This window comes from Arachis ipaensis, chromosome B7 (genome assembly GCF_059453495.1).
Source record: "Arachis ipaensis isolate K30076 ecotype BB chromosome B7, ASM5945349v1, whole genome shotgun sequence".
Taxonomy (NCBI): Eukaryota; Viridiplantae; Streptophyta; class Magnoliopsida; order Fabales; family Fabaceae; genus Arachis; species Arachis ipaensis.
The window spans coordinates 4421886-4564529 of NC_142442.1; the positions used below are offsets into that span (position 1 = coordinate 4421886).

At 31.2% G+C, this 142644-nt stretch overlaps 18 protein-coding genes and 1 non-coding gene across 25 annotated transcripts; 8 read left to right on the top strand and 11 right to left on the bottom strand.

Moving 5' to 3' along the window:
• Positions 1 to 8249: 8249 nt before the first annotated feature.
• LOC107608222 (coniferyl alcohol acyltransferase-like) lies at positions 8250 to 12049 on the top strand. The gene is made up of 2 exons (XM_016310081.3): positions 8250 to 8750; positions 11088 to 12049. The coding sequence occupies exons 1-2, from the start codon at positions 8328 to 8330 to the stop codon at positions 12039 to 12041; spliced, it is 1377 nt and encodes a 458-aa protein (XP_016165567.1). The 5' UTR covers positions 8250 to 8327; the 3' UTR covers positions 12042 to 12049.
• A 6104-nt stretch (positions 12050 to 18153) lies between these two features.
• On the top strand, positions 18154 to 21724 carry LOC107606479 (coniferyl alcohol acyltransferase-like). Its single transcript, XM_088493945.1, has 3 exons — positions 18154 to 18621; positions 19819 to 20248; positions 21168 to 21724. The coding sequence occupies exons 1-3, from the start codon at positions 18202 to 18204 to the stop codon at positions 21722 to 21724; spliced, it is 1407 nt and encodes a 468-aa protein (XP_088350071.1). The 5' UTR covers positions 18154 to 18201.
• A 1541-nt stretch (positions 21725 to 23265) lies between these two features.
• Positions 23266 to 23425, bottom strand: LOC148550191 (U1 spliceosomal RNA). Its single transcript, XR_015895425.1, has one exon. It is a non-coding gene; the product is annotated as a U1 spliceosomal RNA (small nuclear RNA).
• A 7059-nt stretch (positions 23426 to 30484) lies between these two features.
• On the top strand, positions 30485 to 34104 carry LOC107608933 (phytoene synthase 2, chloroplastic). Its single transcript, XM_016310720.3, has 5 exons — positions 30485 to 31061; positions 31988 to 32038; positions 32627 to 32799; positions 32910 to 33145; positions 33557 to 34104. Exons 1-5 carry the CDS (start codon positions 30668 to 30670, stop codon positions 33924 to 33926), a joined length of 1224 nt encoding a protein of 407 aa, XP_016166206.1. The 5' UTR covers positions 30485 to 30667; the 3' UTR covers positions 33927 to 34104.
• An 875-nt stretch (positions 34105 to 34979) lies between these two features.
• On the bottom strand, positions 34980 to 38580 carry LOC107608932 (BTB/POZ domain and ankyrin repeat-containing protein NPR1). The gene is made up of 4 exons (XM_088493602.1): positions 37311 to 38580; positions 36192 to 36945; positions 35903 to 36097; positions 34980 to 35475 (listed from the first exon to the last, which is right to left on the bottom strand). The coding sequence occupies exons 1-4, from the start codon at positions 37887 to 37889 to the stop codon at positions 35201 to 35203; spliced, it is 1803 nt and encodes a 600-aa protein (XP_088349728.1). The 5' UTR covers positions 37890 to 38580; the 3' UTR covers positions 34980 to 35200.
• An 8947-nt stretch (positions 38581 to 47527) lies between these two features.
• LOC107606478 (uncharacterized) lies at positions 47528 to 48279 on the bottom strand. The gene has a single exon (XM_016308540.2). It carries the CDS (start codon positions 48196 to 48198, stop codon positions 47620 to 47622), a length of 579 nt encoding a protein of 192 aa, XP_016164026.2. The 5' UTR covers positions 48199 to 48279; the 3' UTR covers positions 47528 to 47619.
• Positions 48280 to 49228: 949 nt separating this feature from the next.
• LOC107609697 (cleavage stimulating factor 64) lies at positions 49229 to 51831 on the bottom strand. Its single transcript, XM_016311714.3, has 6 exons — positions 51559 to 51831; positions 51261 to 51299; positions 50664 to 51176; positions 50484 to 50579; positions 49562 to 49747; positions 49229 to 49486 (listed from the first exon to the last, which is right to left on the bottom strand). Exons 1-6 carry the CDS (start codon positions 51727 to 51729, stop codon positions 49361 to 49363), a joined length of 1131 nt encoding a protein of 376 aa, XP_016167200.1. The 5' UTR covers positions 51730 to 51831; the 3' UTR covers positions 49229 to 49360.
• A 216-nt stretch (positions 51832 to 52047) lies between these two features.
• Positions 52048 to 53657, top strand: LOC107609480 (transcription termination factor MTERF15, mitochondrial). The gene has a single exon (XM_016311470.3). It carries the CDS (start codon positions 52214 to 52216, stop codon positions 53396 to 53398), a length of 1185 nt encoding a protein of 394 aa, XP_016166956.1. The 5' UTR covers positions 52048 to 52213; the 3' UTR covers positions 53399 to 53657.
• Positions 53658 to 57389: 3732 nt separating this feature from the next.
• LOC107609378 (uncharacterized) lies at positions 57390 to 61528 on the top strand. Its single transcript, XM_016311326.3, has 9 exons — positions 57390 to 57819; positions 58846 to 59046; positions 59165 to 59253; positions 59344 to 59482; positions 59842 to 59916; positions 60108 to 60229; positions 60309 to 60384; positions 60494 to 60553; positions 61126 to 61528. The coding sequence occupies exons 2-9, from the start codon at positions 58912 to 58914 to the stop codon at positions 61252 to 61254; spliced, it is 825 nt and encodes a 274-aa protein (XP_016166812.1). The 5' UTR covers positions 57390 to 57819; positions 58846 to 58911; the 3' UTR covers positions 61255 to 61528.
• A 3827-nt stretch (positions 61529 to 65355) lies between these two features.
• On the bottom strand, positions 65356 to 70748 carry LOC107608315 (uncharacterized). Its single transcript, XM_016310144.3, has 5 exons — positions 70534 to 70748; positions 69853 to 69929; positions 68048 to 68154; positions 67448 to 67568; positions 65356 to 65819 (listed from the first exon to the last, which is right to left on the bottom strand). Exons 1-5 carry the CDS (start codon positions 70655 to 70657, stop codon positions 65487 to 65489), a joined length of 762 nt encoding a protein of 253 aa, XP_016165630.1. The 5' UTR covers positions 70658 to 70748; the 3' UTR covers positions 65356 to 65486.
• A 9262-nt stretch (positions 70749 to 80010) lies between these two features.
• Positions 80011 to 82157, bottom strand: LOC107609437 (uncharacterized). Its single transcript, XM_016311418.3, has 2 exons — positions 81697 to 82157; positions 80011 to 80257 (listed from the first exon to the last, which is right to left on the bottom strand). Exon 1 carries the CDS (start codon positions 81998 to 82000, stop codon positions 81707 to 81709), a length of 294 nt encoding a protein of 97 aa, XP_016166904.1. The 5' UTR covers positions 82001 to 82157; the 3' UTR covers positions 80011 to 80257; positions 81697 to 81706.
• A 659-nt stretch (positions 82158 to 82816) lies between these two features.
• On the top strand, positions 82817 to 84740 carry LOC107608859 (membrin-11). Of its 2 annotated transcripts, none has more exons than XM_016310611.3 (4): positions 82817 to 83202; positions 83503 to 83623; positions 83746 to 83895; positions 84399 to 84740. In XM_016310611.3, the coding sequence occupies exons 1-4, from the start codon at positions 82976 to 82978 to the stop codon at positions 84558 to 84560; spliced, it is 660 nt and encodes a 219-aa protein (XP_016166097.1). In that variant the 5' UTR covers positions 82817 to 82975; the 3' UTR covers positions 84561 to 84740. The 2 variants fall into 2 exon arrangements, 1 of the variants encoding a protein (XP_016166097.1); XR_015892048.1 differs by having other exon boundaries at positions 82841 to 83202; positions 83746 to 84012; positions 84064 to 84740.
• Positions 84741 to 84810: 70 nt separating this feature from the next.
• On the bottom strand, positions 84811 to 91814 carry HVT1 (helicase in vascular tissue and tapetum). The gene is made up of 14 exons (XM_016310610.3): positions 91417 to 91814; positions 91153 to 91243; positions 90715 to 91024; positions 90511 to 90585; positions 90250 to 90294; positions 89954 to 90044; positions 89807 to 89865; positions 89486 to 89635; positions 88537 to 88589; positions 88186 to 88219; positions 87953 to 88042; positions 86859 to 87869; positions 85504 to 86622; positions 84811 to 85389 (listed from the first exon to the last, which is right to left on the bottom strand). Exons 1-14 carry the CDS (start codon positions 91538 to 91540, stop codon positions 85117 to 85119), a joined length of 3525 nt encoding a protein of 1174 aa, XP_016166096.1. The 5' UTR covers positions 91541 to 91814; the 3' UTR covers positions 84811 to 85116.
• A 1487-nt stretch (positions 91815 to 93301) lies between these two features.
• Positions 93302 to 97293, bottom strand: LOC107608661 (transducin family protein / WD-40 repeat family protein). Of its 4 annotated transcripts, none has more exons than XM_016310382.3 (5): positions 97089 to 97293; positions 95730 to 96629; positions 95008 to 95109; positions 94011 to 94640; positions 93302 to 93671 (listed from the first exon to the last, which is right to left on the bottom strand). In XM_016310382.3, exons 2-5 carry the CDS (start codon positions 96507 to 96509, stop codon positions 93456 to 93458), a joined length of 1728 nt encoding a protein of 575 aa, XP_016165868.1. In that variant the 5' UTR covers positions 96510 to 96629; positions 97089 to 97293; the 3' UTR covers positions 93302 to 93455. The 4 variants fall into 4 exon arrangements, with proteins under 4 accessions (XP_016165868.1, XP_088349656.1, XP_088349657.1 ...); XM_088493530.1 differs by having other exon boundaries at positions 95730 to 96555; positions 97089 to 97285; XM_088493531.1 differs by having other exon boundaries at positions 95730 to 96828; positions 97089 to 97272.
• A 6206-nt stretch (positions 97294 to 103499) lies between these two features.
• On the bottom strand, positions 103500 to 105608 carry LOC107608660 (oxygen-evolving enhancer protein 2, chloroplastic). The gene is made up of 4 exons (XM_016310381.3): positions 105090 to 105608; positions 104351 to 104583; positions 104213 to 104263; positions 103500 to 104108 (listed from the first exon to the last, which is right to left on the bottom strand). The coding sequence occupies exons 1-4, from the start codon at positions 105322 to 105324 to the stop codon at positions 103848 to 103850; spliced, it is 780 nt and encodes a 259-aa protein (XP_016165867.1). The 5' UTR covers positions 105325 to 105608; the 3' UTR covers positions 103500 to 103847.
• A 649-nt stretch (positions 105609 to 106257) lies between these two features.
• On the bottom strand, positions 106258 to 108016 carry LOC107608659 (oxygen-evolving enhancer protein 2, chloroplastic). The gene is made up of 4 exons (XM_016310380.3): positions 107639 to 108016; positions 106908 to 107140; positions 106765 to 106815; positions 106258 to 106676 (listed from the first exon to the last, which is right to left on the bottom strand). The coding sequence occupies exons 1-4, from the start codon at positions 107871 to 107873 to the stop codon at positions 106416 to 106418; spliced, it is 780 nt and encodes a 259-aa protein (XP_016165866.1). The 5' UTR covers positions 107874 to 108016; the 3' UTR covers positions 106258 to 106415.
• Positions 108017 to 113547: 5531 nt separating this feature from the next.
• On the top strand, positions 113548 to 114085 carry LOC148550192 (uncharacterized). The gene is made up of 2 exons (XM_088493129.1): positions 113548 to 113739; positions 113813 to 114085. Exons 1-2 carry the CDS (start codon positions 113548 to 113550, stop codon positions 114083 to 114085), a joined length of 465 nt encoding a protein of 154 aa, XP_088349255.1.
• A 1603-nt stretch (positions 114086 to 115688) lies between these two features.
• On the bottom strand, positions 115689 to 118863 carry LOC148550193 (uncharacterized). Its single transcript, XM_088494363.1, has 3 exons — positions 118345 to 118863; positions 116755 to 118233; positions 115689 to 116153 (listed from the first exon to the last, which is right to left on the bottom strand). Exons 1-3 carry the CDS (start codon positions 118861 to 118863, stop codon positions 115689 to 115691), a joined length of 2463 nt encoding a protein of 820 aa, XP_088350489.1.
• A 4128-nt stretch (positions 118864 to 122991) lies between these two features.
• Positions 122992 to 126065, top strand: LOC107608658 (Reticulon family protein). 3 transcript variants are annotated; one of them, XM_016310378.3, is made up of 6 exons: positions 122992 to 123212; positions 124111 to 124301; positions 124533 to 124713; positions 124822 to 124963; positions 125055 to 125124; positions 125718 to 126065. In XM_016310378.3, exons 2-6 carry the CDS (start codon positions 124124 to 124126, stop codon positions 125885 to 125887), a joined length of 741 nt encoding a protein of 246 aa, XP_016165864.1. In that variant the 5' UTR covers positions 122992 to 123212; positions 124111 to 124123; the 3' UTR covers positions 125888 to 126065. The 3 variants fall into 3 exon arrangements, with proteins under 3 accessions (XP_016165864.1, XP_016165865.1, XP_016165863.1); XM_016310379.3 differs by having other exon boundaries at positions 124116 to 124301; XM_016310377.3 differs by having other exon boundaries at positions 123086 to 123212; positions 124108 to 124301.
• The last annotated feature ends 16579 nt before the right edge of the window (positions 126066 to 142644 follow it).

Below are 142644 nucleotides of genomic sequence, written 5' to 3' on the forward strand. Positions count from 1 at the left end.
TAAAGATACAAGGCATCAATGCATGTTATTCTGAGTAAAAATGTAAGATAGTGACAAATGCGCTGGAAAGAAACCATTGTTGATTTTTTGTGTGCGTGAAATATAGTTTTGGTCGTCAACGTTTAAGGTTAATTCTATTTTAATTTATAACGATTATATTAATGTTATCTCATCGTCAAATTCTTCACTAATAATTAACGGAATTGATATACTATTAATAATATTTTTATTAAAATTATGTTTGCTCAAATTAAAAGAAGTGAATAAGAAAATGGAGTTTGAGTTTGTTAAGAAGGTGAAGGTGGGAGAGAAAAATTGAGCAAACACTTTAACAAAAATATTAGTACATCAATTTCGTTAAGTGTTAGTGAAGGATTTGACGATTAGATAATATTGATGCCATTTTAAAAATTTTGCGATAAAATTATGACGATTATATTTAATTTATCTAATTTATTTGTGTTAAAGATTATTCTTGTAAATTATTGCTGAATTGATCTTAAATTTTTTAAAAGATTAGTCATCAAAAATATATTTAATGTAAATCGAAAACTTTTAAAATAATATTGAATTAAAATAAAATTTAAAAAATATTTTTTTAAATTTTAACAAATTTTAAGAATAAAAAATTTATTTTACTCTGTGAAATAAAGTGTGTTGTGTAATCTGATTTTAAAAAAATTATGGAGTTTAAAGCATTGAAACTTAAAAGTGAAATGATCCAAGTGTTGTGTTGTTGTATGCATATGGTGTGGCATGGGATGCATGGATTCCAAGGGTTGTTTGCATAAGTGTTTATAAAAAATATTAGGAAAAGTCTAAGCCCAGCAATTTTTTTAAATTCTCATGTAACCAGCAAGAAAAAGTGAATCATTGGATGAAATCTCACAACAATTTCACACCATTAAAATTATTATTGATGGCTATTTGATGGCTACAAATCACAAAAGTTACTGTCCCCTAACACTCCTCAAAATATTATGTCTTGCGCGTAAGTGTGCACTGTATACAAGAAATTAAAAGAATAAATTTTCTCTTCTTTTCAAATCATAACCGTGGTATTGTGGGAGTGATATGCATGTGTCATTGTTTTATTTATTTATTTATCTTTTTTTGCAGTGTTAGCTTAGTTTTTTTGGTTATCTTTTCTTTGGGGCCTTGATGTTTTGGATTTTTAATATTTGATTCCAGCTTAGCTTTCATTTTTTGGGGTGTCCTTTATGTTTTTTCTTTTTTTATTTAATTTTGCTTTGTTTTGAAAAAACACAATTAAAAGTATAGAAGTATAGAAACTTTTGTATTCTGTGTGAGTATGGTGAGTATGTATAGTATAAGACCAAAAAAAGTAAGTATTCTTTTCTTTATAAAATTGTCTTTGTTTATTATTCATATAAATAATATTATCTTTATTGTTTAAATTAAAAAATACAAGTATTATTTAAATAATTATAATAATTTACAGAATATATTTGTAACCATTTTAAATGAACATATTAGGGGTGCAGTTGAATTAAATTTTTATATTTTTGTATAATTAGACTCTTGAATTTAAGACGTCTTTAATTCAAAATATTAATTTTCACCGACTAATGATTTTATCCGAGTTTTTCATAATGAAATTGATGACGATGACAATTTTATTGTCTTTAATTTTATCTTACATTTTCGTTAGTCCACTTCAAGCACCTTGTGAATTGTGACAGTAGCGACTATATAATTTTGGTGAGCAAGACAATTCTGTTAATTTAGAAGCCCTAGCAGAGAAAGAGTACATATGAGAGAAGGAGAGAACGGAAACGAGTGTTTGAGGGCGAAACACAGTGAGAATGGCGACCATGGCGTCGGAAGAGATAAAGGGGAGAGTATGGGTGGGGGTGCATCCGGTGTCAAGGAGGATTTTTCACGAGAGGGTTTTTCAAATCCTACAAAGATCTCCTTTAGAGATAAAGTTATTGGTCCAGAGAAATCGAAGGCGTTTGTACTTGCAGGATCTCTATCTGGGGATAGTATAGCCACGGTGGTGGGCAAGCAGGGTGACTCCCAACCTCCATGTGTAAACTTCACTGAAGAAGCCAAGCTTTGTTTGGCAGAGCCTTATCGAGAAGTTTTAGTGATCAAGGTTCTCGATAAAAATTATAGTTACACAGCTCTTTCACACAAGTTTCGGATGGTTTGGCAAAGATGGCTTTGATCTGCTTGATGTGGGGTTTGGGTACTTCATGGTAAAATTCGATGCATGTGAAGATCGTGAGAAGGTCATGCTTGGTGGCCCGTGGTTGATTGAGGGGCACTGCGTTGCTGTAAAACCGTGGGATATAGAATTTCGGCCATGTGAGCAATCCTTCGGGTCTACGCTTGTATGGGTTCGGATTTCGGGGTTCCCAATATGGTGCTATCAGGAACAGAGACCATGATGCGTATTGCTTCTGCAATAGGAGTTCCCATCAAAGTGGACTTAGCCACTAAGTTGGCAGAGAGAGGACGATATGCCCGAGTATGTGTTCAAATAAATTTAGGACTGCCAGTGATCAAGCATATCATTGTGGAAGGCGTAACTCATGTAGTAGAGTATGAAAGTTTAAATTTAATTTGTAACTCCTGTGCACGTTATGGTCACAATATGGCACAGTGCTTGGGTAGAGACTCTAAGGAAGAAAAGAGTGCTGATTCCGATGCCACCAAGCCACGGGACGGTACAAAGGCAATGCCACATCCTGAGACCAAAATTCACAATTCAAATGAAGTAGAACCTAATGTGGTAGGTGGCGTTACTGGCGAGAATCCTGCATCGAATTTGCAAGAGGATTTGGAGGCTAATAATTTGGAAGGAAATAATGTTGAAGAGGCTTGCATGCATGATGAACCAGGCTGGGAGAAAGTTGTGAGGAAAGGTAAAACCAAGCTGGGTCAGAAGCAATCTAACAAGGTCCAAAGAGGCATTCAATCCAGAACCGATTCGGGTAGAGTAATCAGGCCCACCATTCACTTCTCTCACACGAATGGATCCAGCTCCTATCGCGCTAGGGTCGGGTCACGAGTCAAGGTCGGACACAGCGCTTCCCGTGCTGGTAAGACGTCATCTTCTCAACCCGACACACCCCAGTGCCTTGCAGGTCCTCTCTCCGGAAACGACCAAGGCTGGGGTCCCTACAGAGCTCGCCAGTTGAGAAGAATGGAGACACGGTGGTGGAAGCATCGTCATGTCTTCCTGCAACCGTGAAGGAGGGTGTTACCGTGGCGGTTCATTGGAGAAGAAAGGCGCATTGCCGGCTGTTACTGCGTCGGTAGGCGGGATTAAGGAGATATTCCATGGAGATCCGGCAAACCTGAAGGTCACGGGAGTCGCTTCCGCTGGGCAAGCCTCGGTTTGAGGTTGGTGAAGCACTTTGATTTCTTTGTTTTATATTTTTATATTTTATATTATGGATAGTTTAAATATAATAGCTTGGAATTTTAGGGGGTGCTTCTAATAAGTTAGCCCGGGTGAATTGTAAAGAGCTGGTTAGGAAATTTAAACCTGTAATTTTTATTGTGGTTGAAACTCACTCTCCGTTTCAACACTTGAAACTATTTTGGGAATGACTTGGTTATCACCCTATTGGTATAGTGGAGGCGTCAGGACATAAGGGGGGTATCTGGTTCCTTTCTGCAATACAGGGTGTTCACTGCAAATGGGTTGATGCTTTCGATCAGTGTGTTACAGTTGAAGTTCAGGTAAATAATGTGATTTGGAGGTGCAGTGGTATCTATGGTAGTCCTCAATTTAATACCAGAGTTCTGCTATGGGATTATCTTGTTACTCAGTCTTCGTCTTTCTGCGGGCCATGGATTGTTCTTGGTGATTTTAATGAAGTACTATTCTCTCATGAATCTAAGGGTTGCCTCTTCTCGAGTCGTCATGCAGATCGGCTTGCTGCCTCTCTAGGGGATAGTAATCTGTTTGACTTGAAGACTATTGGAAGACAGTTTTCTTGGTACAGAAGGGTTAAAAATGGTGTTGAGGTGGCGAAAAAACTTGACCGGGTTTGTATCAATAGTGGCTGGCTATCTCTATTTCCAGAGGCTTACGCAGAAATTTTAAATAGGCTTCAGTCTGATCATTGTCCTATCCTAGTACGCTATACAGGTCGTCCCCAACCGAAAAAGAATAGACCTTTTCGGTTTATTGCAGCTTGGGCAACTCATCCGGGGTATAGAGATATTGTGAACCAATCATGGTAGGCTGGCTACAGAGAGATGCATGGCAAGCTTTCAGAAGTGCAAAAGAACTCTTTGGAGTTTAATTCTAAAGTGTTCGGCAATATTTTTGTTAGGAAATACAAATTGGAGAGACAGATTAATTTTCTTCAGAAACGACTTGAAGTAATGGAAGATTTGTCTATGCAGCAAAAAGAAAAACAGCTGATTGAGGAATTTAATAACACGCTTGTGCAGAAGGAACTTCTATGGTTTCAAAAATCCAGAGAGCAGTGGGTAAAATTTGGGGATAGAAATACCAAGTTCTTTCATGTCCAGACTCTTGTGCGGAGAAAGCATAATAAGATTCATGGTCTCTTTCTTCAAGATGGGGTGTGGGAAACGGACCCGGATGTCCTTAGAAGGGAAGCTGAATCCTTCTATAAACGCCTATTCTGCCAGTCGGAGGATGTAGACTTAGGTTGTCTTGGTGATGTGCCACTGCCTTCCCTGAATGATGAAGCCTGTTGTAGCCTAACAGCGCCAGTTACTCTGGAAGAAGTTAAGTCGGCTGTTTTCAGTATGCATTCTTTTAAGGCGCCGGGCCCTGATGGGTTTCAGGCTTTCTTCTTTAAAGAATACTGGAAGATTGTTGGTTTTGATGTTTGGACTATGGTTCGTCATGCGTTCTCTGGTTTGGATATGGATCCAAGGATGATGGAAACTCTTGTGGTTCTTATTCCGAAGGTAGAAAACCCGGTTTTCATGAAGGATTTCTGACCAATTAGTCTCTGTAATGTGGTTTACAAAGTTATAACAAAGGTCCTGGTCAATAGACTTCGTCCCCATCTCAAAGAGATTATTGGACCCCTTCAAGGAGGGTTTATCCCAGGGAGAGGAACCCCAGACAACATCATTGTAGCACAAGAGGTTCTCCATTTCATGAAGAAGACAAATTCAAAGAAAGGCACCCTGGCCTTTAAGATTGATTTGGAGAAAGCGTACGATAGAGTGGATTGGGAATTTCTGAAACAAACCCTGGTGAGTTTTGGCTTTCCTCCTCCGACAGTCAATCTGATTATGCGTTGTGTCACTGCTTCCTCACTGTCTATCCTCTGGAATGTGGATAGATTAAATAGCTTTACTCTGAGCAAGGGTCTTAGGCAAGGAGATCCTATATCACCGTATCTGTTTGTGTTGTGTATGGAGAGATTGTCATGTTCTATTAATTAGCAAGTTGATAAGGGCTTGTGGAAGCCGGTTGCAGTTTCTAGAGGGGGTCCAAGAATTTCTCATTTGATGTTTGCCGATGATTTGCTTCTTTTCTGTAAAGCTGGAAAACAGCAAGTTCAAACTGTAATGGTAGCTTTGGAAAATTTCTGCAGAGCCTATGGGATGAAGGTTAATGTGGAAAAATCTAAAGCGCTATGCTCCAGGAATGTTTCAGCGACAAGAAAAGAGATTTTCACTGGAGTCTCCTCCATCAAATTCGTCCAGAACTTGGGCAAGTATTTAGGGGTGAACCTTAATCACTCTCGGGTGACACGCGCAATTTTCAACGATGTTTTGGACAAGATTCGGGGAAGGCTAGCCAGCTGGAAAATGGAGATTGCTTAATAAGGCAGGCAGACTCTGTTTGCTCAACTCGGTAGTGACTGCGATTCCTACTTATCGCATGCAAGTATCTCTCTTCCCTAAAGGGGTAATTAATAAGATAGAATCCATGATGCGAAACTTTCTATGGAAGGGTCAAGCTGATGGTAGAGGCCTGAATCTAGTTAACTGAAAAGTGTTGGTCACTCCTAAGAAGTTTGGAGGTCTGGGAATTAGAAATCCTTTTTGTGCCAATATTGCTCTTCTTGGAAAACTAGTTTGGCAACTTTTTCACCATCCCGACAAGCTATGGGTTCAACTGTTGACGGAGAAATACCATTCTTCTAAGGATGATTGTTTTAGTCGGTCTTGAGGAAGGGGATCTTATGTTTGGAAGAGTATATGTCGAGCTTGGGATATCCTGAAGGAAAGTTTTAGTTGGTGCATTGGGGATTTGGAACAGAACTTTTGGTTTTCTAAATGGAGAAGAGAGGGGCGACTGTGTCAGGAGATGGATTATGTTTACATTTCTGATTCGGATCTCAGGATCTTGGACCTTTGTTCATCTGGACACTAGAACCTTGAGAATATCTATTCTCCTCTGAATCAGTCTCTGCAGAGCAATATTAACTCTTACAACCCAGATGTTCAAGCTGGTTCAGAGGTCGGTTGGTGTTGGACTGGTGCGGCCTCAAAGGTTTATGATGCTCATAGTGGTTATTTGTGGCTCAGTAAGAAGATGTTTAGTTGGGAGGATAGGGGTAATTGGCTTTGGCTTTGGCATCAATATATTCCGAAAAAACACAAATTTTTGGCCTGGCTATGTCTTCGCGAGGCTCTTCCTACTGCTGCATTTCGTTTTAGGAGGGGCATTTCGCACACGGATAGCTGTCCACGATGTTTCTCAGGTCAGGAATCGGTTTTACATTGTATTCGGGATTGTCCAAAAGCCCAACTTGTTTGGCAAGCTTTAGGGATCTCCGATCAACCAGTGGATTTGATGAGTTGGTTCTTACATAATAGCAAACAGCGCCCCTTTAGATTCTTTTCTGGTCTCTGGTGGATTTGGTGTTCGAGAAATAACGAGATCTTTCATCCTCACGAGCATTGGACCACAGACAAGGTGATTGGTATGGCTTTGTCCTTAGAAAAGGAGCTCCGAAATATTTTTGAGTTGCACCGACTATCTATCCCCTCAACCATTAGTGGCTCTTGGATTCCCCCCTCAGTGGGTACCTTTAAGATTAATTGTGATGCTAGCTATCTTGGCAATGGTGCTCGAGTTGGTTTTGCTTGTGTTAGCAGAGATTGGAAGGGAAGGTGGCAACGAGGCTGTCTGGGAACAATTGAGAGTCGTAGTATTTTACAAGGAGAATTGTTTGCTATTTGGAGAGGCTTTCTTTTAGCATGGGACTCGGGACAAAGAGACATTATATGTGAGATAGACTGTGTGGAGGCTTTTACTATTGTCAATAATTTATAAGATTGCTCTGGGTTTATTGATCCTTTGGTGTTAAAAATCCGAGATATCATGTCTTGGAAATGGCGTGCTGATCTTCGGTTGATCTTGAGAGATGCAAATACAGTAGCAGACATCATGGCAAAGACTGCAATGAGGACTATTTCTCTCCAAGTGGAGCTTCCATTGCATTGAAAGGAGTTTGAGAGTAGTATTCAGCGGGACTGTCTTTCTTAAGCAGTTTCTTGTTTTTTTTTTCTTTCTTAGTTTTTGTTTATTTTCTTTTAAGTCACCAAAAAAAATTTTGGCAACACTTAGAAAGATGTTAGTAAAATTAAATGTTAAACTTTTTAAATTTTTTATATTCAAATTTATTTTTAAATATTAAAAATTATTACTTTTATTTTAGATAAAATTATATACTTACTACTGTAGTCTATGTATAAATTTATAAACAACTATGTTATGTGTGTATACCAAAATTAACTATCAAAATTAGCTACAAGTATAAAATACATATTAGAATATAAATATATTTTAAAAATAAATTAAACTACATATGTATTTATATACAAATATATTGATAACTGATTTTAGTGTACAAATAACATTTTTAATTTGTAAGAGAGGCCACAAAATTACTGCCAATTAAACTGTGGTTATGTTTTTACCGTAATAAAAACTAATAATTATTTTTATGTAAAATTAATAATTAATAAATACTAAATAATAATTTAATCAAATTTATTAATAATCCTTAAATAATAATTTAATCAAATATACTAAATTATTTAATAATTCTTAGGCATGAGTTATAGCCTTTTTTGAAACCACCGCCATCTATAGGTTTTGCTGCAGTTCAGTGATAGTTACAATTAATCCTTGCAAGTCGCAACAACCACGTTTATGGAATTATATATATTCACATGTCTTTGTGACTTTGTCCATACACTAGTGTAAGGTATAACACCCGCCTATAAATACATGCTAACAAAACTTCTTAGCTCAAATTCATCGAATAATACTTCTATTAGTAATCCTAATATTGATACTTTTATTATTATATTATTATATTTTTCTAGACTATAACAAAATAATAATGGGTGGTAATAATGGAAGAGAAGAACTAGCGTTGAGGGTGAGTGTGACCAAGGAAGAGGTTGTTGCGGCGGTTTTGCCAATTCAAGACCATCGGTTACCGTTCTCAAACCTTGACCTCCTTCTTCCACCCGTTGACGTTGGTGTCTTCTTTTGCTACAACACAACACCACTCAGCTTTGGATCAATGGTGGAGTCCCTTAAGAATGCATTGGCTCAGGTTTTGGTTTCCTATTATGTATTTGCTGGTGAGGTGGTGCAAAACTCCATGGGTGAACCTGAGATTCTTTGCAATAACCGTGGGGTTGATTTTGTTGAGGCTGAGGCTGATGTTCACCTTCATCATCTTAACTTGTACAACCCTGATGAATCCATTGAAGGAAAGCTTGTTCCAAAGAAGAAGCATGGCGTCCTTGCTGTTCAGGTATATATAGTACCAATAAGAACAATTTCAAATATACTAAATATATCAGCATTCTAGATACATCAATGTTCTAATAATTTTAATTATAATATATATATATATATATATATATAATATATTGATTAAAATCAACCATTAAAATTATTAGAATACCGATATTTTAAGTATATTTGAAAACTTTTTTATAATATATTATAGTGTATCATACTTTTCTTTTAAGTGTTCATATGCTCTTTTAAAAATCTTAAATCATGAATGCTAGTCTTTTTTTTTATCAGATATACATAACAAGTCATGTTACATAAATATTATAAATTAATTATCAACTATGAAGTAAGAATTTTTTTTTTTTATTTATAGTATTCGTATGTCGGACACATTTTGGATACGATATTTGTCTGATATGTGTGTTTTCTATGTCCAAATTGTGTGTTGATAAAAAATAAAAAATTATTTTTCAAACACGTTTAGACACACCTAAATATCATTATGTGTCAATGTGTCCAACCTTATTTTTAACATATATTAAGTTTAGAAATAGCATATATTATTAATTATTAAAACAAAAAATATTTTAAATATTTTATATAATAAAAAATATATTAAAAATAATTAAAATTTTAATTTATATTTTTAATATCAATATACTAAAATATCATTATAATTTATCTAAAAAAATACTTTATATATTATATATATCGTGTTTCCATGTCTTATAACAATTTTAAATTCACGTGTCTGCATGCATCATAAGTTACCAACAGATCATCTGTATAAAATATATTGAATAGTTTTATATTTATAGTTATAAACTACTTATAATCAATTTTCATAAAAAAATATAATTAAATTAAAATATTTATAACTAAAATGGAAATAAGAGTACAAACTACAAAATGTGTGGTGTAGATAATTTTTTTTATTTATAGAAAATCGATTATTTTAAGATGAAAATTTGTACCATATAAAATTAATAATTGATAATTTTTAATTAATGAAAATAAATTAAATCAGCTAACAATTCTCAGTTATAAATTTATAATCACCTTCATAATAAAAATATATATTAAGGGAGAAGAGAGTTGCTTAGTTAGTTCAGTTAGTTCTAATGCTGACAGCAACTATACATTATAAAGATTGATTATACACAGCTTGAGTTTCATCAAAGTGTAATGTATTCATCTTGGCTGAGGGACAAATTTTACTATTTCTCTTTTATAACTCTTTTATGCCCTCTCATTTTCCTGCAAGTGAAATATTAGGGATTAAAGTCATCTTTTTAGATTCTCTGTCTTTTTATTATTTTTCTTTATTTTTATCTTCAATAAACCCTTTATATTCCTTTTGATTATGAAATAAATACCTTTTGACTTTAAAAAAAATAATGGACAAATTTCACACATATACTATAAAGAAAAAGTAGAATTGGTGATCACCATTGAACATGTGAGTTTTTGCTTTATTTAACCATAAAAAATATATAAAGAATTTTGTAATAATGGTTGAATTGTTCCATTTGATCTCAAGATTATATATTTAAATGATAAAAATAGTTATTGATATAATTATCGGGTTAGATTTTGTATATTATATTCTTTAAATGCGACTCTTTTTTAAATTTGACATGAAGGTAAAACACCAGACTATCTTTTATATCTTATAAAAATATTTGACAATAAAAATATTAAAAACATTTTCATACCTTTGCAACCATCAATTGGCATATAATTATATAGGAGTCATTTAGATAAACACATTAAAAAGAACTTTTTTTAAAGATGTTTTTTAGTAATTAAAATTCAATACATATAACTGATTAAATCGTATTAATTTTATCAAAATTAGGACAAAAAATCAATAAACTAAATCTTAAACCAGTCTAAATTAATATTTTTTTTATAGAAAATGATTACAATACCCTTATTATAAAAAATGACAAAATACTCATATATATATATATATATATATATATTAATTTTGAGAACAATAAATTTTAACCCTTCTCTTCTCTCTAAGTTGTCGTGAAGTTAAGATTTAGGGTTATATATATATATATATATATATATATATATATATATATGAGTATTTTAGTCATTTTCTATAATAAGGTATTGTAATATTTTTTTATTAAAAAAATATTAATTTATATCAGTTTAAAATTTAGTTCATCAATTTTTTGGTCAAATCAATTTATCTGATCTAATTATGACAAAAATAATACGTTTTAATCGATTATATATATTAAATTTTAATTATTAAAACATATCTTTAAAAAAAACGGCTTAGTGGCTCCCAATTATATAATCAATAGAATTTAGTATCTAATCAACTGTGCAGGTGACATCTTTAAAATGTGGCGGGATAATAGTGGCATGCACCTTCGATCATCGCATAGCAGACGCACACTCAGCAAACATGTTCCTAGTCTCATGGGCCGAGATAGCCCGCCCCATGAAGCCCACCACCGCAGCACAGCCGTGTTTTCGTCACTCCCTCCTCATCCCTCGACGCCCTCTTTGCATCCACCCTTCCCTGGACGCCATGTATGTTTCCCTTCCACCTCCATCTCAACTCGAACCCAATCATTTCAACTCACTCATAAGCCGGATATATTACACCACGGCTGATCAACTCAGCCACATGCAATCACTTGCAAGCTCATCGGATCCTATCAAGAACCGCACAAAGCTTGAATCTTTCACCGCGTTCTTGTGGAAGATGGTTGCCATGGCTACATCCTCCTCCTCTAGCGAGAAAAGGCTTGTTGCCAAGATGGGTGTGGTGGTTGATGGAAGGAAGAGGCTCAAAGAAGCTACGATGGATGATTATTTTGGTAATGTGCTTTCTATCCCTTTTGGCGGGAAAGCGGTGGAGGAGTTGGTGGAGAAGCCGTTGAGTTGGGTGGCAGAAGAGGTTCACAAGTTTCTGGAAACGGCATTGACGGAAGAACACTTCCTAGGGCTGATTGACTGGGTGGAAGAGCACCGTCCTTCACCAGCGTTGGCGAGAATTTATTGTGGGAACACAATTGATGTGGGACCCGCTGTTGTGGTGTCTTGTGGTCAAAGATTTCCAGAGTCAAAAGTTGACTTTGGTTGGGGAAAACCCGTGTTTGGATCATACCATTTTCATTGGGGTGGTGATGCTGGATATGTGATGCCAATGCCAAGTCCTAAGAAAAATGGTGATTGGGTGGTGTACATGCACCTTCTCAAACCCCACATACATTTCATTGAGTCTATGGCAAATCATGTCTTTAAGCCCTTCACTTGGGACTACCTCAACAATTAACATTACTTCAGGACAAAGTGTTAAGAGTCAGTAAATTTGTATGATTTATAGTTATTAATTAATTATTATTAATATTTTTAATGATATAAGATTATATTTTATGATGTAAGATTAATTATTTTTTTTTACTCGTTCCTAAACAGCTAAACTTTTTTTGTATTACTTAATGTTGGAAATAAATAGTATGACACAATCCAATCAATCACGTGTCAAATAATTTGTTATTATTATTATATTAAAATGTTAATATAATAAGGTCCTTGATTAAATTTAGAGATTTGTCATTGTGATAGTGATCATAATATTGAGAGATAAATCTTTTATAATTTAATCTAAATTGTTCTTGGTTATAGGATTATTAAAAAAGACATTAATAATCCGGAAAGATCAATATATATATAATGGTCTTCATTGGATGAAGATTAATAGATCTCATTTATTAAATTATATATATAGATGGTGCATATAGAGATATGACCATTGAACTGACTCATTCTGAGAATTCCTAATGGTTATAATTACCGTATATTTGTCAATAGGATATTCTCAAGATGAACATAGTAATAGAGTTTTCTTTGACCTGCGACTGTCATAGTAATTAACAATGTATTTATTATACTTTGATTCCGGACACCTAATACCCTAGGGTGCTAGTTGAATGGATATTGGGTATGATTTAAATACTTGTAGAATTAATGATTAGTCAATAAGGAATCCGTCAACTCTCCGTAAAGAGTTTGAGCTCTATGATTATAATGACTGAGATGAATAAAACCTTGGGCAAGGGGATTGAATGAATGAAGAAATGAGTTTCTTAAGTCATTTACAGTTCATTATAATAATGGTAACAAGTTAAAGTTTGACAATTAAAACCATACTCTAAGGGTTAACCAAGAGCTGGAAAGATGGAAGGAATTATACTTTGTTCTTCTGAGGTTCTTAGTAAAAATATATTACTTCATACTATCGGGTCGTTGAGGAGTGTTGCTAGACGCCAACCTTGATTAGTAAATTTAGTATGACTAATTTACTACCCGCTTAGTATTGAACCTATGGGGTCACACACTAACGAGTGTTCTAATCTTTGCTATAGAATTATTTAATTATTATTTTGATTTGATCAAATAAATAATTATATTAATTCAAATGGAATATTATTATATTCTTTGCTAGCACCAAGAATATAATAATAATATGATAATTGAGAATATTAAATGAGATTTAAAAATAATTAGTTATTCTATTTCTGAATTTGAATTATAAATTTGGATGAGATCCAAATCGATTATGTTTTAAATTGTTATGATATGATTCATAAAATTTAAAGGATTCAAATTTGGAATTTAAAGATATGATTTAAATTTGAATTGAGATTCAAATTTAAAATCAGTAACAAATCTCATACTATATATATGTATGCCAAGGGTAGAGGAAAACATGAGAAACAGAAGAGAATAACAAGAGTTTTATTCCTTTACCTCTACACACATAAACGTATGTGAGCCTAATTCTTGGAGAAGAATTTTATGGCGTGCAAAGAGTTGCAAGAGGTTTCTCAATTTAGATCAGATGTCCATTGGTCAAAGAGTTGACAGCAAAGGTTGGTTTCGGTGTGGATACGCATAGCGCCTTCGTACCATCGAAGGAGAAAAAAAAAAGGATTTTTACTAGCGTACTTAGGTATTTAGATCTGATCTACTATATATTTATTATTGGAATAAAGTTTAAGCACAAAATAGATCTTTAAGAATTACTTTCTTTTCTTCCGCTGCGTGTTATGAACACATATGGTAATCTTTCGCTTAATTAAATTTGCTTTTGATTCTTATAGTTGGTGATGTATAATAAAAATGTTTTTTATTTATATAAAATTTCGGCATTATTTTTATAGTGAATGTCATAGTGAAATAAAAGGATCAAAGTCACGATTTTATATTTTTTCCCCAAAATAAATTTATAGAAAATCCACGTATCAAAAATTTCTTCAATTAAAGTTGTCAATTTCTTATATATATATATATATATATATATATATATATATATTAATCTTATATATATTGAAAAGTATTTTTTATTAAACCACTCCTAAAATTAAGTTTAATAAACTAATAAGAAGGAGATATACAAATGATTATAATTAACATGTTTTTTCAAATAAAAAAGAGATATATGAATGATTATATATATTTAACACATTTTTTTACATAACGTTTTTTTTAGAATTGTATGAATTTTGCATAATTTTTTATTTATTTATTAGTCTTATGTTAAAATAATATTTTCTTTTAAGTTTAACAAAGAACGAATCTAGATTTTTAAATCATAAAAATTTTAATATTTTATCATAAAATTATTTTTTCTAAAAATTTAAACCGATAAAAAAGAGATATGTTATATATCTACGTGCAACTTGTAAATTTGTTAAGAAAACATAAAAGAGAAAAGCTAGATGTAAAGATACTTTTAACCAACTCAGCTACATAAAAGAAGAAGAACGTGTTGCTGGGGAACAAATTAATTAAGAGACGAAAGAAGAAAAAAACGAAAAAAATAAAGGAAGAGAATAAGGAGGAAGAAAAAATAAAATGATAGATATGTAATAGTGTGTTTCATGCTTTTGTTGTGTTTCATTATTTGTATTTGGCACAACCAACTTCATTCCAAACTCTCATCCATGGACCATGGTGTTAAGAATGCTATGAACCACTTAGAAGAAGCTGCATCCATAACCACACAACAGCATGTATATAGAATCTGATAATTAACATATATATATATAGATATAATTTTTCCTGGTCATTATTCTCTTTGGGTCCTCCAACATCCTTAATTAGTTTGGGATGCAAATTAAACAGAATGATGATGTTGACGACACTTAGTAAAGTGGTGGGTGCTCGATTAATACTCATCAGCAACTACAACCTTATACTCACTAAATGTTTGGAGCCACATGATTCCATGAACTGTTTCACTCTATTTCTCTATGCATATGTTAATTATTGACGAAACAATACATTAAATAATTAAATTGTGAAATTTATAATACTTAATATAACACAGCATTGAATCTGACGATGTCATATTAATATATTATAAAATTGTAATGATTTAATTATATTCAATTTAAAATTTTAGAACTACAAAGAAAATTTATTTTATTTATTTAAGGTGAATGCTACCCAATCCTCTCTAAAATAACATGTAAGTTACCCTTCATTATGTGTCACATTATAATTGGTCCTTATCTTAACCATAGTTGGGTTATTTTATAATTTATTATTCTTAAAATATCAAAGCTCCACTCCCTTTAATTGAAGCACATTCCACTCCTCCATTTTTTGTTCATCACTTCATCACTTCATCACCTAGATTCGGTCCTTCCAAGCACCATCACGTTCGTGACAAGAAGCGCCAACTTCATCGCCATATACTGCCCTCCCACACAACCTCTCTTTCTTTAGTGCATAATCCCTTAGTCACGTCGTTGAATTCCATCGTCTGTAACTTATCCTTCCGAGTATAGCCAGCGCCTCTTTTTGCCATGGATCACTGCTTATCCACATAATTAATGGTTAATTTTGGTTATTAAATTTTTTTATTAAAAAAACATATCTTTATTTAATTACGTGATGGAACATATATTTATATGTAAAATATAATATAATAAAATAAATCTATTCAAAGTATTTACAAGTATAATTAAAATTATAAACATACAAATATAATAATAAAATTTGTACTCCAAACAAATAAACATATTTTTTTATCATACATATATTATTTAAAAAATAAATATATTATTAAAATTAATAACAGAAATTTAAAATGATAAAATTTAACTTTCTTACCATATTTTTTATAGTATTTTTATTTTTTATTTTTTAATTTATTAGTATTTTATTATTTAATTAATAATTAAACAAATTATTTTTATGAAAAATTATTTTTTGTATTATATTAGAGAAGAGACCAATATAGCAGTTTAAAAAATAAATTGTATAAATATTTAAGAGATAAATATGAAATACATATCTAAAATAAATAAAATAGACAAAATAGGAGTACTCTTGAGAAATGGAAAATTATTTTTGTCTGTTTTATTTATTTTAGGCATGTATTTCATATTTATCTCTTAAATATCTATCTATATAATTTACTTTTGTATTTAAAAATTTTAATATTATCTATTTTTTATTTAAAAATTTTTTTTACATTATTTTTTAAACTGTTATATTGGTCTCTTCTTTAAGATAATACAAAAAATAATTTATCATGAAGATAATTTATTTAATCATTAATTAAATAATAAAGTACGAATAAATTAAAAATTAAAAGAATAAAAATACTATAAAAAAATTTGTAAGAAAGTTAGATTTTATCATTTTAAACTTGTGTTATTAATTTTAACAATTTATTATTTTTTAAAATAATTTATGTACGATAAAAATTATGTTTTTTTTATTTTAATTATACTTTTAAGTACTCTAAATAGAGTTATGATATTATATTTTATATATGAATATATGTTCTATCGTGTAATTAAATAAAGATTTATTTTAATAAAAAAATTTAATAGCCAAACTAAATATTACTTAAGTATGTATTTTATATTTATCTCTTAAATATTTATACAATTTATTTTTTAAACTGTTATATTGGTCTCTTCTCTAATATAATATAAAAAATAAATTTTCATACAAATAATTTGTTTAATTATTAATTAAATAATAAAGTACTAATAAATTAAAAAATAAAAAATAAAAATACTATAAAAAATACGGTAAAAAAATTAAATTTTATCATTTTAAATTTCTGTTTTTAATTTTAATAATATATTTATTTTTAAATAATATATGTATGATAAAAAAATATGTTTATTTGTTTGGAGTACAAATTTTATTATTATATTTGTATGTTCATGATTTTAATTATATTTTTAAATACTTTGAATAGATTTATTTTATTATATTATATTTTACATATAAATATATGTTCCATTACGTAATTAAATAAAGATATATTTTTTTAATAAAAAAATTTAATAACCAAATTAACCATTAATTAACCAAATTAAGTAGTGATCCACGGCAAAAAGAGGCGCTGGCTATACTGGGAAGAGAGGTTGTGTGGAAGGGCATGGCGATGACGTTGGCTTGGAAGGACCAAATCTAGGTGATGAAGTGATAAACAAAAAATAGAGAAGTGGAATGTACTTCAATTAACGGAAGTAGAGCTTTGATATTTTAAGAATAATAAATTATAAAATAACCCAACTATGGTTAAGATAAGGACCAATTACAATGTGACACATAATGAAGGATAACTTACATGTTATTTTAGAGAGGGTTGGGTAGCATTCACCTTTATTTAAAGGTATATATATGCTTTGGAATATAATTGACTAAGTTATAGGCGGCATTGGAATATAATTGACTTATAGTATACCTGCCTATACAAGTATTGAACGTTTCTTTTGGTGATATAATAATAATAATAATAATAATAATAATAATAATAATATATTAAGCTGTAATGAATAGTCAGTACAACGAATCACTTTTACTAAAAACAGTAATTAGAGAAACTTCTCCTCACTATATATACGTAGTCCACATGCATGCATATATACTAATTTTATATTATAAGTTATTCTTATGATGCTTAAAAAGTAGTGTCTAATATTTTAAAAAAAATTAAAAATATAAAATAAATAATCTTTAAATATTTAAAATTTATTATAAAAAATATATTAGACAAAAATTAGATACCAATAATAAGTATCTTTTTTAAATATTTTAAATTTATTACAAAAAATAAATTAAACAAAAATTAAATACTAAATAATAAGCATCATTACATTTTTAATATTATATTAATTAATGTATCATTAAAAATATAAAAATAAATTACCTTTAAATATTTAAAATTTATTATAAAAAATATGTTAGACAAAAATCAGATACCAAATAATAAGCATCATAAAATTTATTATATTATATTAATTAATTTATCTTGTTATTTATATGTACCTATCTTCGCTACTACTATCTATATATAACACAAGCAACCTTGCTAATTTGTTCATGATTAATCAACAATACACAAACCAATACAGAAGTTGGCTTGTTAGTGTTGAGTTTTTGACCATTGAGTTCAAATAATGGGTATTGGAAACAAGGAAGAAGTATTGAAAGTGAAAATAAGAAAAGAGGAAGTGGTGGTAGCAGCCATGCTTCCCATGCAAGACCATTGGCTACCACTCTCAAACCTTGACCTTCTTCTTCCACCGCTTGATGTTGGTGTTTTCTTTTGCTATGATAATACAACAATGAGCTTTGGATCAATGGTGGGGTCCCTTAAGAATGCATTGTCTGAGGCTTTGGTTTCCTATTATGTCTTTGCTGGTGAGGTGGTGCAAAACTCCATGGGTGAACCTGAGATTCTTTGCAATAACCGTGGGGTTGATTTTATTGAGGCTGAGGCTGATGTTGATCTCCATAATCTTAACCTCTATAACCCTGATGAATCCATTGAAGGCAAGTTTGTTCCAAACAAGAAGCATGGCGTCCTTGCTGTTCAGGTATATCTCTATTTTAATTTAGAGAGATTTGAGATATATTTTTTTGAGGAATGTTAGGGCAAGCAACTTTTGTGATTTGTAGCCATTAAATGGCCATCAATGATGATTTTAATAGTGTGAGATTGGTATGAGATTTCATCTAATGACTCACCTTAACAAAGTTGCTGGCCCCTAGACTTTTCCATATTTTTTTATTGGTGAAAAGTGAAAACTCAGGTGCAATCGACTTCACGTGAAGCGGCTCTTAGTTATCAACTTCACGTGAAGTAAGTCCACTTGAGTTTTCACTTTTTTTTATTCTAAAATATTCTTCATTATTATTGTATATGTTTACGACAAAAATTTGTTATTTTGAAGAGTTTCATTTAATGTCTTAACAGTGCAAAAAAATCTATACAATCAACAAATTAGATTTATATATTTAAATAACTATTTTAAATAATGAGTTTGAAAAATAAATTAATTATTTTTACAGATTTGATAATAGGCCCACTACTAAAAAAATTACTTTTTAGTTGAGCTGCTAATATTTATCGGGAATTGGACATTAGTTATTTTATAGTTTATAATTTTAATAGTAATTATACAATTGTTAATAAAAAACATTTATGGCGGCAAAAATTATATAATTTTCATTATAACAAATAATAATAACGGTAAATATATAATTGTCATAAAAATATAAGTTAAATAAGATAGAAGCTACTCAGATAAAGACGTCTAAAATGTTTTTTTTTAAAGATATTTTTTAATAATTAAAATTTAACACATATAATCGATTAAATCGTGTTATTTTTATTAAAATTAGGCCAAACAAATTAATTTGACTGAAAAATGATGAATCAAATTTTGAACTGATCTAAATTAATATTAATTTTGAGAATCTCTTATATTTTATTATGATTACGTACGTCTATATATTTGTATCTGTTAACTAATACACTAATATTTATTATCAATCTAACTAATTATTGATTAACAATAACCTATAATAAGTATTATTTATGCTAAAGAAAAAAATATAAATTTTCAATTTAACAGTGGGTTTAATTTTACAGAAGAAAAGAATTTCCATTTGATCCTATATATCTAATAGAATATTTTAGGTTGTTAGATTATATTTATATGAAAAATGATAATACTTATATTTTGGTTTGATTATTGTAATTAAAGATGATCTTAGATAAATTTATGCAGGCAACTTCACTAAAGTGTGGTGGGTTAATAGTAGCATGTAGTTTTGACCATCGCATCGCAGATGCTTACAGTGCAAACATGTTTCTCGTATCATGGGCCCAACTATCGCAGCCCACAAAGCCCACCATCTTAACTCATCAACCTTGTTTTCGTCGCTCCCTCCTCAGCCCACAACGCCCCCCTTCAATCCACCCTTCAATTGACCGCATGTATGTTCCCTACACGGATCTCCCACCTCCATCCAAGCCCGAGCCCAATACGAAGCCCGATCTCGGCCCAGTCATCAGCCGGTTATACTACATCACCGTTGAACAACTCAATCACATACAGACACTTGCAACCTCAAATAGTGCTAAGCCCACAAAACTTGAGTCCATGTCAGCGTTCTTGTGGAAGTTGGTAGCTTCAGCCGCTATTTCCTCCGAAACTGGTAAATTATGCACAATTTACTTTCAATACCTTATATTATAGGAAGAATTTTAAGTGTATCGGAAACATTGGTATTTCAGTTTTTTAACCGTTGATCTGAATTATAAAAAATATATATAATATATATTAATTAAAATCAACGGTTAAAATAACTAGAACATCGGTGTTCTCGATACACTTAAAATTTTTTCTATATTATATACATAATATATCTACGAACTTGCTTGGCTTTATTAAGAAATTACATGATAATTAACTGTTTATCTTTTTTATTTTATTTTATTTTTTTTATCAAAGATAGGACAACCTCTTAATTGAATATGAAGAGACTATGTCATTTGAACTATAATTTATATTTGTCAAACTAATAACGAATTAACTATCCTCAATAGAAAGAAAAAGAATATATATATATATATATATATATATATATATATATATATATATATATATATAAGTGCGTACATTTTACAATATTAGTGACTTGGTGTATATCAAAATTTATAACCGTTATTTTAAATATTTTACACCTAATCAAATTCATCTAGCGTTTAAATGAATATTTAAATAATAATTATTTTTATTAACGTGATAATATATCATTAAATTTTTAAATAATTTACAAAATATAAAAAACATTTATATAAAGACTCATATCTTGTTAACTAAAGTTATCATATTTTTATTAACGGAAAATATATTTCATATATATTTTTTTTTGTATGGATAATATTAAGTATACATTAAAATCAGTTATTAGTATAAAATATATATTAAAATATAAACATTTCAAAAATATGTTTAGCTCACATTTTTAAAATTACTAATTAAGTGACCGATAAAAAATAATAAATTCTGTTGTGATGCAATATTTCTATATAATGTATTCACAACTTGAAATCCAATAATACAATATATAGGTTGCAACAAAAGGGTGAGTGTTGCTAAGATGGGTGTGATCGTTGATGGAAGAAGGAGACTTAGCAATGGCAAGAAGATGAAGGAAGCAATGATGAGTTCTTACTTTGGAAACGTGCTTTCCATTCCATTTGATGGCAAACCAATAAACGAGCTGGTGGAGAAGCCGCTGAGTGTGGTGGCGGAGGAGGTTCGCGAAATCGTAAAGGCAGCGGCTACGGAAGAACACTTCTTAGGACTAGTTGACTGGGTGGAAGCACTCCGGCCAATTCCAGCATTGACCCGAATTTATTGTGAAACCGGTGAAGGTCCATGTTTTGTGGTGTCTTCGGGACAAAGATTTTTCGAGTCAAAGGTTGACTTTGGTTGGGGAGAGCCTGTGTTTGCATCGTATCATTTTGCATGGGGTGGTGATTGTGGATATGTTATGCCAATGCCTAGTCCTAAAGGAAATGGTGATTGGGTGCTCTACATGCACCTCCACAATAAGCTTTTGCAATTCATAGAGTCTCATTTTTCTCATGTCTTTCAACCTTTATCTTGGGACTACCTTAATTAGCTTGCTAAATAATGTTGAATCATCTTGTTTAAAGTTTGGTTTAAGTAAATATATGTATGTTGTTACCAACTTTTACATAATTATTCTTTATCATTTGGATATATAATATGGGATCTTAGAAAGAAATAATGTATCTAAAATCAAATACTCATTGGTAATTAGCTATAAACGAGTGAACTGATAATCTTAAGTACCTTCAATGGATTGGATAACTTCTAATTCTAGGTACATAACACACCCACACATTCTTCATACATTTACTAGATTTTTTTTTTTGATTACAATCCCTAAGATTTGAACCCGAGACTTTTGAGATGGGAAAGAGGAAATATGCTATGTGAGTTAAGGCTCATTGGCCACTGGTTCTATATTCTAGTCTGTTATCTTAGGTAGCGTTTGTTTTGAGGTACTGGGACAGAGACTAGGAGACTGAGACTCACTATTATGTTTGTTGGCTCAGAGATTGGTATTAAAATTGCTGTCTCTGTCTCCAAAATTTTAGTATTTCAGTACCTCCAAAAAGTGAGGACAAAGGGGACTGAAATTTTTAGACACAGAGATTGAAACTTTAATAATATTTTATACCTAAAATACTCTCGTTTCAATTAATTAATTTCAATTTTATCATTTGTTCAAATTAAATTAGAGTTTTATTTTTGTTTCAATTTCTGTCTTTCAATTTACACCAAATAAAATACTGAAATTTATTTCAATCTCTGTCTCTTAGTCTCTGTCTCTCAATATCAATCTTTCAGTTTCTGTCTCTCCACCAAACACTACCTAATTTTTTAAGAATCTAATGAATAATGATATTGGTAACATGATATGTTTTTTGGTCATGCGTGAGTCAACTTATTGTACATTTTTTTGGTCATGTTCTCTTTCCCATCAATTGCGGGCCTTGCTTTATTGTATATGTTTTAGCCCACTATGGTTAGGGTCATTACTCATTACCAATTAATCAATAATTTCAAACAAAAAAGACAAAACAAAAAAATTTATATCGTATGAATTAGTATTATAAACCCCTGACCAAAAAGAAAGATTTAGTATTACAAACCAAAATCAAGCAATGAACTACAGTATTTGAATTTATTTTTTGTACTTCCAAAGTCAACCATTTTATTGGTAATTCCAAAATCAAAAGAAATCCCACCAAAGTTATATATTAACACTTATTTAACGTACAATTGTAAGACTTGGACTCTATTGGACTCTGATTAAGTAATAGGTATTATTTTCCTGATGGAACTAACAATATAAATGAAACTAATTACATAACTTGATTGCACTTTGCTGTAGGTTGAGAAAGTTTTTTTCTTTTTTGGACATAGAGTTTGAGAAAGTTAAAAAAAAAAAAAGAGTAATCACTGAATCGAGACAAAAGAATAAAAAATTACTCAAACGATTTAGGCCCACTAGTAGAGTTACATACCTATAATAAATTGGGCTCATTAAAAGAAGTTCAAAGTACAAAAACCAAACGCTCATTGTAAGGCCCAACAAAAAGGGTCTAACAAATAGATTTGAACTAGAATTGGATAGGGGCCGCGCGAACGCAGGCCCCACTGCCACAAATTATGATGTAGGCTCCACCACTTGGGTAGACCTTAAGCTGGCACCCTTTCCAAGTGCAATGAAAGTCACCAGCCTAGGCCATGGGCCTTCTTGATCGCCCATTGACCCCATCCAGGTAAGTATGTTGCTCAATTCCACACACTTCATTTTTATAACTCCACCTTCTATACTCCCTCGTTCTCCTCTTCGATGTGAGAGCCTTGCGTAACCCAATAGCAATTAAGTACCCTGTTCTACCATGGATTACAAAACACATTAAGTTTCTCACAATTAACTTGAACTAATTCTTCTGTGATGAAAACTTAATATCGTCATATATAAGTTTAAAGTTTTAAATTTATATATTGTATAAATATATTTAAATTTTGAGAAATAATATATTTAAAGTTTCAAATTATATATTGTATAAATATAGTTAGTCTTTTTATACTGTATAACTGTCTATTATTGATTCTGAAAAAAATTCAAGTTTTAATCCCTACACTATCTTGGAGGGCTATACTTTATATTAACTTTTTTAACATAAAAAATTTCAATACTGATTCTTTAGATGCTAATGAGTCAAAGAATGATTTTTAGTGAATTTTTAGAAATCGTTTATTGTTCCATTTTAAATTTATAAGTTTATAAAAATATAGATTTTCTGGGATTTGAACTAAAACACAAAAATTAGATTTCTATTCTTATTCGTTTTGATTTTTTTGATATTTTATTTGAACTCAGATAGGGTATTTTCGGGCAATTTACATAAATAAATTGTTTGCCTCTCAAATTTACGCAATTATATTGTTTCAAATATGAAGACATTTTCATATATTTATAGAAATCGTCACTGCCAGTAGCGGTTTACCAAAACACATAATTCACTATAGCCAGCAGCGGATTATATGTGAATGGGGAAACACAGAAACCGCTAGAGGCTGTCGCGGTTTCTGTTTATTGATGTTTGGCCATAAACAGCTACTGGCAGTAACGGTTTATGTGTATTGGGACATGTGCGTAAACCGCTGGAGACAGCAGCGGTTTACGTTGAGTATGGAAACAAATAGTAAAACTAATATTTATCTAAAAAAATAATTACAAAATAAATAATTAATGGTATATATTATTTAAATAATATCATAAATAAAAAAATTTAATTTATCATTTCACAGTATAATTTAAAAAATATAACTATGCATGTAATAAATTTTTTATTTGTATTTATTATTAAAAGTGAGACCAAATTACAAATAAAAAAATACAATACTCAAAATATTAAATTATAAATTGCGTAAATAATATATATTTTCTGTAATTGTAGAAACTTTTTGTTAAAATTATATTTTATTTAAATATTTAAAAAATTAAAATAAAATTAATTTTAAATTTTTAATTTTAAATTTTAAAATATAAATTTTTATATATTTATTAAATCTATATTGATAGAGAGGTATAATTATTCTGATAGATATTAGTAATTTTATTTTTTTAAATTTATAAAAATAATTCATAAGAATATAAAATTTTATCAATTAATATGTATTTAAAAATCATCTTTAAACTTTAGCCATATAACTCAAAAGGTCATTGCATTTATATTTTCTAAGATTTTAAAAAATAAAAACTATTTGTATTTTATAGTTGATTGATTGGATAAATAATAGTGATAGCATCATAATTTTGATGAATAAAATAGAAAATATAAATATGTATGTAATAATTTTTTTTTGTATTTATTATTAAGATGAGGCTAAATAGCAAATCAAAGGGTGAGTACTCACAAAGTACTAAAATATATAAACTAAGACTATTTTTTTTTATCTTTATCCCATCTAAAACTCATGAATGATAGAATAATTTATTTTTAGTAAAAAATTCACTAAAGTATACATTTTTTTTTAAAAAGTTACTTTATTTTTTATCCATATAAATCATATGATTGCAAACAAATATATACTCAACGTAAACCGCTGCTGCCTCCAACAATTTACGCACGTGTCTCAATACACATAAACGTTACTGCCAATAGCGGTTTATGGTCAAGCATCAATAAACAGAAACCGCAACAGCCTCTAGCGGTTTCTGTGTTTCCCCATTCACATGTAATCCACTGCTGGCTATAGCGGATTATGTGTTTTGATAAACCGCGATTTCTATAAATATATTAAACAATGTATTTACATCTTCATATTTGAAACAATTTATTTACGTAAATTGGCCTTTATGTTTTAAAGTTAATAATTAACTTAAAACTAATAAATGTCAATAATTTGTATCAATACTAAATCGAATTAGGCTGATTCGATTTATTATATATGTGTTGTTCAATAATAAATCGAATCTAGTTGATTCGATTTATTACTCATTGACTATATTTTGAATATTAATCTTTAGTAATTCGAATCAAATAACTTCGATTTAATATCATAATGTAATTCGAATTAAATCAATTTGATTTATATAAATATATAAATTGAGATATTTATATAACGTTTTTCATTTTAGAACTATTAAATAATATTGATGACTCCTTAATTTATTTAGATTACCCTTCATATGGTCATCTATATAAGATTGTACTAAAAAAGGAGGTTGATTATTATCCTGAGAAATTGAAGGAAGAAAATAAGATTATTATTACTGTTACTCTTTAATGTTTTGTACTTATGTACTTATGTTGTTGGAAATAATCATCATCTATGCTTATGGTTCAGTTTCCAAAGTCACATGGAATGAAATAATGGATGTGAATAAACCGCGACTCCCTTCCATGTTTTTTGGTTTTTTCATTTAAAACCTCTACACCTTATAAAACCAATAAGTTTAGGACTGAAGAAATGTCACCATTATCCAAATGTTATAATTGGATCGGATAATTAATTAAATATCAAAGATAATTGTAAAATTTTTAATAATATTAAAAACAAAAAATAAATTTTACCTAATTATATAACTATTATAACCACTATAATTATAGTCACCATATACCATGCAACCTTTTATCACATTTGTCATTTTTTTTATTATAAGTCTCCATATGTATTGTTAGTTGTTGATTTTCCCTCTAGTGTCTAAAAAATCTCTCATATCATGGCACCATAGCTTGTGCATGTTGGAAGAGTCAAAATTTGAAAATGTACTTATTGAATCTTTGTTTGATAGTAATAGCAACCCTTTTTCCATTCCCTTTGGCTCAGAATGCCAACTGTGGCCTTATCTCAATCACGTACTTGTCCAAATACATTCACCACAAAAATCATACCAAAAAAAAAAGGGACTAAACTAAAGGACCTTTTCAGATTCCAAAAGTACATGAAAGCATATCCTTGAGGCTTAAATTTCATAAAAAAAAATTCAAGTGGTCGGTTCACTCGTCTGCTTAAACTAGCAAATATCGAGGGTTTAAAACTTCGAATTTCGTATTGTGTATACAGCAGTTTATTAGTTAACAACAAACTCTTAAATTAAGTTTAGATCCGTGATGAACTAGTCGTTAAATTACCAATTGAGAGATACCGTGAGAAACCGAAAAATTTTATAAGGAAGAATAATACATGCATATATAGAGCACCAAGCACCCAACTTTGTGAGACGACACTTCAAATCAAAATCTTAAACTATGCTAAATTCCATGCCTCATAAATGAAAATATATATGTTTCTTTCAAACAATTACTAGCCGTCTACTAGCACAAAAAATAATACTGAAGAAAGCAAATGTTTTGATTTGACTGATTTCTAAGTAGTAATTGAGATTTATAACTTTTTTATAAGATGCAATGTAAATCATATTATATATTGCAATAATGATGAAATAATAAGTCTTAGAAAAAATGGTCATTTTATCAGCATGCTTAAATTTTGGATCTTACTCTATTTTAATTATATTATGCATATCTAGGAAGTCAATTTTTTCAACAAATATCAAATAATTTTTTTAAATTTTAAATTATACCTTTTAAATTCTAAATTTTTAAATAAAAAAAATAATTTTATAATAAAATAAAATAAAATAAAATAAAATAAAATAATATTAACTAATTAAAAATTAATTTTTTATACCTATTCTCAATTTAAATTAAAAGTTAATTTTTCTTCTGATCCTGACTATTTACTTGAAAGACAAAACGTCTTTTTGTAATTTAAATTTTTTTAATTAATTTTTAACTATCTAAATAATTGATCTAAATGATTCTTGTTATTAGACTAAGTGGTTCTAATACAACAGCAATTAATCATTTACAAGAATCGCTTATATTAGTTACTTAAATTATTTGAGACCAATTAAAATTTTAGAATTATAAAAAAGTGTTTTGTCTTTCAAATAAATAGTGAACGACAAAAAAAAGGTCATTTACTCTAACATTTATGCATGCATGTAAATAATTAATTGATTTGCATGGCTAAAAAGGGTGTGGCCTAAAAGCTTGAAGAATGAGAGGCACACACGCAATTGCTTGAATCTTAGGTTTGCTTCAATTTCTGCCACCACTGAGTTATTATCAACTTCCTCAAATGGTGAGGACACAAAAATGCACGTGATACTGTGTTTCAATTTTTGACTTATTTCCCCTCTTATTTAATTTGTTACTCCTAATAAGCTAATTTTAAAATAATACATAACTAAAAAAAAAAAATTTGAAGAGCAAAATAGTTTGTGTGTTTAATTAGTTTAATGATCCAGATATATTATTAATCTTTTAAAATAATTGATTATTTCTTATGTCTCTTTCAAATTAATTATTTCTGAAAATCAAATAATAAAATAGTCAAAATCCTTATATGATGTTAAATTTAATGTATTTATTATGTGCGAATAATTAAAAATAAAGAAAAACTCTATTATATATTGAATATATAGATTTATTATTATTGTTGAGATGGTGGTAATAATGGGGTGGTTGTAGACTTGTAGTTGTTGAGGTCCTTAATTTATAAAGGGAAAGGAAACTATTTTAATAAATACATTAAATAAATTGAAAGTAATATAAAAAAAATAATTGTTTCAAAAAATTAATAATCTATTAGTAATGTTGTTTTGTTTAGTTAATAATCTGTGGGTAAATTGTAGAGAGAGATTCTATTTTACTTGTACTTATTTTATAACCATTCTTCTTTTATTATATTTTTATTTACTCCTCTTAAATAATTTTGTAATAATGAATCAATGTGAAAGAAAACAATATTCTCGTTCCATACCATACATATTGCTACGTAAATATCCGTTCCAAAATTTAAGTTGATAAGAATAGTAAAATATACATAAATAATTATATTTTTAATATTTATCTTTTTTAAGTAAGAATAATTTTTTGTAGGTCTTCAGTTCCATCCCTGGGCTTATTAAATATGAAGCAAGTTGCAAATGAGAACCACATGGTCTTGTACTTATTATATCAAAGCGGTTCTGGATGAAGATGAAGATTACACAAAAAAATTAGAAGAAAACAAAGTGCGTGGTTGACACTTTGGCAATGGAAGTTCTTTTGTGGATTGAAGGCAAGCCATGTGTTAGATTAATTTGGAAAAGTTAACGTAAGAATTTTACAATCCCCATGTCTAAATAGTTTGGTTGTCATATGATAATATACTACCTCATCACTTGTCGTTTTATTTGGTGTTTAATTCATGTCCATGCATCATGTGCTACGTCTATACTTGTTAATTGCTCTATGTGCTTAATTAATTTTAGAAATAAGAAATTATTGATTTTAGAAAAAATATTTAAAAGGGTTAATAATATTTCAAAAGATATCTTAGTTGATTTTAGGGTTAATACGATTTTGGTTTTTAAGATATAAGCTGAAAATGTTTTTTGCCCTCAACCCTCTTTTTTTCTTTTTTATATATAAGATCGTCTCTAAGATTTAAAACCAAATTTTAAAATTATTTTTTTTCTTAAATATTAAATTTTTGGACTAAATTATTCATAACAAAAAAATTATAAAATAAAAAATAAAAGATAAAAAAAGTGTTAGTTTATGCTCCTATGAAGTAGAAAAGAAATAAGAAAAAGGGAGAAGAGAAGAAAAAGAAGAAGTTGTCCACAATAATCCATCTTTGCATTGGCTTTCGCTGTCACCTCTGTACAATTTTGGTCTTTAAGGCAAGGACAATTTTAAAACTAAGTTAAAATTTAGGGACGATTTTGTATGCAAAAAAAGGTTAGAGACAAAATTTTTTTTCGAAGGGATCAAAATTGTACTTAACCCTTGATTTTATTTGTTTGAACATATGTATGTATGTGTATATATGTATGTATGTATGTATGCATAACCATATTAATATAATCATATGCATGTGTTCCTGAGCTTGCTACTGTCTCATTAACTTGATATATTATATATGTAATAAGATCCCAGTATATATGCCATCTCATCAGTTGGGATCAAATCTTCTTAGTGTTGGATGCATGGATTCCTTTTTCTTTTTTTTTTTCCCTATACTCTCACTATTATAAAACCCAATTTTTTTTATTTTTCTTTAAAAATTTATTTGAAAATAATATATTGTACCAATCAAGTAGTCTGAATATCATTTGAACCCAGTTTAAATAAATAACTTAATTAAACTTAAACAATAAATACTTATATTAAAAGTAACTTATAAATAAGTTATTTTATATTTAATTTTTTAGTCTTAAAAGTATTTATTTTAAAAGAAGAGTGATAAAATAATTTTTATTATGAGAGAAGTAATTTTTTTTTTACTTCTTCGTAATATAAGCACTTAAATAACTTTTTAAAAAGTTACAATTTGATTTTAAAAATTGTACTAATGCAAACATTAATACTATAACTTTTCATAAATAAAAAAAAATTACTTTTGAACCTATCCAAACAGACTCTTAAAATTTTTAATATATATATATATAAGAGCAGTGTAAATAGTAAATATATTAATGCATGTGTGATGCTGGTAGTGAATAATGAATATTTATTATTATTATTATTATTATTATTATTATTATTATTATTGAAGAGATATAAACCATACAAGTAATACTTCCAAGTATGAAAGCAAAAATCAAAATATTGGACCACATACACATACAGGGTACCCCCTTTTAATTTCTAGCGTCAATTTAAATAAAAAGGCCAAAAAAAAAAGTAGAGAAAAAAGAAGTTTATGAAATTCAGGATTATTAATTACTATGCCACTGTCCATACGTTTACATGTGTTGGCTAAGGTTTGCAATCACAAATGAAATCATAAATCACAATTTTTATTTATTTTTTATTTTCAGTCCTCTCTCTTTCTCTCTCTATATGTATATATATTGAGAAACATAAACATAGTGAAAATTTAACCTCAGAAAAACAAGTACTAGTACATTATATTCTCAAAAAGTAACTAATTTTTGTGAAAATTGAGGAATTGAGATATGTCAACTACTACTTGTGTTGTTGTTTGGGTGAGTTGTGGATCCAAATTAGAGAAAATTACAACAACAACTCATCAAAAAAGTGTTGTTAAGTGTTCTAATAACAATAATGATAATAACAAGATGAGATTCACAAGTATTGGTTCTTGTTCTTCTTCTTGTGCTCTTTCAAGTGCGGCAGTGGCAGCATCAGTGCCTTCAAGATCATCGGAGGAGAAGGTGTACGAGGTTGTTCTCAAACAAGCAGCACTTGTGAGAGAACAGAGAAGAAGAAGAATCATTGAAATTGATGGTGATGATGATGATGATTTCATGAGCAACTTGGATCTCTTGAATGCAGCTTATGATCGTTGTGGTCAAGTTTGTGCTGAGTATGCTAAGACTTTCTTCCTTGGTATGTATCAACTTGCTTAATTAATTAATTAATTACCTTCATTTTTCATATTATTTTCTTTTTTTTTTAAATTATTATTTTTCTGAAAGAAGAAGAAGAAGAGAATTTGTATTGAAACAACTAAATTTATATACAAATATATAGTGATTGATTTTGGTGTATTCAGTAATATTTTTTAAATTAAAATGATTGTTGTGACTGTGATTCTGAACTGTAGTTTAATTAAAATAATGTATTAATTTGTCCCCTACACACAGTTTAATTTCTTACAAAAGTTTATACAGCAGAATGAAGATTTTGATTGATCATTGAATTAAGATTTAAGAATAATGAGAAAATAGTCTTGTAGTTTTCAAAACTCATTAATCATTATTTCTTACGTATATTTACAATTTTTTGAAAGCAATACATAATTGAGTTGCTGATAACTGTGAAATGAAAAAATCTTGATATAAAAATTTAGGTAAAGTTAATAACTGAAAATCGTTAAATTATTTAATAAGTTTGATTAAATTATTATTTAATGACTCTTAATTATTAACTTTACGTAAAGTTTTTTATTTTAATATTAAATTATTAACGTATATCCTTAAACTTGTTTAAAATTAATCACTTAGTGATCCATAATTATTAATTCAATTCCATAAATAGCACTAAGAACTACCGCTTTTTAAGCACGTTGTTTGTTTCCTTTTATACATCTTTAATCAATGCATTTGGATACGCATACACTTCTTGCTACCCATGTTAGTTGATTTTGATTCCATTTAGATTATTATACATAAGAGTTTACCACTATGTCCTCGTAAAATATTATAATAATTGACATAATTTCTTATTCCAAAGGAATAGTAATTAGTGTAATTAGTTAATTGGTAACATATGAAGTTGAGTTATTGACCTTTTCTTTTCCCTGCAAATTATAGGCACACAATTGATGACCGAAGAACGCAGAAAAGCCATATGGGCAATTTATGGTATGTATATATTTATTTTGAAAAGAAACAAATCAAATAAAATTTGTCTAATGAAATTTTTATGTTGAAGCATTTTACCAAATTCAATCATACTAAGTGTATACAAAAAAATTAGCCACTAAATTAATTATCTGTATAAAATATATATTGGAATACAAAATATACATAAAACAAAAGTTAAATGACATCTATTTTATATATAAATTTATTGTAAGGTGAAAACTCATGTGCAGTCGACTTCACGTGAAGTTATATCTGAGAGCGTTAGATGATTTGACTAATTTGACTAAATTTTAATCTAATGCTTTCACCTATCAACTTCACGTGAAGTCGACTGCACCTGAGTTTCCACCTTATTGTAATTGAAGATGATTGGATTTTTATTATTGAAAATAATAACTGTTCACATAAAAAATTAAATTAATTTTTATGTAAAAATAAGAATTTAATTTTTATACATCACATAATGTCACAACAGTAAAAATAATTACCTTTACATTAACAGCATGAATGATCGTCTAAAAGAACGAATATGATTGCATGTGTAAAACGCGTTATTGCATCAAAATTAAACTCGTATTGTTGCAGTGTGGTGCAGAAGAACAGATGAACTAGTGGATGGTCCAAATGCATCACATATAACTCCAACAGCATTGGACAGATGGGAGCAAAGATTGAATGATGTCTTCCAAGGTAGACCTTATGATATGTTTGATGCTGCTCTCTCTCACACTGTTTCTAACTACCCTGTTGATATTCAGGTAATTATATAACTACTACTTCACTTAACTTATTAATTACTTCTTGAATTGAAGAAGTAGGAATAATACTGAATGAATTTGTGTGTTATTGTGTTTGAATGAATATGTAGCCATTTAAGGACATGATAGAAGGGATGAGAATGGACCTAAGAAAATCAAGATACAACAACTTTGATGAGTTGTACCTTTATTGCTACTATGTTGCTGGGACAGTGGGACTCATGAGTGTCCCTGTTATGGGGATTGCACCTGATTCTAAGTCTTCCACTGAGACCATTTACAATGCTGCTTTGGCACTTGGCATTGCAAATCAACTTACCAACATTCTCAGAGATGTTGGAGAAGAGTAAGCTTCTCTTCTTTTAACACTATCTACCATGTACTACCTGGTTGTTTACCTTAAATGTTCGATTTTCGGTTAATTCAATTGAACTGACTGATTTAGTTATATTTTTATAAATATATATTTTTTTGTTTAATTTTGATGCATCTGTTTTTTTAGGTGATCATTCAGGTAGTTAACGTAAAAAGTAGTTATTTTTGCTTATGTAATATTATTTGTGTAAAACTATTTTATACTGGCAGTGCATCAGAATTAAATTCTATATTTTTAATTTCGCAGTTAATTTGTTTTGTTAAGTGCTGACATGAGAATGACAAGATGAAATGTTGACCTAAAAAAGTGGCAAGTTAATTAATTAAGACTAAATGATTGAAAAGTGGAAGAAATTGAAAGTGAGTTGGATAATGATTGTAGTGCAAGAAGAGGAAGAATATATCTGCCACAAGATGAACTAGCACAAGCAGGGCTATCAGAAGAAGACATATTCAATGGAAAAGTAACAGATAAATGGAGGAACTTCATGAAGGGACAAATAAAAAGGGCAAGAATATTCTTTGATGAGGCAGAGAAAGGTGTGTCAGAGTTGAACTCAGCAAGTAGATGGCCTGTTTGGGCATCATTGTTGTTGTATAGGCAAATCTTGGATTCAATTGAAGCCAATGATTATAACAATTTCACAAAAAGAGCTTATGTTGGACAAGCTAAGAAGCTTTTGTCACTACCTGCTGCTTATGCTAAGGCTTTTTTAGGTCCTCAAAAGTTGACTAAGATGATCATGAGATGATCATCATCAACATAATAATTGTGTCATACCATCATATCAGTTAAGTGTTTTTTTTAATTATGTTTGAAGATCTCATCATGTTCACTAGACTTTTTAGATAGCTACAATACAAAATGTGGATACTTTTGAAGTTAGGTTTGTATACATATCAAGCAGAAAAGAAGAAGATTATATTAAAGTGAAATAATCCATTCATTTAATCATTTTATTTGCAAGCATCAATTGACACTGTTCTTCAACTCCTCTCCTTCTTCCTATATTAAGAAATTGATCCTGACAAAAACAAAGAGACATGAAAGTTTATAAAATGAAAAATCTATTAACTTAAATATATATTGAAAGTGAGTTAAACAATATATGTATTTATATATAAATACATAATAACTGATTTGATAGTTAATTTTTTGCGAACACATAATATTTTTATATATATAATCTCAATAAAGTGAAAAATAAAATGGTATATAGGGAAACCAAAAAGAAGTACTAAGAATATGATTACTCATAACAAGGTTTTATGCTACTCTTTTTCCTCTGCATCTGGTTGTTATTTAATTATTTTTTTCTTCTTTTTACATGCCAAATGGATTCTGCTTATGTTCCTCTTTCTCATGGCACTCCCCAAACAGCATTTGCATGTTGTCAATTTAAAAATCTTCTAATGGAGAAAGTTTTATATGGACAATTTCCCTATAGATAGGGTGCATCCAACTTAGTTTATTGATTTCTGTGTAATGAATCTTACTTAATCTTTTAAAAATGAGTTTTATATTCTAAATAATTTAATTAATTCATATACTTTAAAGTATGTTCACATTAGCATCTTCTTAATGATGTATATACTCTGTTCAAGTTCATAATGTGATCCTTTATTATATCTAATAAAATATAAAAAAAAACAGATAGAGAAAATGCACTATTTCAATATATAATTTATCTGAATCTTGAGAGTATTGTAATGATAAAAGTAAAATCAAATAAACTTTTGTTTGAATCCTTCTTGTGTTCCAACTTCAATATAAGTAACTTGAATAAGCTAGGAAAGATATCTGCTGATCTTGAATAGATTTGACTGTAATAAGAGAATATGTGATGTTTCACCAAAAAGATTCTCATGTTCATTTCTAAGACAAAGATCTCTAACAACATAGCATCTTATTCACAAAATATAATACAAGATGCTACTATCCTTGCAAACACTACCACAAAAGAGACCAAAACTTTCTTAGTCTTAACAACAGCAACCATTTTAGGAGGTCATAGACAATGGACTTTCACTTTTTCCTCAATCTATGGCCAACACCTTCCTTGCGAGACGACGAAGAAGAGGAAGACATCGACGATGACAAGCCAGAATGGCGTTTGTTTTCGGCCATATCCATGTGAAACGCCTTCTGGACATCGTCTTTGAGCTCCATGAATCGCGCCTTCTTGATTCGCTGCTCTTCTTCTGAGCCCTTCTCTAGGAAGAAAACATCTGGTATGAGGTCCTCCAAGAAATTGTCAAGCACCTCGGAGCAATGGGGAAAGAAGCGCCTACCATTCTCAACTGGATACAAGTCCAAAGACAAAAACATACTCAAGCAACTTTAGCATAACATTAAATTCTGCTAAAGTGAAGTAACACCATTGTTTCTTATCATCTCAAATTGAAAATTGCATCAAATTCTCTTCCTATAGTTCAGTTACAAAGTACTACAAGTGATTACAAATGTTTCTTTCATACATAACATTATATCAATCAAACTATAAAGGACAAAAGACACTCAAAAAGTAGTCTGTTTTTCTTAATTATGAAATTCATCTAACTCCAAAATTTTAGAAAAAGTTTCAACGTTGTGATGTAAATATCTTAGTTGCATTATCCAAGACAATGATTCAGGCTAGTTGGTCAAAATGGAGGAGTGTTTAGGGATTTATAAGGGAGAAGAAAAACCATCATAAGGAAGCTACTTGAAACACTCTCTAGGACATACCTGTTTTCTGAAGGGATTGCAATCTTAGTTGCATCTTTTTGGTTCGAACAGCCGGAGTTTCATTCAGGTCTACTTCGCGATTAGCGCCTGCGCGCTTCAAAGCCGATGATGTTGTATCCAACGAGGCTGAATCCACCTCAGCATTCTCAATGGCAACTCTAGCCTCAGCAGGAAACAACAACCTAGCAAATGCAACTACAACATAGAAAGAAAAATGAATATTATTCCTAAGGTAAAATGATAAGAAAACATGTCCAAACTGCTTAAGTCTGTTGAAAGAATTTGCTACCTCGATTTTCAAAGTAATCCAGCTTCATATGCAAATCATCAGCAGTTGTCTCAGATGAATCAGACATAGTCACACACTTGAAATTTCTTCTCATTTCTCGCTCAAGAACATCAACACAGAGCCTGTCTTTGTTAGATTCCTTGCACTGCACGGTTTCCTCATGATAATCCTTGCGCCGCGTCAACCTCTGACAAATCACAAGAGCTGTTTGTCCATCAGGAGTAGTATCTGATGCATTGGCCCCTTTCTTCAGCAGTGCTACCAAAATGGATGGATCCTTTCGCCTTGCAGCGACATGAAGAACTGTATATCCTCGGGGATTTCTAAGGTTAATATCAGCCAAGCCTAGATTAAGAACCTCTTGAATAACCTTAGAATCACTATAGGCACATGCATAGTGAAGTGCATAAGCATCATTTAGAGTGACCTTAGACTCATTCAAAAGAAGCTTAAGTAGCTCGACATCATCCGAGTCCATTGCCTTATGGATTCTCCTGATACTCTTTTCATTCAAAGTCTCCACTTCCATTTCTTCAGGTGTGGATTCCAGCACAGATTGTGCTCGCAGCGACTTGATTTCGTCCACAACTTCCTGAGGGAACTCCTTTTCCAAAGATGTGGTGTCAAGATCAGACCTTGCTACTCTTTGAGTGCATTGCAAGCGAAGCTGGCTTAGTTGACAGTGGAAGGCTGCCATAAGAACAGGAATCACATCTTCCACTACAGCTTTCTCCACAAAGTTTAGAAGGCGCCGCTGCATCAATGTTGCAATAAGAGATTCTTACATTAGAAAACAGAAAAACTAGTATGCTCTTGAGAAAGACATGTTTGCTAGGTGTATTTCTATTTCACATTCCAAATGTTGATACTGTTACAGATATAACCATTCATGTGCCTCCTCCTATCATCTTAAGCCTTTGAGAGAAATGGTTTCATGACAATACCAATCATGATCACATAGATTTGACATGGCCATGTCAAATTTCTTTCTCTTGAACCACACATAAACAAACACATTCCACAAAAACACTGTCTAATCTACTAGAAAGTTCTAGTCTCTAGTTCAATTTATCAAGAGTTTTCATCATATCATACACCCAAAATTGAAGCAGAACATACCTGAAAAAGCAAAACAAGCTCTTTCATCTGAAAAGTGGCAGAGGCATACATGAGCTCCAAAGCATAATCGATTGCAGGGCGACAAGCGTCGTGGACACATGTTTCATCAACACATGTTGTTACTTCTGGTGGTGAAGCCTTAAGGGTCCCTGTATATAAATAATGCAAGAAAACAAGGAAGGATTCATGCCCAACTTTCCCATAAGGCACCAATTCAGACATAAGATACCTTGGTTTTCCTCCTTCCTTAACCGAACCCTCGCCATTACTAACATTCCCTTTCTTGAAAAGTTCATGAAAGAAAGGACTTCTTGAAGCCAATACACACCTATGAACACTCACAGGGATACCTTCAACAAGAATCTCAGCATCACTATAATCATAATCAGCATCAATCATCAACTTCTCAAGGCTAGTGCTTAGCTTCTTCAAGCTCAAAATCTCAATACCCCCACCACTATTCTCATTGTTATTGCTTGAACCACCATTTGATAAATGAGATGATACAAAGCTTAAAGATGATGATGCTTCATTTGCACTGTCCATAACCCCAACTACACCAGGTTCCACTTGAATCATAGCAATATTTTTCTTTCACCTTATTTAATAATCAAAACAAGTAAAAGAAAAGAAAAAAATTGACCCTTTATAGATTCATCATCCTAATAGCTGAAGCACAAATAAGGAATACTCAGAGTGAAAAAGAAAAAAACACTGTTTCCCCCCAAAAACAGCACCAGAATCACTTGCAAGTCAAGCAACAAAACTCAGATTCTATCCAGAAACAAAATTTGGATTATATACATCAAGTATATTGAGAAGTAAGAACAGAAAAAGGTTGAATTTTTAGCACTAAACTGATGTGCAACAAAGAAGAATCAAATGTTTACATACATAAAGGACTAAAGGGTAACCCTTTTGAGCTGAGAATCATGGAAGATGATGAACATGAACCTCACCAGAACTCAGCAGCATAAGCTTGAAAAGAAGAAGATGAACTTATGAAAAGTGAAAGTGAACAAAGATTAGTACTTTGGCTTATCCGTTCATTCTTGCTTTCTGAAACATTAGCTTGAAATGAATGGTTTAAGGAGTTCCAAAGTCTTTTGAAGCAAAAAAGCGAAGACTTGAAAGGAAAATAAAATAGAACAAGAACCAACGCTGACCAACAAATAAGAAAGAGAAGATATTGACAGAGAAACACGCATTCTGACAAAGAAATACTTGGTTTTATGATGCCACTTAGAAAAGGAAATAAAACTGAAAATACATCAACTGAGGTTGGTTTATTTCTCTATTTTTAGTAAAAAAAAAATAACAAGTAATGTTAGGACATCAATATTTTAGCAGTTAATTTTAGTTAATATTATAATAAATTGTTAAAAAAAAATCTAGTATAACATTCATTAAAAATAAATTTTTATTAAATTTTAATTTGATCTTTTTATTAGTACAATCGACTTGAATCAATTAAGCGGTAAATGTCAGGAGATTTAAATCTTATTTTGTGCATAACCGCATATTGATTATGTAATATTGATGTCCAAGATTTTTTCAAAATAATAATTAAGTAATTATCTTCATTTTCTATTGTCACCTTGGTGTTTATTTATAAATTGTGTCCATTTCAGGTAGTTTTCATGTTAATACATATGTTAATGTGATTGGAGGAGGAAGAAAAGGGTCACATACAGCCCACAAGATACAAAGTTTAAGCTTAGAATAAAATAAGTTATGTTAATGTGTGAAAGTAATGCATGGATCACATGCTTCTCTGTTATAGGAATTATTATTCGTTCTTATCTTGTTTTTTTGTCATTTAAGTCAATATGCTCTCCAAAATAATTTTTCTCTTTTGGCATTTTAATCTTTGTTGTGCCAATTCATACTTTGATGTAATGCACATATCAACGTTTAGATTCTCTCTTTTCACCGCAGAAATTTCAATAGTCACAAAATCATATATTATATTATATTATTAGGGATGGAGGATCACTCTTACTCTATTATTAAAATTATAACTATACTTTTATAAAAGAGATTCAAAGATAAACAACCATTTTTTTAGTGTTGAAATAAGTAAAATTTTTTCTCCAATTAGCAAATAGTTTTTCTCTATTATTGTTTTTAGGTAGCTCAAAAACCTTGGGAGAGTTCAAGTTCTTTTTCAAGTTTTTGCATAGACAGATTTTTTGGTTAAAAAAATGACTCAGGCAACTTTTTTTGTCCGATGCCTTATTTGGGCCAGGATGGCCCATCAGTCTGGACATTCTTTATATTAGGATAGAGGTTAAAAAAAAGTGAACAAAAAAGAAATTATTGGAAAAGGAGTAAGAGTAAGGCATGCAAAGTTGGAGCAACGAAATTGGTATCCTTTTTATATATTATTTCATTTTAGATTAATTATTTTAAATATAAAAAATATTAAAAAAAAAGTATATATACACAAATATAAATAACATAGGCGCCACTTAAATAAAGATCCCAAAAATAATTTTATGGTAAAGACGCCTACGTGGCAAAACCTAAATCATACATTCTAAAGCCACACTTTTCACTTAAAACCATAATTTTTCACAAAGAAAAGCGTCACCTAATAGAAAAAAGTAAATTAGAAGATTTAAGAGAAGAAATAATTAAATTATCAAAATTAATAGATCAAAAATTAATGATTTTAACTAATGTTAACTGTAATGACACCGAATTCTTAAAATCAATACAAAATGATTTTTCTCAAAATCTTTATTTTACTATAAGCTTTATTGAAGGACTTCAAAAACCTGAAAAAACTTATTTTTTACACGGAATTTCTAAAAAATGTTACCATGGAAATGATTCCCCACATCTTTATCATACTTTTAACCCACAATTAAATTCTATAGTAGATATGCTTGAAGAAATATTAGTATCCATAAAATTTCAAAGAAATAAGGAAAAAGAGAATCCCAAAGAAGAAAAATTTCAAAATATAATCAACATAACAGATTTAAAAGTAAAACCACCATTGAAATTATGAATATTGAAGAAAAATTAGAAGAAGTTACAATGCTTTTTAAACAATTAAAAATGGCTCAAGAAAATAATATTATGGAACAGAGATTTCAAATAGAAGAAGAATTAGTAAATTTTGAAAATATAGAAAATGAAGAACACATCCTATATTATTCAAGTGACGAAGAACCAGCAATTCCAATACAAGTAAAAAATGAAGCTGAAACATCTAATGATAATCAATCTCAATTTAAATGGGAAACATGTTTTGATAATTATGCTTTTAAAAAAGGATTTATAAATAAAGATTAAAAATATACAAAAATACCATCAAAATACGTTCCTAAAATCTAGAAAATGGAAGGAGAAAGAATGCTCGATTTAGACTGTAAAAAGAATGAAAAAGAAATTTTCGAAAACTGGTTGAATTCCTTCTTATTAGAAGCCTTTACTAATCCAAAACTTAGTGAATTATCTGGAAGAGATATTTGGAATTATATAGGGTTTCATACTAAAGGAACTATAAGAGATTATATGACATCAATAAAAAATCAAATAATAGAAGAATTAGCAACAAAAATAACAACTTATGATAAGATATTACATATAATGATGATTCTATATAAAGAATTTTTTGGAAAAAATATTATAGATCATAGACAAGAAGTCTATAATAAAGAATATCAAGAAGCAAAAAATCATTTAGCTAATATTCAGATATATGATTTATGTAATGTGGAGTCTTATATATGTGAATATAGAATACATTATTATAAATTAAAAGAAGAAGATAAAAACCATTATCTTAGTATGTATATAACAAAAATTCCATATCTTGCTAATGAATTTATAATGGGAAGATTTATAAGAGAAATAAATAGAGGGATAATTGAAAATAATTTTGGTGGAGCAACCTCTACAATAAGAGAGGAAATAAAAGAACGTTGTATGCAAGAAGTGACTCAAACAAGATTTGCAAATATAATTAGAATTTGCTGTCAGGATAATGAAGAGATACCCCAAAAATATGGTCTTAATAAAAATTTTCAAAGAAAAAGAAAATATCAATTTAGAAAAAGAAAATACTATCCAAACTGGAAAAAAAAGAGGTATTTTAGAAAAAGAAATAACAATAAAAATAAAAGACAAAAAAATGACTATTGCCCAAATAAAAAAGAAAATTGTAAGTGTTGGTATTGCCAAGAAGAAGGACACTATGCAAATGAATGTCCAAAAAAGAAGGATAAAAAGGATCTTAGCAAACAAACAGAAATTGCTAAGTCTTGTTTCATGGAACCATTAGAAGAATCTAATGATAACTTAGACTATATTTTTGAATATGTCTCAGAAACAGACTCAGAGACTGAGTAATAATGCCACATTTATTACTATAAAAATAACAGAAAAATTTATAAATGCTTTCATAGATACTGGAGCAACACAATGCTTTGCTAGTACAAATATAAAACTTGATTGGAAAAAATTAAAGAAACCATTAAGAGTTAGAATAGCTGACAAATCAATACATAAAATTGGCCAAAAAGCAGAGATGGCTGAAATTTTTATTCAAAATTATAGGTTCATTGTTCCATCTATATATATGTTAGATTCTGAAATGGATTTTATTATAGGAAATAACTTTTTAAAGCTATATCATCCATTCATTCAAGAATTAACATATATAGTTTTAAAAGTTCCACACGATTCTTCAATAAATCAAAAATCAAAACGTATAAAAATACCAATTACTACTATAGATAAGATCTTAAAATTTAAAATATTTTCTATATTAGAAACATGTTATTTAAATTTATACTTTCAGATAAATATTCCAAAAAATAATCTTGAAATAAAGATAGAAGAATTTTTGGATGAAATTTGTGCTGAAAATCCTTTAGATATTAAAAATACAAATAAAGAATTAGTAAGCATTAAATTAAAAGATCCTACAAAAGAGATAAATGTTCCAAATAAAATTCCTTATTCCGCAAGAGATAGAGAAGAGTTCTCATTAGAATGTAAAGATCTTTTGGAAAAAGGAATTATAAGATTAAGTAAAAGTTCTCATGCGGCCCCAGCCTTTTATGTCGAAAACAATAATGAAATTAAAAGGGGAAAACGAAGAATGGTTATTAACTATAAGAAGATGAATGAAGCAACTATTGGTGATGCTCATAAACTTCCAAGAAAAGATTCTATTTTAGAAAAAATCAAAGGAGCAACTTGGTTTTCATCTCTTGATGCAAAATCAGGATATTGGCAACTTCGTTTAGACGAAGAAACAAAGAAATTAACTGCTTTTAGTTGCCCAACAAAAGAATCAACAAGTGTGTTGCTCTATGAATGGAATGTATTACCATTTGGATTAAAACAAGCCCCGGGTATTTATCAAAGATTTATAGAAGAAAATCTAAAAGAGTTAAATGAATTTGTTTTAGTGTACATTGATGATATACTAATTTTTACAAAACAGGATAAAGAAGATCATCTTCAAAAATTATTAATAGTTTTAGAAAGATGTAAAGAAAAAGGATTAGTTCTTAGCAAAAAGAAAGTAAGAATAGCAAAACAAGAAATAGAGTTTCTTGGATTAATTCTATCCACTCAAGGAAAGCTAAAACTTCAATCAAATGTTTTAGAAAAGGTAAATTTATTTCCTAATAAAATAGAAGATAGAAAACAATTACAAAGATTTTTAGGGTGTATAAATTATATTTCTGATCAAGGATTTTTAAAGAATATAACAGAATACACTAAAAGCTTATTTCCAAAAATAAGTACTAAAAAAGAATGAAAATGGGAAGAAAAAGATAGTATGCAAATTCAAAGAGTTAAAGAATTATGTGAAAACTTCCAGAACTTTATATTCCAGAAGAAAACGACTACTTAATAGTGGAAACAGATGCTTCAGACATAACCTGGTCAGGATGTCTAAAAGCTAAGAAAGCTATAAAAAGTTTGGAACAAGAAAAAGAATCACTAGATTCTAAATATTCCCCAAAGGAATTACTTTGCAGGTATATTTCAGGGACTTTTACTCCAACAGAACAGAGATATACCACTCATGAAAAGGAAACTCTAGCAGCAATTAAATCTCTTAAGAAATGGAAAATTGATTTACTACCCAGAGAATTTACATTAAGGACAGATTCAAGTTACCTAACAGGTTTCATACGATATAATTTAAAAGTTGATTATAATCATGGACGATTGGTAAATGGCAATTATTTTTGTTACAATATCCAATAAAAATTGAATATATTAAGGGTGACAAAAATGTTATTGCAGATACATTAACAAGAGAATGGAGTTCGTCTACAACACATTAGATCAAGAAATTCAAAAATATGAGCAAGAACTCGAAAAATGCATGCATTGTCAGCAAATAAGGACACAGATCCAATCCCTCAAGAAAGCCATTGAAGCAATGAAATCAACATAACAAGCAAAACCATCAGAGTTCAGCCAGCTAAGCATGGTGGACAAATCAGGTGAAGAAAAAATTTCAGAAAACAAAACAATTGCTGAAATTATTAAAAAATTTACCCAAGATAAAAAATATTATGTAATTTATAATGGCCCCATGAAAGGAGTATATGATGCCTGGGAAAAAGCAGCACCATTCACACATCAATCAAGGATAATCCATAAAGGAGGGTTTTTAACACTGGAAGAGGCAAAGGAATCTTTCAGGGAATATGAAGCTCTTCATCCAGAGCAAATCTTAAAAAGAGCAGATAAAGCTCCAATTCAAACCCAGAGAACAGGGATAATAAGAAACATTCCTACAAGGGCTGAAATCAAGGAAAAGAAAAGGGTCTGTAGATCAAATCTCAGAGAAATCCTTAATATAGCCTTGAATTGGACTGAAGAAAAAAAGGGCAATTTTGGGATATTATCCTATTGCCAAAGAACAGCTAACAAAGCTGGTTATATTTCCAGATGCTTCCCCATCTGACACTTATCAGTTTTTTCAGTATGGATTAATTGATACAATTTTAATTTTTAATGATCTAAAAATTATTAGTGAGTTTCCTGCAGGATTCGTTGATGTAGTAAAGAGATTTAAAAATATGATTGACAATGTAAATCCAAGGGATATATCCCTAAAATTTACAAACAGTCAACCTATTTTTAATGAAGAAGAAGAATGCTTGGTTCCAGTACACCAAGTAATATTCATGTCCGTCTTCCCGGGAAATTTTCAACCAATTGATCAGATTCAAGATTTAACAATTTACAGTCATGAAGGAAGACTAGCCAGCACATTAGCAAGGGTCTTTGAAAGAACTCAAAAAATAACGAAGGAATCTCACACAAGGATTAATTATAAAAGTAGAAATACTCTGCTTGTATCCAGTAAAAGAAATGAAATTGAAGAAAGAGAGATGAGACTCTTGGTGAAATTTGAATCAGCATTCTACAACTTATCTGGACTTTTAGAAAAACTCCTTGAAGGGATAAAGATGAGTCTCTGCTATTTGATAAAAGACAGAGAAGACCACAAATGCCAGCTATGTACCTCAGAAATATCTGAAGAAAGCAATAATGAAACGGAATCAACCCACATGATAAAAGAAGAGGACAATGCATCTGAAGCCCACATGATAAAAGAAGAGGACAGTACATCTGAAGCATCCCTCAATATTATTGTATAATGACGTAAGCGCTTAGGTCATACGGCACCAACAATGTAGATGGTGCAAGATAATAAACAATGACGTAAGCAATGACATCATAAGAAGGGTAAGGATGGGAATTGTCCATCAGACCCAACCATTATAAATAGATTGCTTAGACAATTGTAAGAGGTATCAGAAAACAGAAAGCAGGAGGCTAAGAGTACTCATATGCTAGGAGAGCAAGGAGGAAGCTGCCGAGGCGATTCTGTAGTCTGACAAAGAATTCCCTTAGGGAAAAATAGTTCTAAACTCCCCTCTGGAGTTAGTATCTACAATCTCCCCTCTGGAGATAAAAACACCTTATGTAAAATCTACTAAATAAAGGAAGTTTTTCTCCAGAAAGGTACATATTCATCATAGTCTTTTAGTTATGAATTATTTAAAAAGTTTAGAATTAACAGAAGAATCTGATTATTATAGATTAACTGCTTTATTAGATAATGAAAAACAGGCTGTTCTAAAAACAGAATTAAATCTCAAATCAAATGAAAATTTTAATAAACAAAATCTTTTAAAAGAAGTTTTTAATAGAAAAAATATAATATACTATGGAAAAATTCAACTTGAAGCCCCTATAAAGATAAAATCTGCCAATGGAGAAATTGAAATAGCTTTGATAAATGATGAAGAATTAAGTAAACAAATTGAGAAAATTAAGGATCAACAAAAAAGATCTAAAATTGGATGGATTCATATTAGTACTATACAAGTCTTAATCAAATCTACATATATGAAAGGAATTAATTCACCAATAAGTTTAGCAATCTGTAACAAAAGAATTACTGATGACCCAATAGATCAAATAATTGGAATTGTTCATGAAAATTTGGCAAACGTAAATGTTAAATTTAATGCCCATCTTGGATATGCTATACCTTTATCAACTGAAAATCTTGGAAGATCTATAAGTTTGGCTTATAAATTTCACAGAAAGAATCTAATGGAACAAGATGATGAACCATTTTCAATTACATATGCAATAAATTATGCTTTAACAAATAGCCATCATAGCATAATATTTAAAAATAGAGAAAGAATTTATGTCGATAAATTATTTCAGAAAATTGTAAAAACAGAAATACCAAAATATAAAGCTATTGAAAATCCAGTTTTATTATTAAAAGAACCATCAGGAAAATTGGTTTCATCGAATTTTCAAATAAGAGAATCTAAAATTAATAGCCCTTTAAGTTTATCTAAGTTAAAGATTAAAGAAGAAAATTCTGAAATAAAAGAATTAACAAAAAAGGTCGAAAAATTAAATAAAACCCTAAATACTAAATCATGACAATAAATAAAGAAGAAATATATGTAACTTATCAAGATAAGAAACAAGAGCTCTTTGAAAGAGAAAAATCGTTTGAATTATTTGCAGTTTTCTGAAATAAATCAAAGAGCATTTGAAGCTCTAAAAATAATCTATGACAAGTTGAAAAGAGAAGTTGAAGAGTTAGAAAAATTAATAGAATCTCTAGAAAATAGTGATGAAGCAATGATAGAGTTTGCAAAAATTCTAAAATAAATAATGTTAAAACAAAACTATTAAGATTACCTAATTTATGAAGTATAAAAAGATTGAAAAACCAGAAAATAAAATAAAAAGGAAAAGAGCGAGAAAATTAAAAAGTAAAATAGAGGAGTATAAAAGAGAATTAAATAATATTCAAATCGAAATTGATAATCTTATAATAAAAAAGATAGAAATAAGAATAAATATAAACAAGTTGGAATTAAATTTAAAAAATTTATAAATGCCTGGAAAACCATATTATGATTAAAGCTGTTGAAAGAAAAAATGGAGAATGAAATTGAAAAATTAGAAAGATATTTAGAAACAAGAGAAAGTGTAGAAATAAAAGAAGTTTTTGAGGATTTGAGAAATTATATTAAAGAAAAAGACAAACAAATAAAAGATTTTATATACAATAATCCATGCAAAAAAGAATATTATAATTATGATAGAAATTAGATCAGAATTAAAAAACTATAAATATGAAATCAGAATTATAAATATACATCAAGGACTAGTAATAAATAATCATATAACAAATACAAGAGAAATAGTAGAAATGGTCAATACTTTAAATTATGAAGTTGCAAATTATTTTTATCAAAATCCTTTAAATAAAGCGCCACCAATTGAATCTATACGTATTATAAACTTATTCGAAGCAAAACATGAAGAGTTAATGGAAATTTCGAAAAAGAAACTAAAAGAAAAGTCGAAATTGAAAAATTGGTATTGGAGCCAAGTTAACGATTAAGGGTAACACTTTCTCTTTAAGCTAACACTTTTAGTGATACGCTTTTAAATCAATAACAACCACAAAATAACGAAAAGATGAAAATGACATATTTACCATAGCATCTCCAAATAACATTTGTCTTCAAAATTGTAAGTAGCAAAAACCCCAAAACCCCATCAGCTAAGAAGCTAATATGCTATACAATCATAATTCTTCTTATTATTCTGAATTCAAAGAAACAGAAAACTAAAAACCTATGCATAATTTATATCTAACTAACTGGAATGAGATGTTGAGAACTGAGAACTGCAAAATTAACCAAAAATGGCTGTTGAAAACTCATGAAAAAATTAAAAAGGAAGGAAAAAAAAAAAAAAAACAGAAACTGCTTCAGAAGAAAAAGGGATCGGCGTAGTTAAAGTTAAATGGCGCCTTATTATTATTATTGGAGCTGCAGTTAGAGTTGGACGAGAGAAGAAACTCCGGCGAATCGGGCCCAAACAGCGGCGGCGGCGGCAATGTATTGAAGTAATTAGGCATCATCGTCATTGGCTCCATCAACGGCGGCGGCGGCGGCGGAGGAGGCGCGACACATGAGTTTATATACTCCTCCGTCAAAAGCGGCGGCGACGATGACGACGTGGTTTCATCCTCCAGCTCCTCCTCCACCACGACCGGTTGCTCCTCCTCCTGCTTCCGTTTGTCGCGAGGGAGGCCGGTGAGTTTTTGAACCAATTGCATGAAATCGCGAGGGTTCGTCTCAATAACCCTAGGAGAATGCGTGTATATTATCACCGGTTGCCGTTGCTGTTGCTGCTTGTGATTCTGATTCTGATTCTTGCTGATGCAATGAGATTCCTTGTTGATCTTGAGATGCGTGGTGGTGTTGGTGGTTTTGTTCTTCATCGCCGGCATGGCGGTGCCACCGCTTTCTCTCTTCGAGTGCAAATGCAATGGCGGAGGGGCCATTCTTGATTATAGAGAGAGAGTGGTTTATGCAGTGTTGGTTGTTTTATATCTTAATTAATTTGTTAATTGCGTATAGTGTGGGAGATTATCTTGTTAAAGAAGGAAGATTAAAAATGCTAATAGAGGAAGAAGGTTAATTAATTAATTAAATAGTTAGTTAGTTAGTTGGAGTTTGTTTGCGAAGCAAACTCTCTCCGTTCCTATGCCGATGCAAATTATACCTAACTTTTCGCCATTACGTGGGATTCGATCCAAATCTTTTGTCACTTCTTTCTGTTATGCCTTTCTTTTTTTATTTCGTGAATAATCTTTTTGTTATTATCTGCACTACTTATAATAACAAATTAAGAAAGATCAGTAGTTGGTGAAAAAAAGAAATAGAAATAGCAATAAGAGCTACTAAAGTAATCAAGTATTTTCTAAACAGAGAATATTTAATATCATCGTCATAAATACTAAATAAAGTATTTATTACAATTTAAAATGTCATAAAATAAAAAATAACTAAGTACTTTATTTAGTTTCTATAAGAGTATATCCCGGAGATATATTTATACAAAATGTTATGTCATTGTTTACTTTCTAGATGTAAGTAGATACTCAATTATCATTGCTAAATGTTGAAATATCTTTGTATTGTTGTCACTTTTTTTATATTTAGTAAATGTAAAAAATGTTACACACGAAATTTTGACAGTACAATTATCTGAAAAAAATTACCGATATCTTCGCAATAAATTATTGTTAAAATAGCCTACAAATATTTTGCAACGTTATTTTTTTATGTCAATTTTCTCAAGATTATTTATTGATAAGTTACTGACAATTGTTTTTACTGGTAAATTATTTAATTGAAAAATATAAAATGATATCAACGATATTTATGAGTTTTAGTTTTTAATGAAATGTAAACTCATCTTAGTTTCAACCAAATTGCTTATCTTTTTCTTTTCCGCCCCATAATATTCTCATTATTACCCGTATGTATACCTGAAAATGTAAATTCCTAATATGGACTATGACTATGGAATTGAGAAAGCTTATAGAATTAAATTTCTTAGCATGATTATACGATTGAATTCACTCCTATTTAATTATCAACCTCTACAAAACTTCATTGAATCCAATAAATTTGATCATAGAATAATGCCTGCCAAATACATCATTGACGCAACATCTGTTGAAGCTGCAGCACTTGATTTCTTTGTTCTGGAGGAAGTAGATTTATCTGCTCTGGTGTGAGACTCATGACTTGTTGAAGTAGTGCCTTCTCCATCTCCGGGGTCAACTACACATACACAAATGAATATCAAAACACTGAAGAACAATCCATACAAAATTAATATTAATTCGCAAAAATTACCGCGGGAGGCCGAAGTGGTTGATTAGCAGCTCCCATCAAACCAGGCACTACAGATGGTGGTCCTGGAGGCACAGAAAGCGGTGTTGGGTTTTCCGAAGGACCAGGCATCCAAGAAGACCCTCTATCAACGTGCATTGCACTTCCAGCTTGACTGCCAAAATCAGGCCCTAAAGGCATATTCCCAACCTGATATGCAAATATCACTTAGAATACGAAAAACCAACTACTATGTTTAGTTTCAATATACATGGTCATTATCATCATAAGACTAAATACTGGCCCTCAAGTACTTTATTTCAGTGTTTCTTCTGTTCAAATCTCGACAATCAACTTAGGTTTAAGGATAGTTATGTGCACAAACAAGAGTCACATAAGTGGCAGAAAGAGAAAATAAAAGAAAAACGAGAACAGGACGCTAACTAGAGTAATCAAACCGCTACTTCTGTTAACAATTGCTTTGATGATATCTTAAATTATCTAGTTAAGTAAACTAGAAAATATAACTTTTTTTCTCCACATCAAGTATTCTGTAATTAATAGGTATCAACTTTCCAATTCAATAATTCATTTATCTCCATGGCAAATTTTACCTTCAAAACAAAAAGAGCCATGTTTTCTTGTAAAAGCCTACTGTATATATAACCCCAAACTCATCATAACAGTTCTATACTAGGCATATAGGTTAATGGCAATAACATCTTAAACAAAGAATAGATTTCACTTCAGACATGTAGGATCTAATTAGCCAAATAAAATTTGATTCTAGTCAGGCATGCCAATGAACCAAGAGTTAAATTCATAAGGGTAACAAATCATATAAATAGAAAGCAAAAAATTGAGCAAATAAAAACAAAAAGTCAAAAAACCAATCAAGCCCTAAATATTTTTATAAGAGTTCATGGGTGCTCACACATGGTCATACCTGATAATGCGATTGCGACGATTGTTGACTTGGAAGCAGGGGGGTCTGCCCCTGTGGAAATGTGGATCCACCACTTGAAGGTGGTTTTATACCTGGCTGCAAATTTCATCAATAAAACAATATTATTAAAACTCAACAAGACATGGGATCATAAATTGTAAACAGAAATATTCAACTCACAAGAAACATGGATTGCGAAAGATTGTGAGGAGCACCAGCATGTTGAAAACCCACACTGGCACCCATTTGTGGAGGGTACTGGGAATGGTAATTAGGTACTGACGGTGGTCGGTGCTGCGGTGGCAACTGTGGTTGCAGAGGCATATGTGAAAATCCAGGTGTCTGCAATGGTTGTGCAGATGAATGGAGCGAAGGGGTCGGTACGTTTGGAAGTTGTGACGATTGTGGAAGTGGCCCCGAACCCACTTGGGGAGCGAGATGTCCTTTAGGTTGCTGTGGCAGTTGGGAAGAGTGTGCGGCCATCGGCTGAGATTGATGACTCATTGCAGGAACAGCAGTTGATGAGACCAGTGGTGGAGGTTGGTTTGGGTGTTTTCGCAGAGGAATTTGGGGTTGCGATACACCTGCTTGATCCTGAGAACCACCTTGCCCAGGCAATAAAGGGGCAGGCTGAACGTTCGGCTGCGGCGACGGCTGAGTGTTTTGCGGTACAATTGGCTGAACCTTTGGAACCTAGAATCAAACATTTTCCACCCTCAATGAACGAATTTCTACGATTGTGAAACTGAAACTGAAATTGAAATCGGAAAAACATACCGCTTGAGGTGGTTGCACCATTCCAAGCATAATTTGTGCCTGGTTAAACAAAACAAAATGGGAAATTCCAAGTTAAACAACTAATTCAGAAGAACCACAAAGTGAATTGAAGAATTAGCAAGAGTACACTTGAAAGAGTGGAAACTGTTCAAAATAGGGATAATCCATTCTTGTAACTTGTATGATTAAACTTAGGGTTTCATGTTATAAACCTAAAGCTGCAATTATGAAAAGTTACAGCAATAAGGAAAAACGAGTTTCTGGTTAACATAGGGTTCTGGAAAAAGAAAAGGAGAACCTGGAAGAGAGCTTTGGTTAACATAGGGTTCTGGATGAGGATCTGCCTGGCTTGTTGCTGGTTCTGTTCAATCAGATTCTTCATCTGAGACATTATATCGTACAGTTGGTTCTTCGACATTCCGGCCAGGTTGGCCGATAAACCCTCGCCGCCGATCCGTTTTTCCGACATTCCTGAAGTCGAAGAAGAAGACGTGCAGAGGAGAAGGTTTTGCTAATGCTATTTGTGGGTTTCTTTTTTTTTTTTCCGTAAAAGCTATTTGTGGGTTTCACTGAACCAAGTTTTGGGCCTTTTTTGGGCCTTTTGGGCTTTAGTGACCCAAAAATCCGTTTGCTAATGCTTTATATTTTGTTTTGATGATATGCTAATGCTATTTGTGGGTTTCACTTTCACTGAACAAAGTTTTGGGCTTTTAGTGAAGCCCAAACTTTTTTGGCATTTGGGGCTTCAGTAAGGTTATTGAAAACAAAAAATCGTCACCAAGAGGAGAGGTTTTGCTCATCATTTTTCTCTCAACTGTTATTCAGTTCAGTGCAGTGCAGTGCAGTGCAGCAGCTCCGTTTGCAAATCTTGAAGCTCTGCATCAGTGAGTGATTCAACCATGCGTGGAGGTGGAGGATCAAATTAGCACTTAGAAGAGCAGCCATACAAAGAAATGATGCCCAATTTTCTCTTTTCAAGGTTAGCTTCTTCCTTTAAAACCCTAAATCTCAACAACCCCAAATCCCAATTGAATCTTCTTCAACAGCATAAATCGCATCTCATTTTCTTCAATTCACTCGCAACCAAACATACCAAACTCCCAAAAGATCACAACTTTACAATCTCCTATCTAATCGCCGAATGCGGATTCTCCCCCGAGACCGCCGCGCTTTTGTCACAAAAGGTTCAATTCAAAACCCCTGAAAAGCCAAACGCGGTCTTAGCCCTCCTCAGACAATATGGATTCTCCGATACGCAGATCGCTAAGTTCATTCAGAAGCGACCGTTGTTCCTCCTCACTGATGCGGAAAAGATCATTAAGCCCAAGCTCATGTTTTTCTCCTCCATTGGGATTCCACGTGTTCTCCTCCCAAAACTTGTGATTGAGAACCAAAACCTGTTAGCGAGGAGCTTGGAGAAGTGCCTCATTCCGCGCTATGAGGTCCTGAAGAGTGTTGTTCGAAGTGAGCAAGAAATTGTTTGTTCATTGAAGCGCGGTGCAATGGCTTTTGTGTTGTGTGATGTGATGAAGAATTTGATTCCCAACACAAAGGTTTTGAGAGATTTGGGTGTGCCTCAGAGTTCAATCTCACTGTTGGTTATGTTTCACCCGAGCGAGGCGTTTATGAATCATGAGAGGTTTGCTAAATGTGCGAAGTTGGCAAAGGAAATGGGGTTTGATCCTAACAAGTGCAATTTCATCAGTGCCGTACATGTGCTCTCGCATATGGATTGCGCCAAGATGGACCGAAAAATGAAGTCTTTGGAGAAATGGGGTTGGTCAAAAGAGGTGTCCCTTTCGTCGTTTAGAAAGTTCCCTACTTTTATGTCATATTCGCCGGAGAGGATCGAGCGGGCGATGAGATTCTTGGTGGAGGATATGGGTTGGTCTTCCGAGGACATTGCGAGGTTCCCCACAACTCTAGGATACAGCTTGGAGAAGAGGGTTATCCCTAGATGCCATGTGATTAAGGTCTTGAAATCGAAACGACTCGTCAAAGATCAGTTATGCTTGGCGACATTCATGTGTATGAAGGAGGAAGAGTTTTTGGAGGACTTTGTGACTAAGTATCTGGATCAGGTGCCTCTTCTACCTAAGGTATATCAAGGTTTGGTTGATTATAAGGATTTACTTTAGCATTGGAGATTTTTCTTACTTTTGTTGTAGACTTGTAGTTGTGCATTCATTGCAAAGCTGGACATATCGATTTCACTTTTTGTGCATGGATTTGAGACTGAGTTGCAGTTCATTGAGAACTTGAGAAGGGCATTGTTTGCATAAGCCATTGATTTTGTATCATGTTGATCCCTTACAAGTGGTTGTTAGTTTTGTTATTATCTTGGATAATTATTTTGATGGCGCATAAACACAATCAGCAAAGATGCTTATTTTCTTATGATCTGTGATTTATGTTAATTATTTTTGTTTGTCAAGGGAAATATTTGGTTGAATATCATTTTGTACGATAATTGTGCTTCGAATTAGAAGCAATAAGTGATAACAAACATAAAACAACAACTGGTTCCTTATTCTAATTCCACTATATATGTTTGGCTATATGGGTCAATTGACGACATAATACCCTGTCATAAACCATGTTAATAGACAAGTCATTTAAAATGATATATTTAATCACCATCTATCTATATTGATTTCTTGTTATACTCTTACCTATTATTTTGGTGAATGTTTTAGCCTTTTTATTTTACCCCTCTATTTCAATACTTCACATTCTTATATAAGTATATGTTTGATGTATGCTTTTAAGTTCATATGCTATGGAACTTTGATTATCATAGACATTAATTTAGAGGTTCTTGTAATAGCAAATCATGGTAAAGTCACTATTAATACTGACATTCGAATATTCAATCAACTGTCCTGTCGAGTGTTTTGGTACATTGGCATATGTTGAGACCTGCTGGTAGAGAAGCTTATGTCTATCTAAACCAGCATAGAATTGCTTGGCAACATGGTTTCACGCGAGTACTGGGAATCAGAAGTAAATTGTTTGTGATTTTCTAGGTCTAGCTAATAAATGTTTCTAGCTGCAATAAATTGATGATCTGGTAGATCCCTCAAACTAGCATGAGCCATCTCTGATTCAGTAGATACTGGAAACTCACTTTATTTAATTATTTGGAGGTAGTTTTCCCTTTTCATTATCATCAAAATTAAGAGCAGTAGTTCTATGTTCTATGAAGATTGTGGAAGGTTGTTGCTTCTATTATTCTAACTTGAATTTTGCTGTTTCAATGTTTAAAAGCTTTCAATGAAGTTCTCCAATAGTTGGAGGGTCTTTTGAGCCATTGGTTTATATAACATGGAAATGTGTTTATGATAGCACCCAAATTGGATCATGTGATTTGGTAGCAACTTTGCAATGAGGGACATATTTGGCTGTAATTACAAGAGAGCTGGATCTAAATTTTTTTTTAACCAAAGATAGGAGATTCAAACCCGCAACCTCTTAATTGAATATGGGGAAACTATGCCATTTGAGCTATAAGTCATTGGCAGCTGGATCTAAATTTAATGCTCACAGAAACATTATTGCACATAATTTAATTTTTATTGTTGATGGTATAAAAGTTTTACACAGATATTTAGTCGTTTATTGACTTATTAACACAAGTAACTATATTTTTAAACTCACTATTTAAAAAATCATCTATAATAACCCATCATTTTAACATCACCAAATTTATAAGATTTGGTTAATTCAATTTTACCAAATTAATTATACTTTTTTTTAGTAAGTTTTTTGTTTTTCAAATTTTGAAGAGAGCTCTAAAAACATGTGGAGCTTGATGGAAAGCAGCTACAAAATTACAGCAAAAGCACACCAAATCCCACAATAGAAGAGACACAAAACATGTCTCCAACTAATAGCAACACTAAATTTAGTATGTTATTGGATCAATATTATTGACATTGATCGAGTTATATTGATTCCACGTTATACTAAATTCTTAGGTTTAAAAGAAACCGGAGAAACCCAATTATGTGGTCAAGCAAAAGATTAATCTTTTTAGTATTTTACACTGGTGTTTTGACAATTTTAACCGTCCATCTCAATTATAAAAAATATATATAATATATTAATTAAAATTAACCATTAAAATTATTGTAACCAATATTTTAAGAAATTTTGAAAAATTTTCTATAAGTTAATGAAAATGGACATCGTGATTGATAATGAATATTTCGGTCAATAATACAAAAATAAAATAAAAAGAAAAAGACAAATAGGTCCCTCACCTTTTGTCCCGTCAATATTTTTGTCCTTGATTATTGAAAAATACTTTTAAGTCTCTGACCTTTACAAAACTTGGACAGATCAGTCTCTCCGTCCAAATGCTTCCGTCAGGGACTAATCCGTCCAAATGCCTCCATCAGGGACGGATCCATCCAAATTTTGTGAAGGTCAGTGACTTAAAAGTATTTTTCAATGGTCAGGGACAAAAATATCCACGGAACAAAAAGTCAAAAATCTATTTATCATTTTCTCTAAAATAAAAAATAGGGGAAAATGAAATGATTCAAGAGTTATTGGTAACGTGGGTATGCCCCATAAATCAAGAATTATCCCTCTCCAAGTCACGTGACATTGATGGTGTGAATGTGATTGCATGAACACAGACAAAATTGTATCACCTTGGAAGCATGAACTCAAATTAGAGCACCACACACTTTCTCCAAACCCCCACAAGATTCCACTTTTTAGCAACACTTATTGTGTTATCATTTTCTTCTTCTAAAGTAATCATTTTCTCTCTAGCCATATCAATGCCCTATACAATAAAACTCTATTTTAATTTTAGCCACGCGTTTTCATTTGGACTACCATTATGAATTATTCAAAGATTACAAGGAACCATTCAGAAACATGTAATTATATCATATCATATAATTCACACAAAGGAATATATTATTGTTATGGTAAGCTTATTCATACGCTATAATTAAATATTAGAAATTCCATGATGTCCTTAATCATTAGTTCTCAGCAAGTCAGCATCAATAAGTCCAATTCACCTTTCTAATGTAAATCTTAGCCCTATCTATGTAATTAAGAAAACATACTTTATAATTAAGTCATAATTTTTAGTTTTTAAACTTTTGTACACACTAATAAAGTGAGAGTAAAATAAATAAGTAAATTACATTGAGAAATCAATAACATGAAATGGTGATGCATGAACATCAATTAGTAGTAACTTGCAAATGCAAAAAGCCAATAATTCATTAGCTATTCTGGATTGATTCCATAGGCTTCATTAATTGAGCATGCTAAAATTGAATAAGACAACTAACTTCTAAAATTCAATCACATGATATGTCATACATATTTGTTAGTGTAATAAACAATATATAATAACCACCTTGTATTAGTTGAATGATCCATTTGTTCATTCGTTTAAATAAATATAAAAAATTTAAATTTTATTTTGTACATGCAATAATTCATTCGTTTGTTATAAATTTTTAAATGAAACTCTAATCTATAACAAATTAATTTTTAACTTGTTGGCTTAGAAAATAAAGCGAAAGCCAACAAACAATATATAATAACTAGCTTGAATAATATGTAATAATTCATAAACTAATCTTTCAATATTTGAGTCCATAGTGCATTAGTTTTTTTATCTCTAAACTTAATTCAACATTGCATAAAAAAATGTTAATTTTTTAAAAATATAAGTTAAATATCTGTATTCTAATTTAATTAATTAATCTAAAACTTTTGGCAATTACTAACACATAAATTCAATAAATTTAATTTTGATATATTATCATCGTAAAATTATTTTACATGTGTATTTAATTATATAATGTTACATTAACAAAAATAATTTATATTAACTCTGTAAATAATTATCTAAAAAAACAATTATAATTATACGATTATAATTATACGACTCTGTAAAATATTTTACACCATAAATACATCAAATTAAACTCAAATTCCATATCAAAACAACTTAGGCCCACCAATCCACCATAGAGGCATAGAAAACTCTATGAAGCTTCTGGAACAAAGGATAATAAATAAATCCAAACCTAACACAATCAATGAAACTAAGTAGTAGAAGTAGTACTACAAAGTAAGAACTGCTAGTGACTTGTAATGATTTTCAGATGATAATAATTGAAGTCATTGTTGAAAATGATTGAACAACATTGTGCTAGTAGCCTAGTACTATTATTAGGGTTTCCTATTTTCTTAAAAAAGAAAAAAGGAAAATAATAAACCAAAAGAAAATTGAAGAATATTGTAGAATTTAGGGATAAAAAAAGAAGAAAAAAGAAGAGAAAACAAAAAAGAAAAAAAAGAAAACAAGAGGCGGGTGGCAACAACCTATAATCTTTCTTCCTCATCCTTTAACCTTATACCTTACTTCAACCTCCGATTCCCAAATTCCCGATTTTATCGTATTAGGGTTTTTTGAATTCAAATTTTTTCCCTTTGTTTCTTCGATCATCACTGCATCCATCTTCAAATTTCATGCTCTCAGATACACACGCGGTTGCAATTGCTCCCTTTTAACGTTTAGGTGAGTCAACCAATCTACGCATCGGATGCACTTTGATTCGGTGAATGTGATGTTTTTTTTTTTGTTCGTTGTTACTCTCAGTGCTCGCAAAGCTGAAAACTTTTTCTTAATGGGTTTCTGAAAATACTTAAATTGTGGATGGTGGTTTGATGTGGATATCTTATTAAATTTTTTTTTTAAATTGTTTATTTGAATTGCATTTTGGTTAGCTTCAATTTCTAAAAATGAAAAATTTATTTTTCATTTGATATTAGTTAACTTTGATTGTTACTGATGACAGTAGATATTTATAGTCGTAACTGTTAAGGATTGATATTAATTCCAGAAGCCGTTAATTACCAATTTTTCAGGTTTGAAACAGTATTAGTGAATAATTCATTGCTTGGTGATGTTAAAAACTTGATTTGCCTTCATTTTTCTGGTTGGATTTGATTGGAGGATCTGTGATATTGGAGTTGGTTATGTTTCATTTTGATAGGAAGCTACATTTGGGAAATTGGAATTGAATGTTTGGAGTTTTGGGTGAAACTTTGGTATATGTACACAAGGTTGAAGCATTTGGTGTTTTGGTCTTTATTGATTTTTAAGGTTTCGGCTAAACTAAGTAAGAAAAAGTGCTATGGCAATGCATTTTGTGTGTCAAAGAATTTTTGGTGTCTTTGATTGGTACAGGGTTTCCCATGGGAAGTTCTTACCCTTGACTTGGGATAAGTTAGCTTGTAATGAGAGAGATTGGAACACTTTTTTGTATTGCTATTGTTAGTTTGGTTGTGACCTCTTGTGTCCTTTTCTTTGACCAGGATGCCTTTTCCTTCATATTACTTACATTTCTTCTTTACTTCTCTGGATATTCTTTCTTGATCCAGAGGAAAGGTGTAATTAATTAATTAGTTTTTCCTCTTTGACACACAATAGGCATATACTTAAGTTTCTAATCCCCTTTCCCGTAATTCATGTAACTTATGTGATCCTTAAATTATCAATCCTTAAATTGTGTTTTCATTCTTCTATTCATTCGTATAATAGGTGAAATTCGAGAAAGTTTGGAAATCACATATTATCTTCAAGGGACTTCTCATATAAGGCTTTGCAATGTTGAATTCACAAGAAATTATGAAATTCAAATCTTACCAGAATCAGGCAAATTTATTCGTGAAGGAATATCTCTTAGCAGATCCTCTGATTCCTTATACATCCATTATTGGTGGCATTTTTGCTTGCAAGATGGTATGCCACAATAGTCTATTGTATTATGCTATAATTCTATTTCTTAAGTATGCACTTAGTACTGTCATTATTCTATCATTTTGTATTTATATTATATATAAGTGTTTCCTGTTTTCAGGTTTATGATCTTACTCAGCTTTTTAGCACTGTTTACTTTAAGACCTATTCCAGCCTCACTAAAATCCAGCGCATCGAGTGGAATAACCGGTAACTGGAAGTTTTTGCTAGTAGAGAATCTCTTCTTTTGTATTCGATGATCTAAATATGTTTCTGAATATTTTCCTATTTTCTGTGCAGTTCTATGTCAACTATTCATGCCATTTTTATAACATCTATGTCATTGTACCTGGTGTTTTGCTCAACTCTATATTCTGACAATTGGTCATCTGAAATTATTACACATAGAAGCTCACCAGTGTCTACATTTGCTCTAGGGGTAGGAATGATCTATATCTTTCTCAATTTGGCTTATCCTTTTCATATTCAGTTATCCTATTTGCCATTTATCTCTGCATGTCAGATTTGTGATAAATAATAATGACATATAATTATCTCTGTATACTACCTTAATCTAATCGTGAAATGCCTAAATGATTGAAGGCTTCTTTTTGTTGCTAGGTTTTCTATTATTACATGAAATGCCTTCATTTTCAATATATAGATCCCATGTGAATATTACCTTCATTTGAAAAAAGAAAACATGTTTGTAACCCGTATTATAAGCTGGTAACATTTTCTATCTTTTTTTCTGGTCTAGAAGTCCATATTTCTCACATAGTGAAGTTCCCCTGACAGGTTTCTGTTGGTTACTTCATCGCTGACCTTGCAATGATATTTTGGTATTTTCCTTCTCTTGGTGGATACGAGTATGTAAGGATCATTCCTTTTGACTAAACTAGCCTGTCTCTTTAGCTGAACTCTGTCATTCAAGTTTAAGATATTTCACTTGATAGGAACCCGGCTGGAGATGATTATGGCCAGAGTTTGCTTTCCTTCCCCTTTCTCCCTCTTTAGGTTGTTGATCGGGTATTTAATGTGACTTCATATTACCATTGATTCAGGTGATTCATCATCTGTTATCTTTAGTAGCAGTCGCCTATTCAATGTTGAGTGGAGAGGGGCAGCTTTACACATACATGGTCCTGATCTCCGAGACAACAACTCCAGGGATAAATTTGAGATGGTATTCATGTGCTTATATCTGAAATCTAATACATCACGTAATGTTGTTCTTTATTGACGTGCATATTTTTTGTGTATAGGTATCTAGATGTAGCTGGAATGAAAAAGTCCAAGGCATATCTTGTCAATGGGGTTGTAATATTCGTTGCATGGCTGGTAGGTTCATCGCATTCTATGTTGTAATATTCGTCTTGAGTATTTGCATTTCCATTCTCGTCCTCTGTTCGTGTCGTCTATCATGCTAACAGAAATGGTTTTTCCGCAGGTTGCCAGAATAATTTTGTTTGTGTACATGTTTTACCACGTCTACCTGCACTATGATCAGGTAATAGATACTAACACACTTGATATAACACTTGTGTTGTAATTGAATTTGCGATTTTGTTGCAAGTAGATGTAGATCTTAACATTGAATTTTTTTTTCCTTATTAATATAGCTGCATCTTGTACTGTGTGAAAACTGACATAGAACTTGGATCAATTTGTTGACCAAAAGATCAGTTTTTCTATAATGAAATATAAGTAATATGCTTGTATTGTGTCAAATGGATATCAATTTTGGGATGTTCAAATCTTGTGATTAAATTTACTAAAATGATATGTGCGCATAAAAAATAAGCCACCAAATGAGGCTTTGATGGTAGTTGTTATGTGCCACAAAAAATCAGCCACCAAATCAATCACCATGTATTTGTGTATAAATACGTGTGTTGTTTAACTCATTTCCAATGTATATTTGTATTCCAATATGTATTCTATATGGGTGGCTGATTTGGTAGCTATTTTTTCTGTACACATAGCATGGTGGTTAAATTTAATATCACTGTGTTGTGTGGGAAATCAAAACAATATTTCATATATTTTGTGATGAGATATGATTGTTGAATTATTGAACAGGTAGAGCATATGAGCACCTTTGGGGAAATGCTAGTTATTGTAGTGCCATTGGTACTATCAGCAATGAACTTGATTTGGTTCTCAAAGATTATCAAAGGCTTAAGGAAGACCTTGGCCAAGAGGCAGTAACATAATATATTTTGATGGATCTGCATAGTTCAAAAATTTTGAGGAAAATGAATTATAGGTTACACTGTTAATATCCCTACCAACCATCCATTCATCTCTCTCTTCTGATGTAAACTTAAAATGTCATGCTGTTCACTGTAAGATGTAACAGAGCAGAAAGGATTTATTTAACTTCTGTGGTTCCCATGTGAATCTGAACTCATACATTTGTCTTTGTATAAATGTGTTATTGCTATATATATATATATATATATGTCCTTGTTAATTAGTTAAATTTATTTCATGTTTTGTTAAATGTAATTAATTTCGTTCCATCAATTTGGCATTGGGAAATGATATAGTAGTTATGCAAGTTAATACATGTACTGGAAAATGAAGACTATGTATAAAAAGTTGGGACAAGCATTTTTCAATATATATATATATGATCATTTCAATCTTAAAACCTTCCTTTGTAACCAAAAAAGTCTTGGTCTTTTTTGTCCACATTACAATATTACTTGGGGTGCAATTTTATTTTGCTTGGAGGACCATCATCTCAAGTCTCAAACGAGATTAGTATATGAATACTGAACCCAATTGAATGTTGTATTATATAAAAGATGATACTTATCATTCCAAATTTTACTAGATGTATAATAATAATAATAATAATAATAATAATAATAATAATAATAATAATAATTCTTTTTTTTTTTTTTTACCAAAGATAGGAGACTCGAACCCGCAACTTCTTAATTGAGTATGGGGAGACTATGCCATTTGAGCTATAACTCATTGGCAATAATAATAATTCATTGAGAGTACACACCAAAATAAATTCATTGAGAGTCCTTAAATGACATTTACTATTGCAATACCAAAAATTATTTTAAAAATAGCTAGAAGCCTTTTTTTTTTTTTTTTGGGTATACAATACACATTCACATATGCCCAAGGCCAACGTATATTATCTATCTTTAATCCATATACTCTTCAGTATCGAAAACTCTTATAAATACAATTCTAGCGCGGTGAAAATACAAACTCAGAACAAGGAGATTTGCAGTCTTGTGTCTCGATTCTACATATTCATCTTCCTAACAGTCCCTCTTTATCACAATATTTACACCTTAATAAATCATAATTGATTTCATTCAACATTTTATAACACCATATATAGGTACAGAGACATTATACGAAGTTGGGTAGGAGTTTAAATTCATGATTGCTGCTGCTTAATTTAGTTTCAATTAAAATTAATTTTATTTTTATGAACTGATTTAAATTGATGCATTGTATTATAAATTGGTTTAATTGAAATTAATTTCTTATGTGACAAAACAGTTTGGTTCATTTTCTAAACTATTTAGAATGATTTAGTGCATTTTCAGTTCAGTTTATGTGAACACTATAACATCCTACCACACAGAGCTTTATACCTAAGATGTAAAAAAGAGGTGCCGAGGCGCTACGACTTCTAAAAGTATATATATATAGTTAAAAAGGGTTGTACCTAGGAGCTTTTGAAGGAAAGTTAAGACAAAAGCGTTAAACAGAAAAACGCATCACTCACGTAGACGATAAACGTAGACCGGATAGGATAAGAGCGAAGCAAAACATAAATACATAAAAGAAGAGTTCCAAGAAAACAAATAACAAAACTTCTTACTCGACTCGCGAAGTTATAACCGGTCAGAGCATATATACATATATAAATGAAAATCCCCAAAATACAATTTACATATATAAATGAAAATCCCCAAAATACAATTTACAGAACCTGTTTCTCCAAATCAACCTCTAGGTGGGATAAAGCATAATATACATATATAGTGGAAATATAAAAGTATCTACATATATATCGAAACCAAAATAGAATCCCCAAAAATCTAGAATCCTTCGTTTCAGAAACTTCTAGAATGCCTCAGCGAGGTGTCTCACGTCCTGCATCTGAAAACCATAAATATGTATGAAGTGAGAATTGGAGGTTCTCAGCATGGTAACGGTGCCCACATAACTAACATATAATATCCCGGAAAAGGCATAGGCGATCCTAAAACTTTCGACAATAGATTCAAACTTAAAACTAAAATTTAATACCATAAACAGGGTGAGGTATCTAAGAATTTTTTATTCTATCTCAATTTCTGACTTAACTCCTGAGTTCATCTTCTTTCCTCCAATCCTCCGACACACCGGTGCACAGACAAATAGTGCATACAAAGAAAACACAAGTAGTTTACAGTTACACCAAACAGAACATATAGCAGTAGTTAAGCATGAATATCAGTTAAGCAAACCCAATAATGCAAAATCAAACAAGATACATAAATGCATATGATGCTTGTCTTTCCTACTAGCCGTGAGCTCACGTGTCGGTTACTTTTCCAGAACCCGACACATCCGATAGCTAATCCGGATATGGTTCTCTTGAAAATTGGTGGGCGGTACACCACCACGAACCCCACCTGGCGGGCGATATACCACCACGAACCCCACCATTGCGAGCGGTACACTACCACGAATCTCGCAAGATCTTCAATTAGAAAAATAACATACACGTGGACGGTAAGCCACCACAATTCTCACCTTCTGTGAGCGGTAAGCCACCATGATTCTCACAGACATTTCGACACTGCGCAAGCGGTAAACCACCACGATCCTTACCAGGTTAAAACTCAAAGATCAATTTCATTTTAAATCATTATAAATCATTCATTCATTTGTTCATTCATTAACTCGTATATGCATCTCCGACATTTTCGCAACTTTTTTGCACTTCTTCAATTACTCTCAATCATTTAATCATCAATCATATATTCAACCTCAATAATATCGATCAATCATTGTCATTACAGCCTTCTTCATGTTATATTCAACACTTTCTCAAATCATTCACATTAACTCGATTATTCATTACATAACCTACAAGTTTTTCAAGTTCCAATTCAACCAACTATACCCAAAACATGCCTAAACACTTTGCATTTATTCCACATCATGAATAACATTCACAATTCACTTCTCCTATCAACAATTCAACATCAAACAACTTCATTATATATATATATATATATATCAACCACATATTTATTCACTAACCAAATCAATAACCAAAATCTATTCAAGTTTATCCCACGGTCAACTAGCATAAGTTTTCACGTTACATTATATTTTAATTACCAGAAACCGAAACTATACTTTGGTCGATTCCTCCTTATGCTCGAAACGCCTCAATCATCCACCGTTTCTCAAGTTCCAAGGCTCCAACTCCTCACTAATTGAATTTTCAGCGCCGAGGATTCAATTTTAAGCTTCCAATATCCACCAATTTAACTCCAAAACACCCAATTCAATTTAATACAATCCAAATTCACTATAATTAACATAGAGTTTGCTAATTAATTATTCATAAAGGGTTAAGTGGTTTCTTACCTTATCCACTCGAAATTAGGATGAAATCCAATAGTTACTCACTACTAAAGTACCCCTAAACCATCAAAATTACAAAATCTCTCAATATCAAAACCTAAAAGTACAAACTAAAGAGAGGAAGAATTGGGAATGAAATCTCAAATTTCTTAGCAAATTGTTAGATGAATTTTTTAGAAAATTCTGAGACGAATGCGTGACCTCTAACAACTCGTCAATTGGAGCTCCGGGTTAAAAGTTACGTAAATTTAAAGTTAAAAAGGGATTTGGAAGCTAAGATTTCACGTTTCTTCTTTTACTTTCAGTGTGTTCATTAATGTTTGGGGGAGGACGAGGCTGAAGCAAGTGTATATATACGAGTGTATAGGTGGGTTTGGACCCACTTAGACCCGATTCATTCGATTTAGTCCGTTGGCCCATTTTTTAACAAAAAATTTTAAAATTAAAGTCAAAATTTATATTTTAATTATTTCTATTTCATTAAACTATAAAATTAAAATTTTTAATTTCTTGAATTAATAATTAATTAATTATTCATTAATTACTCAAAATTTACAAAAACCCTAATTATACCCTAATCGGATTCCTTACTAGTAGAAAAACACTAATATATACCGAATAAAGCCATTAGAAATGGATTTGTTGGTAATTAACTAATCAGGACTGAATAATTTGTAAGAGAAGTCATGTTTGATGAACCTTTTACTATTATTGCATGTGATGAATACAATAATAATTTAATTAAATTACACTAAGTCCCCTTGCCTAAAAAGTTGAATGCTAATTAAAAAGTATTTAAATATAATACAAATTCATCATCATATTCTTAGGTCTAAATTTATATAATTATTGTTTGGGGTAGATGATGGTACAAAGATACTAGAATTAACAGAATCAACTGCAGTTGTTGCTGTTGTCGTCGTCGTCATCGTCGTCGTCGTCGTCGTCGTAAAATGCATTATGTCTTGTTTTCCACTCTCACTATTATGCATCATCAATTTTAGAGGCCCAGTACTAGTGTTAAAAGAGAATGAGACACCAGGAATAAATTGATGAATAACTCTACTACTATTACTGTTATTATTATTATTATTTTCTTCTTCGTTTAATTCATCGTCACAAGTTAATAAGCCTCCACTTGATTCAGCTTCCTGCAAGATGTACCAACAAAATTCATTATAATGACAAAATCTCATTAATTAATTAATTAATATTATTATTTAGACTCTATTAGATCCTGCAAAAATATATATATTTTTCGGTGCGTATTTTCTATTTTTAAAATAAAAAACTCAAGTGTTTCATTTTTTTTTCAAAAATATTTTATATACATTAAAAATTAGTCATCAAATTAATTATTATATATTTTTGTACATTTTTTTCATATTAATTTGTATATTTTTAATTAAATAATCAGTCAGCAAAATATAATAATTAAATCTGTTTAATCAAACATATATATATAATAGACGTATAATCAAATTTGTTTACACTTTACAGTAATATAATAAAAAAAAAATTGAGATACTAAATATTTATATACATTTCTATATGTGATGAAACATGATTTTGTTTATATATTTACATGTGATCCATAATTAGGTATTCATTCATAACTGGCCAGTCTAGCTTATGTAATATATTGTTGACAACTTGATCTAATTAATAAGCTCATTTTTCAAATTAAAATCGTGTGCGGAACAGAAATATAAACCGCGTAATTATGGTTTAATAAATAAAAGCAACATGTCATGTATATAATGTCTTAAGGCAAATATAATCATAATGAAATAATATACATGAGTGTATATATATATATGTCAAAATTATTTGTGTGGATGGTGTTTATATATATATATATGTTTAATTATTTTGTTGATCTTTATAATTTTACCAAATTTATAATTAAGTCTTTAAATTTTTTTAATTAGATTTTTATACTATTTTTAATTTTATAATTAGGTCCTTGCTAATATAAAGAATAATAGAATTAGGGCTGGTAATATATATCCTACCCACAGGTACTCGACTCGTTGTGAATAGGATAGGGTGTAGTACGAGTTTGCCTGCGGGTAGGGTAGGGTACAAGTTCAGAGTATACCCTACCCGCACTTCTAATATATTATATAATATATGTAAAAGTTATGTATATAGTGAAAAAAAATGAATGTTGAACCCATAATCTTCCTCTTATAAAAATTTGAAATAACTACTAAGTTAGTTGATGATCATATTATTTATAATTTTATATTGAATTTCTTTAACATTTTATTGTTTTTAATTTTAATTTTAATTTAGTTTTTTATTTTCTATTTTATTAATATGTATAAAATTTGTAATGGTTGAATTTTATATTTGCTTGAATTTTATATTTGCTTGAATTTTTTTTCTACAGGTAGGGTCGGATAGGGTAGAGTAGGGTTTAGAATTTTAGGGTGCGGATAGGATTAGGGTTGAGAGATTCTCAACTCGCAGATAGGGTAGGATAGAATTTTAAAAAAATTTTCAATTCGCAGATAAGGTTAGGATAGAGTCCAAATCCTACCCTACCCTACTCATTGCTAGCCTTAGATAGAATTAACGAAATATTTCTCCATCAATTGAAGGTACTCACAATTAAGAACTTAATTACATCTTTAACCACATATTTTTTGAAAATAAAAAATTTCCGTTAATTTTAACCTTTTTGAATTTGATAAAACTATAAGGATCAAAGAGTAATTAAACCTAAAATCAAACATTTGGTTTTATATTATGCATGGTTTTATATAAATAATACCTGGTTTAGATCATAATCAGTTTCTTCACTGATTTGTGAAACGCCGTTTGATAGATGAAGGTCTTCCATGGGAATCCTCCTTTCATAATTTGAACCTCTTAAGTTGGTCACTATCGATGATCTGAAGTATAAAGGAGACCAAAATAATTAATATACAAAATATATAGAGAACCAACATTTTAATTAAGTAATATTAGTCCCTTTTTCAGTTAATTTTTTTTTTTAGAATTTAAATTTTAAGATTTATAATTTAAAATTTAGGATTTAAAATTTAAAATAAATAAAATAATTTAAAAAAAAAAGTCAGCTGAGTGAAAAGTATTATTCTTAATAATATATGTCAAATTAAAATGATACAAAGTGATATATTATATATACTAGAATTTTATGCTATTAATTAAATTAATCCATAAATCATAACATAAAATATTAAACCAATTATGTCATTTATCTTGTTGATGAACAGTAAATAATATATGATTTTTTTGGTGTCTAATTTTTTTCTTGGTGTCTAAATAATATATGATTAATTGTATGTGTGGTGTTGATACATTAACACATATAATATTATTAAAATTATTATTAATCCACATGAGTTACCTTTTTGGTGAAGGAATGGAGGTGATTTTGAGATCCTTAACATGTTGATATTCTTCCATCAAGTGATCCACTGAGAGGGAAGCATGTCCCTTCAGATTTCTGTACATCTAATTTAGAAAATCAAAAAGTGCTCTTAGATATATCTAATTAAGGTACATACACATGTATAATTATATGGATATAAATTTTCAAAAAAAAAAAATTAATAAAAGAACACAATTAAGATAAGTTTATACACTGTGAATATAAATTAATTTTATATGTATATTTATTTACGTAATACTACATTAATAAAAATAATTATCTTTTATATTGATCACGTGTATGATAATCTAAAAAAACAAATGTAATTATATGATTGTATAAAATATTTTTACATTCTCAATGCATCAAAATTAAACTCGTATAACTATATGCCATAAAATTATGTGGCCTATATATACACTAGCTAGCAAAGTATGACTTCATTGAATTAATCATATTAGTAACAGTTGAGAATTTGGTGGCAATTAGAAGAGAGACAGCTGTAATATATAGGACTACACATTTGGGTGCTACAAAATGAAAGAAAGTAGCTAGTTTTTAATTTCATTTAATTTTTCAAAGACAAATAATCACACTAAAGAGACAAGCTAAGGGGAAAGTAATAACTCCATTTTAGTTAATAAAGCTTGCTTATCTTCATTTTTCATAAAGAGCATATATATGCATATGTACCTAACCTAACCTAGAGTAGTGTCCAAAGTTGCACATGCATGAGAAACACATTTAAAAATTGTAATCACCTTTTAGAATGCATAATATTATAGAAAGAGTTTCAAGTATATCGAGAACGCCGGTGTTTCAGTTATTTTAATTGTTGAGCTGAATTATAAAAAAATATATAATATATATTAATTAAAATCAACGGTTAAAACAACTAAAATATCGGTGTTCCTAGTACACTTGAAATTTTTCTAATATTATAATATAAAGAGATAAATCTTAAGAGTTCTTCAACAACAAAGCTAATAAGAAAAATAATCTCTTGCTTTATTTCATCTTTACATTTATGTCATATATTAATATTAGTAAATGACTAAATGTGCACTATACTCTTTTTTCAACAAGTAACATTCATCATCATTAATGTGACAATATATATATATATTTCCAACTAATATTGTTGTCTTTTCCTAAAGAAGGTTATGTTTGCTTTTTTCTATTTTCTTTTTTTTTTTTTCTTTTTCAAGAGCAAGTCCAAACATATATTAGGACAAAGGAGGAGAATTAAATTGAATCACTAAAATAAAAAAAAAAAATTAATTACACGTTTATATATTACATCAAAGCTAAGTATATGTACTTATAGAAACTAAGGTACAATAAATATCCTCTTATAAAATAATTCTAATTAACAAATGAAAGAAAAGAAAAGTAAGAATATGCTAAATTAATGTTCATTTTATCCTAAATATAAGGATCGGATAATATTGTAAATTAAATGGATTTACATATATACTAGTTAATAGAATGTTTGAAAAGAACATGAAATCTTAAAAATAGAAAAGCATGTATAATATATAAATCTTAAATAATTAAATTAATAGAAAAGAACTAGGGCTATGTCTTTGATTGATTAAAATTAAAGAGAGATGTGACATAAGTTAGAGAAGGAAAATTAATCAATTTTTTTGCCAGCTGGGGAATAATATATATAATCATCTCAATCACATTTTTTCAAATGAATCATGGCCTTTTGGAACCTAACCACTACTTTTAAAAGAAAAGATGAGAATGAATTGAGATAGAAGAATAATTTGTACCTGAAGATGGCTTTTGATGTGAGCAATTCTTAATCCTTTCACTGCCATCTGCTGCAAAATTTGCTTTGGAGTTGCCTCTGTCAAACAAATTAAATTTGATAATTTGTTAAATAATTTTCATATTTAATATATATATGACTTGATTAATCATATATATCAAATACAATTAATTAACCTTTCCCCTTTCTTGTTTGTTAATAATTAAACACAAGAATTAAAATAAAGAGATGAAGCAATCCCTTCAATATTTTTTTTTTAATCTTTTTTTAATTACATATCAAATATATGTTCATATTATTAATTACCAAAAATCAATTACCACATGCCATATAGTAGTAAATGATACTTCAAATTAAACACAAATTTCTTTATTTTTCCTTCATCTTTCATGCTAAATTTTTCTTATTACCCTAATAATTTTTAGGGAGCAACCAAGGTCAAGGAAATTAAATTAATAAGAATAGTTAATTCAAATAATAAAGTGTGGTGGTTATTATTTTATTAAAGAGATCAACTTGAAATTTGAAACATCAAAATTTTCTGATCATGAAACTGTGCATAGCTTTATTTGAATTTACTTTTATTAATTTGCTGAAACCCTAGCTAGGTAGAAAATGAAGAACATGTTGTAGTGGATGAATAATTAAGGGAAAATAATTAAAGAAAAATTAAAGTACTTACTGTGTTTTCCACCAAGGCTTTCAACAGCTTCAACAAATTGTTCATGGAGTTCAGGTGTCCATCTCAACCTTGGAAGCTCTGATTTATTGTATTGTCTTACTCCAATTTTCTCCCAATTTCTCATTTTTTTTTTTATTTTCAATTGATCGGCAGAAGAAGATAATGAAGAAGCTCATCAATAATGGAAGAGGAAGAATATATATATAAATAAATGAGATTGGTCTTTGCCCTTTTAATTAATTAATAATGTGAATGCATGAAGAAGCAACCATATATAGAATATAATATAGACTATAAAGAATGTTTCCTAAAAGTATATATATAAATGGTTTTTCTTTTTTCTTTTTTCTTTTTCTTCTTTATTCTTTTCTCTTTTTATAAAAGAGATATGTAAGGAAGGGAGTTCATTACAAAACATTATATTGCTAACTTCTTCCGTTGACTAAACAAAACTTTTCAAATTTGGTGGAAACTCAGGTATAGTCGACTTCACGTGAAGTTGATAACTAAGAGTCGTTAGATGAAAATTTAGTCAAATCGGTCAAATCATCTAACAGTTATCAATTATCAACTTCACGTAAAGTCGACTGCACCTGATCAGTTTTCACCTTCAAATTTAAAGCAATATTTTTCCAATTTTTCTAGAGTTTGATGTGATCTATTTTTCCATTTTTCAATAATAATAATAATAATAATAATAATAATAATAATAATAATAATAATAATAATAATAAATCATCAAATACTCTTCGTCAAATTGTTTATATATATATATTGAAATGTTTTAATTTATTTGAAGAAAGAAAAACAAGTATATGTTAATTTACATAGAGTTGGAAAATAATAGTTGCTTTTAACACTAGCTAGTACTTTATTTAATTTATTTTATTTTATATAAATTCTTATCATCACGTTTTCAATCATTAATATAGTGTTATGGAGGAATGAAACTTCTACTACTCTCCTATAATAGCTCAGAATAATATATATGGATGAGAATAATATATATATTAATTAAGTACTTACAATCTCTATATGGAAATGATTGCAGTTTGATCTGTTTTGAATTATTTTTACCAGAATGTAAAGTTGACAAATTTTCAATTTTTTAGAAATTTCCTTAGCTTTATCTTTTTCTCTATATTCTACCAAAAAAGTTAATATAATAATTTTATATATAGTTACGTTTTTCTGAATATAATATTTTTTTTTTGGACATACACCACATGTATAATGTGTCCCCCATCAAATGAGACAATCTAAATGGAATTATTAATATGTATTCATAGTTTAATGTGTATATAGTATTTAAATATCGTTTTAAGTTAATGTAACACACCATTTTGTATAATTTATTTTTATATTTATTAGTTTTCCTTCAGCATACATATTCATTCCTTTAGAAAAGGAAATTACCATGTTGAGTTAGTGTGATCTAATATTCTATGTATAGTTATATACTAAAATTAGCTATTAAATCATTAATATATATTAATTCATATTTTTTAAATTAAATAATCAATTTAGAGAATAATCAAATTTATTATATTAGAATAATTAAACTTACTATAAATATATATATAAGTAATAACCTAATAATCTATCTAATAAAAACTCAAAGGTTGTAATGTAAATATATACGTATAAAGGAAAAGAGAAAAGGCGAAAACTCATGTGCAGTCGACTTCACGTGAAGTTGATACTTGAGAGTCATTAGATAATTTAACTAATTTGACTAAATTTTCATCTAACAGCTCTCAGATACCAACTTTACGTTAGTCGACTTCACCTGAGTTTTCACCAAAAAAAGAAAAAAAGAATGAGAATAATATTGAATAAGAATTTGATGTCAATAATAGACGGTGCCTACTTTTGGACCCATCTATCTGTTTTGATACTGCCGTGTTCAACACTACACCATATACTGCTCCAAAAATTCAAGCACCATGGAAAAACAAAACAATTAACCTAAACAAATTAAACTTAAATTTAATTTCTTCAAATTAAAGGGTTTATTATATGATCATATATTAAGAATTTCGCTATACCTACACCCTTTATTATTGTAGACATTATTTTGGATCAGTATTTTATCAACATGTATTTTTTTTATTTTTAAATTAAAAATTAAATATATAATTAATTAGTAGTAACATTTTTTTTATACTACAAATATTAAGAGTGTTTGGTGTATAAATGGTATTATTGATATTAATTGTTGGAGACAAGTTTCCTGTGAATAGCCGTCCATGGCAAAACACATGCACTCTCATTCATTATTATTTCCCTTTATACAACAAACTAATAGTATTTCTTTGACCAGTCCCCTCTTTTATAAGATTATATATTAGGTCCCACTTTCATGCACGTAAACCCTAAAAACAAGCATGCAAAAAATTCTAGGTATCATTTTCTTCGTTCACACTATTATTATTAGGTAGAATTAATGAATGAGTTACATTGTATCTTTTTAATGTTTAAGACACAAAATAAAATACAAATATTCTGCGCACAAAGGAATTTTATGGATTAAAGTTGCAAAATTACTTACAAACCTGGCATTTTTTTTTTGTTACTACTTACACTATTTTTTAATTCAACAAGATTAAAAATTAATTTATTAGACTGTATTTAAAATGAAGATTGAGACTGAAATTAAGAGATATAGATTAATGAAAAAAAATTAAATTAAGTCTTTATATTATATTTTGTGTAAAATTTATTGGACTAAATTATGTCCCAGTATTATATTTAGTTTAAGATAAATATAGAGATTGTAGTAAATTTGAAATTTAAAAAATTAAATGAATGTATTTTTGAGAAAAAATATTATTAAAGTTTTAATTTTCATTCCAAAAAAATTTAGTCTTCTGTGTCTCTATTTTTTAAGGAATCGAAGAAATTTAAATTTTATATTCTGGGACTAAAATTTTAGTTTCAGTCTCTGACCACCAAACATAATACTAAGTCCCAATTGCCTAATCTCCGTCCTAATATCTAAAACAAACGCTACCTTAGGAATAAAAATTCTATTTAAAGATTTATTGTTAGATAATAATAAATTGCTACATCCATAAGACGGGATTTATTTAAATCTTTAAGGCTTGTTTAAGTGAATAAATAAACTAAATATATATACTTGACCAAGTTAAATTAATTATAAAATTTTCATATCTATATTTTCAAAAATGATATGGAACCTCATAAGTTTAATACATGTCAAGAAACAAAATCTATTAGATTTAATGTTATTAGACCAATTATTCAGAAATATTTATATTCCAAAGTGATTATTATTTTTGGACGTGAAAGAAGTATATTATAAATTTTATATTATTTCTTAAATGTGGATTTTAGGGTGGTGTGTGTTTAATTATACATGTAAGGTAGACATTTTCTTTTGCCCCTTAAATTATAGTTTTTAGGACAAATAAAATACACACCTCTAACCTCTTTGATTTGTTCCACAGTTTTCCTTCGTGTTTGGAATGTTTCTGATTTTCTTTTCTTGATAGATATAATATTGTCTTATTATTTCTTTTGCCAATGTGTGAAAGTGACAAATAAAAAAGATAATATTCTTTAAACTTGTTAAACGACAATTTTGAATGTAGATATATGTGTAGGTTATTGTTATAATGTTATCTACTACCAATGCCTTTAATTTCACTTTTCATGTCAGACAAATAGAATTTTAATTCTTAATTAATTCATAATTATTATGTATTCTTGATCTGCTAATTATTTTCATTATTATATATTATGCATGCACATAATTGGTCCCTACCATGTCCTTGCAAATAACCACTTCTCAACTTCCTCATCAAACTAACTACTTTATGGCATGAATAATAATTATTTAAAGAAAAATCTCCTATTTTTGTAAAACAAAATATCAATAAAAACAATTATTACATTAGCATAGTGCTTTCCAATTAAAGTATCAAACTATTCCTTTTTTTGCAAGAAACTCTTTTTTTTAATTGAAAATAGAAACTTAGCCTGATAGTGACTAAAATAAAATTAAATCCAAATTAATTCTATTTTTAGTTTTTGTCTCATCAATTTTATTAGTTTTAGATAGGATTAATGAACTAAACTGATATATAAGGCTACGTTTGTTTATAAAGATAGGACACTGAGACAGGAATATAAAGACACAAAATCATATTTGACAGATGAGATATGGACAGAAATATTGTATCTAGAGACACTGAATTTGTGTATTTTATATCCATCCTGACAGAAAGGATACGTAGATACTAACAAGGGACACGACTTATTTTTTATTTTATTTTTTTATTATTCTTGTTAATTTTTTATAATTATATTTTTTATTATTATATTTTTCTTTTCAATTTTTTGAATGAAAAAATGAGAATAAATTGAATTTTCATAATTTGTTCTAGTTTATCAAATAAAATACAAGAACACAACATTTTGTGTCTCGTCTATTTTTTGTGTCTTGTTCTTAATGTCTTATCTTTAATGTCTTATCTTGTCCTATTTTCAAAAACAAATAGAGCCTAAAATCTGAGAAGTCAACTATATATAGTGCATTTTATTAGAATTGTGACCACCTAACTATATATGCAACGCAAAAGACTTTTGATTTTGTATTGGATGATACAAAAATAAATAGAGTAAAGTATCATTTTTGTTTCTAACGTTTAGGATAAATCTTATTTGTGTCTCTAACATTTAAATCGTTCTATTTGTGTCCCTAACGTTTATAAAAGTGATTCAATGTTATTTTACCGTCAATTATAATAACAAATAAGAACAAGACACAAATTAATGTGTAATTGATGACAGAATAACATTGAATCGCTTTGAACAATTTAAATTTTAGGGATACAAATAGAACTTACTCTAAACTTTAGAGGCAAAAACATACTTTACTCAAATAAATATATAAACAAATAAGGTAAGTGCATTTTATTAGAATTGTAACCAAAATTCAATTGTGTTGATTTTCTTTCTTACAAGTTGCAATTGCGTACGATATGTACATAAATAAATTCTCTGCAAGTACATCTCTTTTTTCAACTACGCAATAACAACGCAATTACTGAATTATTAATTGGAGCTTTGCAAGTCCAAATTTTAGAAATGAGATTTTCCAATTAGAAAAGGAGTTTAGTTTTGACTGAGAATTTAAAATTATATTGTTATTCAATTAAATTCAGTGATTTAAATAATAATTTAAATAGTAGATTCAAAAAGTTTTTTTTTTCTCCTACTATTATTATTAAGAGTAGGTATAAGCCTCAAGTTAGTTGGAGAGAAAAATGAAATATACCTTATATATATATATATAAGAATGTGGAGAATGAAGATATTTTTTTATATATATAGATACATTTTGACAAGTAAATGTGAAGCATTTTGTCATTATCCATGCTCAAAACGAATAATATTCATAAGCGGGTGGAATAAACGGACAAATCAGTTTTAAAAAAAATTAAAATTAAATAAAATTTTATAAATATAAAAAGATTTAAGACTTGGAGTAGTGGGTTTATACAAAAAGATCCTTTTTTTAGGTGATTTTTTAAAAAATAAAAAAATAAAAGTAATTTTATTTTTAGATATCTTATATAAAAATATTTTTTTATTTGATAATTATTTTGAGTACAACTATATAAAAATAGTATTTTTTGTTTATTTATTATCTTAAAAAAAATTTTAAGTAAAAAATATTTTAAAAATGTGTAAATTATAACTTCTAAAAATTATTTTTTGTTTTTTTAATATTTTTATTTTTATTACTAAAATTTTGTCACACACTAAAAAATAAAAAATAACTTTTTATTGAATTTTTTTTAAAATAATTTAACGACATCCAATATAAACTCTTATTACTAGATTTTTCTTTTCGGAAATCATAAAGAAAAATACCCTCATTAAGAATTTCATCTTCTAGGAGATAATTAAGGATACATTAACTTTTTCAGTAATATTATTATATTTTAACAAGTTTTAAAACTACCTACACACATTCTTCTTAAAAAACTCAAAAACTTTATGAAGATCACAAACACACTCTTCACATCTATTTAATTAGTTTGGTGATTGAAGTTGAAAGATGCATATCTATGTAATATCCAATAGCCGCAATATTATTATTGATCCATGCACATATATATATACACAAAGATAGATAAAGGGCCATGCTGTAAAGTAAAGTACACAGAATTTCTGAACAACTTTTTCTTTTCATGCGCACTATATATATATACCAAGTTTCCAATTTAGCTAGCTAGGGTTATGTGTTCTACTTCCTCATTATTGTTGTTAGTATTAAGAATAAGAATAATGTTCTCTATTTAGCTATATATTTAATTAATTTTTTCCACTATATATATACCAAGTTTCAATGAAACTAAACAACATGCGCCTCAATTCTTGAAAATGATTCACACGCTCAAATAAATACTCTTTCTCACGGCACCATTATTATTTAAATATTTTGAAGGTATTAAAATAAATTATTAAATATAAGTTCATATATATGAATTTAATTTTTGTACCTATAATAGTATAAATAAATCTTATATACAGACATTCAATCATGTTTCACTGTATTAAGAAGTTATTTAACCAACATTAATTGGTTGAGTAGTCAACTCAGTCGTCCGATTAAGTGTTGCGGGTTCAAATCCCGCCTTATGCATGCAGTCATTCATTGGCTAGTGACAGACCCTTAAATAGAACTCAGATCCGCGACAAATTAATCCATAACCTGTCGGGCTTAAGACACTGTGGACAACAAAAAAAATTATTTAAATGCATATATTTAATCATAGTGACTAAAAAATTTTAGTAATATTTAAAAAGAATTGTTAAAAAACTTAAATCCACATTTTTTTTATATTTTAATAATACTTATAACTTTTATTTTAAAATTAAAAATATTATTTTAATTTTAAAAATGGTGTTGCTAAAGTTATATATACTACTATAACTATTATAATTATGAATTTGAATTCTCTAAATTTTAAATTTTTACTCTATAAGATAAAGTGTCATCTCTCACTTTTGAATGATTTCTCTCTCATATTTTTTCTTGATTCCATCTATAAAATAAATTGTGAGAAATCACACTTTATCCTCAAAAGTGAAATTCAAAATTTAGAGGATTTAAATCCTATAATTATAGACACTATTTATAACATGTCCAAAAAATTATTTACAATGTGAATGTAATTAAAATTAAATTATAATAAAATGCACTAATAAAGGAATCATTAGCTACCTTGATTTTGATGAGAAATAAATTGTCAACTTTTCTCTTCATGTTGCGTGTGAATGTTAGCATGAAAAGTAGGTAATTAACATGCGGTTTAAGATAATCTAACATAAACAGGTTCTTAATTACCAATTAATATTCTTGAGATTATTGTGCATGCTTATGCAATATAAAATTATGATATATGGATAAAAGTTTGTTTCTATCCGCACAATTTCATTGTTCATTTTAGGGTAAAGTTTAAGTTTAATTTGTTGACTACACCTATATCTACTTTACCAAAATAATGCAACAAAAGTCATACATTATTGCTCTATAAATTCGTCATGTGCAGTAGTCCTAATCATATCACATGTCTAAATTTCACTCAGCTTACCTTATTGTTAATTTAAATATTAATAAAATAAAATCTTAAAAATTTTAAATTTTAAAATAAAAACTAACATTAAACTAACAAAATAAATAACATAGAATAAAAATATTTATTTACTTTCAAGACACACAATTTTTTTTTCATGTATATTGATATGATTTCGAAATATGAAAGGAATATATAAAACAAAGAAAGGAGCATACGTATATATATAGTATACGAATATTCAAACAAAATATTATATGCTGTCTTAATCATTTTCTACCGCCACTAAATAAAAACTAGCTAGCTAGCTAGCTATAACTTCACTTGAATATATAGTCAAACTTGAATCATTCTACACTCAATTATATATTATATTATAAAATAAACACAAAAAGTATAACTAGCTATCTACTAATTAATAATCATGTACCTTCTCCGATCCAAGGTGTGATAAGCGGTTAACCTCTCAACAAGAAGAAAAGCATAAAATAAAAAAATAATATAATATAGCTAATCACATAAAAATTAAGCAAGTTTTAATTTAAAAAAGGATTTGGTTGATTGGAGCAATGTTTAGAGTAGACACGTGTTGAGATATTATGTCATGTAATTTGCCATAAATATATGATTGTAGCAGGTTAGTTGACTTGATTAACTATTTTCCACACCAACTGAATAATCTAAACTTGTAATTATGTATGTTGTAAGTGTATCAGATTTCCCAAAAGAGATTAATTGCATTGGTGGGTTTAATTCTGGAAGAGGTGTTTGTTGAAGCTGCTGCTTGTTCTTCATGGCTTGACCTACTTCATTGTCCTAACCTATGCATGATTATTTCATTAGTATTAGTACTTTAGTAGAATTTAAAGAAGGGTTATATCAGGTATCTAATAACTTTCTTGAACAACATGAACAATGAACTCTAAAATTGGTCCAATTCAAGTAAAACACACAACACTTCAAATTACTCACCTAAATCTTAATATTAGAATAACCATCCGCATACCTAGTGAATTGAACATCAAATTACTCACCTAAATTTTAATATTAGAATAACCATCCGCATACCTAGTGAATTGAACATCCAATATATTCATTGTTATAAGGTGAGATTCGAACTCTCAACACTTAGCAAACGAGTGAGTTGATTATTTCGGCCAAACCGCATTGATTGAATAGAGTTGACTCAAAGTCCCTAATTAATAAACCAAAATTTTGTTTTGGATTAAGCGCTTTTGATCAATTTGGGTTAAACATTTAACTATTTATGCACGTGCATCCTATGCACCTTATTTTAGGTTAATCCTTTGTTGGATTCTAATCTCTAGGTGGCAAACAGGAATCCTGTCCCGCCAAAAGCCGGGCCCGCCTAATGAGACGATCCTGAAATCTCACCCCGCCTCGCCTAATGGCAGATTGATGGGCCAAACCCGCCAAATCTTTTTTTTTTACTATTAAATATTAAACAATATATATAATTTCACAACCATTTTAATAAATTTATAATTTCTAAATTCACAAATATTGAAGTCTTTATAATTATAAATATGTAATAAACATAATCATAAATAAAATTTTTTGAAATAAAATAATAAAATCAACATGAACAAAAAAAAGCGTTGAGCCCACCCAGGAGGCCCGCCCCACCCCACCAAATTCCACGGTTAAAGCAGTGCGGGTTAGGCAGGCTTTCAAAGTGTGGCGCTCAATTTTCTAACTCAGCTCGCCTTTTTTGGCAGGTTACACGGGCCACCCCAACGGGTTTAGGCCCATTTGCCACCCCTACTCATCCCCTATTCCAATCAATATTTTTAGTTTAAAAAAAAAATCACGCAAAGAGGACTCAGCCTAGAAAGAGACCAAGAAATATGTTCACCTTCCACAAATTCCATTGTCACTTTAAACGCAAGGGAAACAAGAAATATGTCCACCTTTCGCAGAATTAATTAACATTTTTAATGCAAAGAAACCCAGTATTGTATCAAATAAAACTTATTTAACCATCTAAGCGCTGAAATACATTGAAGGCCACAGCATTGTTAAGCCTTGATTTTTCAGATTTTCAAACAAAATGATTATGCAAGCGGACCATCTCGAACTCAACAACCAGGAACCTGCAAATGCAAAAATCAATAAGTCATATATCAACAACCACATAAAAAGATAAAAAACAAACATGTCATGAAACTATTGAATTCAAAACATAATCATCTGCGCAAACAGTTTGAACGTTTTGAACTTTGGACACAGCGAGGGCTCTGCTACACTATGAAGTTCTGATACACAGTCAGTTTTTATCATTTATCCCACACTATAGTAAGTATTTAAAAAATAAGGCATTTCAGCCCCCCACTGATTTCATTGCCATGTCATGTTAAGTACATTCCACCAATATTTCTAACTAGCTTGTCTATGCCCAATAAATACTTCTAAATCTGAAAATTTTGGAGCAAACAAAAGGATCAAAGAGAACCGGTGATTTGTGAGTTGGACATCTAAAAGTGCTGCACCCTTTATTGGAAAGAATCAGCAAACAATGTTATCAAACAGCATCATAGTTAATATGTAAATTCTGAACCCTAGACAACATGCCCATAATTTCAAGCACAGAGGAGGAAGAGTCATACAGCAGCTAAAACTAAAAACGTGTGCTGCGAAAATATCACAAATTGTGTATTTTGGTACAATTATAGCTCAACCAATCATCTGCAGGAATAAAACTAAGTATAACTCTATACTCATACACAATTGCAGCAACGTATCATCATCAATCACCATTCAATTTAAAACAACACCCTCATCTGCAGTTCCCAAAGGGTCAAAAGAATTTTGTATATAGCAAACAGCCAAACAAAGCTAACAACTGCTCACACAAAAATCATTTCAAGATGGAATGACAAAAAAATACAGAAACTTATGCAAGATGCTCCATTTCCCACTCATCCAAGGTGAGAACTTCCACTTATTATCACAACAAAACCTCCCCCCCCCCCCCCCCCCCAAAAAAAAAAAAAAAAAAGAACTCAGCCAACAACTCCTTTCACCAATTTTATCATTTCAAGCATACCCAAAACAGGCATGGATCATAATGCAATCCTGATCACTACACCTCAAACTCTCAAAGACATATAACATATCACCAAGCTGAAAACACACCGAACAAGCAATCCAAACAGATCAAAAGTAGTAGTACTCAAATTTGATAACATATCAATGTAAATTTCACTACATCAAAATCCAATCCACCACTGCATCTTTGACTCTTGAGATGCTTGCTGATAGAAAAGGTCAAACACTTTCACTAATCTATCCTAGTCCGGCATTGACTAGCACAGTAAGAATCCTCTTCAATCAAACGTTACCAAAATCAAACCCTAAGGCTTGTAATTAATTCTACAAATACATCTCACCCACGGAAATTATCCCCATTTCTACCCACATATAAAGCACCTAACACAATCAACCCAAAAATTACCAACAACCAACCGAATTCTAGATCTATCTACATCACAAACCCTAAAACCACAAATAAAATAAAAAGATTAAAAAGTACCGATTGGAGATCAATGGTGGGCGGCGGCGGAACCGTGTGCCTTAGCGAGGCGCTCGTGCTCGAGGTGCTCGTAGTGGCGGCGCTCCTCGGGAAGATTAACGAGGTAGGACAAAACCATGCCGCCGAAGCAAACATGGTAGAGTGGATCAGGAGAACTGGTTTCGATGTACTTGGTGTAGTAGTTATCCAAGCCGCGGTTAAAGGAGTTCTTGATGTAATCGAGAGATAACTTGGGCTTGATGTAGTTGGGAAGCTCCTTCACCTTCAAACCCCTGATCTCGTTGACGAAGTTCCTCAGCGCCATTTGGGATCCTCAAAAACCCTAGAAATTGGGGGAGATTGAGAATAAAATGCTGATTCTTGATAATACTATTCTTCAAAACCAGAGAATCCAAAAACAGAAAATGAAGCAAAGAATCCAAACTCACCAACCATGGAAGAATGAAAAGGGCTTTTACTTTGGGCTTCATCATGTCTCAATTCTCAAATCATACAAGGGATCTTCAACCAACTAGCCCAAAAGCCCGAGTACAACTACAACCACTCATTTCTAGTCATTAAATTAAATGACCAAAAAAAAAAATTCTAGTCATAAAATATTTGAATATTGATAATTTTAAATAGAAAATGTAAATTAACTAAATATATATAAAAATTGTTAGAAATGATAGTTTATTATAGTAGAAAAATTGAACATTTTGTATTATCTCATTTTTTTAATTTTATCATTTATTTTTAATAGCAAAAATAGAATATGTATACACAATATTAAAACAAAAGTAATGCATGCAACATTTATTTTAAAAAAAATCCATAATTTGTTTTTCTCCCGAGTATTATGAAATGTGAATGTAAGAAGTATACATAAAAGATAAAAAAAAATGTACATACAACACATTAAACAAAATTTTTGTATTCTCTCTTTATCTGTTGACATAATATTTGTTCATTTGTTGTATTACTTTTCTAATTTTTCTCATAGATCTTAATATATAGTATAAATAAGTAGTATATTTTTTTTTATGAACAACAAGGGAGCTTAATCTCTAAGAAAAGAAATATTTTTATTCTTAGAAAATAAATATTTTCAAAAGAAAATGTTAAAAAACTAACATTTTTTATAATAAAAAAGAAAATATTTCGGGTTGCTCCGATTTCTACGTTTCTTCAATTCACAGATTCTCTCTCTCTCTCTCTCTCTCTCTCTCTCTCACACGTTTAGCTTCTCATCGGAGCTCCGAAAAAACCACCACAGTCACCACCAGCACTGAGCGCCACCATGGAAGGTGGCGGAGCAACGCTATCGGATGTTTACCAAAGCGCGAAGAAGCTCCTCCTGAAGACGCGGGACGGCGTGGAACGCCTCGAGCGCCTCGACTACTCCGCCTCCTCCGATCTCTCCCTCTCCCTCTCCAACGACATCTCTCAGATCCAATCCCTATGCGTCCAGATGGATCGATTCTGGCGCTCCATCGCCGCCAAATCTCAACGCGATCTCTGGAAAAGGTTCGTTCCGAATCATCCTCCTCCTTCGCCGTTTTTTAACTTATTCTAAATAATTTCTAATCAAAAATTCTGGTTCTGCAACACGTTAGTTATTAGGCCATGATGCTTCTGAAATAAACGAAGTATCTGCAATCGGTGAAATAAATGCATGCAGTTTGTGTACATTGTAATTTAGAAGAAGAATTTCCAATACGGTTACTAGTGTGGTAGCAAAGTTTGGAATCTGGTTTTTTTTTTTTTTTTTCTTTTCTTTTGCCAGTGGTTGATGTTGAAGTGGTTACGTTGTGAATTTTGGTGCAGAAAAGTGGAACAGATAGCTGAAGAGGCTGACTCTCTGAAACAGTCTTTAGATAAATATAACATAAAAAATCAGAAACGGATCACAGAAGCTAAAGAGAGAGCAGAGCTTCTGGGACGAGCAGTATGTACTTGAATTTTCATCATGCTCTGGTTTTGGTGATTCTCTCTATTACTGTTTTTATGTTCTTGCTTGATTTTGATGCATGTATGATTGATTTGATTTTTGTTAATTTGATGTGGCAGAATGGGGATTCCAGCCATGTTTTGAGGATCTTTGACGAGGAGGCACAAGCTATGCAATCGGTTCGAAACTCAAGGCTTGAGCTGCAGAATTCTACTGCACTTGGGGAAACCATCCTTTCATCAATACATGGGCAAAGGGAACGCTTGAAGGTATCTTCATTCTTCCCTTGCCTTCCTTTCATACATTTGATACGATGATGATATACCTGATCCATGGCCTGAAAGATATGAAAGATAGGATCAACAAACACTTAGATTAAAACTATTGTTTATGTTTAGCTATAATCTCCTCTTTTTATTATCCGTTATGAATGATAGATTATATGTATTAGTATATTTTTGAACTTTCACGCAAACAACTAGTTTTTGACAACTATACTCAACAACCACACAAAAGTTAAAAAGGTGTTTAATGAAACGGCATAACAAGTTCGAAACAGACATCTCTTTTACTTTTTGTATAGTTATATATAGTTGTCAAAACTGTTGTTTACATAGCACTTCTTGAAGAAATGGTTCATTTTCTTGCAGATTTCATTTGTGACTAATAAGTTGGTTTTGAACAAGTGTAGCTTCTGTCTCTTCTTTGGTGAAAAGCTAAATTTAAAATGTTGCTTTAGATTTCATTTCTTAACACTAAATGATTACTGCAGAGTGCTCATAGGAAAGCATTGGATGTGCTGAACACAGTGGGGGTGTCAAATTCTGTTTTGAGGCTAATTGAGAGACGTAACCGTGTTGATCAATGGATCAAATATGCAGGCATGCTTTTAACTGTCATTTTCTTGTTTGCTTTTGTTATATGGAGACGTTAGACGGGACCATCTTTCAAGAGTTCGTATGTTCCTTTGTGAAAAGTATATGCAAATAGATTTGTCCAGAAAAAATGTTTTGTACCCTTGAATAACTAAAGTTGCTTAAAATTCGCTTGTATTCTTTACACCTGATATTTGAGCTACATAGAATCTAAGCCTATATAGTTTTGTTCTTATTAACCTTTTCGAATTTGTTATTTTTGGTTCATTATTATTTCGTATTCAAGATATTACCATACTAGTCAAAAAGTTGATGAAGAATTTTAATACAGATGATGGCTTCTACGTACAAAGACTCTGCATTCCATAAAAAATGTTCCTAATTCAACTGAGAAAATCCATTCCCCGAATTATGCAGCATTAATATATCTGCTGAATGAACATAAAACTCGTGGGTCTGCTAACTGAAATTTAAACTTTTTGTTGGCATTTGGTATTCTCTATATAACCTGAACGCAACTTTGTGTTGAACATTTTCTACCAAGCATTCCATATGAACGATGATATTGTAAAACATAACACTAAAATTGGAAATCTATCATGTGATGGGGAGCTCCTAAGATGCAGGTATGCTGCCTCTAGAAGGCCCAGAGATTTGACTCCCCTCGGAATTTATATGTTCTGTAGACTGCCCTTTTTGCTTCTTCCCCAATCGCCTTGTCCCCGGAGCTGGCTTGCCCAAATATGTTGTATTGACCATAGTAGCCAGTGTGTCCACGCCATCCGATGTCACCGGCAAACCTGAGCACCCGTCGCATGACAGGATACAAGCTATAGCATGCATAGATGCCCCTAGCATTGGAGGAAGAGAATTCCTTGGATGTGTCACCTGAAAATGTAAACTACTTGTTAAGTAAATTATATGAAATAAAATGCACCAAAAGACTATCAAGCAAGTAAAAACATGGACAAAACAAAGATAAATGAAACTGCTTTTAGTTACTTTGTATAGAATTGCTGCTGATAATCGCTCTCTCAAACAGTAAAGCTGAGCAACATCCATTGCTGTTGAACCAAAATAAAGCCACCGGTCCATGATTACTTTAACCATATTTTCAGGAGAAGACATAATCTTATCTTCTGTGTCACCACTGGATTTGTTATCAACTTCCATTGCGTCTTCGGGTTTGACTTCATCTTCATCTTCATCTTCGCTCTCTTCATCATCATCATCATCGTTGTCATCATCACTTCCATCACCGCTATCATTATCCTGTGCTGGGGCAACAGCAATCTCTGTTGAAAGCAACAAGAGTGGAAGTGGTCCAACAACTGTACAGTTCCGTATGCTCATTCCCATGTCGCCGCGAGTAATCTCATCATACACAATTAACGTGTGCTCTGCGTTTTTCTTTAACGACAACTTAAAATTTGTGGAATGAGTGTGCAAGCGAACTTTATCCCCACCAGCAGTTTCAATTATGGCCCTTTTCCCTTTTTTGTTTGGCGAAAATCTCCCAACCATTGGATACAAACCTGCGACTAGAACTGCATGGAGTACACCAGGGTCATGCGCATTCATGCTGTAACTCGTAGCATCTTCAGGAATAAAGCCACTCCGAACGAGTTCTTTCTGAAGTTGCTTCCGCATGCCAGATAACATATGCATAGCAGACGAAGAAACAAAATACTGAGAACAAAAGCGGGATTCTAGACCCATATTCTTTGCATTACTCCAGCATTCAAATGCAGCTACAACAGCAAATTGATCACCAGAGCCCCCATATAGAGAAGCAAGCTCAGCTTTGGCAGCGGAAGCTCTCTTCTTTTCTTCAGGCAACATTGGAAGTGTAAATGGATCTCTATAATCAGATGCACATGCTACCGTTAAAGCCGGATTGAGACAGTCCATCAATATAGCAAAAAAAAGCATCCGGCTAGTTAATGGGTGAACAGGAAGAGAACCAAGTTTCTCCCCGAGCTCTGTGAGTTTTTCATCGGTAGTCAATGCCCCAATATCTTGTAGAACTAAAATTGCATGACGTATGGACTCCAAAACCGGAGGATCTAATGTCTTGCGAAGATACTCTTCTATTTTGCAAGTTGGGTCAAGCAACTTCACCTATTATCACCCCAAAAAAAGGGAACAACTCAAATGTGAAGGGAAAATTATAATCTTCTTGTGTGATATAAAATCCATTCCATGTCCGTGGTGAAGAATATAAAAGCCACTAACTGGCCATTTTATCATTCTTAAAATTTGCATGTTTAGGTGATAAAAGAGAAAACATTTTACCATTATCCTGAAATATAGTAATCATCAATGTCATAATGTAACCAATTGGAGAAGATGAGTACCTGCAGACAAAGCTCCTCGATAGATATTCTCCTAATTTCTGGAATCTGAAAATCTGGCAAAGAAGCTGCTCGAATCTTTGAATACAGATGATAGCAAATACCAGGTTGACAGCGGCCAGCACGCCCCTCTCGCTGCTTAGCACTTGCTTTTGAAACCCAAGATGATTGAAGAGTTGAGACATTATTATAAGGATCATAACTTTTTTCTTTCATTCGTCCTGTATCTATGACATACACTATATCATCAATGGTGATGGCTGTTTCAGCAATATTGGTTGAAAGAACTATTTTGCGGCAACCATGAGGGGGGCGCTTAAATACCTTCCTCTGCTCCATGCTTGGAACCATCGAATGCAGAGCTATGACCATAAACTTAGATTGATTCTTGAAAAAAGAGGACGCAAGCAATCGTTCACGTGTTCTGTTTATATCATCCCATCCTGGGAGAAAGACAAGGATACCTCCATCTTCTGAATCTCCACATATTTTTCTTATCAGCTGCTCTATTAGAACTTCATCAATAAGTTCGGGGTTGACCGTAGCAAGATATTTATCAAGTAACTGCTTCTCTTCAATGGAGTTCGAAAAATTATTATCCATATGCTTTTTGAGTATTTCGGCTGCTTCTTGCTGGTTTTCCCTTTCGGCAATCTCTAGAGCAATGTTTCCATCATGGGACCTCAAATGGCAATCTGCCCCTAATGATAAGAGCATGCACATATCACCGACCCTACCTTTTCCAGCAAACACCATTAATGGAGTAAGGCCAGTTAACGAATGCTGGTAATTGAACAGTTTCAGGCTTCCTTCGGAAGAAACCAACTCTGACAGCATGTCCCACTCATCATTAAACCAAGCCAAATTAATAGCTTCATCAATAGAAAGCTTCTCTTCTTCACTTAGCTCACAGTTGTTTATTGGAGTTTCAGATGCGGTATTATCTTCAAGATGATTACCACCATCTTTGGATTTTATAATAGAAAGTACATCCTCCAGATAGAAAGTTTTGACCTGAAGAGAGAACAGTTAGTCAGGTAGACCTCGCAGCAACGTATGAAATATTAGTTAATCCAAATCTACAACTGTATAGATACCGGATAAGTGAATCCTGGAACATTGATGATTGGGCATCCACCAAAATACTGAGAAAATCTCGCAGCATCAATTGTAGCACTCATAAGTACCTGTAAATATTAAAGTGACCAAGAAAATAGAGGTTAAAGATATTGGTCAATGATGGGAACTGATATAACCAAATTAAATGCAGACTTGACTGGATGAGAGTAATAGAAAAGAAGATATGCAAACTAAATAACTTTGAACTGACCAGACGTAAACGAGGATATGAAGGGAGCATGTCTCTGCATACAAGTTACCAAAAATCAGAATATTAGACCAAAAACTCAGAGAACCAACTTAAGCAAGAAACTAAGATATAAACTTTTTTCCTTTATGATGGAGGATTGTAAGACAGAATAGTATAAAAAAAATTGCCATTGTTGTTAAGGACCAACAGGACCCTAATAGCTTGAGCTATTAGTTTTAGCAGTAAGATATCTTCAACAAGTTTAAGCTACAGCCCCAATTTACTCTTCCTTATATATGCAACAAGAAATTATACACTTGCATTTACTCTCACGAACATGTAAAGACTAACGAGTTCCTTTCAATGGTATACCTGATGATTGCCAACATGAAGTCTGAGTATCGGTCCCTTTCGTGAATTTCATCCTGAACAAGAAATGAATGTCACCTCATTTTCCAATGCACGCTTGCCTAAGGCAAGGGCCAAGGATGCATATTACATGTTTCAAACACACCAAGACTCTTGATGACACAATATATGAAGACATTTGAATCCACTTCAGTTCTCACAAGGAAGGGCTTTAAAACAATATAGGAAAATTTCAAAAATCATTTCCCTTCAACAAAGTATTACAGCTAGCATCAGAGCACCCCCCCCCCCCCCCCCCGCCCCTCTTTTTTTGTTTTTCTCTTTTTGGGGTATACAAACTTCTGTAGAGACCATCTTAAGGACAATGGTCATACTGAATTTTGCTTTTGGTCGGTATAGTTATAGTCACCACTCACCACTCTATGTATGTTAACTCCTATAATCAGTTTTCACACACAATTTTCAGCACTACGTAACTGTTACACCAGTTATAACTTTCTAATATTATAGAATAAGTTGAATAACAAAAAAAAAATTATACTTTCACCAACCATATAATAGCATCTGCGGTGTTATTGACCAATGATAGAATCAGTTATGACCTCACTCATTACAAAAGGCAAACTTGTTCAAAAATCTAAGTTCAACTCAAAATACAATAAAATGAGGATGTGGCTCTGCAAATCTAATTTACGGATTTTCAAATGTAACTTTTAAGATTCTAATGGATTCACTAGCTATATGCATTTCCAGGTGACCAGCGCGTCTGAGATCTTACTAATCATACCTAATAAACAAAAATCTTCGGCCATCCTAATAACTCAAACTGAACAGTTGTGGTACAGAAGTGAGAATATAAGGTATTTTACCCCAAAGATTAAAATACATACAATTGTGCTCTACCCAAATATTAAAATATAAAACGAGAAAAAAAATTAACAAAAATATGTACCATAATTATGTGAGTAATGCCAGAAATGTCATCCTTTATGGGCCCCGTCTTTGATGAACAAGAACCTTTAGATACCAACACCCTTAAGAGAACTCCAGTAGTACATAGCACAATTGATGAGTTTCTTCCACCTTTGCCTTCCAGTCGTATCTGGATTGTTTGTTAAATGTATAAGGTGCAAACCACAAATAAAAGTAGTAACATGCTACTAAGAATAAGATGCAAGCAACCAATGTATGAAAAGGTTGAAAGACCAAAACATCTTAAAAATTGGGCGCATAGAGTATCGCATCAACACACACGATATATAAATAAAATTACCTTATATCCTACACTTTCCCCAATAGCCTCTCCTCTCTCACTGGCTATTCTGTCAGACACTAGACACAGAAACAGAAGAAGAATGAAAATGTCAATAAAGTATAAAATATGAAAATTGAGAAAGCCAAGTTTGAAAATGATGCACACCTGAAGTTGCAGAGATACGTCGAGGCTGGGTGCAAACTATTTTGCATACCTCACCCTTACTCCACATATGATCCAAAATAAATTGAGGAACCTGAGTCATGTTTCACTTCAAGTTAAGTAGGACAGTAGGACAGGGAAAGGGAAATGTTTAACATAACACAGTAAATGTCCTAATGAACCAATCATCAAAAATATTATATGACTAAAAAATTATCATTTTGAAAAGAGTAGTTGACATTTATGTGAACATAGTTGCACCATAATAAAGATTAAAGGCAAAGCAAAGAGTTGGTAACCTGAGTAGTCTTTCCACAACCTGTCTCACCAGATATCAGAACTACCTGTTTGAAATAGAAGAAAAGAATATTAAGACCAAACCAAATACCAAAATCTAATCCTCAAATTCAATTCAAATCAATTGTTATATTGAAATAGATTTAAAACAAAAAGTCTTACTTAACAATATCAGATAAGCTTCATTATTGTTCAATTTGCAAGCGAGCGATCAAGCAGAAGCATGTCTAAGGCAATTTTACAAAGCAAAATAGTAAATTAACCTGGTGAGATTCAATAGTTGACACAATGGTATCCTTGAAGGATGCAATCGGCAGCTTAGATCTATCTTCAGTGATCTGAATGAATGGAAATCAAGTAAATTAATCATTAAGAAGACTACATAATAAGAGTGATGGCAGAAAAGCATCCGACCAACAAAATGTATATATTGACATGGACTACGAAAGGAAGGAATAAGAATGGACCTGTTTCAGGTTTGAGGTTGTCATGATTCTAGAGTTAAGGGCTTCCATTTTCTTAGCAATATCAGCTTTCGACATAGAAGGTCTAGCAAAAATGTCATCTTTCTTCGGTTTGAATTTCTCAGGAGAGTCACTATTCTCTCCAATCATCTCCCACAGGCTTCCATCACCAGGCGGATAATGGGCAAATAAATTACCTAGTACCTGGCTTGCCTCCTGAGAAAATGCAAAATAAGGAAGATTCCCAAACCCATTATTGGTTTCAACTTTCTTTTTTATTTTATGAACAGCCACCCTCCTTTCTTTCCCATACCTACAAAAGCAGCAAGAAACTTGACATTAAAAAAAAATAAGCACAAAACCAAACAAATCACATTCTATTAGCAACCAATCCACTTGAGAATGGAGACAACTTTGTATGTTGCTCCCGTTATCACTCACCCAGAACTTTTAGACTTAAACCCCATTTTCTGGGCTAATTGATGCACCAAAGCACGCTCTTCATTCGACAAACCAGCTTCAAATTTGTACACTGCAAGTCGGGAAAAAAAAAATAAAAATAAAAAATCCAAATTTCAATTCAAAATTTGACAAAACAACAAACACCTGGAATGCATAATAACCAATAAGAACTGTAAAAATCCAATTTTTTAGGGGCGGAAAAACAGTGCAGTATAATTTCAAACACAAAACGGTGAAGCTGACCTTCATCTTTGGAAGCTCGAAACTGTTCGAGAATCTGTGAAATGCGGATCCTGGTAACTTCCTCAACCTTGGGATTCTGACGCTGAAGTGGATTTCCTTTGTTCTTCTCCTTTCTCTTCGTCATTACTTTCGGTCAAAATATTAAGAAGAAGAAGAAGAAGAAGAATGAGCTCAAGTGAACAAATCGAAAACGAGAAGAATAATAAGAAGAAGAAAAAAGGCTAAGTTGTGAGTTATGGTTGTGCTATGCGTTTTGTGTATGAATTTTTCTTCTTTTATTCGTCGTTGATCTTTGACAACAGCGTGGGCTTCATAGTATATACCGAAGGAATACCCGTACCCGATCCCCTCGGTTTTTCGTTTTTGGTTGAAAAGAGACAGAAGCAAGGTCCTTTTCCGTCCTTTCATCTCTCGCCATGTCTCTATTTATTTCTCCTTTTCCTTTTCGAGTAAAATTTACCTCTCCATTTACAACATGGAAACAAACTCTTTTTTGGTTAAGCCGAAGAATTTTTTTTGAGATATTTATTTACTGCCACACGGTAATATCTTAAATAAATTCCTAAACAATATTTGGTACGATCTTTTATTATTTCTCAACAAATTTTAATTATTAAATAAATTAATCTCTAAATTTTTGTTCATTCATATGACAAAATTAATCTGAGAATTTTTAAAATTTTAAAAAATTATTATATCTTTATTGAATAACGATAAAAATTAATTTGTTTAACTTTTTATTTTGATATAAGAATTGATTTGTCTAATAAAATAAAAAATTTAGAGACTGACTTAGTAACTAAAATTTGTTGAAAATTAAATTGTCTAAAAAAATTTTAAATATTAATTTGATATATTACTCACTTAGATATAAATACCGTTCAATACAATATATTTTTTTTATTTATACACAATTCCATGGATGAGATATTAATTTGGATGGACTAATACCTCAAATTAATCATCAACCATTTTTTTCAATAGAATATTTTGATTTTCAACTAATTTTAATTATTAAACTAATATCCAACCTTTTCTTCATTAAAATAATCAGATCTACTTAAAAAATTTAAACAAATTAATCTTATGATTATTTGACAAAGACGGTTTTTTAAAAATGATTAAAATATCAATTTTGATAATTAAAATATATTAAAAACTAAATATCAGACACTTTTTTTGAAGATTAATTTGTGACTAGACTATATAGTTATTTGTAAATTATACTTCAAACTATAAAATTAGTTTTCACAATTTTGTTTTGAGTAAATTATTCTAAAACAAACAATTTGACAAATGAGTCAACTAGCTTAGACTAAGAAAAACAGTTAAAAACTTAAAAAACATACTTCTATTATGTTTAGCTTCTTTTTTCATAAAATTCTAAAATAAACTAAATAAAAACAAATATTTGCTCTTCATCCAATTCCAACCCAATGCCCAAAAGGTATTCGGCATAAGAAAATTGGAAAGTTAAATTTCACGTATAAATTTCTTGTAAATAATTTACATCTCTTTTTTTTTTTTTTTTGAAATAATTTACATCTCTTTTTACTCCATACCAAATACACCCTCAAAATTAAGAATGTTTTTGCAGTTTACATCATTCATGACATTCTTCAAATCATGTTTTAGCACTCAACCTTGCACGGAAAGTTTATAAAAGAAACACCACCTCAAATAAAATACGAATATTAATGTCCCTACCAAAATTCCAAAACTGGTTCAATGTATGCGCCTAAAATAAAGGAAATTCACGACTACTTTAGTTTAAACCACTATAAATGTTAACAGGTAAGTAACTTAAAATCTGCTAATCTTAGAAGTTAAAAACACTCATTCTGGAATCATCAACTTTTAATAAGCCCCCCAAAAGAGTCAAGCGTAATAGAACATGGATTTATTGTGAGAAATATGGAAAGTCACAAGCATGTTTGATATGAATGTCTCTACTTGTGGTGATAAGTAAAGGTATTTACACAATTGCAATGATAAAGAAGAAAAGAGAAATCAAATGAAATGAGTCTGACTTTGTTGTTCTATGTTCCCCCATTGCAGTAATGGATGCCATTGCTGTGTGCATTCGGGTACTTTACATTCAGACAATTTAGGCCCCATATCCGGATTGTCCGGTCATCACTAGCCGAGGCTAACATGTGAGGGTTCGCCGGATTCCAGCTCACACAGTTGACAGCTCCTGAATGTCCAGGCAATGCCTCTAGAAGCTCCCCTGAGCTTCTGTGCCATATGTATACCTACAATGGTGGAAAGAAATTTGCACCTGGGTTTAATAATGCAAAATGCCTTATCTTTTTCTGCAAGTATTTTTCCAGACATTAAAATATGGACATCATTATTTGGAAGTTGTAACATAAGCATTGTTTGGTTGGCATCTATGATATCGATATTCAAGAAACAGAATATTTTAATGATTGTCGCAATAGATTACTAGAATAAAAAGTGGAATACCAAATTTAAAAACATGTCCTTTTGATGGCATAACTCATTATGTACACATACAAGCACCTGAAGAATCTCAATTTGCTGCCAATCATTAAGAACTATATGTGTGATTAATAATGTAAGATCCATACCTGTGAATCCTCACTTCCACTAGCTATGAAGGATTGCTTAAGTCCACCAAAGCAAGACCTGATAACAAATCGGCTGCGCCTGTGACCTTTGTACTTGCCAACAAGCTCAGGTTCACCTTCAATGTTCCAGAGATGTATTTCTTGGTTCAAAAGGTTAACCAACAAGAAATTACTATCCTTTGATAAACAAAAGGATGTTATTGTCTGATACTCTTCAATAAATCTCTCATCTTTTGATTCTCTGTTGAGCAACAGCACGGCATTGTCTTTACAAATACTTATAATCTCTTCCCCATCACCCGTTATTTCCAAATCAGAAATCTTAAGGGTTTTTGAACCTTTCCAAGACTCCACTTCTTTCCCATCTAATTCCCACATACAAATGCTTTTGTCGCTTAAGCCAGAAAGTATATATTTCCCACTTGGAAACCACGTACAGGAGACTAAGCCAACCCCAGCTTTTTCATAAATTTGGATGCACTTACCAGTGGAGACATCCCAACGCCTGATAGTCTCCTCCACTCCACATGTGAGTAGCTCTTGGTCATTAGGACTCCATGAGACAGAAGAAACAGATTTCTGATGACCAGATAGTTTGTGCTTTACGGAGAGCTCGCCATTCATGCCAACCTATTTGACAAAAAAATAAAAATGATCTACGTTAATAACAATAAGCCTGATTTCATGTGTGTCTGTGTGTGAGTGTGAGAGGCACAGAGAGAATTCATTTCTTGTGCATTAATCACCATTTGGTGCCTTTTAATACATGCCATAAAAATTTCACAACAGATTTATAGAAGTGGTCAATGCCTTGACACAACCCTCCTATTATCCAGGCTTGGGAACCAGACAGGGTTAAGATTGCATTACATCTAACATTGGCACATGATGAATTAATGATAAACTAAGAAAATAAGCCACATAATATAAGCAATTAGAAAAACAAGAGAAAATACAAGACCACGATAAAAATTGTCAGATCAATGTCAAATGTTACCTCCCAAATTATTGCAGATCGATCATTTGATGCAGAAGCTAAATACTTCCCATTGTGTGAAAATTGTACAAACCAGACTTCATCATCATGTGCTTCTAATATCTGTTTGAATAGTGATAGGAAAAGAAAATAACATCAAAATACATATACAAACCACTTACGGAATAGAAATAAATGGAGAATGGTATGGTTATTAAACAGTAAAGGGAACAAACCAGACATTTTTTTTATCTCTCTTTCCTCCTCTCTAGATTTGACTTTAGAAAGAAATCCAATTATAAATATTGAAGTTGTGCGCAAAATTTACTATCAAATCATGTAATGATATATGAAACATTTTTTTATCAAGCAAGAAACTAATCAAGTGAAATGCATATTTGAAAATGGCATCTTATGTACACTATACATAGTAAAATACATGATACCATAGAAACAGAAATTCAATCCGATATCTATTTAGCTGTAAATGTGATCAGTTGGTTTCTACAAGCTGCATATGACAGTCAATGGCACATCGTCACTTAGATACTCAAATAATTCATGACATGGCACTATTTTAAGCTTAAGGTGAATATTCTCATTGGAAGGAAAAGGATCTCATAGCAAGGACATGAGGGAAAAGTGAGGAATAGAGAACAAGTAAGAAGTAACCAATGAAGATCTTCACATCAATTAGAGGAGTACAGAACAAATAAAAGCTCATGCCTATTATCATTTCTAACCTGTAATGTTTTAGAAGGTATCTGAGCTTTCCCACAATGATGATCCGAATATAATGACATCTGCTTATCCAATGAGTTGTGGAAGGGGCAAGCCTCTCGTTGCACCATAAGGGCTTGTTCAACTAGATGCTCTAATCTCTTTTCAGGTATCATTACAGTCGGGGGTAGCATTCTTTTCAATTCCTCCAGAAGCTTTGACCTAGACCTCACCCTTGCAACATCTCGCCTAGGAGATGGAGAGACTACGCAGGAAGAAAGTTCACGGATTCTACTATTCTTAATGCAAAGTGGAGCAATCTCTGTCCTCAGTGTCTTCAATGCTTCCATGACCTTTTCCCCATCTAGAAGTTCAAAGAACTTCTGCTCCAATATTAAAAACGAGGCCGCCCTAACAATGCTTTCATCCGCTAGACCAATCCTATGCAATGTAGCTACACTGTCATCCCAATTCCCATCAAGTATTTGCTGCATAAACAGATTCACAGCAGCCGAGTGTAGAGGTATCCCAGACTCCTCCTCTAGATGCGCACCACTCTTTCCATAACCAAGAGAGTACAACGCCTTTGCGATTATCCTGACAAACTCCTCCTTCCTTATAACCCCTTTGGAGCCAATAACTTGTTCGTCCCCTTCGGACGGGAGGGGCCGAGCCATCAAGTCGCTGCACAAGCCTCCACCAACAGGCTCCACAGAAGAACAGCCGTTAGACAAACCAATTTTTCCTTTCGAGGAAAATTTCATCCGTTTCAAAGCTGGTTCTTCATCCCCCACACCTCCCATGAAAAGTAAACCTCAGCCCATATATATAGATATAATTCTTCAGCGGCTATCAAAAACAACACACACAATCACATAACCAAGTAAAAAACGCCTCTGAAAAAAACCACAAGGAACAAATGCCTGCAAGTAAGAATCGATTAAGCACCACAACACTAAAAAAATCCATTGAACAAGAATCAGCAAACTATAACATCCTTACAATCTAAACTAAGAAATGAACACAATCCACTCAAAATCAGCAAGGTTTTCTACCAAATTACTACAATCCACGAACACAGAGGGATTACCAGAATCCTAGCGGAGGTTTATCATACTCTATCTGAAACCATCACACGAAAACGGAAGCTGAACTATTATTAAAAATAAAATAATAAAAAATAATAGTAATAATTAATTAATAAATAAATAATAAATAAATAAATAAGAAAAGAAAAATACATTTTCCGAAGAAACAGAGGCAAATTCGAGAATATCGGCAAAACAAGATAAAGAAGATGCGATATAACAATCGAAGGCAGAAGTTGCAGATCCAAGTATTTCAGAAGAGAAATTGAAGGCGGTGATGATCCACCGACTTACCGGAAGACAGCAGAGAAGAACGATCGGAGAGTTGAACGTGAACGGAGTTGAGGTGCGATCGGTGAGTGAAACGACACCGTTTCGATTCGTTGTTGTTCTTCTTCTTCTTCTTGATGAGGTTCCTTCTTTGTTTTCTTTCTTCAGTTACCAAAAGGCAAAAACCACACAGCCTGAAAATCCCAAATGCCTCTCTCACCTTCTTCTTGGATATATATAATTATTTATTAAATTTATCTTTTTTCTTTTTTACCTAAATTATTATTATTATTCTACTGGATTTCTTTCTTCTTCTTTTTTACCTCTTTTTCTCCATTACCTTTCTAGTATTCATTGACACATAATTAAGAGATTTACTATTAGCAAGTAAGATTCTAGTAATATGTATGAGATTATAGTTTTCAATTTTTCTATTAAAAACGGCTATCAACACACTAAAATTTAGTTACTAAATCAATTATGGTTTATGTGTGCATATATATATATATATATATAAATAACTGATTTAATAATTCATTTTTTGTATATATATATATAATACCGTTATATTTTATTATCTTAAATTTTAATTTATCAAAAAAAAAATTATTATAGTATAATTTAATTACATAATTTATACTTATATGACTAAGGCTATGAAATACGAACACTTTTTTTTTATTTATCGTGTACGCGAACACATTTCAAACATGACACGTGTCTTTTGTGTCGAAGCGTGTCTTTATCATCACATGTCAACATGTCTAAACTTATTTTTAATAGAGGCCTGCTACACATACAAGTCTTTTTGGCTTACAAGTCCAATAAAACATACGCATTACACTCCCACATTATTAAATCAACGCACGTTATTCAACCATTTCCTGTTTCCAAAGCGCGCTACTCACCATGCATTATGAACGACTCTTCTTCTTCCTCCATGAAAACGATTTTTTTTTGCCAAATTTGAAGATAATGGAACTTCAGAAATACACCAAAGGATTACAGAAATATACCCAAAGAATTACAGAAATACACCCAAACGGTTACAGAAATTCACTCAAACGATTATAGAAATACACCCAAAAGATTACAGAAATACACCCAAAGAATTACAAAACTACACCCAAAGAATTTAAGAAATACACCTAAAATTCGTTGAAGTACACCTTATGCATAATTCAGAACTCTTTCTCTTTCTCCTTCTCATCTTCTGCTGCTTCTTCTTCTTCAAAAACGATTTCAGAGCTTGATGTCAAAAAACAATCGAAATCGAGAATAACGAAGAAAGAAAACGGAGAGAAAAGCACATAAATAAAGAAGAAGAAGAGGAAGACGAGGAAGAAAAATGTGCAGCAAGAATAAGAAAAAGAAAGAGAAGGCAAGAAACGAAAGAAAAGAAGAAGAAGAAGAGGAAGAAGAACGTGCAGCAAGAAGAAGAAGAAGGAGAAAGATAAGGCAAGAAACGAAAGAAAAGAAAAGAGGAAGAGGAAGAGGAAGAGGAAGAGGAAGAAGAACGGTTCGAAACGCGTTTTGAGCGTTAGTTTTAATTGGACTTGTAAGGCTTACAAGTCCTAATCGCTTGTATGCAAAGAATTTCTGTTTTAATATATATTATTGACATGAGTTTAAAAATAATATACATTATTAATTATTAAAACAAAAAATATTTTAAATATTTTATATAATTAAAAAAATATAAAGATAATTAAAAAATTAATTTATATTTTAGGACTATGTTATGTGTACACGAAAATTAGTCACTAAAGTTAGTTATCAGTATAAAATACATATTAGAATATAAATACAAATTAAAAATAAATTAAATTACATATGTATTTATACACAAATATATTAGTAGCTAATTTTAGTAACTAATTTTAATGTACAAATAATTTTTTTGTATATTTTATATATATCCCATGTACTCATATCTTATAAAAACTTTTAAATTCACATATTTACGTATTTTGTATTATATTATGTCCTATATTTATGTCAATATTCATAGGAGGTCTAATTAGTTAAAGTATTAAGCAACTTTAATATTGAAATGAATGCAGTATTAAAGTAAAAGGATTCTTATGTTTTTTATTAATCGAGAAGTTTGAATGTTTGAAAGTAATTATTCTTGACATGATATGATAACATTAATATTTCTGTGACCAAATTGCCTATAATTATAACTAGAAATTTACGTGTAGCTATTTTTATATAAAATAAATATTTAAAATTTATTAAATAATTTAATAAATTTAATTAAATTATTATTTAATAATTTTTAATTATCAATTTTATATAAAATTAATTATACGTGAATTTTCATTATAATTATATTTTTATTTGTCCATATTTTCTAATAAAAGATAGATTTTAGAATAAGGTATGTCCATTCTCTTGTTGTTGGTAACTGGGTATTATTCAGACTTCCAAACTCAAAATGCTTTTACAAAGTGTATTAAAATATGGATCAAAGCATTATTTATATTTCTTTATCTAACCATTTAAATTTTTGAAAAAAAAATTTGCAAGTTCAAATATAAAGTACATGTTTATTACAAAGAAAATTTCACAACCATTTAGTTGTTGTAGAAACTTAAGGAAGAATCATATTCGATTTTTTAAACGTGAATTGGTGAATGTGATAAATATCTTAATAGTAGTTTTGAATTTAAGTTTATCATAAAAAAATAATAATTGCGATATGTTATGAGAATTTGTTTCGGTCGAATCGAATTAATCAAATTCTTAGTAATAAAATTTAAGTTTCTAACAAAAAATTTAAATGTCACTAGTTTAGTCGATTATAAAAAAATTAAGTACATTCAAATTTTGAAGAAAATATTACTAATTACTAATTAAGAGTAAAATTTATAATGTTTAATAAAGATTAGTGAAAGTGAAAATAAGTCAAGCTATTCGATAAAATTTGTGACTTAATTTGTTCGAAATTTGGCTTAATTTGACTTGTTTTAAGTTCGGCTGAACGCAGTTTGTTTTATTAAATAATTTAGATTTTGAATTTCTTATAAAATTTATTAGTTAAAAAGACCAAATCCTAGACTTTTAAAAAAATCTATTAAATTTGTTGGATCAGTTATAACTTATAAAAATGAATTATTCTTCACTTAGACTTTTAAGTTTTAACAATTCACTCATAATAATCTCAAAACAAAATTTAAAAAATTAATAGTTAAAACTAGTTAAAATTGTAATTTTTTTTAAATTATGTTTATAAAATGTAAATATGAGCGACTAATGATTGATATATAAATAAATTATGATTTATAAATGATAAATTTTAAATTTTAAAATGTATCTAATGTCAATTTAAATTTTTTTTTAAATTTATCATTTTGAGTTATAATTCAGTAAACAAGTTTTTCAAATAAATTTGTGGATTTGTTGAATTTTTAAATAGGTCGAACTCGAACCTGAAAAAAAAAATCTACCAGAGATAACAAATCTAAATTTGGGCTAGGGGTGAGTACGGGTAGCAGGTACCCGATTACCCGTCCGAATTCGAACCGAACTAATTAAATTGGTTCTAGAACCAACGGGTAATCGGATCCAAAACGATGATCTTTGTTAGTGATTGGTTCGGGTATCGATTTTGGGGTGCAAAATCCGAACCAACCCGCGAACCCAATCATATATTAATTAAATAAAAAAATAAAAAATATATATATGACTTTTTCATTAGACAAAAATTATCACTATTAATATGTTTGGATTTTAATGAATTTATTTTTTAATGTATTTGGTATTTAACATGTTTGAATTATTTCTATTGATGTTACATGTTTATTGTACCTCTTAAATTTTTAAGATAAAAATTTGGTTTTTTTTTTATGAATTTCAAAGTCATCGGGTACCCAATTACCTGAACCAAATCAAATCAATTATAGTTTGATCGGTTCGGTTCTAATTTTACCATAAACCCAAACCAAACAAACCCGTGCTCACCCCTAATTTGGGCAATATATTTACAATATAGACCAAATTCGTCTAAATCAAGTTCGATTTAGTTCCGTCTATTTTTACTTTTGATTATATTACGTATACACTAAAATTAGTCATTAAAATTAGTTATAAGTATAAAATAATATTAAAATATAAATATATATTGAAAATAAATTACATCATATATATATACATATACAAATATATTAGTGACTGATTTTGGTGTACCAATAATATTTAAAAAAAAAAAAAACTTGAAGAAAACCACCGAATATGTGAAAATACCTTGTGGTCCCTATAATATTTTAAAGAGATAAAAGCTTTCTACTATTTTCTTTCCGTCCCTAACCTTGAAATGACAACTATGACCCTTCCACAGTTCCTTTTTGGTTTCGGTATATACCTTCCTTGCTACTTAAACCTTCACGCATTTGCCTTCTTAGTTTTCTTTGCATACGAAACTTGATTCATTTTCTCAAGTCTTCAACATTCTAATACCATTTATTATTATAATTCCAAGTAAAGACAATGCATAATTTAAAAATCACGGCATACTTATACATATACAATAAAGTGTAAAGTGAATATTGGTGAAATAATAAGTAACTATAATAATTTAAGCATATAATGAATTTTTAAAAAAGATCATGTCAAAGATAGTTTGATAAGGAATAAATTCAAATTCTACATATCTTCGAGTTAAACTTTCTTTTTAAATATATATAAAAAAAATCTATCATAAAAAGAAATATAACAAAATAAACAAAATGAGAATGATTTATAAATTATCTATAATCTCGCTTTCAAGAGAGTAGGAGGACCAAACATTTTTTTTTTCTAAGAGTCAACTTCATGCTATGTATTCATGTTACACATGATGGTTAATTAGAATTAGAATAAGGTACAAATATGCAACCGAAAAGTGTTGCAATTTTGAGACGGTTCAACTAATAGAAATAATAATAGATAGATATGGTGTTAAGGGATAATAATAAACCTTGGTGTAGAGAATGGATGAGAACTTAGTAGGGTAAAGAATAGAACTATGCCATTATGTTGATTTTTTATCTAACAAGAAATCACTTCATGCTTAATTGACTTGATCATTCTTTCATCCTTTTTCACTCTTCATGCTTCTAATTATTTTCCATGATTTTTTCACATTTTCCATGTTTGAGAAATTCTTATTTGTTTATAAATTAAAGTAAATTATCATTTCTAACCATAAAAAATTCAAACACCAACAATTCTAACGATAAAAAATAGATTTAATTATTCTGTTGGTCTATATAGTTTTACCAAATTTTTAATTAGGTTTTTATATTTTTTTAATTAGTTCTCTATACTGCTTTTAATTTTGTAATTAGGTCATTCTTAGTATAAAAATTGTTAGAGTTAATTGAATATTTATCTGTAAATTAGAAGTTTCTATAATTAAGAACCTAACTAGATCTTTAACCACATATTTTTTGAGAAAAATATTCTATTAATTTTAATATTTTTGACATAAAAATGACCTAATTATAAAATTAAAAATAATATAGGAATTCAATTGAAATGAAAAAAGGGTATACAGATCTAATTACAAATTTAGTAAAACTATAGGAAACAACAAAGTAATTAAACTTAAAAAATATAAACCAACTTAATATCTATCAAAGATTGGATTTGTTAGACAAAACTACCTACAATTAATCGATAATTCATTGATAATTTTATAAGAGAAGTGCTAGGATGCCAGCACTTTTGTTAAATTCTGGCCAGCACTTAACCATCAAAAAGAAATTGGATGATTCTATACCATTAGATGCAATCTCATACCATTAAAAACATCATTGATGGCTAATTGATGACTAAAAACCACAAAATCTGCTGGCCCCCTAGACTTTCTCATTTTGTAATACTAATCCAACCTTTGATGGATATCAAGTTAATTTACATTTTTTATGGTTAGAAACTTAGAATTGTCTATGTTAATATCTTTGGTAATTGAAAATGAGAGTTTACTTTATAATTTAAGAACACTTCTTAATTATATAACAGAAAAACATATTAAGAATACTACTTATGATGTTCTAATCATTATTTTTTGGGTGAGAAATAGTTAACCTTGGGTTATTAACTTATGGAAAAGTATAGGGTACCAACATATTATCTGTCAACTTATTGTCAACAATAATTAATTATTATATTTTAAATACATATATAAAGAGACACATCCAGAAAATATATCTATAAAAACACTTTTATTAAACACAATCATAAAAAAGACATTTTTATTAGACACATCCACGAAGACACTTCCATAAAACACAATTATAAATAAGAGTTGGCAGAAGTTAGCAGATATGTTGTTGGTAACGTAGTGGGACCGTTAACTTATTAAGAAATTTCTTAGTAACAACTCTTGTTGCAAAAGTTTCTTGTATGCTTCTATGAGCCACACGGATGCGTGACACGACACGAACATAATACAGTTGTTAATTCATTTGAGATAACTCAACTATTTAAGGCATGTTACAGTTACATCATAGTCTTGAACCCTTTGTCAAGCATATAATAGTTCCTAGCTATAAATGAATTGTTAAGGTTCATTGAATGCAACTTGAAATGCTTAATCAGCAATCAGAGACAACAAATTAAAGTAGGTTGGGGTAATGTCTTAAAGAGTTTCACAAACTCCATGAAAATTATGCTTATGCTTCCACATAAATACTCCAACCAACTCCCTCAAATAATGGACAAAACTCAAAGCAAAACAGAACATACATACCACTTCATTTGATTTACATACAGGTAGAAGAACTCCTTACTAGTTTATCAAGCAACACTGAAGGAACTCGCGGCGTTCTCAACGAATCTTCTAGCTCCCTTGAACCACCTCTTGTCTCCGGCTTGAGCCTTACAGATGTATAGTTTTCCATCTTTAACGGTTGCTCTGATCAGTTGATGCTTGCCGCCTTCGTCTCCATCAGCAGTCCTTGTCAAGACAGATAGAAAGTAGTACTGTTTCCCATCAATCACTGCTGTTGAACTCTCTAAGATGTTAGCTGTGGCTACAACATTCGCGTCGAAACCACCCTGCTCAATCAAAGTCCATACTCACTTAATTTGCATTCTAAGAACATTAATTCGCAGCAGACTAAATGTGTTACAAGAACATACAAGTGTTTATTGTCACTTACCTCAGCTTGAGTCTCCCCAAAGAAAGCTTGTTTCCCAAGCAAGTAATCCACCTGCAAAGAACAAAAAAGACTGTCTTTTAGAATCCGAAATCATCATTCGTTTAACTAGAACTAGTTTTGATTTTTGAACAAGTTTACCTGAGAAAGGAACTCCTCAGGGGAACCATAGTCAGTGATGGATTTCTTATCAGTTGGAGTAACTGTGACAACCAAATTGCTGGTTGAATCAAAGTTGTCCTCATATCTAAGAATTTGACCCGGGTACTCGACCTCTTTGCTCGGGTTCCACTTTGAAGGGATCGAAATTTTGAATCCGTCGCCATTGTATACTAGGAAGTCTGTGTTAGTCTTTGGCTTTCCAAACACATTGGCTGCAAGAAAGCAAGCAAAACAATCAAAATTGATGCAAAAACTGCCAAAATCTACTTGCTCAAGCAATCAATTTCGTCGAATTCACTCATTGGTATACACCTAAACACTTCAACTTTTGAGATAATTTAATCTTTGGCATGATATTAGAGACTTAATAACCAATGGGTTTCAAGAATATTACTGATATCACTCCAATATCACTCAATTTTGTTTCATCTTAATGAAAAGTCATGATCATGCAAATGAGTATAGTTTCAAGTCATATCTAAAGACTATGAGTTGCTATCAGCCTAACACCACATATATAAATCATACACTAGTGAATTTTAAGTATATATTCTGCATTAACCATATAACATCACAAACTTTCTAGATAGATATCATTATGTTAAATAGCCACTGATCAACCATGCATATATGTATTTAACATCTCATAAAAGCTTTTACTATAGTACTGTAAACTATACCATGCATATATGAATCAAAGAAGAAAAAAAAACTATACCAGCTTCTCCATAGGCAGCATCAGCAGGTGAGACCTTAGAAGCAATAGCAGAAGAACCAATAAGAACAGTTAGAGCCAACCTACGAGACACTGAGGCTGAGGCATCATCATAATCCTGCTTCTGAGCCTTGCATACAACATGGTTTGGCTTTGTGCACACTACTTGGCGTTGTGATGAGGCTCTTGTTGAAGTTGTGAGTGCATGGTGGTGCAAAAAACATTGGGTGGAAGCCATTTTCTTTCTCACACACACACTCTAAGGAACTTGTTCTGTGCCAATGAGACTGAGAGTGTGGCTAGTTTTGGATTTGGAGACTGGTTCATTGATTGATTGGGATTGCCATGTTTTTTGGATTAGATTTCTGAGTTTGGATAAGGTGCTATAGGCTCTCATTGATGCCACGTGGCAACCCCTGTGGCCACATCATCAGGTTCAGCATTTGTTAGCTTCTCTAACTTTCAAGCACCTTCTAAACCAATCACTTTCTGGTTAGTGTAAATATTTGACCAAGAACACTTGTTCTTCCTTGGATACACACTAATTAAGATATATTTTGATTTGTTATTCCAGTATTGGTGTTTGGATGGAAAAAAATGGTGTTATATTTTTTATGGAAATATTGAATGTTATGTAATTCTACAATTTAGGAGATTTATAAATATATATGTAATATCAGTTAAATTTATGAAAGATTTAATAATAATAATAATAATCATCATCATCAATTCATCATCATCATCCAAATTTGAAGTTTTCACAAGAACATGTGATTTATTTATTTTGCACTGTTTTGTATTGATAACTTATACTGTCATATTTCCAACACATTATAGAACAACTTCAAATCACTACTCCCTAATTAAACTAAGAAAAATCTTTTTTTCTATTTTTGTTCTAACATTGGTTCTATTAGTAATTATTTTTTTTTTTTTTGTTCAATCAAGATCTATATGCTAATTATGAACTATATACTTGAATCAACAGTTTTTGAATGCAGAAAAGGATTTTCTTGCTCTCAGATCAAATAAGAATTTCTCTTTTTTCTTCCTCTCCTCTTGTTAGTAACTAAGATTAGGAGAAATTTATTGTATTACTCTCATTGAGATGGTTTAAGCTCTCTGTCAAGCATATAAAATTATAGCAGCTTATTGAAACTAAAATGCTTAATTAAGATTAAGATTAAGCTTCCATATACTTGAACTTCTTGGGGACAAAAAAGGGAGAGTTCAACAACAAAAAAACATACATAACACTTTAATAAGTTGGATTTACATACAGCATTTAGCATTAAGCATTAAGCATTTATAGCCCTCTCTACCAAGTTCTTAAGCAACACTGAAGGAACTCGCCGAGTCCTCAACGAATTTTCTAGCTCCCTTGAACCACCTCTTGTCTCCGGCTTGAGCCTTGCAGATGTATAATTTTCCGTCTTTAACAGTTGCCCTGATCAGCTGGTGCTTGCCGCCTTCGTCTCCATCGGCAGTCCTTGTCAAGACAGATAGAACATAGTATTGTTTACCATCAATCACTGGTGTTGCACTCTCTAAGATGTTAGCCGTGGCTACAACATTCGCGTCGAAACCACCCTGCTCGATCAAAGTTCATACTCACTTAGGATATGAAATCAAAGCAGACTAAATGTGTTCAAAGAACAAATAAGTGTTCATCACTTACCTCAGCCTGAGTTTCCCCAAAGAAAGCTTGCTTCCCAAGCAAGTAATCAACCTGCAAAGAACAAAAAAGACTTCGTCTTTTAGAATTCGAAATCATCATTCGTTTAAGTAGAAATCAATAGTACTAGTTTTGAACAAGTTTACCTGAGAAAGGAACTCCTCAGGGGAACCATAATCAGTGATGGATTTCTTATCAGTAGGAGTAACTGTGACAACCAAATTGCTGGTTGAATCAAAGTTGTCCTCATATCTAAGAATCTGACCGGGGTACTCGACCTCTTTGCTCGGATTCCACTTTGAAGGAATTGATAATTTGAATCCATCCCCAGTGTATGCTAGGAAGTCAGTGTTTGTCTTCGGCTTTCCAAACACATTGGCTGCAAGCAAAGTCAGAGATCAAAATCATTGTTATGATAATGGAAACTTGACAAATTAAACTGGTGTTTTAAGAGAATCATTGTTTGTCAACACCATTCTTTCAATATCCAATGATCACTCAATTCTGTTTCATGTTACAAAAGAGTAGAATTCACAATATTCAAAGGCATACTATGTCATTTCAGTTCAAAGTAAAGCAATTTCAAGTTCATTTGGGGTACTCAGAGAATTTACATGGCACTAAGGATCATAATCATACAAGAGACTAGGCTTTCAAGTTCATTTGGGATTAATTTGAATAGACTATTAACTATTCTTTGATGCAAAATACTCTATCAGTCTATCAATATAAAGTATCTTACACTATCAACTACTCCCTTTCATCAATCAGATGTAGAAACCAATTAACATCATAGACTTGTAACAACATTAAAATACATGATCAGATACTTACATCTATCAAAGTTAAAATCAGAAAATGGGCAATAGATATATACCAGCTTCTCCATAGGCAGCATCAGCAGGAGAGACCTTAGATGCAACAGCAGCAGCACCAATGAGAACAGTTAGAGCCAACCTACGAGACACTGAGACAGAAGCATCATCATGTGACTGCTTCTGAGCTTTGCATACAACTTGGTTTGGCTTTGTGCACACTAATTGGCGTTGTGATGAGGCTCTTGTTGGAGTAGTAAGTGCATGTTGGTGCAAGAAACATTGTGTTGAAGCCATTGTTTCTCTTTACTACTTTGCTCACACACTATACTTGTTAACTGCTACTAGCTAGAGCTATTAGAACTATGGAAGGAGTGTGTGGTAATGGAGATTGGATTTTGATGTGCTGAAATGTCACCAATGAGAGACAGGTTTGGATTAGATTCTTGATTATGTCGGATAAGGTCTTGTAGCTTCTGAGTGGTGCCACGTGGCAACTCAATTCTCATCTTTCTTGTGTTGCAGCCACAAGTTCTTGTATCATGCTTTTTTCTGCTGTGTAGGTTGACTCTATTAAATATGAAGCATCTTAAGATCTATTATGATGGATAGACACTCACACGGGACACGCTGACACGCGAATTTTAAAGTCTTAAATGACACGGAGACACGCATACATATAAAATATAAAGTATTTTTTAGATAAATCGTAATGATATTTTGATATTTTATTGATATTAAAATATAAATTAAAATTTTTAATTATGTTTAATGTCTTATTTTAATTATATCAAGTATTTAAAATATTTTTTTAATAAAATATAATATATACTATATCTAAATTTATTTTAAAAATATATGTTAAGAATAAGACAGGACACGCTGACACGTGATGGTATTTAGGTATATCTAGAGAAAAAAATTTTATTTTTTATTAAGACACGGTTAGACACAGCAGACACGCGTGTCGGACGAGTGTCGGTGAGTGTCGTGTCCGAAATGTGTCTGACACGTGGACACGACAACTTAACGAAGTGTCCGTGCTTCTTAAGTAAGATTCATTTTAAAAAAATATTAATAAAAAATTATTAAAATTTATTATTTTTACTTTATTTAACATATTTTATAATTAATAAATATTAAATAAAATTTGAATTTTATTATTTTAATTTAATAGTGATAAAATATTTATGTCATAGAAGGTGCATTTTCAATTTTCACCATGGATTGGTGGCAATTACAATTTACAACTTTAGCATAGGGTTTAATAAGGATATATATATATGATAAATTAATTGTGAAAATTTACACACTTTTCAATTAGATCATTTTTTATTTATAAATTATGTGGAACAGTTACTTAATTATACTTCAATTATTATTGAATAAAAAAAATTGTTGGAGTCGTCTTTAAGTTAATAGACACCAATGTTATTGTTACAAAATTTTAAATTAATTTCTTATTATTTAAAAGCTTGTAATCGAGTTTTTATATTAAATAAAATATTATAATAGTGTCTTTGTTAACTTTTTTCTGTTAAATAAAATACAACATATTCTTGAAATACTCGTTTTGTGTTTAATATAGGATTAATCATGAAATGTTTTAGAAGCGAATATTCTAAAAATATTATTTTTTAAAAAATAACAATTAGTAAAACAACATATTTAAAATTTTTTTATCAAATATATGAACTTCATTATAATTTTTAAATTATAAAAATTAATTAAAAATTTAATAAAATTATAAAAATTAATAGAATAATTAATCCTAAAAATAATAGCACAAACAAAACAAGAAAAATTAAAAACTGTATATATTGTCTTATCTTTTCTCTCTATTTGTTATCTTCATTTTAACTTTTTTCATCTCCTGTTAAATGTTTAACGTCCAAATTAAATGGTGGTTCAAATAATATTGTTAAAAGATATAAATAAATTTTTAACTTTTTTTTTTTACGAAAGGCAAGTAAATCTCTTATCAAATTTAAATATAAATAGATCTTTAAGCTTTGTAAACGAAAAATATATAAACTCTTTCGTAGGGCTGATAATATGTACCTTATCTGCGGGTATTCAACCCGTTTGGATAGGGTTGTCTACCTTACTCGCTGCAGGTAGGGTATGGTGGTAGGGTACGGGTTTAGGGTATACCCTACTCTACTCTATCTGCATCCTTAATATATTATATAATATATATGTAAAAGTTATGTATGTAGTAAAGAAAGTAAATCTTGTACTCACAATCTTCTTCTTATAAAAACTTGAAATAATAACTAAATAATTGATGATCATATTATTTGTAATTTTATGTTGGATTTATTTAAAATTTTATTATTTTTAATTTTAATTTGAACTTAATTTTTTATTTTCTATTTTATTAATATGTATGAAATTTGAAATTGTTGAATTTTATATTTATTTGAAATTTTTTTTTGTTTCTGCGGATAAGGTCGGGTAGTGTAGGGTTTAAAACTTTAGGGTGCAGGTAGGATTAGAGTTGAGAGATTCTCAACCTACGGATAGGATATGATAGAGTTTTAACTTTTAAAAAAGATTTTAACCTGCGGGTAGGATTAGGATAGAGTCGAAACCCTACCCTACCCATTGCGAGCCCTACTCCTTCATACTAAATTTAAACCATTGTTAGAAGAATTTATGTATCACTTGTTTACAAAAATCAGAAACACACTTATAACAAAAAATAATAACAACAAAAAAACCTTATCCCACTAAGGTACAATTTGAATAAATAGCTTAATTAAGTTTTTTTTAAAAAAAATAATTTAAACAATAAATGGTTATATTAAAAGTAGCTTATAAATAAGTTATTTTATATTTGAGTTTTTAGTTCTAAAAGTATTTATCTTATAAAATTTGATAAAAAGTAATAGTATTATGAGAGAAGTCATTTTTTTTAACTTCTCTATAAGCTCCTAAATAACTTCTTAGAAAGCTGCAATTTTGTTTAGAAAATTGCACCAGACATTAATACTACTACTTTTCATAAGTCAAAAACTCAAAAAAGTAACTTTTGAAACTTCCCAAATGGGCCCTAAGTGAGGTCAACTAGATGAATCAAATAGCGCTATTAAACTCTATCATGTATCATGTCTATAGAGAGACTGTTTACATAATTACATGTAGATTTCGTTTGACTACCTCGTGGATGGTCTTCTTAGGTCTTCCTTTGCCTTTTATCCTTTCTCCATCTTCAATCTCATCTACTCTCTTCATTGGGTGCTCTATCGGTCTTCTTCTCACATGTCCAAACCACCTGAGATGCGATTCTACCATTTTTTTTACAATAGGTGCTACTCCAATTCTCTCTCTTATATATTTGTTATTTATTCTATCCAATCGCATATGACTACTCATCAATCTCAATATCTTCATCTCTGTCACACTTAACTTATGTTCGTGCTTCTTTTTTACCGCCCAACACTCTACCATAAAGCATAGCCGATTTGATAGAATTTACCTTTAAGTTTTAAAGGCATTTTTTTTGTCACGTATAAAACTAAACGCACTCTGCCATTTTGACTAACCTACTTGGATCTTATAATTTACATCATATTCAATATCTCTATTATCCTGTATGATGCACCCAAGATACTTAAAATTTTTAACTTTTCGTACGATATTTCTCCAATTTTTACCTTTGCATTAAAATTTTTTCTTCGGCGGTCGAACTTACATTTCATATATTTCATCTTACTACCCTTATATCTTAATTTAATGAAAAATTTATTATTTTTATGATAACATATCAAGGATTTATTCACCTTTTACTCTAATATTTTTCTTGTTAGATAAAAGCGAGAGTCAGATCCCATGATAATAGCAAGATTGAAGCTAAAAAGTTGTAGTTTATTACATAAAGTATAAGCGTGAAGAACTTGTCTGTATATGCATGCAAGTCTAATGAAATGAAAGGATCATCAGCGTTTCATTAACAAAGTTAATTACGTGCAAGTCATGATTGCCAAAACGTAATTATCTCTCTCTTGAAGGCACTTCTAATATTATATCAATACAATGTTCTTATAAGAAAAAAAAAATTACACTGCAGTTCAAGTTTATCTGTTTATGAAAACAATCTCTCCTTTGAGTCCTTTCTTTCTTTTTTTTTTTTTGGTTGCTCACCGTATCCCCCAATCCGACAGGTCAAGGACTAATCCGTCGCGGATCTGAACTCTATTTAAGGGTCTGCCGCTGGCCAATGGGTTGCTGCATGTACAAGACGAAATTCGAACCCCCTACACTTGCTTAAGTGGACGAGTGAGCTGACAACTCGACCAACCCAAGTTGATTGAATCCTTTATTTCTTATCCCTTACGGCATAATCAAACTCCGAGTTCTGTTTCCTTCAATTTTTGGTCAATAGTTGTGTCACTTGTTTTTTTTGGCCCAAATGGTTGTATCACTTTTTATTTTTTGGCCCAAATAGTTGTGTCATTTGTTCATAGTTGATTACCTCCTGGATCCATTCGGGTTACATGAAAATTAAAATTTGAGACAACAAAAAAAAAATTTGAGACAAAAAAAAAAGAAAAATTTAATGAAGGTAGTCTTCACTCTTCACACCCAAATTGAGAAAAATATATAGGGTTAGTCCATTTGTTGCTATTTTTGTCTTTTACTTGTTGGTTTAATACTCCTGATTTAATTTAGGTCTCTTCTATTGTGGTTAATATTTATTCATAAGATTTAAAAATAACGAAGTAGATTTCTTTTTATTTTATTTATAATTTTAGATAAGTTAGACAAAAATTTTGTAAGTACCAAAAACTCCACCTTTAATTTATGATATGATTACGATAATTGATATGAGAAAAGTTCTTCATTGAGAAAAGAATCTTGGCCATTAAAAAAATTTGAATAAATAGTTAAGATCAAAATTTTGTTACCTTTTTAATAATTATATTGTATTAAAAAATATAATTTGAAACTAAATTTATTCTTTCTAAACTTTTCTTCTTCTATTTCTCTCTAATTTAACATTTTTTTCTAAAGTTTCAATTGTTTTAATTACTTTTATTTAATTTTAAAATTTTACAAACGTGATTGATGTTAATTTTTTAAATAATTTTTGACATTAACATTAACACTTAATAAAATACTGATATAGACAATTAAATATCATACTAAATTCTGTAAAATTTTTCCTTTTAAAATACATAATACAACTTTATTTTTAAATTATTTTTTAGGTTCTAATATAATATTTAACGATCTATATTAACACTTTATTAATTTTTCTGTACCAAAAATTATCTCATAAATTAATATGAGTTACATTTGTAAACTTTAAAAATTAAATAAAAATAATTAAAATTTTAAAAGCTAAATTAAAATTTACATATAAATTCAACTATTAAATTGAGTACTAACTCGTAATTTGACATAACCTAAAATTATTTATGATCAAGGACCATTAAAATCCAATATTCTAGTTGGTTTTGAAGACAAAGCCTTGATAGTTGATATGAATATGATAGGATACGAACGTGGAAAATCTTATCATCTTTCAGAAGCATATCATGGCTTGGCCCACACCAAAAATCATCATCTGCCTTTCCGTCTTAATATATCCATTTATAACTTCTAATCAATTAGATTAAGAGATAAGCCTCAATGTAGTCCCTGAAGTTGCACTCGAGCCTCAAAGTAGTCCCTGAACTTAAAAGTTCCTCAGAGTCATCCCTGAACTTGCACTTCGGGACTTAAAGTGGTCCTTCCGGCCATTTCAGCACACGTGGCGCAACCGGAAAGCTTAGCTGGCAGCGTTGGTGACACGTGGGACTCACAACGGCTAGCTGATGTGGCAGAGTAAACTCTTCCGACTCAATTTGGTCCCTCAGGGTTAGTTAAAACCCTAATCTCCAAATTTGAAGGCCACATTGTTCACTCTGCTCTCTTCTCGTTGGTGCTGTGTTCTTCTCTTCTCCCTCTCTGAAACCCGCCGGTTATGGCTACCACGAGCAATGCAGCTGGGAGCTCGAACAACCCACGATCATTTGGAAGCATCATGAGGAGAATGAACAGAAATAGAGAAGCTCGTTTGCCAGAATGGTGTGCCTGCGGGTCGAGACCGGTGCTCCGGTGGTCAGGGACGGATTCTAATCCAGGGAGACCATTCCTGGGTTGCCCAAACTACAATGTAAGTGTTGTTGTTGTTGAATGCTGTATTGGAGGATATAAATTTTTCTGATTGAATTTTTTTTTATGTGCAGACCATTGGGAAGAAATGTTGTGGATTATTTTTGTGGGTTGATAAAGTTTTGGAAGATGCCATGCCATGTGATGATAGAACAAGATATTCAGTTGATGATGAAGAATGGAAGATGAAGATGGCTTGGAAATTTGGTAAATTAGAAGCTGAATTTAGGGTTCTAAAAATGGGGGGAATTTTGATGTTTGTGTTTATGCTGCTGATTGTAATTGGTGTTCTTGTATTAAAGCTGGATAGACAGCAGGGTCAACTGTATCTAGCAAAAAATAAATGACATGCATGTTATATGCATTCCTTGTTCATGTAGTTGTTCCTATCCTTTTGTTTGAAAGAAATGAAAATTAAGGTGTTTGATTATATGCATACTTCTATTCCTGGACTTCTTTTCAATGAAATAGAAATGGACAGCACTTGAACTAGTCTTAGATTTGTAACAGAGGATAATATATAAAGAAAAGGCTGAGAAAACTCAATTGAATAAAATCATAATTCATAATTCATATTCATATTGGTAATGTTTGATTCAAAAAAGGTATTATAGAGCCAAAACACCAGCAAAATAGATACAAAAAAACAGCCTGCTTTCCCTAAAATCCCCAACACTGGGACAATCTTTTAGACATTGTAAACAACATCAGCAAAATAGATACAAAAAAACAGCCTGCTTTTCCTAAAATCCCCAACACTGGGACAATGTTTTAAGCATTGTAAACAACTTCAGCAAAATAGATACAAAAAAACAGCTTGCTTTCCCTAAACATAATCATCTTAATCTTCATTTTTTGTGTCTGGGTGCCTTGAATCCAGGATTGGGCACAAACTTCATGAAATTTGCAAGCCTTGTAGCAGTTCCCTGTGTTGCACCTTGCATAGGGTTAGGTGGGGGATTCCTTGATGTATGACTACTTCCTGGTGGGGTAGCAGCAGGTGGGGTGGTTACTGGTGGATTGCTACTTCCTGAAGCTGGTTTTTCACAACCCTTGGCTAACTTTCTTTTTAAAGGGAGCTTTGGCGGCCTAACAGGTGAGGGTAGAACCTATCAGCCAAGAAATGTAATATAGTTAGTAAACTATATAAGGATGTGAGTATGATAAATTTAAAATCATATAAGCTCGTGAACCTGTTGAGAGTCATCAGTTGCTTCCGAGGGTGGTTGACTTTGGTCAAGATTGATTTCGGTTGGGGCTTCTGGGACAGGGGCAGCAGAGTTGGCCTGACCTTCACCACCATTAGCAGCAGTGGGTTGTGCAGCGGCAGCCTCTGCAGCAGCAGCTTCTGCAGCTGCAGCAGCCTCTTCGGCAGCAGCCCTCTTTGGACAGTTCCTTCTCGTGTGTTCTGCTTCGCCACAACAACGACATCGACCTTTTTTATATATTCTTTTCATCTTCTTCTTTAACTTCTTACTCCCACTTGGCTCCTCATCAGCATCTTTTCTTCTTTTTTTCTTGAGTGGTCCGGGCTTGTTTCTAAATTTTGGTGCTTGTGGTCTGTTATATGGTGACTTTTCCCATAGTGCTTGACCTGGAATTGGATTGATATGGAAGGCATATGTGTTGTTATATGCTTCCATGGTCAACCACTGGTGACAGTAGTCCTCCGGTCTCTTACCAGCCCTTGCCAGTGCAGCACACGCATGCACACATGGCATCCCTAAACAACATTCACACAACAACGAAGACAACAATAGTAAGCCTACAACAAAGGTTGATAATGATAATAAGACTAAGACAATGAATTTAAAAAACAGTACCACTCAATTGCCAGAAACCACATGTGCAGAGCCTCTTTCCCAAGTCTACAACCATGTTGGTCGGCCAGCCATGTACTTCGAACTTCTCATAATCTGCGTCACCAGACCACATCGGGACCCAATTTTTTTATTCCTTCCGTATCTTTTCTAACCTGCTGCGTTGTATAGGAGGTAGAACTCCAGTGTTCGAATTCAGCTTCACCTTGTTCCTAGCTATCGATCTCATTGCATACATTCTGACTTCTTCCAAGAGTGTGATAATAGGCTTAGCTCTAGCATCTTTGATCCTGGAGTTGAAGACTTCACAGGCATTGTTGCAGATGTTATCTATTTTAGGTGCATTATTGAAGAATGCCCGGCTCCAAGAGTCTCTAGGCCACTTGTTCAAATACTCCCAGGCTTCCTTATTAACCCTTTCAATCTTTTTGATGATATCAAGGAAGCCATCTTGGCTAGTACACCTTGCACAATCCCAGAGTAGCCCTCTAAGCTGGAGATCTTTCCATTGCTTGTTGAAGTTCTTCCACAGATGCCAAACACAGAATCTGTGATGCACATCTGGAAAAACCTCCTTAACTGCATTTATAAGGCCCTGTTTCAGATACCAAAGAAGGGGTCAGATAGTTGTTATCGGGCAGCAAATCTGTCCCTACAGTTATATAAGTGACATCAAAATAGTCCCTAGACTTGTTCAAGTGACATCAAAGTAGTCCCTACACTTATGTAAGTGACATCAAACTAGTCCCTACACAGCACTGTTACAGAACATTATGCAGAACAGGATAAATGAGTAACAACAGATTGACAGAACATTATGCAGCATATAATCAGTCTAGGATTAATTTTGCATATATAAACAGCAGCCCAGTGTATTAACATCAGATAGATAACTACAATAGATAGATTGACACTAAATAACTTAGAATTCTTAAGTCACAACCACCGTATAAATAAGTCACAATAGATTAATTTAGCAACTATAGACAGCAGCCATGTGTTATTATCATCATGTTGAAACACACCTAATAGGTAACTAATAAGTAACAATAAGTGACTTGTTATAACTAAGAAGTATTAAGTCACAACCAGTGTATAAACATCATTTTAAGTCACAATAGATTAATTCAACATATATAATCAGCAGCCCAGTGTGTAAACATCATTTTAAATGACAACCTATAAATATTGCATACCTTTTGCATATCTGAGATAAAACAGAGGTTGTTCTTCTTATAATCCCCCAGGTCTTGATGGAGTAATTCCAAGAACCATCTCCAGTTTTCAGTGTTCTCAACAGGGACAATTGCATAGGCAATAACATATATATGATTGTTTGTGTCTTGGCCAATTGCAGACAATATCTGACCACCATGCCGGGTCTTCAGAAAAGCCCCATCCAAGCCTATGAGGGGTCTGCAACCAGCCAGAAATCCTTTTTTACATCCCTCCAAACAGACATACATCTTCTCGAAAATTGGATCATCATCAGGGTTGGGCTGAGGTATAACCCCAACTGTGACAGTGGATCCTGGATTGCTCTTCAGTAGTGTCAGCCCATAATCTCTCACCATGCCATATTGGGCAGCTGCATCACCATACACAACAGATCTAGCATCTCCTAAGGCCCTGGTCAGTGAAGACTTGTTTAGTTCCAGATCACATTTAGTCTTAAAATATTGTGCAGCCTCGGAGTGTCTCAGGTTCGGATATTTTCTTAGTTTCTTCACCAATTTGCAGGCTAGCCACTTCCTATTAGCTAGTCTATTTTTGGTCTCTCTTGCACAGGTGTGGTCATCCATGAATGTCTTGATCTGCCAGCAGTTGTTCTCAGTATTGTTAGAGGCATACACAAGCCAATCACAACTCGCATCCTTACACACAGCTCTCATCCTCACGTTATCGTTCTTCTTAAACCAAATCCTTCTACCCTCTTGTATGCAATATTCACGCACAGCCTCTTTGAATTCCATTTTTGTAGTGAAAGTCATTCCAACCTCTAGCCTAAGCTCTCCAAACCTCCCTCCTTCTCTAAATGCAGGGAATACATCATCTGAATCAAATTCCTCCAACTCATCCTCAGAGTTTGGAGGAGTCTTCATTTCTTCCGAGTGCCATGAGTCTCCACCATCAGAGTCATTATAAGGATCATCCTGCACATCATGATAAGGAGTAAATGATGATCCAAACTTAGGAATCGGTCCAAAAATGATTTCATCATCCTCAGAATCTGAGTCTGCACAAACAGGACCATCATCTTCAACCATAACAGACTTCTTTCCTTTTATAAGTTTCTTCCCTGGCTTACTTCTCAATTTCACATTACTCTTTCCTGCTGACCTATCCGGAGGCAAGTCTTCTTCACTGGACACTCCATCACCACCAGGCCTATATGCTTCATCCTCTGCACTATCGTCACTGTCATGGCTGTCTGAGGATCCCTCTGAACTAGACAAAGCAACAAAGGCTGTCTTGGGCTGTTTTCCTTTACCAGTTGTTCTTGCAATATTTCCAGTAGCAGCAGCTCTTGTCAGTGGCCTCCTTCCACATGCTACTGCTGCTATTTTTACATTCTTACAGCCTCTCTTTGTTTTAGTCTTCTTGGTTTCTTTTTCTTTGGACCAAGGTTTCGGAATTGCTGTGGGTTGGGGCATTTTTGTTGGTGGAATTTTGGGCTTGCTTTTACTGGGTTGGGCCATTCTCTTTGGTGGTGGATTGGGCTTAGGTCCAAGACTTGCAGTGGGTTGGGGGAAAACTTTTCCTGCTTTGTTTCGGTTACCAGCAGCCAATGAGGTATGTGGCTCCTTTGGTTTTGTGGATTCAGTAGTATTCTTTGGTTCAGAAGTTGGATTGCATGGTGTTGTGCTGGGAATTGGTTCAGCTGTGGCATTGGTGGTGAATTTTGGGGTGGGGATAATGGTTGGTATCAGCATCACCTCCTTGCCAGAAACCACTGGTTCTGCTTCCTCAATATACACAGGCTCAGATACTCCATGTTCGTAGTACACATGAATAACCCCCTTGTTCTGCTGAGCCAGGTAACACATCTCCATCAGTTCATTATCATCTGCTATTGCTCTTAAACCAGTTTGCATAGGCCGATTAGGCACCAGCCACCAACTTTGGCTAACCTTGTCATACCCAATTTTCTTGTGATAGTCTCGGACGAAGAATACATCCAGCGTGTCTGTATCAATATCCGGCAACTCACAAGTCTCTCCACCGTTGTAAGACATACTCCCATCGGCCTCTGTAATAAACGACCCTCCATGGTGAAATATAATCGTAATTAACGGATCACCCATCTGCCAATATTTAAAAAAAAATTAATTGATCACACCCAAAGAATGGATAGTGAATGGATAATGAATAATACATTTTTTGTCTTTGTTCCAACACCTATTATTATGTTGTGCTTTTCATGTTTTTTATTTCTAAAAGACATAAAATTTATAATTTATATTTTAATGTTTAAATTTAAAATACTAATAGATATGCCTTAAACAAGATGTATTAAAAATATATATAAAAAGAAAAAAGTTTTTCAAATCTCAGTTCAGTTAGCCTTGTCATTTAGGCTCACGCTTGGCTAACTACACTGAAAAAATATATAAACCCAAAACCAAAAATAACGGGGGCAGCAAAATAATATTTTAGATGCCATAACCATTAGAATGGATGCACAATTGTAGCATTACTTTATTAAGAAAATGGTTGCCAAAACCTAGGCAGTTGCCAAAGTAGAATAATTATTTTGATAAGAAATTACTTGTAGAATCTATCTGAATAAATCCGTAGAATTTCAGAAAAATATTCCAAAGACTTAGCAGTCAATATTTACAAAATTAATTTTTTTTAGATAGTCTGTACAAACTCAACCAAAAACCAAAAAAGAGCACACACCAACTATGAATCACATGATTTTATCAAATCACAATAATTACACTTTAAACCACAACAACTATGACACACAAAAGAGCACACACACACAAGATAAACCAACCACTCCTAACACTACTCATAGAACAGAATAATGTATACTATTATAAAGCGGCATACACTAATTTTATGATTACTTTTGCATATATTGGTGTATAAAGTGGCATGCTTCCAGAAATGAAAATTGAAAAGAAAAATTCATACACTAATTTTATGATTACTTTTGCATATTTTTAGTGATTTCTATGTTGTAACTATATACTTAAACTCACCATTTTTAGCTAAAAAACCACAATAAGAAGGATGACTTAGGAATGATGCAATGCCCAACCTGATATGGAGGTTGCAAAATTCTAAACCAAATAGGTACAAGTGTAGAATTGATATAAATTAACAAGGCAATTCAAACCCTGCTACATCAAACTTCAAAAAGTTAACCTTGGTCATTAAAGACAATCGACTACTATTATTGACATAATTTCTAATTATTATGGAATAAATTTTTTGGTTTAAAAAATCCGACTGAAAACTGTAAGGTGAAAATTATAAGTATTGAAAGTGCCAATCGCCACAGATTCTAGTGTTATTGATAAATGTTTACTTAGTTTTACATAGTTAAAATTGACTCTCATGCTTTCACCAGGTTCTTTCCTAATGGAGGTGCTAGCTTTAAGTCATGCGATCATATGAGGCTGACTCATAGCTTATTATCAATTTAGCAGAGTATTTTTGACATTTTTAATAGAACTCTAGAGATATTTGATAATGGAGCTGATATTATATAAGTGCTGACTATATTTGTATCACAAGAACCATTTTCAAACACTAACTAGGTGTGCTTAACTATGAGTGAAGCTATTTATTTTTGGATAAGCATGGACATTCGAAACCAAAATGATTGATGAAGAAAATAGAATCAGAAGACAAAAGGATACAATTGTGCCTACATGCCATAAATAAAATATTTGAAAAGAAGATCATTGACAAAAACTAATGTACCTGAACCTGCAATTCTTGAGCAGAAAACTCCAGCAAGGCACCTAAGAGTCTCCTCTTGAATATAGGCAATGCTTCCTCACGCCTTCAAGACATTCAAGAATAGTAATAATATACATTAGGACCTTTTTTTTCTATTCGAAAAAGTGTAGTCATTGGAAACTTTTTGGCAAAAAAAAAGCTAACCAGTATCATAATTGTGTATTCCAAGAGAAAAATAGTTAAATGAAGCACATAAAGAACAGAAGCACATTTCAGCTAAACTTCAGATAATGGCTTATCATCGTTTAAAACCATTCATGAATTTTCTCTTCTACAATTTTCATCATCACTCTCACTAATCAGTCAAGTTCAGAATCCATTATCAGAGTTACAAAAAAATTCAACTCCCTAAAAATCTTTACTTCTACTGTGATCATGCAAACTCTGTTAAACAAATACATTGATCAGAGTCATTCTCCTCAAACACATTAACAGTTTGGAAACTCCTCCACTAAGAACAGTAAACCCTAACACATATAGAACACGTTTTTATATCATCAAAACACAAGAAACACTCCTACTCTACAATTTTGCTTGGCCAAACCACTACGAAAGCCAATAATGATCAAACCCTAACACAGAGAAAAGAACAGAGGCGTTCATACCCACCAATTACAATCGAAAAAAAAGCCTGAACTTTGTGAATATTAGATGAATAACAACATCAAAAAACAGAGGAACCACATTTTTTTTTTCATTTTTGGCTTACCTCTTTCAGAGAAACAAGGCTGCCCAACTTTGTGTATGAAGGAGAGGAAAGCAACGATGCTCCAGAGCCAACGTCTTCCACTGAAATCGGTCTGGTTAATGGAGGAGCACATGCGCCATTGGAGATTGACGGAGGGAGAAGAAGAAACCACACTATGTGTTGTGTTTGTTTTGTGTGTAGAGAGGAGGGAGACAAAACGTTATGGAAACGTTGAGGGAGGGACGTAGTGAGCGTGAAACGACGTCGTTTCATGTCATTTTGGCGCCACAGCCAAAACGACGTCGTTTCTGTGAGTCCCAGGTGTCAACCACGCTGCCAGCTAAGCTTTCCGGTTGCGCCACGTGTGCTGAAATGGCCGGAAGGACCACTTTGAGTCCCGGAGTGCAAGTTCGGGGATGACTCTGAGGAACTTTTAAGTTCAGGGACTACTTTGAGACTCGAGTGCAACTTCAGGGACTACATTGAGATTTATCTCATTAGATTAATATAGTAGTTAATTCATTAGTCTATTTAAATAAATATTAAAAATTTAAATTTTTTATTGTATACAATAATTTATTAATAAACAATAAATTAGTCTTAACTTATCCAATTTAAAGATACTGTAAAAAAAAATTATTTATAACTTTTAATTTATGCATTATTTCTAAACTACCTATGAAATACGGACACTTTGAGGACACTTTGATGAGTTATCGTGTTCACGTGTCAGATACATTTTAGATACGACATCTACTGACACTCGTTCGACACGCGTGTCTCTGTGTCTTAATAAAAAATATAAAATTTTTCTCCGACTACTTTATACTTTATATATATGTGTGTCTCTGTATCATGTAAGATTTTAAAATTCACGTGTCGACGTGTCTGGTGTCGTGTCCTATATCCATATCATTGTGCATGTATCATAGTAAACTACCATTTTACGTGTAAAAGAATTAGAGAGAATAAATTTTAGTGAGATTCTTTCTCTTTCTAATTTGCTTAATTGAGATTTTTTCGTTCTCTAAATTTGATAATTTTACGTTAAACAAATTTGTATAATTATTTCTTCTACAAAAATGGTCTAAATTGATTTTTTTTTTAATATTTACTTTTTAAATAATCTTTTAGATATTCTAACGAAAAATTAAATGAATAAATAAAACTTTTGTTACTTATAAAAATGATCTATTTTATCAAATCAAAGTTTTTTTTAGAGAGCTAAAAGATTTTTTGGTATATTTTATCAAAAATTAAACCTTTCAAAGATAAAATGATAGTTTATTCATGTTATGTTGAGTGTTAAAAAAGGGCAATAATGCTGAAATTATAGTCAACTTGGTCAAAATGAGGCATTACCAAACCATAACCATTTTGATTTTTGAGAACAGTCAAACCAGTTTTTTTTTATTTTATTTTTTCTTTTTCTAAAAAGATGCCAAAATATCAAGATAGAAAGGAAGGTTGGTGTGGAGGTTCACGTGGAATTTGATATCAAGAATATTTAAAAAGCAGTAAAAGAAAGAAAAAAAGGTAGTTGCATAATTATTTATTTATTTCCTTTTTTCCTCACAACATTAATTAATTAATTACTATATTCTCTATAGGTTTCCCAGTCTTAAAAAAAATATTATTTAAAAAAATTAGCTAAAAACTTTATTCAAAATTTCAAATGATTTAAGTGTAAAAAAAAGTTCTAAAAAAAGTAAAAATAATAATTTTAAAAACTTTTTTCTATAAATTCGACAAAATTAACTAATTTTCCATGGCAACATGAAATTCGTGTTTACTCTTTTTTTTTTTTCAAATTAAATTATTAATCTAACAATACTATTATTATTATTAATTTATTATTTTTTTTTTCACACCATTGTTCCTTCTGCTACAAAGCAAGTTCCATCACTTTCTCTCTCTTTCTCTTTCACTCTCACTTTCTCTGCAGTGCTACTCTGCGAATTTGCTTCAGCTTGCGTTTTGCTTACTCTGGTTTGTGCATGCCTTCAATTTTAGTTCTTACGATTTTTTCCGTTTTAAGCAGTGTGTGCGTGTGTGTTTGAAAATCTTCGTTCTGTTCTGAAAATGAAATCATTTGTTGGTGTTTTCAGCTTGTGGAATAAGCTTTGAATTCCATTGTTTATTTGATCCTTTCGTGAATCGTGATACGTTAAATGCGCTTTATGTTTCTGAATTTGGGGGTAGAAAATAAAAAAGAAAACTTTGGGGTACTTCCTTTTTTCTTTTTCTGCTTTCCTTTTTATGTATATTTATAATTTGTTATTATTTATTTTTTGACTTTTGTATCAATGATCTTGACTTGCCAACATTTCTCTGATTTTTTTTTTGGCTTACTTTTTGGTGTTTATTAATGTGTTTATGAATGTCTTGGGATTTCTGTTTATAACTGTTTGTGCCTTGAAATTTTGGAAATATGTTTAATAATAAGAAATCAGTTTCATGAAAACAAAGCTGTATTATTCAATGAGCTTGTAAACTCAAGGTTTTGCCTTGAAGTTTGACTTGGTGTGGGTGTGAGCTTTATGAATCTATATATAGCTTGAATTTAGCAATTAGATTATTAGATGATCTCCTCTTTTGTTATGGTTCAGAAAATATAATTGGATCTTTTTGCATTTGATTCCTGCACACTGGTTTCGTTATAGATGATGATAATTGAAGACATTTTCTTACTTCATGGAGTGATTTTGTCTATTGAATTTGAAAAAGTAAGAAATAGAAAAAGAGAAGAATAAAAGGTAGATGAATAATATGGAGGAAGAAAAGGATTTCTTCATATGGATTAAATAAGAATTTCTCTGATGATGATTCAATGATGTTAGGCAGAATTGCTATTTTGTACATTGATGGTCTTCTCTGTTCTTAGTAGCACAGGAAGAACAATGGCAGACAAGATCACTGCTGAAAAGCTTTTTAACACCCTTGTGGAAACAATGGCAGCAGAGAAGCCAAAATCTGTATCCTTCTTTGAGGAAGAGAAATCGAGCTCTGTGAGCTCCCAGTTCAATAGACTCTTTGGACGCCAGAAACCGTTGCACAATCTTTTAGGTGGCGGAAAATGTATGCTAGTTCTAGCCTATTTGCTGCTGTAAAATATACTTCATTCTAAAATATTTGTCACTTTGGGAATTCGGTACAGTAATAACTTAATGTATACAATATAAATTGTATCTTGACACATTGGATTATGTACCGAATTTCCAAGCCGAGGTATTCTGGGAAGGAGAGAGTACCATTGGCATTTCCTAGTCTTAACCTTTTTAATGTTATATTTTTCTTCAAATGATGCAGCTGCCGATGTCTTGTTATGGAGGAACAAGAAGATTTCCGCAAGTGTTTTAACTGCTGCAACAGCTATATGGGTGCTTTTCGAATGGCTTAACTATCACTTCTTAACTCTTTTATGTTTTGCTTTGGTTCTTGGAATGCTTGCACAGTTTCTTTGGACAAATGCTTCTGGTTTGATGAGCAGGTTATTCGAGCATGCTTTCATCTCTTCTTTTGCTGCACAGTTTTGTAATTAATTTATTATGCAACTTTAAAGCTTTAGGTAAGTATGCTTTGTTCTCTGTTGCTACAGGAAGCCGGCTAAAGTTCCTCGTTTTGTTCTCCCGGAAGATGTCTTCGTTAATATTGCAACTGCCATTGGTGTTGAGGTTAACCGTGGTTTGAGGGTTCTTCAAGATGTTGCATGTGGAGGAAACCTAAAGCAGTTTCTTCTGGTAGGGGTGCTTGCTTTCATTTTGTTATTTATAATCGACAATCGTGATTAAAAAGGATTTATTGTGATTAAAATCAACATATTATTGCCAGGTTGTATTCAGCTTGTGGGCTGGTGCTGTGATTGGAAGCTGGTGCAACTTTTTGACTGTCATCTATGTCGGTGAGACCTGCTTTCCTTCATCTGCTTATCGTTCGATGGCTCTTCTAATCAAATGCACTCACCAATCATCGTTATGTTTTTCTTAAACTATTGATGGAAAAATGTATTTACTTTTAAAGAATTCCCATTGAATGTTTTAAGCGAAAAGCACAAATAGTTGTTAGCATTTCTTGGATGGTAAAGCCAATTTATGCCTGTATGCTGAATACTATACTGACGATTAAAGCGACTGTAAACGGCATGGCATGGAATTTATGTTCTCTGCTGCTGTAAACTATTCCAAAACATTCTTAAACATTTGGTTGATTGTCTGTTGAGATGCTTGTTTGTGGAAATTCTTCAACATAATACAAGCACATAATCATGTATTTGGTTACTTACACTTTCGGATACACCAAGAGACAAACACAATCATACTGAAATTATTGATTTTTTCATTAACGATTCAGTTGCTTCAAGCCTAATCCCATTTTGGTACACCATGTTAACTGTTTTTAGATATTGTTCCATCAGGAACAGAGTTTTCTTGATATTTTTCATGTTATATTTATATATACTTCATTGCTAAAACTTGTGTTATATTATTCCCAAAGGTTTTGTTGCTGCACATACACTCCCAGTTCTGTATGAAAGATATGAAGATCAAGTTGACAACTTTGTGTATAAGGTCCTTGGTGAGATGAGAAATCACTATAGTAAGCTTGATGCTGGTTTACTTAGCAAGATCCCAAAGGGAAAGCTCAAAGGAAAGAAGTTTGAATGATTACATTCATTCTTATATGTAAAATGGTTTAGACCAAAAAAATTTATGCTTTAAGCTTTAGGCAGCGATTGATCTTCTTCCAGTGTAAATTCAAGTACATAAAAAAAGAAGATAAGTCTCTGATCTCTTTACTGTTTCCCTTGGAATATATTTGGTAACAATTTATTAATTTCCCAAATTTAATCTGATATTTTTTGTTGTTTTTAACTTGTTTCACATATTCAATAAACAAAATGAATTTTAATAAAGTAAACTTTTTTTTTGGTAAATTAATAAAGTAATATTATTAAATTATAGCTCTGCGTTCCTATATTGGGCCTACCTGGATTGGGCTCTAAACTGGAGTGGACTGGTTTGGTCTGGGTTGATAGCCCAAAAAAATTGGTTTGAGTTATAGATTTACTATGTTAAGATTAGACTTAGTTTCATGACAAAAAAAAATTTAAACTTAGTGTCTTGGGAAAAGTGTTACATGACCCACAAAACTTTAATTATCTGGAGTAATGATATCCAATTTTGTATGTATAACTTTTATAAAAATAACGTATGCATATAAAAAATTAGTCATCAAATTTGTTAATATATATTTGTGTAATGTGTATAAATATATATTTTATATGAGTGATTAATTTAGTGATTAATTTTTTATGTATATATAATATAATTGGTATTTTTATAACGTATATTATTTTGATATCAATATTCGGCGATGAATATGTGTTCTTATATTTTATTAACTAAAAAATAATTTAAATTAACAACAATTCCTTTTTAATTTGAGTGTTAGAAGTATATGGTATACTAAAAGTATTTTGGAATGAAATCAATATATCAAGTTAAGTTGGTAGTGGAATAAACCCTAACAGCAATACTCTATTAAATATAATATTATAATGAATTTCATTCTAATAATCTTTTTATGAAATTACTTTTTTGGAATAAACAAACAACAAATCATGCATTTAGGTCCACAAAAGCAAAAGATATGATTTGTTACTAAGGTGAAACTTGAGCTATACAATAGAATATTTGCAATCATGTCTCCCTTTATTAGAGCCACATATCCCTTTAATTGAAAAGTCATCGTCAATGAACAAGCACAAACTAGATACAAAGGCTACACATTCATCAAAGATAATCAATACATTTACTAAGAAATGGTCTTTATAAACTTCACAAAAAATTCAATTCCATTTGTATTGTTGAAATGAAAGTCATTTATAAATATTCAATGGGTCTTTACTTAAATTTTGTATGTATTTAAAAAAAAAAAAAAATAGTATCCCAAAATCAGATCACTTCATATCTCGGCCCACGACCTAGCCTGACCCAATAGTAGGCAAAGATCAACTGGCAACATCCAAAATCTATCTTATTGGCCTAACTTTCTATAACTGACTTAGGACCTATTTCTATTTGAGAAGCTTTAAAAGTAATTTTTTTTTAGTTTTTAACTTATAAAAGTAGTAGTATTAATGTTTTATGTAATTTTTAAACGACTTTTTTCATAATATTACTACTTTTTATCACATTTCTATAAAATAAATATTTTTAGAACTAAAAATTCAAATACAAAATAACTTATTTATAAGCTACTTTTAATATAATTATTTATTGTTTAAACTATTTTTTTAAAAGGAACTTAATTAAATTATTTGTCCAAATTGAGTCTTAGTATTGAAGGCTTAACTATTCCGAAACTTAGAGCTAATGGCAGAATTTGCTGTCTCACAAGGAGCTTCACAAGGGTTCGAAGTTCAGGAGGCTATAGAACTCATAATAGTAGTTGTGTGTGTGAATGTGTATGGATGTGTGGTGTAAAAGACAAAAAAAAAAAAAATTTAACTACTCCTACAAACATGTTGATATATTTAAATATGAGCTCTCAACAAACTCCTAAATAAAAGGATAAGATACCTGAAATAACTCATCTTTACTACTAATATACACATTTATTACCTCAAGTATTTTTTAATTTTAATCTACTTCAAATTTGTCTAAGACTCTTGTTAATTTAAGCATCAGATAACTTAAGTATCAAAATTTTTTACAGATACTACCCCACACTTCTTCACGAAAAACTTGGATGGCTTAATCTTTGTAGGAGAAGACACCAATCTTTTACCTAAAGGCGTCTAGATCTCAAGTTCAGGTCCAACTCACCCTAATTCTAAGTAAGTCTTAGAACAAATTCTTAAAAAATTTTAGTCCAACACTTTAATTTTCAACAAAAATTAATCACTAAATCAGTTGTTCTAAACTTTTTATTTCATTAGACAAATTCATTCTTACATCAAATTGTTTGTCCACATAAAAAAAATTGATCTGAGAGTTTCAAAAATTCTTTAAAATAGTTATGATGTCTTTATTAAATAACAATAGATACTAATTTGTTTATCCTTTTACTAAAATTTAATACAAAAAATGATTATTCAATAAAATAAAAAAATTAAGACTGGTTTAAAAATTTCATCAAAAGTGGTGTGGGGTAATTCCTAAAAAACCCTAACTCTATGTACCCTTTTCTTCTTTTCTCTAGTCATGGTCACATTTGGCCAAAAGCCTTCATGTAAGGATCTTTTAACCTTTGGTGTGTTCAATATACAATTACTACATACATTAATATTGATTCATTCATGTCAAAATTGTTTGGTATATGCATGGCATCCATGTGTAAGCATGTGAAAGGAACATCAAGGCGTGTGTTCAACCCTAAACAACACATGTTGAATGCATTTTTGCCTCAACAAGACATGAGCTATGCTCAATTCTTGGGCCCTCACTGCCCATTAGGGCAAAATGTATGGATACAATCCTCACCATGTCATCCTCCATTGCCTCCTAAAGAATGCTACCATTTGACAACAAAACAATACTCATTAAAGTGCCTCTATGCTAGTTTGTAAAGTTGCTACAAAAAAAGGCAAAACTTATCTTTCATAAAATCTAGAATATATTAAAAGGAGCTTGCTAGATTTTAAAAAATAATTATTTTAAGTATACACTAAAATTAGCTATCAAAATCAATCACCAATATAAAATATATATTAAAAATAAGTTAAATATATATAAACTAGTTTTTGTAACTAATTTTAATGTGTACATAATATTTTAAGAAAAAATAATAAAAAATCATCATAATGTGGGAGGAATGTTTTAACAAACTATTGATGATGGTAATTAGACAGAAGAATAAAGTAATACTATCACAGCATATAGGAATTGTTTTAACCCGCCGCTAGCTATGTTACATTTTCTTTTAATTTATTTTACTAATTTTTATCAAAATTTTTTTTTTATTATTATATATTCACAATATTTTTTTATTTTTAAATTCTAAATTCTAAATCCTAATTCAATTTTTTTTTTTACTCTTATATTCACAATCTTTCCTTTTATTTTTAAATCTTAAATTTTAAATTCTACCTCTTCTAAAAAAAGTTAAAATATATATATACTAATATCAGCCTATGGTCTAATAATAGAAAAAGAATCGGCAAAGTTAGCCAGATAGATATTAAGAATATATTTTAATTTTTTTGAAAATATTTTTCAACATTATAAAATGCTGTGTTTGAAGACTTCATGATCTCATCTTGAGACTTGAGTCAACTTATTATAATAGGTATAGTTTATTACAACAATGGTGGTCAGTTTCTCCATGCTTGAAGAAGTGAACAATTACCATCACTCTGAAACAACTCATCAATGGCGAAGAAGCTTTCACAACAATAATGGCGGTGATGACGACGATGACGACGACGACAATGGGGTTGATATAGCACCAGCAGCATAGTTTCTTTTTGGAAACCATACACATCAAAGATTATTATTGATCAGTAAGATTATAGAGAGAGTAGTGCATTCTGAATGCATGTACTTATTATATATATATATATATATATATGGAATAATAAGATTTAGGGTTCCATATAATAATCTTGCTTAGCTTCCATCATTTGACTGAAAAAATGAAATGTAGTCAAATAATTAATATAGTATAGTGTATCTTTTACTTATATATATAAATATATGTATCAAGTTTTATATTAATTAGTATTATTATTAAGTAGGGTTTAATTCTTCTCTCTTTTTCTCCCTCTTTGACTCATAATATCTAATTTTTCTTTGGCCATTGACTCGGTATACTATATCTGAGAATGTGAATGTCATATATATATAAACAGCACATATATATATATATAGATACAACAAACATATTCAGATGCAAACACCAAATATTTTATGTACTCCTTTAATTTATTTAATTCTAATATAATATATACAAATGTTTCTTATGCTGCGTGCAAATAAAGAACGAAATTCTTAAATAAATAAATGTCATGAGAATTGCTTTGCTATCTGGTTTCCGCCGAAAGATATCTTTTGGGAGAGAGAGGTTGGTGTAGTTTTATTTGTTTTATTTATTTTTTAACTAATTTTGTTTTGTTAATATCAGTCTTTTTTTTAATATTTTATTTATCTTAAATTTTGATCTTAAATTATAAATTTGTAATTTCTAAATCTTAAATTATATACCTAAATTTTAAAATTGGCTAATATTAATTAATTAAAAATTAATTTTTTATATTTTTATTTATATGTACATTGAAGTATCACATATTTTCACAAAAAAATGATGTGTTATTATTAATCAAGAAATATTAAAAAATTATTAAAATTTCTTATTTTTATTCATTAATTGATTATTAATATTTAACGGTGTGAATTAAAATATATTATTAATTTATTAAATTAAAAAATTAAATTAATAATTAAAAATAATAAACAAAAAATAATAAATTTTAATATCTCTAAAATTTCTCTTGTTAATTTGGTGTATGAGCCAAAATGATGAGAAGAGGGGCCAGATATGCAACTGACTTTAATTATTTGTACTTTGCATGGCACTGAAGTCATCATAAAATAAACAAATATTTTCTGTATTAAAAGGTTAATCTATGTTATTATATATAATACTATTGTAAAGATATAACGCTCATATTTCTTAAGTGGTCAAGAGGACTTGTTTATATTACTGTTTCTGTTATGACAGTTATAAGTAGTTGTGGTGTATACATATACTTGTTGTGGTGTATTATTGAGAATGAATCACAAAAGTACAATGTACAATGATATTTATAGATGGTAAAAAAATTAATATAATAAAAATATATAATTCTATAATTAATATATAAATATATTATTATATTAATTAGTCTAAATTGATTTTAATTTATACTCTAACATATATAACTGAAATAAATTCAAAGAAAACATGGTCATATATAGGGATTGAACGAAGCTTAATAAGAGGCGGACAATTAGTTGTTGGCATGGGAATCAATAGAAGTGGTGGATGAAAAGGGTTCAATATATGGTAAAACATGAATTAATAATAGTATGTCACTGAAATAACGTAGACTTCTATTACTGAACCTTCATCAAAATCATGCACCCGTTTAATTTATGGATATATATATAAGTTACCATACATGTCTTTATATTATGTATAAATACATATAAATTTAACTAACTTTGATTAATTTTTTTTTACTTTAATTTGGAATGATCAAGCAGTAGTGTAGGAAAGTCTTTTATTTTTTTATTTTTTTTGGGTAGAAAAGGAGGGTTATAGACCCCAACAGCAGTAAGAATAACACAAATTAAAACAAATCCTAAAGAAGTATTACTTGCAACCTCTCAACCTGAGGGTACTCATAATGTTGGATGAGTGTGCATAAATAGTATTTGGAGGGAGAGCATAAAAAATATGGAGCCTATAAAAAAAGATCTTGTTCTTTCTTGATTAGAAAATCTATCGTCAAATTTGCTTTTTGAAAGATGTGGTTTTAACACAAAAATTTTTTTCACAAGAATCGCAATGTCTTTAAGAAGAGTTACACACGAATGCTAGACAGGACACCCATGCTTAACAAACTTAATGGCCATAGCAAAATCTAACTCAATAATCACATGACGGAATTCATTAGCGATAGCAATATGTAGTTCTTTAATTATCCCCCATAGTTCAGTTTGCATGATCGAATATCCTTCTAAATTGCACAAAAAAAAAAAAAAATATGTGACAAACCTACCCAAGTGATTACGGACAACACCTCTACAGCTTGCATTACCAGTTTGATTGAAGAAAGAACCATCCACGTTAATTTTCACGAATAGATCATTCAAGGGCACCACCAAATCAGCTCCCAATTGGTGTTGGTCTTCTTTGGAGTAATGTTGGCCTTCATCACTAGAGCAAAATCAAAGCTCCTGCTGATAATAGGCCCAACCACCCCATTAGGATGAAAATTCTTTCCTTCAAACACATGTTTGTTTCTAGAATACCACAAAGATAATAAAATCACTCCAAACCGAATAGGCCAATCACCAGGAGTCAACAAGTTTTGAATAAGCCACTCCATCTGGTTAAGGTTGAAAAAATCTCTTATAGGGATTTGGGGCTGAAGTAACGCCAAGTATCTCTAGTAAAATGGCAGTCCCTAAGCACATGCAAAGCTGTTTCATTACTATAAGGGCACAAGAGACAGGCAGCATCATGGGATAAATGTCTTCTGTGCCTTCTGGCATTGGTGAGAATAGCATCATGGGCCACTAACCATAGAAAATTGAAGATTCTTTTCTGGGCCTTTCCATCTCCAGATGAGCTTGAAGATATGACTATAGACTCCCGGATTCTCTTGTAATGAGTTATACGCAGATTTCAAGGAAAAAGTTCCATTAGAAGAGTTCATGTCACGCAACCTGGTCACCTTCCTTCCAATTCGAAGGTAGAGACATGGCCACTATCTTCTAAACCGCCATTTCTGAAAGCAAGCTCTTCAGTTTGTCCACGTCCCAGTCCCCTGAAATGGTGAGAAAATTCGTAAGTAAAATTTCTGAATTAGAGACATCATTTACCTGAGGGTGGAGCTTATTTAGACTTTCTATATTTGGCACCCAGTTGTGTTTCCAAAATCTTATTTGAGATCCATATCCTATACGCTAAACTGAATTGGTCTGGACATCCTTTCAAGAAGAGCAAATACCCTTCTATAAATTGGTTTCATTTTTCTTCCTCCTGATGAGAGGAATAGTATCATTGCTACATTTTTACTTTGTCCTCAAGACTTTCAACCAGAGGGAGTCTCTTTTCTCGATCAGACCCCAATTGACTTTCATCATGAAGGCTCGGTTTAGATCTTTGGCATGTCTAACGCCAAGACCACCAGCCGGCTTTGGTTTAGTAACTGTCTGCCATTTTAAGAGATGAATTTTTCTGAATTATTCTACTTCTCCCCAAATAAAGCTCCTGCAATTATGATCAATAAAATTATAAGTAGCAGTAGGTAATAGAGCAGTTTGCATAGTATAAAAAGGCATAGCAAAGAAGATAGATCTCACCAAAGTAGTTCTCCATGCTAGGGAGAGGGAGAAGGTTTTCCAGTTATTAAGTCTTATCTTGATCTTAGCTTCGATCTCCTTGTACGTGTCCTTTGTCACTCTAGAGTGAATGATTGGAACACCCAAGTATTTACCCAGGTCGTCAGTTCTAGAAAAGTTTAAGCAATTGCTAATATTATGTCTCACTTGGTGTCCCACATTCTTAAAGAAAAAAAATCCTAGTTTTTTTACTGCTGATTTTCTGACCGGAACTCATGCAAAACTCTTCTAAAATTCTCTTGATAATGTCTACCTGCTCCATATTTGCTTCCACAAAAAGTATTAGGTCATCCGCAAAACAAAGATGGGAAAGCTCGGGAGCCTCCCGATTTAGCTGTATAGGCTTCTAAAATTCCATACTAACCGCAGTGCTAATAAGATGAGATAGTCTTTCCATATAGAGAACAAAGATGTAAGAAGATATCGGATCACCTTGACGGATACCTCTAGAAGGGCAGAACTCATTTAAGGCATCCCCATTCCATAGAACTCTCATTCTAGTAGTGGAAATACAGGTACAAATAAGCTCAGTGATACTAAGAGGAAGTCCAACATCCATGAGAGTTTCCCGAATGAAGCTCCACTTTAACCTGTCGTAAGCTTTCTCTAGATCAATTTTGATAGCCATCTAACTTTTTGGATCCTTTTTGTTCCTCATAGAGTGAATGATCTCTTGAGTAATGATGATATTATCTGAGCTCTGTCTCCCCGGCACAAAGCTACACTGTGTAGGACTGACAATCTTATCCATAATTTTTCTCAACCTGGTGGCCAGAGTTTTCTTGATCATCTTATAGGAAATATTGCATAAACTGACCGGACGCATTTGCTTCAGATTGATAATCAGTTCCATTTTTGGAATAGGCGTTATTAGAGTTTTGTTTATTTTTCCTACTTTCTTAGGAGTAACAAAGATTTCCTCAATAAGCTTGACCAGGTCCAGACCAATTTTATCCCATTAATTTTGATAGAAGACTGCTTGAATACCATGAATGCCATGAATACCTGGTGCTTTAAGACTCCTCATATTGAAAACCGACTCTTTAATTTTAGAGAAAGAAAATATGCTACCCATGGCATCCAAATTCTCTTGAGGAAGGGTCAGAAAGGAGTTCCTCAGGATAAAATCAGCAGCCGGGGTATCATCCGAATAAAGGTTAAAAAAGAACGTAGAGGTCATGTTCTCCAGAGCAATTTTATCGCTTACTCAGTTACCATCCATATCTTGAAGACTGAACACCTTATTTTTCCTTTTTCTAGCTAACGTAGTCCCATGAAAGTACTTAGTATTGTGATCTCCAAATTCAATCCACTTACATCTAGATTTCTGGAACCACATCACTTCAATTCTTCTTGAATAAGAATTTCTTCACATTCCCTCCAAAGAGAGGCTTGTAAGTCTTCAAGAAAACGATTATTCTGGGAGTTCATACTAGCTGTAATCCCATTTAATCGCCAAATAATTCTGCTCTTCTTTTTTAGAATATTACCGAAGACATTGAAATTATAGGACTTAACTGCTTTTTGAAAGTTTAAAATGCATTCAGACCAAGACCCCTCCAGATTTCAATTACTATTAACCATGTTGGAGAAGTCGGGGTGAGATAGCCAAGCAGCCATAAATTTGAACGACCATCATTAACATTATTAGGGGGAGAAAAGTGAAGACACAGGGGGAGTGATCGGATTTAAAGTTGGGTATATGTTTAACATAAGCGTTTGGAAACTGGATTTGCCAATCCAGGTTACAAAGCCCCGGTCTAACTGTTCATACAAACTTCCCTTTTTCAGGTGAAGGGCCTACCAGAGAAACCCAAATCAAGTAGCTTAGTCTTAGAGATACAGGATTGAAAATCCTCACAAGCATATCTATTTTGATTAGAGCCATCTCTTCATTCATGATCATGAAGAATAACATTAAAATCTCCAATCAGACACTAAAAAAGATTATTTTCACGATTGAGATCACAATATTATTTGAAAAGTTTCTGCGATTAACTCTTTGGGGGCTACCATAAATAACAGAAAGTAGTCACGGTTCAAAATTTTTATAATTTACTTTCATGTTAACCATATGGTAATTATGGCTAAGCACATCCACTCTCTAAATACTAGTATCTCATAGGCACCAAATATTTCTGGACTCTCCTTTAATCTCTTCAATAAAATAGCCATCATGCCCAAACTTTTCCCATACTAATTTACCACGAGAACCACTTATATGAGTTTAGTAAGAATTAAAAAATTAATTTTATACTACTTTCACAAGTTTCCGATAAAATTAGAAAAGGTTTTTCTTTCTATTCCTGCAATTTCAGACTAAGAGATTCATAAAAGCAGCAACAAAGAAAATAAGGTCACAAGACATATATTTCTCTCATCAATGCATTATTTGGATTGGACATATATATTGAATGATAAATTGGTTTTTCCGATGCTTCATTAATCAGCTTATTTACCTTATTAATTAGTTATTACCTTGAATTCTACCAACAAATTACTATTACTATTTTATGTCTAAATCTAACTTGTGATGTTTCAATATACTACTTCAAATATAAGTGCCTTCCTCTTCAAAAAAATAAATAAAATAAAATAAAAATAACTAACTAATTAGTTCACTAACTAAAGTTATATTAGGTGCCTTCAACATACCTATCCTGAATACTATATAGATTGAGTTAAATCTCAAAATAGTCCCTAAACTTGCACTTGAATTTTAAAGTGATTTCTGAAATTAATAATTACTCATATTCGTCCCCAAAATTATTTTCTGAAACTCATAATAATCCCTAAAATAATTTCTGTCTATCCTTATCATGGAAATGACTAAAACGACATCGTTTTATATTTATTAAGAAAAAGAAAACCCCTAAGCCTCCCCTTCCCGGCGGCTGCCCCTTCTCTTTCCTCTTCCCCTTTCCTTTTCTGGCCTCCATTACAGTGTCGTTCCGTGCCGCACGCTCCCTCTTCTCTAACCTAGTCTCTTGCACTCTTGTTTTCTCTCTATTTCTCTGCCTCTCTCTTCTCTTGTCTCCTCTCAATCTCTCTCTGCCTTCTTTATGCCAAAATTAGTTCTTCCATTGTCTTATTTTATTTTTTTTCATACACAACCAACCATCAATCTTCATAGATGGATTAACTAAGTATTCTTATTACTCATCAATTTTCAGTCAATCAAAGCTAAAAATAAAAAGAAATTTGTTTCCTGGTCTTAAGGGTATTGAGCAGATGATATAAATATTTGGTATATACCTGGCTGCTAAGATTAATATATGCAACGGCTTGTTGGGCTACTTATTGTTTGGTGAAGCCCATTATAAAATATATAATATAAGCACCGGCTATTAGCCAAAAAACGACCCAAAATAAAAAAGAGCATGAATTCATAATAGAGCATGAGTCTGACCCAAAATAAAAAAGAAGAAAATAGAGGATAAGGAAAATAAAAGCCGAAGACCAAAAAAAAAAAAAGGAAAATAAAAGCCAGACCAAAACACAAAAATGAAAGTAAAAGCAGTGCTAATCCTAACCAAGAGAAAAAAAAAGAAAGCAATGATATTAGCCCTAAAATGGTGTCTATGAATAAAAAATGGTATAAGGACCTTTTTTTCCTTAATAATAAAATAGAACAAAATGAAACTAAATTGGATTGGTTGAGTAATTAGTTCTCTTATCCGCTTAAGCAAGTGTGAGGAGTTCAAATCCTGCATTGTGTATGTAGAAATCAATTGACGACAAACCCTTAAATACAACTTCGATCGCCAACGAATTAGTCGTTGCTAACCATCGCTCAGGGTGGATGACTATCTTCAAATGAAGCAAAAAATGTTTCTATTTTTTGAGTTGTCTGTTTATAATGAGTAATTCAAATTTGATTAAACAGATTAATAATGTGCGTTCTTAATAGATTAGTAGAAGTTTTAATGTCAATAAGTCAATCTAAAATCTTTAATTAGGATAATTTCATAAATATTTTAAATAACTTTATCAAATGAAACTCTCATAAGTCGTAAAGTGCTCATCAAACACTTTGCCAATATTATTTTTGTACATTTTTATTTTTGGGGTATTATTTGTACATTTAACTGTGTATGTAAAGACTGAAGACTTTTCAATTCAAATGGTATGTACTATGTTCAGTCTGAATAGGGATCATACAATACCTCGACATGGCAATTATGTTATGTCTCAGACATAAATTGGTGAAATAATTGTGAACGAGTGCGGGTGAAAGAAGACAATGATATATAGCTAGGACACATATTTATTATAAGTCCTATGCTCCTATTTTTTTGGTTCAATGTGTCAGAAGAAGTTCAAATGTGAGTCTTTTAATATGATGTTAACTAAGATTGTATTTGGAGGAATTTAACATAACAACTTGCTTGTGCCGCAATTAATTTGAGAATTTAATTTTGATACATTGTTAGTATATACTATTTTTAATTACGTAATGTTATATCAGTAAAAAAAATTATCTTTTACGTTGACTGCTTAAATGATCATAAAAACGAATGTAATTGTATGACTGTGCAAAACGTTTTATACTATCAGTGCATTAAAATTAAGGGAGATGCTCCCATAAAGACGCAGAAAACGTCTTTTTTTTAAAGATACCATTTAATAATTAAAATTTAACACATATAATCACTTAAATTATGTTATTTTTGTCAAAATTAGGTCAGACAAATTAATTTAACCGAAAAATAGTGAATCAAATTTTGAATCCATCTAAATTAATATTATTTTTTATAAAAAATGACTACAATACCTATATTATATAAAATGACTAAAATACTCTTATTATATGTATTAATTTTGAGAATGTTAAATTCTAACTCTTTTCTTCTCTATCGTTATAGGGTTAGAATTTAAAATTTTCAATATATATATATATATATATATATATATATATAATAGGGATATTTTAGTTGTGTTTTTATAATAGGGATATTGTAGTAATTTTTTATAAAAAATATTAATTTATATCGGTTCAAAATTTAATTTATTAATTTTTTTTGCTAAACTGATTTATCCGATTTAATTTTAATAAAAATAATATAATTTAATTGATTATATGTGTTAAATTTTAATTTTTAAAAAATATCTTTAAAAAAAAGACGTTTTTGACATCTTTGTTTAAGTGGCTCTTAATTTTAGAATAACAATTAATTAAGGAGTACATAAAAATACAATATTATTTTTCAACCAACAAATTACATTTTGTCCCTTAATGCTTAACAAATGATTAGTTTTTGTCCCATCAATTTTAATGATTTGTCAATGGTGAATGAAGGCAAGCAGATGAAGCGAGTGAATTGGTGATTTTGAAAAGATGCTAACATTGAATGTCAGCATTAAATTTTCAACTGACATTCAAAGTTTCAAACATAATAATTAAGACTTGGACGGTGTATATTACAGCAGAGCTTCTAATCCACTAGTGGGGTATTCTGGATAATGTTATGAGCTATGACACCAATTTTAGGACATTATATATAAATGACCTTAGCTAAGGTTTTTTTTTCCGAGTATTATCCATTATTCCAAGGTCGATGAAATTTGGGAACTTGTTAAATCATGTAGCAATAAGTTCATGTTGAAAAAGGTATCTACAAGGAGAATTCAATGCTTTTAAGATCAGAAAGATTCGTGTGTGGGGATGGTAAAAATATTCACACTCGCGAATATCTGCGAAAATTATTTGTGACCAAAATGTTAATGGGAATTCTCCAAATTTTGATGGAAATATAGAGACCCGCTTCCGTCCATATATATAAGTTGAGAAAAATTCAGCTGCAGTCGATTTTACATGAAGTTGATAGTTGAGAGTTATTAGATAAAAATTTAGTCAAATCAGTCAAATTATCTAACAACTCTCAGTTATTAACTTCACGTGAAATCGTCTGCACTTAAGTTTTCACCATTAAATTTGTATTTAAATTAAGTTTGATTTGATATATTTAATTGAATTGTATTAGATTTTATTATAGTTGTGTTAATTTTATTTTAAAAAAATTTAAAACTTAATATACATAGATAAATAGAATATTTCTCTCAAAATTAAAGATATCCACACTTAAGGAATAAATATTTAAATCTCTAAACTTGAACTTCTTTTTATTTTTAAAATATTCTCTTAATTCAAATATTTTTGTCTTGACAACGATCTAATTATAAAATTTAAAATAATATAAGGACTAAATTAAAAGCTTTTAAACTATAAAAACTTAATTATAAATTTGACAAAATTATAAAGACTGATAGAATAATTTAACCAAAAAAAATATTTCAAATGTAAAAGGGTTGGGTTCTTAATTTAAAAAAAAAAAGAAATAATAAAAATATTTTATGTACACTAAAATTTAAATTATATATTTATATATATTAATTCATATTTTTTAACTAAATAATCAATCACCAAAAAAAATTAAAATCTATTATAATAGAATAATCAAATTCAATAGACAAATAATCATATACTTTTTTATATTGAGATTTTTTGTAATGAATAATAATTAGGATTTTTTTAAATAAATAAAATAAATATTATAATTATTGATATGTGTACTTTTGTAGAGTGTTTATATTTTTCCATATTTAGCATTATATCGTTTACATAAGTATGGCCATATCTCGTTTACATTCTAAACGAGATAAGGCATGCACACCTCTCCACGTATGCACATTTATAAACGTGTTGTGATACGTGCTTATCTCGTTTACGCTGTAAACGATATAAGAGTGAACCCAGGTCGTTGACACGGTAAATGAGATATAATAAGACAACCATCAAGCATCTATAAAGGAGTAGCAAACCATTGGTACTCTTCACCAAATTATCAATTCTTCCTCCTCTTCCCTATTTTTTTCATAGAGCTTTGGAAAAAATGTCTAGTGGTAGTGCTTTTTTTGTTGTGATAGTTTATGGAAATGGATCCTCTCCAGTTTTTTTAACACTTGAGAGAATAAAGTATGATCTCTCACCTTTAATTCTACAAGTGGGACCAAAAATAAATAGGAGAGAGAGAGCAATGAAGGGTGAGATTAAACACTGGACACCATCCATTTTTTTTTTAACTGGAGATGATCCACTCCCATAGTTTATCCCAACTATCAGATGAAAAATAGTGACAGCGGGGTGATATTTGAGTGTGAGAGTTTGGCATTGTTCTGAAGTCGAAGAGCAAATTCGTTGTTGGAGCTGAAGAGTCTGATATTGACGCACGTCGGTGGTGCGGAGACAAAAGAGGTTGGTCGAGTTGAGTATAGGATGCTAGCACCGATGGGGAATGGGGTGTTTCGATTTCATGTGTTTTGACTCGATGGAGATGAGCATGCGCGCCTTATGTTTGATGCGGATGGAAAAATTATGGTGGAACAAGTGACGGAGCTTTCAGTGGAGGTTCGTAACATTGGTAGGGGCGGTAGTGGTACCTTGAACTTCGTATCGGATGACCCTCCTCTCGCACTACGTCCGTTGCACTGTGCGAGTCCAGTGCAGGACATGGACGTTGAGGGTGAGAAATCGGACGATGAGTACGTTGCCGATAGTGACGGAAGTGGTTCATCTGAGTATGATGACGAAGATGAATTCATACCAGAGACTCCCGTTGGGGAATCACATCGATACCTTTTGCTTGCTCCCAAACCAATTCCAGAGTTATCATTCGGCAAAGCGCAGAGTATCGAGTAGTTGGTCAGAGGGCTCAGCCTGAAAGTGTGGTGTGTGTGACGGATACTGTGGTGGAGGAGGCAACCACTGTAAGGTCGTCATCAATCGGCTGTAGTTAGTGGAAGGCGGTATGGCATACTGAAGCCCAGGCCGGTAACCTGGATCGTGGGAGGAGCCTGCACTAAGAGACATCTGAGGCACCCAGACCAATGTTGTAGCAGATGGGGTAGAGAAAGAGACCCCATATGCGGCACCATGCTCTCTCGCCATACAGAACTGCTCTGCAATCCGGAACATGGTCTGTTGGTTAGCGCTCCTAGGAGCTTCTCCACATATTCCTATGTCGGCCGCTGGTGCCAAGTCTGGAAGTCACGCAAGCACCCATCCACCAGCTCTCCGTCTGTGCGTAAGCCAATGTGGTACACAATATTCTGCAGGGTGATGGTGCACTCACCCCATGGCAGGTGAAAAGTGTGGATCTCCGAATGCCACCGCTCCATAAATGCATTGATCAGGAAGTTGTCAAAGACAAAATCCCTAAACTGCACTGTCACCAAACCCAGCTTCCCTCATGTAAGGGACGATGGCATTTGGGGGTGCAAGTGTGTGACTAACCCGCCTAAGCAATAAAAGGCGAGGCCTATGTTTTTAGATATAAAAAAAATTAAATACAAAACTTCAGACTAACTTCTCTACCACGTTCAAAGCAATTCTAAAAAATATAATATGCCACTTAGATAACCAGAAAAAAAAAAAACTTAAAATTCTTATTTACCAACTAACATACTTATCAAAAGTTCACTATGAATAAACTTAACTATTGCAAACAAAGTTATCAACAAGCCTTCCTTATGAATAAAAAGTTCACTGTGAATAAATTTAACTACTTATAAATGTCTTAATCCCTATTTGCCAACTAACAAATTCTGTGTTATCTAAATATCATTCAGTCTATTCCGTCTATTCATTACTTAAATCGCAATAAATTATTAATTCGAACTATAAAAGATAATATTAGCCTCAAAGTCGATGGCTCCCGCAATGTGTCACTGCGCATTCAGCCAATTGATGTTAGGGTTGCGTGCCATAACATCTCGAGACTCAAAAAGATCAATAACTTGGCCTAAGGATAAAGAGAATGTGAGAAATGTGGATGAGGAGTGGGATAAGGAGGTCTATCAACGAGTTATATTTATAGGCCACAATTTTTTTTATGTATGGTTATATCTCGTTTACACTGTAAACGAGATAAGACACGTATCACAACGCGTTCATAAACGTTATACGTGGAGAGATGTGCATGCCTTAACTGTAAACGAGATATAACCATACTTATCTCGTTTACACTGTAAACAAGATAAGGCTAAATGTGAAAAAATATAAATACTCTACAAAATACACATATCAATAATGATAATATTTAATTTATTTATTTAAAAAAAATCCATAATAATTAACATTCTTTTGAACCTCACTCTTTAGAATTATTTTATAAAAAATAGTTATTAGAGTATTTTACATTTTTACTAAACATCATATTTTTAAATTGCCACTAATTAAATCTCTAGTCAAATCTTACCTTATCAATAATAATTAGATCATGATTGAATAAAATAAAATAAATAGTGTAACG

Coding starts and splice junctions, on each gene's coding strand:
- LOC107608222 (XM_016310081.3), top strand. CDS start 8,328: ATGGGTGGTAATAATGGAAGAGAAGAACTAGCGTTGAGGGTGAGTGTG. Junction 8,751..11,087: donor ATGGCGTCCTTGCTGTTCAG/GTATATATAGTA, acceptor TCAACTGTGCAG/GTGACATCTTTAAAATGTGG.
- LOC107606479 (XM_088493945.1), top strand. CDS start 18,202: ATGGGTATTGGAAACAAGGAAGAAGTATTGAAAGTGAAAATAAGAAAA. Junction 18,622..19,818: donor ATGGCGTCCTTGCTGTTCAG/GTATATCTCTAT, acceptor AAATTTATGCAG/GCAACTTCACTAAAGTGTGG. Junction 20,249..21,167: donor CGCTATTTCCTCCGAAACTG/GTAAATTATGCA, acceptor TACAATATATAG/GTTGCAACAAAAGGGTGAGT.
- LOC107608933 (XM_016310720.3), top strand. CDS start 30,668: ATGTCAACTACTACTTGTGTTGTTGTTTGGGTGAGTTGTGGATCCAAA. Junction 31,062..31,987: donor TGCTAAGACTTTCTTCCTTG/GTATGTATCAAC, acceptor TGCAAATTATAG/GCACACAATTGATGACCGAA. Junction 33,146..33,556: donor CTCAGAGATGTTGGAGAAGA/GTAAGCTTCTCT, acceptor TAATGATTGTAG/TGCAAGAAGAGGAAGAATAT.
- LOC107608932 (XM_088493602.1), bottom strand. CDS start 37,889: ATGATTCAAGTGGAACCTGGTGTAGTTGGGGTTATGGACAGTGCAAAT. Junction 36,098..36,191: donor GGATTACTTTGAAAATCGAG/GTAGCAAATTCT, acceptor TCTATGTTGTAG/TTGCATTTGCTAGGTTGTTG. Junction 35,476..35,902: donor GCAATCCCTTCAGAAAACAG/GTATGTCCTAGA, acceptor ACTTGTATCCAG/TTGAGAATGGTAGGCGCTTC.
- LOC107606478 (XM_016308540.2), bottom strand. CDS start 48,198: ATGGCCCCTCCGCCATTGCATTTGCACTCGAAGAGAGAAAGCGGTGGC.
- LOC107609697 (XM_016311714.3), bottom strand. CDS start 51,729: ATGTCGGAAAAACGGATCGGCGGCGAGGGTTTATCGGCCAACCTGGCC. Junction 51,177..51,260: donor TGGTGCAACCACCTCAAGCG/GTATGTTTTTCC, acceptor GTTTGATTCTAG/GTTCCAAAGGTTCAGCCAAT. Junction 50,580..50,663: donor TTTCGCAATCCATGTTTCTT/GTGAGTTGAATA, acceptor TGAAATTTGCAG/CCAGGTATAAAACCACCTTC.
- LOC107609480 (XM_016311470.3), top strand. CDS start 52,214: ATGATGCCCAATTTTCTCTTTTCAAGGTTAGCTTCTTCCTTTAAAACC.
- LOC107609378 (XM_016311326.3), top strand. CDS start 58,912: ATGTTGAATTCACAAGAAATTATGAAATTCAAATCTTACCAGAATCAG. Junction 59,483..59,841: donor TGTCTACATTTGCTCTAGGG/GTAGGAATGATC, acceptor TTCCCCTGACAG/GTTTCTGTTGGTTACTTCAT. Junction 60,230..60,308: donor CCAGGGATAAATTTGAGATG/GTATTCATGTGC, acceptor TTTTGTGTATAG/GTATCTAGATGTAGCTGGAA.
- LOC107608315 (XM_016310144.3), bottom strand. CDS start 70,657: ATGAGAAATTGGGAGAAAATTGGAGTAAGACAATACAATAAATCAGAG. Junction 69,930..70,533: donor AAGCCTTGGTGGAAAACACA/GTAAGTACTTTA, acceptor TTTGTTTGACAG/AGGCAACTCCAAAGCAAATT. Junction 65,820..67,447: donor CTGATTATGATCTAAACCAG/GTATTATTTATA, acceptor TACATCTTGCAG/GAAGCTGAATCAAGTGGAGG.
- LOC107609437 (XM_016311418.3), bottom strand. CDS start 82,000: ATGGCGCTGAGGAACTTCGTCAACGAGATCAGGGGTTTGAAGGTGAAG.
- LOC107608859 (XM_016310611.3), top strand. CDS start 82,976: ATGGAAGGTGGCGGAGCAACGCTATCGGATGTTTACCAAAGCGCGAAG. Junction 83,203..83,502: donor CAACGCGATCTCTGGAAAAG/GTTCGTTCCGAA, acceptor ATTTTGGTGCAG/AAAAGTGGAACAGATAGCTG. Junction 83,896..84,398: donor GGCAAAGGGAACGCTTGAAG/GTATCTTCATTC, acceptor TGATTACTGCAG/AGTGCTCATAGGAAAGCATT.
- HVT1 (XM_016310610.3), bottom strand. CDS start 91,540: ATGACGAAGAGAAAGGAGAAGAACAAAGGAAATCCACTTCAGCGTCAG. Junction 90,045..90,249: donor GTTGTGGAAAGACTACTCAG/GTTACCAACTCT, acceptor AACATGACTCAG/GTTCCTCAATTTATTTTGGA. Junction 89,866..89,953: donor ACGTATCTCTGCAACTTCAG/GTGTGCATCATT, acceptor TTCTGTGTCTAG/TGTCTGACAGAATAGCCAGT.
- LOC107608661 (XM_016310382.3), bottom strand. CDS start 96,509: ATGGGAGGTGTGGGGGATGAAGAACCAGCTTTGAAACGGATGAAATTT. Junction 95,110..95,729: donor TACCTTCTAAAACATTACAG/GTTAGAAATGAT, acceptor CTATTCAAACAG/ATATTAGAAGCACATGATGA. Junction 93,672..94,010: donor GTGGAAGTGAGGATTCACAG/GTATGGATCTTA, acceptor CCACCATTGTAG/GTATACATATGGCACAGAAG.
- LOC107608660 (XM_016310381.3), bottom strand. CDS start 105,324: ATGGCTTCCACCCAATGTTTTTTGCACCACCATGCACTCACAACTTCA. Junction 104,584..105,089: donor TGCTGCCTATGGAGAAGCTG/GTATAGTTTTTT, acceptor GCTTTCTTGCAG/CCAATGTGTTTGGAAAGCCA. Junction 104,109..104,212: donor TTGGGGAGACTCAAGCTGAG/GTAAGTGACAAT, acceptor TTGATTGAGCAG/GGTGGTTTCGACGCGAATGT.
- LOC107608659 (XM_016310380.3), bottom strand. CDS start 107,873: ATGGCTTCAACACAATGTTTCTTGCACCAACATGCACTTACTACTCCA. Junction 107,141..107,638: donor TGCTGCCTATGGAGAAGCTG/GTATATATCTAT, acceptor CTTTGCTTGCAG/CCAATGTGTTTGGAAAGCCG. Junction 106,677..106,764: donor TTGGGGAAACTCAGGCTGAG/GTAAGTGATGAA, acceptor TTGATCGAGCAG/GGTGGTTTCGACGCGAATGT.
- LOC148550192 (XM_088493129.1), top strand. CDS start 113,548: ATGGCTACCACGAGCAATGCAGCTGGGAGCTCGAACAACCCACGATCA. Junction 113,740..113,812: donor TGGGTTGCCCAAACTACAAT/GTAAGTGTTGTT, acceptor TTTTATGTGCAG/ACCATTGGGAAGAAATGTTG.
- LOC148550193 (XM_088494363.1), bottom strand. CDS start 118,863: ATGGGTGATCCGTTAATTACGATTATATTTCACCATGGAGGGTCGTTT. Junction 118,234..118,344: donor AGGAGCCACATACCTCATTG/GCTGCTGGTAAC, acceptor AGTAAAAGCAAG/CCCAAAATTCCACCAACAAA. Junction 116,154..116,754: donor TTATCTCAGATATGCAAAAG/GTATGCAATATT, acceptor TATCTGAAACAG/GGCCTTATAAATGCAGTTAA.
- LOC107608658 (XM_016310378.3), top strand. CDS start 124,124: ATGGCAGACAAGATCACTGCTGAAAAGCTTTTTAACACCCTTGTGGAA. Junction 124,714..124,821: donor GCTTCTGGTTTGATGAGCAG/GTTATTCGAGCA, acceptor CTGTTGCTACAG/GAAGCCGGCTAAAGTTCCTC. Junction 125,125..125,717: donor TTTGACTGTCATCTATGTCG/GTGAGACCTGCT, acceptor TTATTCCCAAAG/GTTTTGTTGCTGCACATACA.